We start from the raw sequence: 128,935 nt of genomic DNA, 5'->3' as shown, positions 1-128,935 counted from the left end.
AACGTGCCCGCCAGCGTGCAAAGCAAAATAACAACGATTTCGTTTAGAAACTATGAGGGTTTTATTTGTTTTTCCAATAATTATCAAATCTATAAATATCTTCGCATATTTTCAAATATCTCAAAAATAGAGACATTTCTTTACGTTTGGCATCCCTGATTCGAGCGCTAAATTCTATTTTTGACGTTTTGAGGGATGCGAGTGGGAGTAAATTCAAAAAACTTTGAAGTAGCTCGCACGTCGGATCACACATGACAATAACTGGCATGATGTGTTTACACGGTGTGAGTAGCTGCACTGCAGTAACTGACTAGACTTACTCGTATGTTTACTCGCACCGTCTGAACCCGGCTTTAGTGTCTTGTGTGATTCGGCGTGCGAGCTACTTCGAAGTTTTTTGATCTTATTCGCATCCCTCAAAACGTCAAAAACTGCATTAAGCGCAAAGTACGTAGAATAAGAAGGTAGGCTCCTCCCTACTTGGTTCAAGTGGTGGTAGGCAAAGAAAAAAAGCAAAAAATTGTAATAAACCATCGATCGAATTCATACAAATTCGAACATTTTTTAATTTTTTAAAATTGTACCACAAGATCTACCTTAAAATATATTTCGAAATGATGAAATAGCAGTCTACTTAATCATTTTAAAATTTAAAACAGTAAAATTATCGCACCTGTATCATAAAAATAATGCAAAAACCGATGCACAAATGTGAGGAGAGGTTATGTCGAAGCAGTGTCGTTCCCGCAAATTGATAATATGATGAAAGATTAAGCCTCACACTGCTGTTTTTTCTCTTTTATTAAAGCATCGTTCGAATATTCATGCGAAAATTGGCAATAGGAAACATCGGTATGGTTTCCAGTAGCAGCTTCACCAGATTCTTTGGTAATGTTAGATATGCTACGAATGGTAGCGGAACGTTTTGGAAGATCCATGGAGCGAATGTATGGGATAGCTGGAAACATCTTCGATTAGTTTATCTCATCACAATTTATATAAAACACACTTAACTTCAGTACGAAGATGTCTTCTTTGCTGATTGTTGGTTAAAACAGTATCCCCAAAAGATAAACAATGGTCGGAAAACGGTGAAAAGTTATCCGGCTTTCTTCAAAACTTTCGGTTCTGCTACTATTCAAAATTATTCGCGTCGCATTGCGGCATCGCGCGTTAACGCGAATTAATAAAATCAAATTAATGCACAAAAAAACATAATTTGACAAAAAAAAACATACTGTTGGGACCATGACTCCAGGCCAGTGAAGAGGAATCCGTGCCGTTGAAGATGCCGAAGTTTTCTTACTCCCCTGCATCGTGGAGGGGAAGGAACAAGGATTTTCTTGACTGATCCATCGTTTAGATACTAAATCTTGAAAAATAGTTCGGCATCTTTAAAGTAGCAAAAAAGCGCTATTACTCTCGCTGAATCGTCGCTCAAAACATCTCGTATTCTCCCGCTGATTTCATGTAGATTTCACAGATCATCATATTTAGGGTAACCACACAGGACCGGTCCTCAGTCTGGACAGGATTCGTTGTGCTCATTCTTTTCTCGTCGTTGAACCTAACAGTCGAGGTGGGTGCGAAAAGAGTTGGTAAACCACAACTTCACGCCATCCAGCGGCACTTCCCGAGTGAAAAACGGTCCAGTGTGACCGATTCCGGCAAATCGGTCGGCCGCTTCATTTCCTGCGATGTCGTTGTTTCCGGGGACCTACATGAGCACAGTGTCGGGCAAAAGGTACAAAGGCCTGGAAGATGAAATTGTGGTTGCCTAGAAGATGCCGGCCATTTCGGCCGAGAACAGATGTCCGCGAGATTCTTGCTAGAAATCAGACTATTATTATTATCGCTTACCCCAAATCCAACTTCTGATGGTCCTTTTGAGCCGCCCGAATATTTGATCTCGTGGAGACGGTATTTTTCTGTTATGATGGCCTTGAAATATTCTAGCAGACCGGTCGAACTCGCCCCGGCTCGGAAGTTGTTCCTGATATCGTTCTCGATGAGAACATTTGGGAACCTACTGTCGTTCGCACCAAACCAGGATTGTTTTGTCACCGGGGGAAGGTTGGAATTCGCCACCCGCTGCAGGATCGTGTTGCTATGAGCGGTCAGGTGGGTATCCTCCCTATCGCTGGTTTTCGACGAAAAACTGACAGTCCTGGCTACGATCGTCGAATCTATGATTAGATTGAAAGGATGTACTCCAATTTCAGCGCAGACAGAGGCAGCTGGTGTTGATGGCAGGAGGCCGGAGACAGTCCGCAGTGCCTTGTTATAGATGGTTGCCAGCAGTGTTGCCACATTTGAATTCGTACCAGAGGGGTTAAAAATCTTTCTCATCTGTAATTTTTTTCCAAAAATATGTACCATCGAAAATATTGGTTGTAGAAAAAAATTTTATTTGATGAGCTTGAAAAAATACTCATTTATTTACTACAATTACTCAATTTACATTTGCAAGTCATTTTTGTGTTCGATGATGCTTATACATCAGTTTTTTGTATCTAGACTGCATACTATCTTTCATAAAAATTTTAAGAGCTGCCACCACCGAATTCGAAGCTTATTTTTGTTCTAATAATATTCAGAAAAAAAAATCTCTCGAAAGTTGCTGAGTAGTGAGGTATAGTGAGAACGTTACAACATGGCATCGTTGCGCCGAAAATGCGAGCGAACCGTCAATTCTTTTCAGGCATCCAATTTTTGTTCCACCAATTCTGCAAATGCTCTTCTTCTGAAACTGTGATGTCCTTACACAGTAGTTTTACTTTCAGGATACAGAATTCATTCTCCAGATTTTGTATATTTGTATTCCCATCGTAGAACAGTGAAAACGCCTTAAACACATTTTTTTCTGAATTACGAATTCTTTAGTTCTTTTTGGGCTATTGGATGTATAGATATATGTGCACCCGTGGTCGAGTGGCTAGCGTCTCACATCATACCGGATGTTCGGGTTCGATTCCCGATCTGGCCGGGGATTTTTCGTCAAATAAATTTCCTTCGACTTGCACTGTGGTCACACGTGTTCTAGAGCTTGCCTCTCGGAATACACTCAGGGCGTTATTTGATTATTGACATATTTCAGTCGGCTTTAACCTTTCAGGTCATTCGCCGAATACACTCAGGGCGTGTTATTTGGCTTTAGAAATCTCAACTAGGTATTAATTAATTACCCTAATTATCGCATACGTTGAGACGGCTAATGTGCGATTCACATAGAACGTTACGGAAAAAACGTCTACGTTCCGTCAACGTCTCAACCAATTCATACATGCAGTCAATGCTTGCACCAGCACCGTCACGTCAAATTTCAAACGAATGATTTATTCAATGTTATTCATGGTGTCGCCATCTACAACAGTTTTGAATTGCAATGCCCTCTTTCAAATCAGCATGCCTAGAATCAGTCCTAAATTTAGAAAAATTCAGTGAAAATCATTGAACTATATTTTTTAATGTTGGAAACCTGTAGTCCCGACCCTTTTTTAACAATAATAACATATAGACTGTTTTTCTCAGCTAGTCGTGAATTGATTTTGACTGAGAAATTTGAAACTGGGAGATATGTTGGCATAAATAATGCAGCCAAAATCAAAACAAAAGCCGAGACACAAAGTCCAGACAAAAACCCAACGAGCCGTCCGTCTCCGTCAATTATTCTTTTCTACAAATTCTGCTGGTCGTTTTCGTTGAACGTATGCTGACGGGTCGTAACGTTGCCGGTGTATGTGAATGTTTTCATATGAATTGCATGGTAGAATAACTGACGTAACGGACGTGAACGTAACGTGGATGTTGTATGTGAATCGCACTTAAAGTTCCACAGGGAACGTTAACGCCATTCAAGAAGATGTATAGGTATATATATCCCTCAAAAATGCTCAAGTTAGTCAGGGATTTTCTCACATGCATAACTAGCACACAAAACCAGTGAATGATATGTACCTTAATGTTGCTTTGTTCAAATGTAAGAAATTTCACATGTGGAAAAAATCTGTACCAATCTGTACTCTACCGTACAGAATCTGTACCTTTCCAGATAAATCTGTACATATGGCCAGAGTTTTTGGGAGCCTGTCTGCAGTAGAGATGGGCAAATCAGCTCATCATGGTGAGCGGCTCAGAGCCGTTCAGCTCATACAAGTGAGCTGCTCATTTGGAACAGCTCTTCAACTCAATTGATTTTGCAGTTGTCCACACAATTGCATAACTACCATGGGACATTTTATAGTGTGCATTTTCTGAATAGACGGAAAGCAGAAAAATAAACGAATTTAATTTGTAATTGTACACAAACTAAAACTAATATTAATTCTAATAATATAATATACAACAAATATTGAATGCTGAAATCCAACATAGAAGATGCTCAGAATATGCTGAACTTAAAAAACAGAAGAGCCAGCAGTAGCCAAATAAAATGCCTTCAGAATAATTGGCCGAGACAACGTTTTTTGATAAAACTACCGAGATATTATTTTTGCATCCAAGGATATAAAAATAAATCCACTAATAGGTGCAATGAGAAATAATTCTTCGGGATGACAAAGGTAACAAAAGGACCATTATCAATCATCAGAGTTTATGCCGGGTGGTTTTCTGATTTTGACGTAGGATTACGTCTTTCGGGAACATATTGGGGTACAAATTGAAAATCGAAAATCGAGCGCACCGTGAAAATTGTCCAATTTGAAATGCTTATTGCTCAGTCATTTCATGATGGATTGATGAGATTTTTGCGTCAATCAATTTCGGCACTACATAACATTTTTTTACATTGAATAAAATAATATATGTCATGAAACTTACTATCGAACAATTGAAAAATTTCAACCCCTATCCTAACGGAAATAGCCACTTCTGATTGGTCGAAATTGACGACATATGCGGCGGGTCCCTAACAGAGACATCAAAACCAAGCTGCCTGAGGGAAATCGGCAATGCAAACACATGAAAGTAGGGGGAGCTTTTGTTCCCATCGAAATGTATTCCCTAACAGAGATTTCAAATCCAAGGTGTCTGGGGGAAATCAGCATGTAAATACCCTCGTGGTCGATAGTTTAACTAACGACGCGCACAAATGGATAGTGCTAATTGTAACTAGCGTGGACATTGCTGATTGCATACGTGCTGGCGAATAAGTTGGGAGTGATGAACGAGTGTTTTTTTTATTATTTTCGTTCCAATAAGAAACTTTCGAAGAATGATATTTCAATGAACTGAATAGAATTTATGCTTGATAGAATATAAATAAAATTTAAATTTGGAACTTTTATGTTGGTTGCTTCGTGAAATTTCATATCAATGACCGATCATGTATTGTGAAACTTTTAGCACAACTGTAAGTGTAAAATTGTACATGGTAGATATTGTGTTAACATGACTTGAAATATCAAACGATTTTTTTCCCCCAAGGAAAGTTCATGCGACGAGCAAAATTGGAAAAATGAAGGAGTATTCGAAAAAGTGATTTCACATATGCTCTACATATCGTATTGGGTGCTGTTAGCCCAATTGAAATTCGCATTGAGGCATGTAGCATCGTGTTCCGTTAGGGTTAAAGCGAAAAGGAAATGGGTTGAATAAACAGTCAGAAAATAAAAAATTATAAATTAAATTACCTTTTCCAATTCAAATATATTTTCTCCATACTAAAGTAACTCTTGTCTTTTGGTGAGAAAACTTGTGTTCGATAATGATTATGACCAGACAAAACAGACCTAAATCATTATCGAAGAGTTTAACAATGTAATTCTTCAAACATATCCAAAATCAGCATGCAGCAGATAGCCTAACGGAATCCTACGTCAACTATGCGGTCGTGTCTTGGACACAACTCTCCTGTGACTTTTTTTTGATTCAGCACGCGGAAATAAATTTATGTGTTTCCACAATCATGTTTAAATAACAATATAATTCAGTAATTTCATTTGCAAACATATAATAATTTTATTATCTTGTTCGGCGAGGTAAAAAAAGTTTAATGAAGTAACGAACGATTGAATATCTTCAAAACAAAAACCTTTTTCCTATCTGGCATCTCTGCTTAAGCTAAAGAACGAAGAGGGACACACGAAAACAAACTGACGTCATATCATAAAGCGCGAGAGACGAAAAATTCTTTCGCGTCTCACAATTCACACTCTCTGCAGCTTTTGCGCTCCACAGCTATGCAGCTCTTCAATTCAACAGCTCAGCAGCTCAGCTGCTCATCAGCTCAACAGCTCAGCAGCTCAGCAGCTCATCAGCTCAACAGCTCAGCAGCTCATCAGCTCAACAGCTCAGCAGCTCATCAGCTCAACAGCTCAGCAGCTCATCAGCTCAGCTGCTCATCAGCTCAGCAGCTCATCAGCTCATCAGCTCAACAGCTCTCCAGCTCCGCAATGAGCTGATGAGCTGCGTTGTTTTGATTGTGAGCCGATCCGAATCCGCTCACTATGATGAAGCGATTCGAATGAACAGCTCATGAGCGGATGGCACATCTCTAGTCTGCAGCCAAACACATCAGCTCGAGGCCATAGGTGAGGCGGCTGCTGATGATAGCTTTGGCGGAGTTGTGAACTTGGCAATGGTCGCAGAGCAGATGGAAAGGTCCATGTGAGACTAAGCTGTGACCGGTCCTCAGTCTGGACAGGATTCGTTGTGCTCATTCTTTTCTCGTCGTTGAACCTAACAGTCGAGCCCTTGATTTTTGATCCCTTAATTTGTGATCCACAACTTCACGTCATCCAGCGGCCCTTTCCGAGTGAAAAACAGTCCAATGTGACCGATTCCGGCGAATCGGTCGGCCGCTTCATTCCCTGCGTTGCCGTTGTGTCCGGGGACCTACATGAGCACAGTGTCGGGCAATAGGTACTTCCTGATGGCCTGTACCCATGGATGTTTGGACCTGGTCGCAGATTGCATCAATGGTGCTCGCCGAATCGGAGACGACCAACAACGGCTTGGAAGATGAAATTGTGGTTGCCTCGAAGATGCCGGCCATCTCGGCCGAAAAGACCTGGCAGATGTCCGCGAGTTTCTTGCTGGAAATCAGACTATTATTACTATCGCTTACTCCAAATCCAACTCCTGACGGTACTTTTGAGCTGTCCGAATATCTACCAATAATAATAATGTACCAATCTGTACCAATCTGTACTCTACCGTACAGCATCTGTACCTTTCCAGATAAATTTGTACGTGTGGCAACACTGGTTGCCAGAGTTTTTTGGAGCTTGTCTGCAGCCAACTCCCTCAGGCAGAACCTGGAACAGACTATTTATGGCGACGAGGAAGATTGTGCCGGCAAGAACAGAACCTTTCAATCACAATTCAAACGATTAGTATCGTGGTCCGTTATTTTTATGTTAACCCTTATCAAAGAATCAACTGTTTTGAGTAGCATGTCAATGCTGATTGCGGATAAATAATTATATTTCACCCTTAATTTGGTTTTGCAGCATTCAAAAAGAAGCAGCAGGATGGCCAGTCAGTCGGCGGATGTGCAGATTAAAACGGAAGGAACCGAGATCCAATCGTATCTGGAATCGTTCAACAAGGAAATCGACGAGGGTGACGGAGAAAACACCCCCGATGGCGACGAAGGAGATGAGGAGGAGGGCGGATGTTACTTCGTGGATCAGTGCGGTAATTATTACTATCAGGCTAGTAAGGACTCGGAACCGGTGCTGACTACGGCACCACCTGACGCGGAAATCGAGGAAGTTGAGGAGGAGTATGATGAGGAAGTGGAGACCGTCCCTGTCGAAGCCAAACTTGAGTCCGATACGAAGGAAGTGGGATATGTTCTGATTGTTCAGGGAGATGACAGCAAGGAGGACGTCGAGGGTATTGATGAGGAAAATATTGAAGAAGAAAACGTTTATGATTTCGAGGAAGCGGAGGGCAGCGGAACGGATTTAAAGCCACATGTCAGCAAACCATCCAGAACCAAAACTCAGACCTCTGGAGGACTCTCGCATATGTGTAATTATTGCAACTACACCACAAATAAACGGTTTCTGTTGGCACGTCATATGAAATCCCATTCAGAGGATCGGCCGCATAAATGTTCTGTTTGTGAGCGAGGATTCAAAACGATTGCATCGTTGCAGAACCACGTCAATACCCACACTGGTACAAAACCTCATCATTGCAAGCATTGTGATAGCAATTTCACCACATCCGGTGAGCTGGTGCGACACGTGCGTTATCGCCACACACATGAAAAGCCGCATAAATGTCCGGAATGCGATTACGCAAGTGTCGAGCTGAGTAAACTTAAGCGTCACATTCGTTGTCACACGGGAGAGCGACCCTATCAGTGTCCGCATTGTACCTACGCATCGCCAGATACGTTCAAACTGAAGCGCCATCTGCGGATACATACAGGAGAGAAACCGTATGAATGTGACGTTTGTCATGCCCGATTTACTCAGTCAAACTCGCTAAAGGCTCACAAAATGATTCATCAAGGTAAGTGTTCGGAATGCAATATGAAGAGCTCACGACAAAGTATACAATTATGTTCTTTCAGTTGGAGACAAGCCAGTTTTCCACTGTGAACTGTGTCCCACCACGTGTGGGCGGAAGACAGACCTTCGCATTCATGTGCAGAAACTGCACACGGCACTCGAAAAGCCGCTCAAATGTCGGCGTTGCAACAAAACATATCCAGATCGGTATACCTATAAAATGCACACCAAAACTCACGAAGGTGAGAAATGTTACAAGTGCGATCTTTGTCCCTACGCATCCATCTCGGCACGTCATCTTGAGTCGCACATACTGGTTCATACCGACCAGAAACCATATCAATGCGACATTTGCGACCAATCTTTCCGTCAGAAGCAACTGCTGAGGCGTCACGCCAATCTGTATCATAACCCAGACTACATTATCCCAGCACCAAAGGTAAAAACGCACAAATGTCCCAGCTGTCCGCGTTCCTTCAGACACAAAGGAAATCTCATCCGACATATGGCTTTGCATGATCCCGATTCGTCGGCCCGGGAGCAACAGATAGCTCTGAAGGAAGGACGTCAGAAACGATTGAATATAAGCGTGCAGGAAGGTGAAGGGGACAGTGACGAAGAGGGAGAAGAACAAGGCATGGTAACAGTTCAAGGGGAAGATGGGCAGTATGTTGTGCTAGAGGTGATTCAGCTGCAGGATGAAGACGAGCAAAAGTCGGCGGCCAAGAAGCGGAAAACCGATGAAGAATGTCCAGAAGAATCAGAGCAGGAAGAGGAGGAACCGGAAACTGGTGACGAAGAAGAAGAAGAAGAGGAGTTCATACTGAATGAGGGTAAACGTTACTTGTGTTTTATTTTTGTATTCTCTGGTTATATTTTACGTCTTTTCTAGACTTCACGGAAGAAATGTTAATATCGACCCTTCAGTCCCCATCCAGGCGTGGGCGCTTCAACAGCACAACAGTTTCGCAGTCTAAAGCCGCGTCTAAAGATATGACTAACTGTTTTGGTTTTGACGTAAGTGCTTTGATGTGGCATTTCATTTTGGAGCCTCATTATTATTTTTTTTCAAGGAAGAGGAAGGGGACGAGGATAGCGGCGCGGAAAACAAAGAAACCATCACTTTGCTACGCTAAGTTAGCTAATTTAATACTTTTAAAGTATTTGAATAAGTTGAAATTCAGCTAAACCGTTTATATCTTGCGAACTGAAGACATCTCTAGTCTCCAAAATATACACAGCACATCAGTTTGCACGGCTGCATATGATTTGCTGACTTATTTGAGTCTTGCTCTGATGGTTGTGTTCAGAGAAGTTTATCCTGTACAAAATTTAGATTAAGTTGATTATCTTTTAGTGGAAGATAGTTTTAAGCTACTGTATATTTCTTATACACATTCGGTTAGTTCAACTATCACTCGGTTCTTATGAAACTAAACAATACTAACGGATTATGCGTCGCTCTAATTTTATTCATATCACCTCCGTTCACGCTTGCCTTCTGAGCATTTTAATTCATGTTCCTCAATTTCTCTGTAGAGATAAATGTTACATTCCATAGGATAATACCCGATTATGGTGTGTTTGAATTGATTCCATCCGTGTACAACTTCTGGGGTTTATCGGCGAAACATTTGTTCAAGTGGTTTACGACAGCTATTGGTCGACATCAATGTTTTTCTATAGAAACCGTTTCGCAGAGATCGAAACAAACGGTGAAAGGTCCGGGCTACACTCTGTCCAACTTCTATAAGACCACCCTGATTCTATTTCTTTAGAACACAAACAGTTAGAATTTCAACAAGATACATTTCTACATTGTTGAATGCTTAGAATAAAGTATATTTAACGTTAATTACGTTCAAAACAGCTAAATTCAGCTGAACGGATTTCTCGATATTTCTCCATGTTTCTGAAATTGCAACCTTGAGCTCTTCAATCGTGGTGTACCGCATTCCCTCACTGTAGATTCTTCGTACAAGGATCCCCCTAATATTTTCAACAGGATTCAAGTCTGGAGAGCAAGTCCCAAAAAATTAGTTTTTGGTCCTTATTTCGATGCTTAGTTTCCTTGCTGGTATGGATAGTAGCATTGTTTTGCTGTAATGTGAATTTTTTGTGACGATATCCACGCAAAAAAGGTAGGGGAGAGAATTCCAGAACATATATGTAATCCTTGAATGATGTGGAAGCTATCTTGGTTACTAAAAGGCATCCATCTTAGCAATCCCTTGGTTCTAATAATTTCCCGTTTATCCCGGCCAGAGTGCTTCGATTTACTCTTCTTCTTACCGTATCCTTAAGGATTCACCAAATAATTGAGCACTACTTGATGGGATCGTCCAATCCGACGAGCATTCTCTCTGATACCAACATTTCTTGATGTAATGCGTCGATTTGTACTTCTCTCTCACTTTTCCCTTCGGCATTTTCGGCAGATTTGTTCATCAAAACAACTGCAACAATGGAGAATGTAACTGGTCTTATAGAAACTTGACACATGAAAAATACAAAAACTTTCGTTTACGCTCAGCGCTTGCACACACACACAAATATGAAAATCTTGCTGTGTATGGTAGTCACCAATACATACACACTTGAACATAAATTGAAGCATTGTTCGTTTACAATGACACAAATCAGCAAGATCGTCACCTGGTCGTATAGAAGTTGGACTAAGCGTATACCGTGAATGCACCAAAACTTCTCAACCAAGATCCCTCTATTTTTGTGCACTTGTTCAAAAATGTGTGTGGTCTTGCGTTGTCATGATGTCATGAAACAACCCCTGTTTTATTGATCAATTTTGTTCGTTTTTTCTTAATAATTTCGTCTAATCTATCCAGCTGTGAACAGTAGAACTCTAAATTAATCGTTGGACCATGTGGTAACAGCTTATAATGGACGACTTACTTACACTTACTTACACACACGTCAATTTGGAGTTGTCTGTGGCGGTTCGCCGTGCTTACTCCATGAGGTTTTGCGAATTTCTATATGTTGGAGCAGTCTCTCGAATCGTTAGCCTCACAATCTTAAAAAAAACATTTCCCTTTTGCTAATCTCTATTACGGTCACTTTACACAACCTCGATTAAAGGTTGAATACATGAATTCATTGAGAAACTCCCGAAAATTGCCCCTATAATTGTAAAACCATACGGGTACATCACCAAATAATGCGAACCATGTCAGGGATGTATGGTCGAGGAGTTCGACAAACTATCTGTCGCTATCGAAGCCTGTGATTCACCAGAGCATCCTACACATTATTTTGGCCTTACGGTGTCTTAGCAGGACGATGGCACAGTGTACCGTTATTTCTCAAGCAACTCGTGGGATGTAGATAATACGTACAAAAATCGAACAGAAGAGCGGAAGGAGCGAGCAAAAGCAAAACATTATTCGTTAGAGTCGTTCCACCACTCGGTGAACGCTTCGCATGCATCCATCATGCGCACTATCGTACACCTCATACGCAGGTGACGGGACTGTTATACTCCATGAAAGGCAGAACTTCAGTGGCCCTTACAAGGCTTACATGACCTCTTCACGCTCCAGTACCTCTTACACTAAGGTTTTACTCCTGCTTGATCAAATACTAGAATTGATGGAAGTAGTGGCACAATGTATTCAACCCATCATTCAAGCTCAGCCCTTAATAGTGTCAAAAATGACATCGCCAACGTCTACTCGCATAGCTATTTTATCTCACGATAGTCATCGCTAACGGGTTGGTTCGCTAGACTTGTACCACTAGCGGGGACACCTTGTTCGATCGGGAAATTTTAACTCTCTGGAATCGGTACTTGTGCAATCGTTCGAGAGCCATGTTCCGATGGAAACTGCTAACATTTTTTCCTCGGTATATTTATGTTACCTATGTGTGTATTGGGATAATAATTGTCAACATCTGGATACGAAAATAGTTCTTCACTAAAATTTATCATTATCGGCAAGTCATATTTAACTGAGGATAGTCAGGGGACTATGAAGAAATTCGCCTTCGTGTTCAATTGGAAATGAGTTTTGGCTTCTTCCGGGAGTTTCCCCGCCAACATGACTCAACAGTCGTTCGGGCGTTTAGGTGCTTTCTCACTCTACGACTCGACTTTCTCATTTCATTCTTTCCCGTCAAATGGACTTGATTGAAGTGACTGTTAGAGGTGAATGTTTGCTTGAATATTTAATGTCAAATAATATTAACATTTGTAAACAAGGAAACGACCCAACATTTGTTATCTCTATTAGACAAGAAGTTTTTGATCTAACACTCTGCAGTTCTAAACTATCAGATAAGATAAAAAATTGGCATGTGTCAAATGAAGATTCTCTATCTGATCATGAGCATATAATGTTTAATTATAATTCTGGTGATCTTTTCATCGAACAATTCAGAGATCCGAGAAAAACTAATTGGGATCATTTCAAACTTCAGGAGAAAATTGTGATATCAGTGGAAATTATTTCTTCCACTGAACAGCTTGAAATAGTTTCATCAGAATTTGAAACCAATATTAAATCCACCTTTGAAGAAAACCGTCCACTGAAGCAAAAAACTTCAAGTATGGATGCATCTTGGTGAAACAAAAAAAGTCACAGGAGGGTTGTGTCCAAGACACGATCGCATAGTTGACGTAGGATTCCGTTAGATTCCGTCTGCTGCATGCTCATTTTGGATATGTTTGAAGAATTACATTGTTAAACTCTTCGATAATGATTTAGGTCCGTTTTGTCTGGTTGTTAAGTATTGTTTGTTCACTCCACCAGTGTCCATAATCGAGTGATAATGATAGAAGGATGGTGATCAGTCATTAGATGGTGCGTATCACGTATCAAAGCCGCCCTCTGTGGTCCTGGACGAGATTTTTTTTATCTTTATTATAGTGACTTTCAACTCATTTGGCTGGTTCGTCACTTTTACTTCCATTTCTGGAAGAATGTCGGGAGTGCGAATTGAACTCGTGACCTTTAGCGTGAGAGGCATGGATGTTACCACTACGCCAGATCGCCTCCCCTCCTGGACGAGGTGGCTCTGTGATGTATGGATGAAATAAAGAAAAAAAGCTCATCAAAGTAATATAAGATAATTATCATCATCGAACACAAGTTTTCTCACCAGAAAAAAGTATTACTTTAGTATAGAGTAAATATATTTGAAATGGAAAAGGTAATTTCATCCATAATTTTTTATTTTCTGAGTGTTTATTCAACCCATTTCCTTTTCGCTTTAAACCCAACGGAACACGATGCTACATGCCTCAATGCGAATTTCAATTGGGCTAACAGCACCCAATACGATATGTAGAGCATATGTGAAATCACTTTTTCGAATATTCCTTCATTTTTCCAATTTTGCTCGTCGCATGAACTTTCCTTGAGAAAAAAAATCGTTTCATATTTCAAGTCATTTTAACACAATATCTACCATTTTCAATTTTACACTTACAGTTGTGCTAAAAGTTTTACGATACATGATCGGTCATTGATATTAAATTTCACGAAGCAACCAACATAAAAGTTCCAAATTTAAATTTTATTTATATTCTATCAACTATAAGTTCTATTCAGTTCATTGAAAGATCACTCTTCAATCAACCCATCGAAAGATTCTTATTGGAACGAAAAAACACTTATTCATCGCTCCCAACTTATTCGCCAGCACGTATGCAATCAGCAATGCCCACGCTAGTTACAATGAGCACTATCCCTTTGTGCGCGTCGTTAGTTAAACTATCGACCACGAGGGTATTTACATGCTGATTTCCCCCAGACACCTTGGATTTGAAATCTCTGTTAGGGAATACATGTCGGTGGAAAAAAGCTCCCCTACTTTCATGTGTTTGCAATGCCGATTTCCCCCAGGCAGTTTGGTTTTGATATCTCTGTTAGGGAACATATTTCGGTAGGAACAAAAGTTCCCCCTACTTTCATGTGCTTGCAATGCCGATTTCCCCAGGCAGTTTGGTTTTGATGTCTCTGTTAGGGACCCGCCGCATGTGTCGTCAATTTCGACCAATCAAAAGTGGGTATTTCCGTTAGGATAGAGGTTGAGATTTTTCAATTGTTCGATAGTTAGTTTCATGATATATATTATTTTATTCAATGTAAAAAATTGTTATGGAGTGCCGAAATTGATTGACGAAAAAATCTCATCAATCCATCATGAAATGACTGAGCAATAAGAATTTGAAATTGGACAATTTTCACGGTGCGCTCGATTTTCAATTTTCAATTTGTACCCCAATATGTTCCCGAAAGACGTAACCTACGTCAAAACTTGAAAGGCTTAGAAAATTGTCTAGCAAACTCTTCAACAAAGCAAAAATTACCACTGATTGGACATATTACAAAAAACTGTCTAAAAGCATATAACAAAGATATCCGTAAATCTAGGAGAAGGGATCGGAGGTTCACCTGCGAACAGGTAGATAATTCACCTGTTGTAGCAAGACTTCATAAAGCCCTTTCTAAGAATCACACCAAACGACTGCCAGGAAACACTTAGTATCATGATGAAAATACACTTCCCAGGCTCAATCCAATTGACTTCCGGACACGCACAGGTCTTCAATACAGCTCAATCTTGTCCAACCAGAGACGAGAGTAGAGCTAATGAAATGGCTAGGACGGTCTTTACGAAGTCAAGGGTTGAGTGGGCAGTGGATTCCTTGAAGCCCTTTAAATTTCCAGGACCAGACGGGATTTATCTGGTGCTGTTACAAAAAAGCAAGGATATCACTGTCCCTCTTCTAACGGAGATGTTTAGAGCTAGTATGGTACTATGCTACATTCCTAGTAAATAGCAGTCCGGGTTATATTTATTCCCAAGGCTGGTAAACGTGACAGGACGACTCTTAAAGCGTTTAGGCCAATTAGTCTAACATCTGTTATCTTAAAAATGGAGTTCCATTTCAAATCATCATATTGACGTAGGACTACGTCTTTCATTTCTATACCGGGGTGTAAAATCAAAGTTTCGAAAACGAAAGCGTTACGCCGGAGACCGAGATTTTGAGCGTTAATAGCTCCTAAACAACTGAACGAAATGGTATGATAAACACTTCATTTGAAAGATAAAATGTCTACGCGTTATATACTTGTTACTTTTTGATCCAAAAACTTGTTTCAATAGTCTTAAAATTGCTTTCAAAACAGGCTATTGAAATCACCAATCGGTATATAAGCGAGCGGCGCTCGGAAATCCACTCAGTTCTAATTGAACAGCGATTGGAGCATGTTGTCGCTGTTGCGCTGAAGCTCTTTATTTATCATGAAAGCGCGGATGAACGGTGTCACCAAGAGCCTGTTTGTGCACCCTAGGCCAGAAGGGAATCTATCAGGAGGAGAGTGATGCCACAAACGGTTCCCTGGGAAGACATCGCTACACACACATACACGCGCGGCTATTAACAGGTGGTTATCGAGTTGGCATTAACCACTGGTGGGCTTCCAGTATCGAGGAAAATGTGGAAATATCTAATCGTTACTGAAAATAATCTGCCAGTTCCTTTGGGAATTTTCAAAATATATTCATGTGAAAGAGTTTAATTGAATGTTTTCTATCCATGTTACACTGTGACCAAATATGTTTCAATCAAGTGATATTAACAGGTGATTATCGAGTTGGCATTAACCACTGGTGGGCTTCCAGTATCGAGGAAAATGTGGAAATATCTAATCGTTACTGAAAATAATCTGCCAGTTCCTTTGGACATTTTCAAAATATATTCATGTGAAAGAGTTTAATTGAATGTTTTCTATCCATGTTACACTGTGACCAAATATGTTTCAATCAAGTGATATTAACAGGTGATTATCGAGTTGGCATTAACCACTGGTGGGCTTCCAGTATCGAGGAAAATGTAAAATATCTAATCGTTGCTGAAAATAATCTGCCAGTTCCTTTGGGCATTTTCAAAATATATTCATGTGAAAGAGTTTAATTGAATGTTTTCTATCCATGTAACACTGTGACCAAATATGTTTCAATCAAGTGCTATTAACAGGTGGTTATCGAGTTGGCATTAACCACTGGTGGGCTTCCAGTATCGAGGAAAATGTGGAAATATCTAATCGTTACTGAAAATAATCTGCCAGTTCCTTTGGGAATTTTCAAAATATATTCATGTGAAAGAGTTTAATTGAATGTTTTCTATCCATGTAACACTGTGACCAAATACATTTGGTTTTGTGGTTTTTCAATCAATCGCAATTAACAGGATAGCTTCAGAAGATTATTCTTCCCCATCAGTAGGATATTTCCGTATCCAATATTGTATGCGCCCGCAATCGATTATTGCTCAGTTGTCGAAAGTTCCGAGCTCAGAGAGTTCATTCCCCTCTAGTTTGCCTTCCAAATTGCCATCGTAAACCACACCTTCTCTCGATTCAATCACACACAAAAAGCATACTTAAGCGATATTCTGGTGGTGAGACACATTCATTTTTCGTGAGGACATCGACAAGACAACATCGTTGCCTAACGTGCTGGAGGAGGTGGACGGCGAAGGATCGACACATACACGCGCAGAACTCTTTCCGTTAGGATGTCATTCAGCATCGAGAAAGTTCCGGAAAGATCTAATCATTGCTGGAAAATAATCTGCCAGTTCCTCTGGGAATTTAAAAATGCATTCATGTGAAAGAGTTTAATTGAATGTTTTCTATCCATGTAACACTGTGACCAAATACATTTGGTTTTGTGGTTTTTCAATCAATCGCAATTAACAGGATAGCTTCAGAAGATTATTCTTCCCCATCAGTAGGATATTTCCGTATCCAATATTGTATGCGCCCGCAATCGATTATTGCTCAGTTGTCGAAAGTTCCGAGCTCAGAGAGTTCATTCCCCTCTAGTTTGCCTTCCAAATTGCCATCGTAAACCACACCTTCTCTCGATTCAATCACACACAAAAAGCATACTTAAGCGATATTCTGGTGGTGAGACACATTCATTTTTCGTGTGGACATCGACAAGACAACATCGTTGCCTAACGTGCTGGAGGAGGTGGACGGCGAAGGATCGACACATACACGCGCAGAACTCTTTCCGTTAGGATGCCATTCAGCATCGAGAAAGTTCCGGAAAGATCTAATCATTGCTGGAAAATAATCTGCCAGTTCCTTTGGGCATTTTCAAAATATATTCATGTGAAAGAGTTTAATTGAATGTTTTCTATCCATGTTACACTGTGACCAAATATGTTTCAATCAAGTGATATTAACAGGTGATTATCGAGTTGGCATTAACCACTGGTGGGCTTCCAGTATCGAGGAAAATGTAAAATATCTAATCGTTACTGAAAATAATCTGCCAGTTCCTTTGGGCATTTTCAAAATATATTCATGTGAAAGAGTTTAATTGAATGTTTTCTATCCATGTAACACTGTGACCAAATATGTTTCAATCAAGTGCTATTAACAGGTGGTTATCGAGTTGGCATTAACCACTGGTGGGCTTCCAGTATCGAGGAAAATGTGGAAATATCTAATCGTTACTGAAAATAATCTGCCAGTTCCTTTGGGAATTTTCAAAATATATTCATGTGAAAGAGTTTAATTGAATGTTTTCTATCCATGTAACACTGTGACCAAATACATTTGGTTTTGTGGTTTTTCAATCAATCGCAATTAACAGGATAGCTTCAAAAGATTATTCTTCCCCATCAGTAGGATATTTCCGTATCCAATATTGTATGCGCCCGCAATCGATTATTGCTCAGTCGTCGAAAGTTCCGAGCTCAGAGAGTTCATTCCCCTCTAGTTTGCCTTCCAAATTGCCATCGTAAACCACACCTTCTCTCGATTCAATCACACACAAAAAGCATACTTAAGCGATATTCTGGTGGTGAGACACATTCATTTTTCGTGTGGACATCGACAAGACAACATCGTTGCCTAACGTGCTGGAGGAGGTGGACGGCGAAGGATCGACACATACACGCGCAGAACTCTTTCCGTTAGGATGCCATTCAGCATCGAGAAAGTTCCGGAAAGATCTAATCATTGCTGGAAAATAATCTGCCAGTTCCTCTGGGAATTTAAAAATACATTCATGTGAAAGAGTTTATTTGAATGTTTTCTATCCATGTTACACTGTGACCAAATATGTTTCAATCAAGTGCTATTAACAGGTGGTTATCGAGTTGGCATTAACCACTGGTGGGCTTCCAGTATCGAGGAAAATGTGGAAATATCTAATCGTTACTGAAAATAATCTGCCAGTTCCTTTGGGAATTTTCAAAATATATTCATGTGAAAGAGTTTAATTGAATGTTTTCTATCCATGTAACACTGTGAACAAATACATTTGGTTTTGTGGTTTTTCAATCAATCGCAATTAACAGGATAGCTTCAGAAGATTATTCTTCCCCATCAGTAGGATATTTCCGTATCCAATATTGTATGCGCCCGCAATCGATTATTACTTAGTCGCCGAAAGTTCCGAGCTCAGAGAGTTCATTCCCCTCTAGTTTGCCTTCCAAATTGCCATCGTAAACCACACCTTCTCTCGATTCAATCACACACAAAAAGCATACTTAAGCGATATTCTGGTGGTGAGACACATTCATTTTTCGTGAGGACATCGACAAGACAACATCGTTGCCTAACGTGCTGGAGGAGGTGGACGGCGAAGGATCGACACATACACGCGCAGAACTCTTTCCGTTAGGATGTCATTCAGCATCGAGAAAGTTCCGGAAAGATCTAATCATTGCTGGAAAATAATCTGCCAGTTCCTCTGGGAATTTAAAAATGCATTCATGTGAAAGAGTTTATTTGAATGTTTTCTATCCATGTAACACTGTGACCAAATACATTTGGTTTTGTGATTTTCCAATCAATCACAATTAACAGGATAGCTTCTGATTATTCTTCCCCATCAGTAGGATATTTCCGTATCCAATATTGTATGCGCCCGCAATCGATTATTGCTCAGTCGTCGAAAGTTCCGAGCTCAGAGAGTTCATTCCCCTCTAGTTTGCCTTCCAAATTGCCATCGTAAACCACACCTTCTCTCGATTCAATCACACACAAAAAGCATACTTAAGCGATATTCTGGTGGTGAGACACATTCATTTTTCGTGTGGACATCGACAAGACAACATCGTTGCCTAACGTGCTGGAGGAGGTGGACGGCGAAGGATCGACACATACACGCGCAGAACTCTTTCCGTTAGGATGCCATTCAGCATCGAGAAAGTTCCGGAAAGATCTAATCATTGCTGGAAAATAATCTGCCAGTTCCTCTGGGAATTTAAAAATACATTCATGTGAAAGAGTTTATTTGAATGTTTTCTATCCATGTTACACTGTGACCAAATATGTTTCAATCAAGTGATATTAACAGGTGATTATCGAGTTGGCATTAACCACTGGTGGGCTTCCAGTATCGAGGAAAATGTAAAATATCTAATCGTTACTGAAAATAATCTGCTAGTTCCTTTGGGCATTTTCAAAATATATTCATGTGAAAGAGTTTAATTGAATGTTTTCTATCCATGTAACACTGTGACCAAATATGTTTCAATCAAATGCTATTAACAGGTGGTTATCGAGTTGGCATTAACCACTGGTGGGCTTCCAGTATCGAGGAAAATGTGGAAATATCTAATCGTTACTGAAAATAATCTGCCAGTTCCTTTGGGAATTTTCAAAATATATTCATGTGAAAGAGTTTAATTGAATGTTTTCTATCCATGTAACACTGTGAACAAATACATTTGGTTTTGTGGTTTTTCAATCAATCGCAATTAACAGGATAGCTTCAGAAGATTATTCTTCCCCATCAGTAGGATATTTCCGTATCCAATATTGTATGCGCCCGCAATCGATTATTACTTAGTCGCCGAAAGTTCCGAGCTCAGAGAGTTCATTCCCCTCTAGTTTGCCTTCCAAATTGCCATCGTAAACCACACCTTCTCTCGATTCAATCACACACAAAAAGCATACTTAAGCGATATTCTGGTGGTGAGACACATTCATTTTTCGTGTGGACATCGACAAGACAACATCGTTGCCTAACGTGCTGGAGGAGGTGGACGGCGAAGGATCGACACATACACGCGCAGAACTCTTTCCGTTAGGATGCCATTCAGCATCGAGAAAGTTCCGGAAAGATCTAATCATTGCTGGAAAATAATCTGCCAGTTCCTCTGGGAATTTAAAAATACATTCATGTGAAAGAGTTTATTTGAATGTTTTCTATCCATGTTACACTGTGACCAAATATGTTTCAATCAAGTGCTATTAACAGGTGGTTATCGAGTTGGCATTAACCACTGGTGGGCTTCCAGTATCGAGGAAAATGTGGAAATATCTAATCGTTACTGAAAATAATCTGCCAGTTCCTTTGGGAATTTTCAAAATATATTCATGTGAAAGAGTTTAATTGAATGTTTTCTATCCATGTAACACTGTGACCAAATACATTTGGTTTTGTGATTTTCCAATCAATCGCAATTAACAGGATAGCTTCTGATTATTCTTCCCCATCAGTAGGATATTTCCGTATCCAATATTGTATGCGCCCGCAATCGATTATTGCTCAGTCGTCGAAAGTTCCGAGCTCAGAGAGTTCATTCCCCTCTAGTTTGCCTTCCAAATTGCCATCGTAAACCACACCTTCTCTCGATTCAATCACACACAAAAAGCATACTTAAGCGATATTCTGGTGGTGAGACACATTCATTTTTCGTGTGGACATCGACAAGACAACATCGTTGCCTAACGTGCTGGAGGAGGTGGACGGCGAAGGATCGACACATACACGCGCAGAACTCTTTCCGTTAGGATGCCATTCAGCATCGAGAAAGTTCCGGAAAGATCTAATCATTGCTGGAAAATAATCTGCCAGTTCCTCTGGGAATTTAAAAATACATTCATGTGAAAGAGTTTATTTGAATGTTTTCTATCCATGTTACACTGTGACCAAATATGTTTCAATCAAGTGATATTAACAGGTGATTATCGAGTTGGCATTAACCACTGGTGGGCTTCCAGTATCGAGGAAAATGTGGAAATATCTAATCGTTACTGAAAATAATCTGCCAGTTCCTTTGGGAATTTTCAAAATATATTCATGTGAAAGAGTTTAATTGAATGTTTTCTATCCATGTAACACTGTGACCAAATACATTTGGTTTTGTGGTTTTTCAATCAATCGCAATTAACAGGATAGCTTCAAAAGATTATTCTTCCCCATCAGTAGGATATTTCCGTATCCAATATTGTATGCGCCCGCAATCGATTATTGCTCAGTCGTCGAAAGTTCCGAGCTCAGAGAGTTCATTCCCCTCTAGTTTGCCTTCCAAATTGCCATCGTAAACCACACCTTCTCTCGATTCAATCACACACAAAAAGCATACTTAAGCGATATTCTGGTGGTGAGACACATTCATTTTTCGTGTGGACATCGACAAGACAACATCGTTGCCTAACGTGCTGGAGGAGGTGGACGGCGAAGGATCGACACATACACGCGCAGAACTCTTTCCGTTAGGATGCCATTCAGCATCGAGAAAGTTCCGGAAAGATCTAATCATTGCTGGAAAATAATCTGCCAGTTCCTCTGGGAATTTAAAAATACATTCATGTGAAAGAGTTTATTTGAATGTTTTCTATCCATGTTACACTGTGACCAAATATGTTTCAATCAAGTGCTATTAACAGGTGGTTATCGAGTTGGCATTAACCACTGGTGGGCTTCCAGTATCGAGGAAAATGTGGAAATATCTAATCGTTACTGAAAATAATCTGCCAGTTCCTTTGGGAATTTTCAAAATATATTCATGTGAAAGAGTTTAATTGAATGTTTTCTATCCATGTAACACTGTGACCAAATACATTTGGTTTTGTGATTTTCCAATCAATCGCAATTAACAGGATAGCTTCTGATTATTCTTCCCCATCAGTAGGATATTTCCGTATCCAATATTGTATGCGCCCGCAATCGATTATTGCTCAGTCGTCGAAAGTTCCGAGCTCAGAGAGTTCATTCCCCTCTAGTTTGCCTTCCAAATTGCCATCGTAAACCACACCTTCTCTCGATTCAATCACACACAAAAAGCATACTTAAGCGATATTCTGGTGGTGAGACACATTCATTTTTCTGTGTATGTCATTCGTTTCGACAACACGTGATTTTTTTCCACTCTCGCTTATAGCTAAAGACAGGTAGTTTTTAATTTTTGGTTTTTTTCCATTCTTTTTTTTACCCGCATTGGAGGTGGAATCGTCGTCACACGCTTTGGCGTGCTTGGTGGATATCGCCAAGAAAAGGAATATGGGGCGTCAGCGTTCCAGTACTTCAGCCACAGACGGCCCTTCGAAAAAGGTCCGGACTCAGTCCGCTGCCCCAGCGGATGCAGAAACAAATCAGCTGCTACAGACCAACCAATATTCGGTGCTCCCAGAGGACACTGGAAGCAACGATGCCGTCATCAAAAAGGAGCGCGTTCCCCCGCTGTTCACATCTAGGATGGACTTAGTGAAACTCGAGTCTGAGCTTTCCCAACAACATCTCAAGCCGCGATTCAAGCTGTGTAGCGTAGGCATCAAAATCGTATGCTCCAGCCTAAAGGAGTATCAACAAGTCGGAGCCTACCTGAAAACCGAAGGCGTGCAGTTTTACACACACGATATGCAAGCGGCGAAACCTCTGAAGGTGGTTTTACGTGGACTACCGCCTGTCGGCCCGGAGGAAGTTAAAACTGAGCTGTCCAATCTTGGTTTGAAACCGGAGAACGTCTTCGCGATGACTCGTCGCCCAAACAACAACACGTGGAACCAGCTGTTCCTAGTACACTTCGCCAAGGGCACCACCAACATCAGCTCGCTCAAAAACATCAGTGATTTATTCCGCGTCATTGTATCATGGGAGCTGTATCGTCCCCAGCACCGAGATGTCACACTGTGCACGAACTGCCAAAGGTTCGGACACGGTACCAAAAATTGCTACATGCAGGCTCGCTGTGGTAAATGTGCTGGGAATCATTCCACGGCGTCCTGTGGTCTGGCTGATGACCAAAAGTCGAAGTGTGCTAATTGTGACGGTGAACACCAAGCATCCAACCGATCCTGCCCTAAGCGAGCTGAATTCATCACCATCCGACAAAAGGCGACAACATCCAACCAGCCTGGTAGACGCAAGCGTAACGTTCGTCCACCACCGATTACCTCGGATGCGGAGTATCCAGCTTTCCAGCAACGCCATCAGGTCCCAAATTTACACCCGCTTCCCCTCAACAGTCAGCGTAACACCAATACATCTCCTGCTACTAATCAAATCGATGAAGCAGTCCGCAATCGTCGTTCAGCACAGCCCCGCCTCGCAGCTGCTGCCACTCAACCGAATCAAGGGCACTCCTCCACCCCTCGTATGTCATACGCTGATGTGGCCGCTGGTGCAACCACGGACAGTACGCTATTCACCACACAGGAGATGCTAACTCTCGTGTCAGAAGTCATCACAATAATGCGTACCTGCAAAACTATACCTGAGCAGCTGCAAGCGGCTTATTCACTGATTAGCAAATATGTCCCGTGAAGCTGTCAGCATTGCAAATTGGAACGCTTGCTCGCTGAGAAGCAAGCATATCGAGCTACTAGATTTCCTCAATAACAAGGAGATCGATGTTGCTGTCATCACCGAGACGCACCTTAAACCGGAAATCAACATCTTTCTTCCGGAGTTTCGGCTCCTAAGACTCGACAGAACCAGCGCAGATAAAGGGGGAGTGGCCGTTGCTGTGAGACGAAACATCGACTGCCGCCTGCTGCCGAACATTCAGCTCAAAACCATCGAAGCCATCGGTATCGAGGCTCGTACATCGATTGGGCCAATCATCATCATTGCGGCATACTGTCCTAAGCAAGTCAACATCAGGGACGGTTCAGCCGCACTGCTACGGAACGACTTGGCCAAGCTTACACGGCGGCGGGCGAAATACATCATCGCAGGAGACCTGAATGCTCGGCATGCGATTTGGGGTAACCGAAGGCAAAACCGGAACGGGATCATCCTTGCGGAGGACTTGGAGAGTGGTTATTACAATATCTTGGCGCCGAACAGTCCAACAAGAATTTCCAGATCGGGAGTTCACTCTATTCTGGACATTTTCCTGACCAACATGGCCATTTCAGAGGATCCACTCGTCTTCGAGGAACTGTCATCCGACCACTTCCCGGTGGTGCTTAAGTTGGGTGCCTCTGCTGATACGGTGGCCAATCATTCCCGACGAAACTATCACCGAGCAAATTGGGGCGAGTTCCAACATGTTGTTGATAACAACATCACTCCCAATCAGCCTTTAGATTCTCCGGAGAATATTGACCTGGCGCTGGAATCCTTTCAACGAGCGATTACCACAGCTCGTGACAGGGCGGTTCCGCTTCAACAACATCAGGTGAGTACCTCTCTCCAAATAGATAGCACAACCAAACACATCATTCGTTTACGAAATATGTATCGACGTCAGTACCAGCGTACTGGCGATCGGAACAAAAAGATAACGTATACCAATCTGACTAGGGTAATCCAGGATAGGATTCGAGAGCTTCGAAATAGAGAATTTCGTGATAAACTCCGTCAAATTCCTCCTCATTCGAAACCCTTCTGGTCTTTGACTAAAGTTCTAAAAAAGAAACCAAAGCCTGTGCCTCCGCTTTTCTCATCTGGAGGTCCACATGAAGGTAACATTTTATTAACACCCATAGAAAAAACGAATGCGTTGGGGCAACAGTTTGTGTCGTCTCACAACCTCGGGCATAACATCATCAGTCCTCACGAGCATGACGTCATTGAGGGAGTCTCTGTGGTCGAACGATCAGAAAGTTTTATTCCGGAGGGGTCAGAAGTCACTGCTGATGAGCTGATTGGTCTTATCAGAGGATCAAAGAACATGAAGGCCCCCGGTTTTGACAACACTTTTAACATCGAGCTCAAGCATTTGAGCCACGGCTCATTTGCTTTTGTAGCAAAAATTTTAAATAGATGCTGGGAGCTTAACTACTTCCCTTCTGTGTGGAAGTTAGCAAAAGTCATCCCAGTCCTGAAACCGGGAAAAGATCCTTCTGTCCCAAGGAGTTACCGACCCATCAGTTTACTCTCTGCCCTCTCCAAGCTTTTCGAGAAGTGTATTCAATCCCGAATTCTTTCTTTCGCAGATGAACATGGTATCTTTCCTGAGGAACAGTTTGGGTTCCGTAAGGGAAGATCCACCATACATCAACTCACTAGAGTTGTTAACATCATTCAGCGGAACAAGTCGGTATCCAAGACGACAGCAATGGCGCTCTTGGACATTGAAAAGGCCTTCGACAACGTATGGCATGATGGTCTGGTGTTCAAGCTACATCAATACAATTTTCCGATGTATTTGATAAAGATAATTAAAAATTATCTCTCTGATAGATCATTCCGGGTGTCCCTGTATAATGTGTGTTCAGAGCAATTCAACATAAATGCAGGTGTGCCCCAAGGAAGTATCCTTGGGCCCATTTTATATAACATATACACTGCAGACATTCCACCGCTTCCCGGTGATGGAACACTGTCTCAATTTGCTGATGACACCGCGATTATGTTTAAGGGTCGTATAATCAGCGCTCTGACTCGCAAACTACAGTGCGGTCTGGATGCTTTAACAGAATATTACGCAAGTTGGAAAATTGTAATCAATGCGGGGAAGACCCAGACTATCCTTTTCCCGCATTCAAGGTCTCCTAAACTTGTTCCCACTGACAACGTGAGAATTCGGTTCGGAGACTCCCTTATTGAATGGTCCAAAGAAGTCACCTATTTAGGACTCACATTAGACAGTCATCTAATTTTCAAATCTCACGTTGATAAAACCGTCAACAAATGTAACATTTTACTTCGGTTCTTGTATCCTTTAATTTGCAGGAACTCGAAACTTTGTTTAAAGAATCAGATGGCTGTCTATAAACAGATATTCTATCCTGCCATTGAATATGCGGTTCCTGTTTGGAAGGGCTGTGCCCGGACACACAAACTGAAACTCCAACGCGTTCAAAACAAGATTCTTAAAATCATACTGAATTTGTCACCCTGGACGAGAACAACGGAGGTTCATGAAAGAGCCTGTCTGGATACCCTAGAAGTAAAGTTTGACAACGTCATACAAAAATTTGGAGAGAGGTGCTCCTCTTCCGTGCATGAAATTGTACGGAATTTGTATATAGTAGTTTAAGGTCTTAGGTTAAGTAGGTAGTTTTATTATAACAATTAAAAAAATACAAATGTTTATCATTAAAAAAAAAATTAGATATAGTAAAAACAAACAGTACCTAGCATTCTATTATGCAAATTAAGATGAACAAAGATGTGAAGCGTTAGCTGGCCAATTAAAATGTATAGAACTTTGTATTAACCAAAAACGTATAAGAAATATAAATGAATTTATGCAAAAAAAAAAAAAAAAATGTGAGACACATTCATTTTTCGTGTGGACATCGACAAGACAACATCGTTGCCTAACGTGCTGGAGGAGGTGGACGGCGAAGGATCGACACATACACGCGCAGAACTCTTTCCGTTAGGATGCCATTCAGCATCGAGAAAGTTCCGGAAAGATCTAATCATTGCTGGAAAATAATCTGCCAGTTCCTCTGGGAATTTAAAAATACATTCATGTGAAAGAGTTTATTTGAATGTTTTCTATCCATGTTACACTGTGACCAAATATGTTTCAATCAAGTGATATTAACAGGTGATTATCGAGTTGGCATTAACCACTGGTGGGCTTCCAGTATCGAGGAAAATGTAAAATATCTAATCGTTACTGAAAATAATCTGCTAGTTCCTTTGGGCATTTTCAAAATATATTCATGTGAAAGAGTTTAATTGAATGTTTTCTATCCATGTAACACTGTGACCAAATATGTTTCAATCAAGTGCTATTAACAGGTGGTTATCGAGTTGGCATTAACCACTGGTGGGCTTCCAGTATCGAGGAAAATGTGGAAATATCTAATCGTTACTGAAAATAATCTGCCAGTTCCTTTGGGAATTTTCAAAATATATTCATGTGAAAGAGTTTAATTGAATGTTTTCTATCCATGTAACACTGTGAACAAATACATTTGGTTTTGTGGTTTTTCAATCAATCGCAATTAACAGGATAGCTTCAGAAGATTATTCTTCCCCATCAGTAGGATATTTCCGTATCCAATATTGTATGCGCCCGCAATCGATTATTACTTAGTCGCCGAAAGTTCCGAGCTCAGAGAGTTCATTCCCCTCTAGTTTGCCTTCCAAATTGCCATCGTAAACCACACCTTCTCTCGATTCAATCACACACAAAAAGCATACTTAAGCGATATTCTGGTGGTGAGACACATTCATTTTTCGTGAGGACATCGACAAGACAACATCGTTGCCTAACGTGCTGGAGGAGGTGGACGGCGAAGGATCGACACATACACGCGCAGAACTCTTTCCGTTAGGATGTCATTCAGCATCGAGAAAGTTCCGGAAAGATCTAATCATTGCTGGAAAATAATCTGCCAGTTCCTCTGGGAATTTAAAAATGCATTCATGTGAAAGAGTTTATTTGAATGTTTTCTATCCATGTAACACTGTGACCAAATACATTTGGTTTTGTGATTTTCCAATCAATCGCAATTAACAGGATAGCTTCTGATTATTCTTCCCCATCAGTAGGATATTTCCGTATCCAATATTGTATGCGCCCGCAATCGATTATTGCTCAGTCGTCGAAAGTTCCGAGCTCAGAGAGTTCATTCCCCTCTAGTTTGCCTTCCAAATTGCCATCGTAAACCACACCTTCTCTCGATTCAATCACACACAAAAAGCATACTTAAGCGATATTCTGGTGGTGAGACACATTCATTTTTCGTGTGGACATCGACAAGACAACATCGTTGCCTAACGTGCTGGAGGAGGTGGACGGCGAAGGATCGACACATACACGCGCAGAACTCTTTCCGTTAGGATGCCATTCAGCATCGAGAAAGTTCCGGAAAGATCTAATCATTGCTGGAAAATAATCTGCCAGTTCCTCTGGGAATTTAAAAATACATTCATGTGAAAGAGTTTATTTGAATGTTTTCTATCCATGTTACACTGTGACCAAATATGTTTCAATCAAGTGATATTAACAGGTGATTATCGAGTTGGCATTAACCACTGGTGGGCTTCCAGTATCGAGGAAAATGTAAAATATCTAATCGTTACTGAAAATAATCTGCTAGTTCCTTTGGGCATTTTCAAAATATATTCATGTGAAAGAGTTTAATTGAATGTTTTCTATCCATGTAACACTGTGACCAAATATGTTTCAATCAAGTGCTATTAACAGGTGGTTATCGAGTTGGCATTAACCACTGGTGGGCTTCCAGTATCGAGGAAAATGTGGAAATATCTAATCGTTACTGAAAATAATCTGCCAGTTCCTTTGGGAATTTTCAAAATATATTCATGTGAAAGAGTTTAATTGAATGTTTTCTATCCATGTAACACTGTGAACAAATACATTTGGTTTTGTGGTTTTTCAATCAATCGCAATTAACAGGATAGCTTCAGAAGATTATTCTTCCCCATCAGTAGGATATTTCCGTATCCAATATTGTATGCGCCCGCAATCGATTATTACTTAGTCGCCGAAAGTTCCGAGCTCAGAGAGTTCATTCCCCTCTAGTTTGCCTTCCAAATTGCCATCGTAAACCACACCTTCTCTCGATTCAATCACACACAAAAAGCATACTTAAGCGATATTCTGGTGGTGAGACACATTCATTTTTCGTGAGGACATCGACAAGACAACATCGTTGCCTAACGTGCTGGAGGAGGTGGACGGCGAAGGATCGACACATACACGCGCAGAACTCTTTCCGTTAGGATGTCATTCAGCATCGAGAAAGTTCCGGAAAGATCTAATCATTGCTGGAAAATAATCTGCCAGTTCCTCTGGGAATTTAAAAATGCATTCATGTGAAAGAGTTTATTTGAATGTTTTCTATCCATGTAACACTGTGACCAAATACATTTGGTTTTGTGATTTTCCAATCAATCGCAATTAACAGGATAGCTTCTGATTATTCTTCCCCATCAGTAGGATATTTCCGTATCCAATATTGTATGCGCCCGCAATCGATTATTGCTCAGTCGTCGAAAGTTCCGAGCTCAGAGAGTTCATTCCCCTCTAGTTTGCCTTCCAAATTGCCATCGTAAACCACGCCTTCTCTCGATTCAATCACGCACAAAAAGCATACTCAAGCGATATTCTGATGGTGAGACGCATTCATTTTTCGTGAGCACATCGACAAGACAACATTGTTGCTGAGAGTGCTGGACAGCGAAGGATCGAGATCTCCCCTGAAACGCAAGCAGTTTGTTTGAGACTGTGAGGGAGCACAGAGAAGCCGATCCTTCAGGAGAAGAGAAGGTGACTATCGAAGCAGCCGCTACACACACACATACACGCACGGAATTCTTTTCATTTGGATGAATGGCATCGAGAAAGATCCGGAAAATAATCGACCAGTTCCTCTGGGAATTGAAAAATACATTCATGTGAAAGAGTTTATTTGAATGTTTTCTATCCATGTAACACTGTGACCAAATATGTTTCAATCAAGTGCTATTAACAGATCGTTATCGAGTTAGCATTAACCACTGGTGGGCTTCCAGTATCGAGGAAAATGTGGAAATATCTAATCGTTACTGAAAATAATCAGCCAGTTCCTCTGGGAATTTAAAATTACATTCATGTGAAAGAGTTTATTTTAATGTTTTCTATCCATGTAACACTGTGACCAAATATGTTTCAATCAAGTGCTATTAACAGGTGGTTATCGAATTAGCATTAACCACTGGTGGGCTTCCAGTATCGAGAAAAATGTGGAAATATCTAATCGTTGCTGGAAAATAATCTGCCAGTTCCCCTTGGAATTGAAAATTACATTCAAGCGAAAGAGTTTATTTTATTGTTTTCTATCCATAAAATATCCATATAATACATTTGGGTTTGTGATTTGTCACTCAAGTACAGTTAGCAGGAAAGCTTCTGAAGATAATTCTTCAGAACAAGGTTTTTCGTATCCTATATTGGATGCATAAATCCTTATGCCTCCAACGTAACGCTCTCGTTTTCGAAGTCCCCCAAATATTCATTTATTCATTCATTCAGAATGGATTTAGATTCTGCTTCAAACAAATGATCTCTAAATCAACGATAGTCCTACGTCACCCTTGCGGTTATACCATAGATATAACCCACTTCCTGTTTTTCGTGAGGACATCGACAAGACAACATCGTTGCCTAACGTGCTGGAGGAGGTGGACGGCGAAGGATCGACACATACACGCGCAGAACTCTTTCCGTTAGGATGTCATTCAGCATCGAGAAAGTTCCGGAAAGATCTAATCATTGCTGGAAAATAATCTGCCAGTTCCTCTGGGAATTTAAAAATGCATTCATGTGAAAGAGTTTATTTGAATGTTTTCTATCCATGTAACACTGTGACCAAATACATTTGGTTTTGTGATTTTCCAATCAATCGCAATTAACAGGATAGCTTCTGATTATTCTTCCCCATCAGTAGGATATTTCCGTATCCAATATTGTATGCGCCCGCAATCGATTATTGCTCAGTCGTCGAAAGTTCCGAGCTCAGAGAGTTCATTCCCCTCTAGTTTGCCTTCCAAATTGCCATCGTAAACCACGCCTTCTCTCGATTCAATCACGCACAAAAAGCATACTCAAGCGATATTCTGATGGTGAGACGCATTCATTTTTCGTGAGCACATCGACAAGACAACATTGTTGCTGAGAGTGCTGGACAGCGAAGGATCGAGATCTCCCCTGAAACGCAAGCAGTTTGTTTGAGACTGTGAGGGAGCACAGAGAAGCCGATCCTTCAGGAGAAGAGAAGGTGACTATCGAAGCAGCCGCTACACACACACATACACGCACGGAATTCTTTTCATTTGGATGAATGGCATCGAGAAAGATCCGGAAAATAATCGACCAGTTCCTCTGGGAATTGAAAAATACATTCATGTGAAAGAGTTTATTTGAATGTTTTCTATCCATGTAACACTGTGACCAAATATGTTTCAATCAAGTGCTATTAACAGATCGTTATCGAGTTAGCATTAACCACTGGTGGGCTTCCAGTATCGAGGAAAATGTGGAAATATCTAATCGTTACTGAAAATAATCAGCCAGTTCCTCTGGGAATTTAAAATTACATTCATGTGAAAGAGTTTATTTTAATGTTTTCTATCCATGTAACACTGTGACCAAATATGTTTCAATCAAGTGCTATTAACAGGTGGTTATCGAATTAGCATTAACCACTGGTGGGCTTCCAGTATCGAGAAAAATGTGGAAATATCTAATCGTTGCTGGAAAATAATCTGCCAGTTCCCCTTGGAATTGAAAATTACATTCAAGCGAAAGAGTTTATTTTATTGTTTTCTATCCATAAAATATCCATATAATACATTTGGGTTTGTGATTTGTCACTCAAGTACAGTTAGCAGGAAAGCTTCTGAAGATAATTCTTCAGAACAAGGTTTTTCGTATCCTATATTGGATGCATAAATCCTTATGCCTCCAACGTAACGCTCTCGTTTTCGAAGTCCCCCAAATATTCATTTATTCATTCATTCAGAATGGATTTAGATTCTGCTTCAAACAAATGATCTCTAAATCAACGATAGTCCTACGTCACCCTTGCGGTTATACCATAGATATAACCCACTTCCTGTTTTTGAATAGGAGACAATTGAACAAATTTCAATTTGCCTACCAAGCAAATAAATCAACTGAAACAGCGCTTCACACGTTAATTTTAAAAATAGAGAAGTCTTTTGATGCTAAAGAAATCTCACTCGCAGCTTTTCTTTATATTGAGGGAGCATTTGATATTGCATCCTACAACTCTATAAATAAAGCTATGAAAAAATGTAGTTTCGACATGTGCATCTCCAACTGGATACATGTCATGCTAACCAACCGACTAATAACAGCTAAATTAGGAGGATCTACTCTAACAACGAAACCAACTAGAGGTTGCCCTCAAGGAGGAGTTCTGTCTCTTCTGTTGTGGTCCCTAGTTGTCGACGATCTTCTTAATAACCTAGATAATTTAGGATACGAAGTCATTGGTTTCGTTGATGATATAATCATCTTAGTGAGGGGTAAATGTGAGTATACTATTTCCATTAGAATGCAAACAGCCCTTAACTACACACTCAAATGGTGCAACTTAGAAGGACTTAGTGTCAATCCTTCAAAAACAGTCATAATTCCCTTTACCAAAAAAAGTAAGTATAAACGAACCAAATATTTAAGTGTCATGCTTGATCAAAAACTAAGTTGGAACGATCAACTGGAGTATGCAATATCTAAAGCCCAGACTGCACTCTGGAGTTGTAGTAGTATATTCAGGAAAAAATAGGGACTCAAACCGAGAATGATTCACTGGATTTACTCGGCAATTGTGAGACCCAGACTAACATACGCTTCGCTAGTGTGGTGACCTAAAACTACACAAATATCAGCTCAGAAAAAGCTCGATAAACTACAACGTCTGGCATGCTTATCAATAACTGGAACAATGCCCAGCGCACCCTCCAAAGCCCAAGATGCTCTTTTATACCTTCTACCCTTGCACCAATATGTGCAACTTGAAGGGGAAAAAGGTGCTCTGAGGCTGAAACGTATAAAACATTTTCAATAAGGAGATCTTACAGGGCGTTTACAAATCCTGAATCCTGAAAACTTCAGTGTTCCCTTCAAAGTGATTGAATTCAATCGCAACGAACGAAGGTGGTCCCAAAACTCGTCCAAGATCACTCGTGTTTTATACCGATGGATCTAAAATTGGTAACCTACCTGCAGTAGGGAAAACAATTACCGGAGAGTATTATGCAGCGTTATTGGACAAACTGGATGACGTAATAAAAAAAAACGGCCCCATATGGCGAAGATAATAGTTCTGTGTAATAACGACAACGCACCGTCGCATACGTCCTTAAAAGCGATGGTCAAGTTGGACCAATTACGATTCCAATTGGTTGCTCACCCACCATATACTTCAGACTTGGCTTCCAGCGACTACTATCCGTTAAGGTTTGGTTAAGCGGTGGCTCCAAGGAAAGGGATTCATATCGAATGAGGAAGTCATCGCAGAAACTGAGGCATATTTCGAAGACTTAGACGTTTCGTACTACAGAAAGAGAATCGAAATGTTAAATTGACAGACTTTGGTGTAGTCCTACGTTTCACCGGGTACGTGCCCGACATTACCCACCCGTCTTTTTGTTATGAAAACATTTTGACAACCCGTTGATGATAGTCTGGGAAATCTCCTGGCAGCCCTGGTTCATTTTTTATTTATTTTTGCTGAAGTTGTCAAATGGGCACAACTCAAAAGACTTGAATTGTACACAAATTGGTTTGTTTTGCTTGCTTCAAAGATATGGTCAGTTTTACCATTTCTGTGTTGTAGCAGAACAATTTTGGGCTTTGAATTCTTTCGAATAAATCAAATTGGAGAAGTGAGATGGCGTTTGCCAGCAACAAACTGTAAGTACATTGGAAAAATCATACCCAAAGGAGGACTTGCAAAGTGCATATATATTGGTAATATGTTGAACAGGCAAAAATGATAGCTGCATAGGGCTCTTGCTACACATACATGCAGAGCATCTGTTGGGCAAACATCATTTGTTTACATTCGTAGCTTCTAGGCAGCAGAAGCGGTTTCATTATCAATCGACGTTCTTGTAGATGATTTAAATATAGTTGCGAACTTTCAACTAGCGCGAAATATTCCATAGAACTAGCATGAACTTTGTGGAACAGTTAGGCAAGCTATTCACCGAACAAGAGCTTTTGTGTAACGCATATTCTTTAACCTATTTAGCACCTATTTCGCGATGTTCATTGAGCGTCTTTCCCACTAGATTTGAATCGAAATAATAACAGGAAAGGATTATCAGCATGTTCGGACCTAGATCCAAGACACAGAAGCTCGAGCTCTCGTTCGAATGCTTCCTTCCTTGAAAATCCAATTGATGGATTTTCTTCGTTTCCGATCAATTCTCTTATAACCATATTTCACTTCTCCACAGAGCATTCAGGTATCCGGAAATCATATCTGAGGGTAGATTGATCTTTCTGGCTGAATATGCTCTTGATTTCAACATAATCATCTGCTTTTTTGGCGAAACTAACCACCGATTAAAGATATCTGCACACGAATATTCATTATAGTTTACTTCTTCAAGAGACCAGCATTTTAGGACACAAAGCCTAAATAGGAGCACACTTCACCTAATCCGGCTATACAATTGCAATGTGCAATTTGCATTGTTTCTGTGAAACTTTTTGAATAATTAATCTGCTTCCATTGATATGGACCATAGCTATAACAAAAATTCCTATTTTTCCGTGTCTTTGACGCTAAAAGTAAATATTTTTGACGTGGGACTACGTCTAACCGGAGTATATGGAGGGTAAAATGAAAACCTAAACACAGAACATGCAGGAAAAAATGAAAGATTCCGAATGCTTATAACTCGAACATTTCTTACTGGATCGGAAAGATGTTTGCATCAATTGATAGGGAATATTTCTACGCTTCTATCGCTATTGATAAAATGTTATTTTTCATTAGCTAAACAAATGAATAATTGTAAAATGTTAAGCGTTATCTAAACGCCCTAACTGCCTCATTTTGATTGGCCCGATCTACGGTTTCCCTAACACAGCCATCAAAACCAAGCAGCTTTGGGGAAATCGTCATTGCAAATACATGAAAGTATGGGGACTTTTTTCTCACCGAAATGAGTTCCCTAACAAAGACTTCAAACCCAAGCAGCGTTGGAGAGATCGGCATTGCAAATACATGAAAGTCGGGGGTATTTTTGTTCCGACTGAAATGTGTTTCCCTAACACAGACTTCAAATACATGGAACTTAGGGAAATTGGCATTGCAAATACATGCGAGTCGGGGGTGTTTTTGTTCCGACTGAAATGTGTTTCCCTAACACAGACTTCAAACCAAGATATCTGGAGAAATGGGCTCAGCAAATAAATGCAAACTGCGAGTACTTTTGTACTCGCTTGCCTTTGTGCAAACTAGAATATGTTTCCTTAAAACGGTCTTCCGGGGGTACTTCTGCACTCGCATGTTTTTTTTTGCACTCCGAAAAGTGTTTTCCTAGCACGGATTACAAAAGCAGGTACGAACACAACGCTTTGGCTCGGTTATTCAAGATTACATTGAAGGATATGTCTTCATAACCGTTTGCTACGATAACGCCTACTGATTAAACAATATGCGTACATGTCATGTCATGTACATGTCAAAATCGAAACTGAGTGCCTGAAGTTCATCAAATCAAGCAAATTCGCGGTTCAAGAAATACGTACACTTGAGAGATGCAAACTTCAGAAGGAAACGTGAAATAAAATAATCGTTTGATAATTCATCCGTTCCCATAACTTGTCCTAGGCATCATACAAAACGTAAAAGGACTGTCATTAAATTTACTTGTAACAAAGAACATAATCTATATTTTTAAAAATTTGTTGGTTTATCATTTCGGATATTATTAGCGAATACGTCGAAACTTCATAAATAACTCTTTAGTAAAAAGTTCCGAGGGTCTTGAAAATGTTTAATGGTTTGCGTGGTTTTCATGAATCATTTCGAGAAGCAACGATTCTTTCTTGCCTTTGCGAGAACAATACACTTATTGGTCACAACTCGAGGGGAAACATAAAACACAAAACGAGCAGTATAAGCGACCTTTGTTGTTTCGAACACAGAAAGATTCTGAGAATTTTCTCCAGAGGAGATATAATACTCATACGCTAGCGACAAATATTCTCTTTTCGTTATCTCCCTTCGTTGTTTCTGTTCTAGCGGCTGCATAAGTTGCCCGTTACTGACAGTTCTGTTCGGGAAAGCACACAAATGGACAGAACAAATGTACAAACAAATGGGAATGCTTCCAATTTTCATCAATTTAAACTATATATAGACTATGGGATTGTAATGTATAGCATATTAAACAAATCTTAGAAAATTTCCGATTCGATTGGTATGCAAATCGTTAAAATCCGTATGCAGCAAAAATAGTTATTAGCATTAACTTTATTTCATAAACACGTGACCTGTTTTCTGATTTGGCACCCTTAATGTAAGACGTAGTCCTACGTCAAAAAAACACATTTTAAACAGAGCATTAATTTTGATAATAATATTCAATGATCTGTTGTTCGTTTGTAAGTCTTTCCATAGTGAAATGGCAATGGAAACTACACTTTAATTTTGACACATGGCACGAATCAATCTTATCTGTGAAAAATAGTTCCCTGAAAAACCAAACAACAACAAAAATCACCCGTTATAAGACATGCTTTCATAAATCTTAACGAACTTGATTGTTTTATAATTTTTTCCCAGCGCCAAACCGGCTAATGGCATCAAGATAGATCCAGAGCTAACGATTGATGACCACGAGCTGCCGGATAGTGAAAACATTTATGAGAGAGACTCAATAGTGAACTTCGAGCCAATGGTACAAATTGTCGAAACGCAAATCGAAAAAGAAAATGGAGAGATATTCTTCATCAGAGAAATGGACGGAGACTCAAATATGCCAACAATTTCAGTTGCAGAAATAAATACACAAAGTACAGGTCAATTGGAAGCTCTGCAGAGCGAAGATCAATCGGCTTCAGTAGATCCGAAACGTAAGAAGAAGGAAAAAGGTTTGTTGAGAGACCACATATGGTTACCCAAGGATGCGTATATATTGATTTGAAGGAATAAATCTCTAAATCTATTTTAGGAGAGAAATCATTAAAATGCGAAAAGTGTGAAAAAACATTCAACTCAAATTTCGGACTGAAAATGCATGATCGCACTCATACGGGTTGGTTAAAAAAAGTTCTATTCAATAAACTATACATCCAGGTAATTTCTTGGCAGAAGAACGTCACTGTTCGTTTTTAGAGTCCTTGGAAACGAATTTGGAATTTGGGTTTATTGGAAACGAATGAACGAAAAGGTGATAATTTTGGATAATTCGTATGAGGAAGATTACATATAATAGATTTTCATGTTGCGAATTATCCAAATTATCATCTCTCCGTTTATTCGTGGGCATGGATAGTGACGTTCATCCTCAAAGAAATCACTCTGCTGAACGGATTATCGGCGAACATGTGGTGGTATTTTCTGTTAACATTGACTGGTAATCTATTTCAGGAGAAAAACCGTTTGAATGCGAATTTTGTGGAAAAGCATTCTCCTTGAAATACGGGCTCAAAGTACACATTCGAGTGCACACGGGTTGGTGAAAAAAAGTTCTAAATAAAAAAAAAGTATTCAACAGGGTCATTTCGTTGCAGGTGAACGTCCCTATCCGTGTGTACATTGTCAGAAAGCATTTAAGGATCCTTCAACGCTCATACAGCATGTGCGAAAAATTCACGAGGGTTTGTCGGAAACGAATAAACGGATAGATGGTAATTTGGATTTTACGCAGGAGATGTGGTGTTATTTTCTGTAAGCAATGACTGAAAATCTATTTCAGGAGAATCCCCGTTTAAATGCGAAATTTGTGAGAAAACATTCACTACGAAATACGGACTCAAATTGCATGTACGAACTCATACAGGTTGGTTAAGAAAGATTTTTTTTTCAATTAGCCTTTTAACAGGGTCATTTCTTTGCAGATGAACGTCCCTATTCGTGTCCACATTGTGAGAATGCATTTAGGGATCCTTCAACGCTCCTGAAGCACATACGAACTCATACAGGTTGGTAGGATATGTTTTACTATAATGATCCATTCTGCAGAATGATTTCTTTGCAGGAGAACGTCCCTATCCCTGTCCACATTGTGTCAAAAAGTTTAAGAACTCTGCTGCGCTGCAGGTACATATTCGGACCCATACCAAAGAGAAGCCTTACGTTTGCGAGTACTGTCAGCGATGTTATTCCCAGTCCTACAACCTTACCATGCACCTTCGTGATAAGCACGGCAAGAGCAAGTAACACCAGTAAAGCAGTAAACCGGATCAGTTCTATGCGATCTTTGGCACAACGTTTATCTTCAGCCGTTTCATTTCCTCCATTGATTTCTAAACATAATGGGTCGTAGAAAGGTTCGGCCAAAAGATAATATCCTCCTTCGCGTGATACTCATTGATGAAGACAGACATTTCCGGCAGGCACATCGAACTGTTTATCTCGTTGATCGTCAACTATAGAAGGATCATCTTTATTTATTCAACACATCTCTCGGACGATCCATACAGTGAAAATACTCTGGAGACTATGGCTTCTGTCTTTGATGAGTACAAGAGATTTTTTTTTTTTTTGCAGTTTCCGAGTCATTGAATGTTCTTGCAATGTTTCAGTGTTTGGATGTGCTTTTTCAAATAAGATTTGCCTGTAATGATTATTTGTTGATTTAGACAGACATTACGAAATGTACATACTAGCCACTAGCTACTAGCCAACAGCACGCGTGTTTCATATATGCAGCATTTAGCTTCATAATCATTACGACAGCCTATGACATAAGGGTACTTTCGGCGTAATTCGTCGGCAATATTTAAAAAAATCAGCATGGAATATCGCGACGAAACACAAAAAAACAACACCGTAACTGGTGAAACGAATATTCTGAATGAAAACAGATGGAAGATGCGAATGTCATTCTCCAAACGCTCTCAAAATTTAGGTAACAAAAAAAAGTTTTTCTCAAATTGTGATTCGTCAGAGAAATTTAATTTCGTATGAACATCAGGACAAATCCTAGAATATGAAAACTAAATCAGGACGCCCCAACATGATCTCAAAATCAGGACATGTCGTGCTAAATCAGGACGGATGGTATCCCTACCTCTTCAGCTTCTGCTGCACTCTATGGTCGAGCAGCACCATCGGCCAGTCGGGACCAGTCCTCCGTTCAATACTCTCGCCTCTCTCCAGAAGAAAGAGGGTGTTGTAAATGTCGGATCGGTTATATCCGGTGGACACGAAGTACCTCACAATGCCCATCTTCTTCGTTCCAGGGGGGCGGAGCTGCCAGTACGAAGAAAGCATCGAGCGTAGTTGCTTGACTGTTTTCGCCATGGCTACTGCAAATCAACTGATGAGGGTGTGGAAGTATTTTTCTAGAAGGCTTTGTAGAAGTAGGGTTCAAGGAAAATTTGTCCCATATAATTATCTTTTGTAGTGTTTTTTTTATTGTCATCCGAAATTAGTCCACTTTGTTATGTCTAAGTTATAAGGACTATCTTATTAATCAACATCATTACAACGTGCCTTGCCTTGCCTTCGAAGGGGTTGGGAAAAGTTCTCTGCAACCAAGGGGCAAGAAACCTACAATGATTTTATTGATTTTCTTCAGTAGCGAGTTCAGGTGTTCAAGATTCGTGACAGTCCCAAGAACTGTCAAGAGACTTATAAGTCTGGCAGCTAAGAAAGGCACTACAAGTGAAACGATTTCGAAATATTCAACGAAAGTACTTTTGCCAACGGTCGTGAGGTACGTCGACAGTATTCAGTATCCAGACCGTGCTAAAACTTAAAAACTAGAAGTGGGTTATATCTATGATACAACCGCAAGGTGGACGTAGGACTAACGTTGACTTAGCAATAAATAAGTAACAATCATAAAAATCTTAGACATTTCATCTTTCGAATATAGTGTTTATCATACTACTTAGTTTAGCAGGAAAAGAATTATTAACGCTCAAAGGGGAAATCGATTCCTTCTCGGAAATACCCAGCGCAAATTAGAATCGACTTTCGATTGCGCCATTCGTACACAAATAATTTTATAACGCTGCTTTCATCAAAGTAATTTCTTCGATATACTACTACATATTTTGTTTTCTTAACCCATTTTAGGCCAAGCGTTCGAAAAATCGAACAGCAACTTTGATAATTTTCCATGTCTTTGGAAAGGAACCATATGGTAATGCTTTTGCACCAATAGATAGCTTAATTTATTAGCTACCACTACTATCGATTTCATTCAATTTTGAGTAACTTCATTGGATAATACATTCGATTTAAAGTAAGTATGTTTGGAAAGTGTTTTCAATTTCAATTAAAAACCCAATAAAATACAAAAATATGTGAACTTTTCTACAGTATTGCTTCGACAAAAGGACATACATTGTGATATAGAGCGAAAATCATTCGATTGAGCCTCCTACAGGAAAATAACAGCCGGGGAAATTGATAGCGAATTCGTTTTTAAAACTGAGTCAGTGCCAAACTGACTCTATAATAAAAAAAACGTTTTCAGTTTCACGAATGCGGTGTTTTGTTGGTGTGCGTTATATAGTCTGATTTGTTTATATTCGCGACGATAAATGTACAGTGTCGACGTCTAATGGCGATATTAATGCTTGGGAGGTAAATTATTCTCTATCAGATCAGCAGGGCCAAGTGCAGTGTAAAAATATAAAAGTTTGAATGAATGTTTTCACTTCATATTGTTTTATTACTTAAAACATGTAGTTCTGACACTTACTTAACCATTTGTCGATGCATTTCCTGGTTTTTCCACAAATAATTACTATTATAATATAAAATCATCATTAGCCACAGTTTTCGTTCAATATGTTTCTGTGATATCGAAAAAAACCTCTTATTTCATCACATGAAATAAATATTCGATACGTTAAAGTAAATTTTCATTCATAATTTTGATTTTGAAAGCAGGTTTATTCCACCTGAATATCCATCATTATTTTCGCCTCCCAATGAAAGCACACGTAGCTTAATGCCGTCTGCTCGAATATACTTTCAAAATCAGAATCCGAATTGGATTACGATTCCAATAATACAAAAGCAAAAGCAGCAGATTTTTCATCTTCATAGTTTTTATTTTTAGATTTTCCAAAATATACTCGGAACTTGACAGTTCGGTATAGTTGTATTGGTGAACCCGAGTGCCAACCCGTGAAACATCTCAGTGCGAAACTAACAGCTTTCGGGGCGAACCAGTGCGACACTGAGTGCGAAACTGAAGGTGGCCGTACACTGTTTGCCCGGAGGTCAAATATTTGATATTTTTTGACAGATAAGGTTTGATTTGATATTTGTACAAACACTATTTTGTTTGCCACTCTTCAATTTTAAACAGTAGTAAACAATATCAAACACTGAACATGGAAAAAAATCAACTGAAATATCCAAGGTAACCTAACCATGTACCGACAGGTTCGAAGAACAGACTGAACAAATATTTTAGGCATGCAATAATTGAATATTTGCTTGTCGTGTTTTGTGTAGAATATATTTGATCAGTACACGTTGACCAAATTTTATCTGTCAAAAATTTGGCTTCGGTCAAACAGTGTATGAGCACCCTGACTGAATAAAAAAAACGTTTTGACAGCAGTTAGTGCGGCACTGAGGTTGAAACTGAACAAAAACGAATTCGCTATGAGTGTTCGAAAAATTGAACGTTGGCCATAACGAACATTTTATTTCTGCTGTATCAACACCAACACATCTAACCTCCGCAGCGCATTTTGATATGTTTACTTTAGAAGACGTAAGGTTTTTCATTTCTCGCGTAACTTTTGAAAAGGTCCTATGCAACATTCACATCAACTCGAGAAAAACGGAGTTGAAGATCGGAATATTGTTCCGCGGATTGTTTCAAAAGGAATCGATCTTTATCACCACTTTTACCACTAGCAGTTAATAATAACTCTGAAAAACCAATCGTAACTGTTGTCATGTGATTTTAGTTAGAAATTCAAGCCTTCGAGCGAAAAATGTTACATTGGACGTTTTGACTGCCCGCTTTGTACATTGGACAAATAACGTTGCACGATGAGAATCTGAAAATAACTACTAAACAACGATCCAAATACTTGCACTTCGTGCTAAGCAGATCATTATTGTTATAACTCGTTGAATTGAACTAAAAACGATATCAACACCCGAAAATAACAAAAACTCAAAATGACCGAAGTGCGATTTCGTGTTGTATTAGTTGCTTTGTTACTTCGGATGTATCGAGCGTCAGAGGAAAGTGGTGTCCGAAGTAACAGTCGAGTGCTTAAAATTCGAATCTGTACATTGGTCATTTTTTGTATCGGCGATAAAAAGGTGAAAAGGATAGATACTTGAACGATTGTTTTCTCAATGCATTACATGATTGATAACTAATAGTGTGCATCCATTAACTCGATTTGTTTACATTTGTTACTTAGGACGTTTTCAAAAGTTACGCGATATTTGTTCTTGCATTTTCAATTGTGAATGTCTGCAAATATCGATTAATTTAGCAAATATTATTGAAAATCTGTATGATTTTTCGTCCGTAATAACTTTAGGTGATAGCGGCCGGTAGAATTTGTTTTATGGAGGAGCTGGAGGAAGTGATCAGTACGTGTAACGAGGATTCTAATGAGATTGTTTGTGTGAATACTATTCCGCCAGAACGAGTAATAACCTCCCAACCCACTATGCCATTTTTTTTTGCAGTACTCTGGTACTTTGCAGGTTTTCGAAAATGTTCGATTTGTTCGGGAAATGGATAATTTTTCGGGAAAAGACTAATTTTTAAGCATTGACATTTCTCCACAGTTAACAATAAAAATATCAGCATATGCTTTCGTTTGAAAGAAAAAGCCTGCCAGTAAGAAGTTAAAATTACATGAAATAAGAAATGCCACATCTGACCTTAGGTGGATTAATTTGGGTTTATACTTAGAGACCTCCATTCTCCTGTTATTGTTCTTCCCGGAATCCAAAATTGATGCATTCATGAACAACGTATATATGCTAATTGAAGTGACTTTTAGTTCGCAGTGTGTTTGTACTTCAAAAACAAAAAAATGTGCGGGTTTCGGCCAATGTTCGATTTTTCGAACAGTCATTTCCCGGAAAATGGAAGATGGGAAAAAAATAATTCTTGAACATTGGAGTTCCTTTAGCGTCAATAATCGAAATTACACCAATGGCTTTCGTCAAAAAAATAATTTTTACAGCTTGGTCGTTAATGGGTTAATTATCAAATTTCATAGTCAATGGCACCAGTGTTGCCACATTTTAGTCTGTACCAGAGGGGTGAAAAATCTTCCTCATCTGTACTTTTGACGTAGAACTACGTCTTTCATTAAGGGTGCCAAATCAGAAAACAGGTCACGTTTTTATGAAATAAAGTTAACGTTAATAACTATTTTTGCCGCGAACGGATTTTGGCGATTTACATACTAAACGAATCGGAAATTACGTAAGATTTGTTTAATATGCTATACATTAGAATCCCCTGGCTTGTAAATGGTTAAAATTCATGAAAACTTGAGGCGTTTCCATTTTCCCATACATTTATTCTGTCCATTTGTGTGTTTTCCCGAACAGACCTGTCAATAACGAGCAACTTATCGACGACCAATGGAGGGGAAATCGTAGGATTCAAAGTCCCCATGAACAAAGGAAAAGTAGAAGAATGAAGGGGAATACTAGCCTAAAGTATAAACAGTGGATCTCGCTGAGGCAAACTTTCATTCAGCATCGGACTGTTGAGCAATCCAGTTCACTTTGCTTTCGCTGCGCTTCGATCTAAGATTGGACCCCACCAGTGGTAATCCAACTTGGATATCGTCGTTTGGTTTTTCTGTTCATTTTTCACGTTATTCGTATCGTGTGTTTTTCTTTCCACGTCATAAATTGGACGCTTCGCGTAGTATATGATGAGCAAGAAGAAGAGGAAGGCAGGCTCGAGCCCTGCAAAAAACGAACGCATTGCCAGGGGCAATAATATTTCGAGGCAAGTGTCATCCAATGATGCACGCGATGTTGGTGCAGTGAAAAGCGCTCGCACTGAACCGAGCCTTCGTGAGTGTGACACCGCATCGCACAACAGCGAAGTAGGCGATTCGTCGGTCGCGTCGGTCGAAAATGTAAACGCCGTTACCCAGGCAGCAACCAAAATCAAGCTCCCCCCGCTGGTGGTGAAGGCGGTCGCTCTTGACAAACTCATCAGCGTATTCGCATCGATGGGTGTTACAGCAGAGTACAAGCTGTGTGGCATAATTCAGTCATTGTTTGTTTTCCATCATCATAAGGGCTTCGTTGGTGCGTTTGAGAATGCATCAATGCATTAAACTGACGTTATGGCGAAGCAGGCGTTAAGGCTGTGGGTCAAAAAATATTTGGGGAATACCAAGCATCTTGAATGTCTTACTGGAATGTTATAAGTTATTTGGGTTCGCGTGCCAGTTGCAAAACTGCCTTCAGCTAGGTTTGCATTAGCGCTATGAAGCATTGCTACTGTTTTCGAGGTTGTTATTAACAAAAAGAGTTTATTTCGCTTGTTTAGTTACCGAGAAAGTAAATGTCGTTCTGGAATGTTGTATGTGGTTTCGCTTGCCAGTAGCAAAACTTCCTCCACTAAGGATGATAGCTGCGCTTCTCTCGAGCATGAGAAAGAAATACAACTTTTTTTCGAGGCCAGTAATATTAACAGAAGCGTTTCTTTTGAGAATAGCGCAAAATGATGAGAAGTGTTTTTTATTCCTAGTAGTTTCAAGCCACCAATGTATGGCTCTGTATGCATGCTATAGCGAACGCTTGTTTGGCGCTTGGTTTACGTTGTACGAACGATGCCTAGAGGTGCGATTCCTTTAAGGCAATACTAAATAACATGTAGCATGATATTTGATGCTTGCAAGTGTTGTCATTGTTGCTGTTTCCATGCGGTGCCAAAGATATATTGATGTAGTTATGGGATGTGGAATAATGGTGCTGGTGCAACATGTATATAATCGACTCTAGCCGAGTCTATGTCAATTGCGAAAAAAGCAAAAAAAAAGAAAAGCGTTCGAGGTAAATTTTCATTGAATTGACATGAAATAAATTGCGACTTACGATCAGCAAGTGTATTGTTTTGCATGGGCAAGAATGAATCATCAATCAATTATCGTCAACAAATTCTACAATGAAAAAACCATTTCAGAGATTATTCTACTAAGCAGTTGTTTCTAAAATTTCACAGCATTATAGAAGAATATCTGAAGGTATAAATAAGCGACTTATATAGATAAACAGCGTAGTTCTACGTCAACAATGCGGTCGTATCTTGGACACAACCTCCTATAATTTTTTCTTCCAAAAATCTGTACCATCGAAAATATTCGTTGTAGACAAAAATCCATTTTATTAGCATAAAAACTATCATTTATTCACTATAAATATCACATTTACATTTCATTCGTCATTCGTGTGTTTAATGATGCTTATACATAGTTTTTTTCTGGATCTAGAATGCATACAGTCATTTATTAAAAGTTTCGAGCTGCCACACCAAGCGATACTGCGGCGTAAAAATAATCATGTACCATAATGTTCGATTCGAAAGATTTTGACTACATGGACAAATTTAAGCCTATCAGTGGACCACCAGCAGACTTGGTACTGAAAGATATTCCGAAAAGGTTGCTAGCAACATAAGCAATAAATTTGCTCACTATGATAGGGAAAATTAGCCAATAGACCATTTTTGGGAGGGATTGCTACCGGGGAATAAATTTACGGTACTCGTAAAAATGAAATTCTATGTCTCACATGAAAACGCTAACGTCGAGAGGAGATTTTCCAATAGTGCCGAATTTCTTTATTGAAACATGCGTGAAGAATCGATTGTAGCTAAGCGACAAATTTTTGATGCTGTGTTTCACGCTAGAGCGATACCAACACAAATTTCGAACAAACAAATTCAACGAGTTCGAAGTTCTCTTCATCTAGAAAACGAGGAACGCTGGAAGAAAGAAGCTCTTGCGTCAAATGAATCGTGGTACATGAAACGGAAAAAAATGTTGAAGACGTACAAAATGAAGCTAATAATTTTCAATCAAATCGAAATGAAAATAAACCGCTTCGTATATATTTATACTGACTGGCACGAAGGAAATATCCACCCCAGTACAAATCAAAATTTGAACAAAACTTATGAGTTTCTAAATTAATGTCGTAGTTTACATGGTATGGTATTTTATTGTATATTTTTCATTGGTGCACCCCTCGGTTTCGATATTTTGGCCCTGATTCTCGAATACACTACGAATACACTTCACGGTGGAAACGGTATGAAACGCATTCGCGATGACAACGGTGCGGTGTCGACATCTGGATGCGAGATTAGTTTCCCACTAAATTTATCATTATAATATCAAATTATCTTCAGATTAAATTTTTGTATGAGATTATTATATCACATGAAGAAAAAAAAGTTTTCCACTCACATTGAATACCAGTTTGATACGAAGAAGTTAATTTTCATTAATGATTTTTTATTTGAAAAGTGCTCATTCTGCCTGAAAACTCATCATTATCTTCGACACTTCACTAACTCGTAAAACGTAGTTCAATGGCGTGCCGTTTATTTCGTTTCCACCGTGAAGTGTATGCGAGAATCAGGCCCTTTTTCTTGTGACCATGTGAATCGTTTTTGAAGTTGTGGAAAATGGGCGCAAACAAAACTTTTAATGGTTCGATATATTATTGTACGTTGCTTAAAACGTAACGTTTCTCAACGGAAAATAGTTGAGAAGTAACAGTTCGGCTGAAATGTTTATAAGGTAACACACTAAAACTTTTTTTTTGTTTGCAAAATTCAATTTTATGATTCAACATAATTGCCTTGGAGGGCGATACAGCGATCTTGCAACTTTTCGATACCATTTTTATAGTACTCTTTCGGTTCTCCTCAAAATAGGCCTCAGTTTCGGTAACCACGTTCTTCTTACTCTTGAATGGCGTTAACGGTCCCTTGTGGAACTTTTGCCGTCTCAACGTATGCATTAACTAGCGTCATTTATTAATACTCAGTTGAGGTTTCTTAAGCCAAATAACACGCCTTGAATGTATTCCGAGGGGCAAGCTCTAGAATACGCGTGACCACAGTGCAAGTCGAAGGAAATTTCTTTGACGAAAAAATCCCCCGGCTAGAACGGGAATTGAGCTGAACACCCGGCATGATAATGTGAGACGCTAACCACTCGGCCACGGGTGCACTAATCACTAATCACTAATCACGTAATCGGTCTTGAATTTCTTGCCAGCGAGCATTCTCTTCAGTTCTTCTTTTTCTTTGTTTTTAAGAGACTTTAAACTTTGCAGTTCATTCGCCTCTAACTTCAGTTCTGCGAACAGAAAATAGTCGCTGGGGGGCAGATTTGGAGAATACGGTGGAAGCGAAAGCAATTCGAAGCCCGATTCAAAACAATGCTTTATCAATACACGAAATTCGGTTTCTTTCATGTTTTTCACAATAACAAAAGTTGCTACACTCTCAATGCTGTAACTCAGGAACCAATCAACCGATTGCTGTCTAATACTTATAACAGACATACAACTGTACTAGCGTTGTACTTCGAAAATTGTATGTCTGTCACCATGTACAGCGCTAGAACCATGCAAGCATCTCGATACAATCGCTGTACCTGTACCGACCTGTTTCACCGTTGTACATAGCTACAGTTGTACTGTAGCAGCGCCATAGACGGTGGATACAGTACAATAGCATTAACAAACTGTATATAACAAACATATACAGTTAACATAACAAACTGTATCAAAACACTTGGTAAACATCCTTTTCATTGACTTTTTCTTGAATTCATGACTCAGATTGGAAACTTGTTTGTTGCATTTGATAGTTTAGACTCTAAATAAAAACCTTTTTCATTGAAATATGTGGTGAAAATTTGTACAATGCACAACCAAAGTACGTGTGTCATGCTACCGTGGTACCTGTACAACGCTAATACAGCTGTATGTCTGTCCCTGGTATAATTTGACACGTATCCATTGGAAGATGGTGCTTTGTGATAGTCAAGGCGCCTCTATATATACCAGGTGAAACAATCATATGAAATGCACTTTCAGCCATATTGGAATTGCTGTCGGTATTGTTTACAAACAGCATCAGAACTAGAGGTGTGCAATCCAGCTCATCATGATGAACAGCTCAGATCAGCTCAGCTTATCTAGAAGAGCTGTTCTTTATGAACAGCTCTTCAGCTCAGTTGTCAGAGTCGACATCTGGTGGCGACTTTCAATTTGGTCTATACATTTCCGATATTTTTACTGAGACTTTTCATTATAATATAAAATTGTCTTCAAGAAGAATTTTTTGAGATTTTTTCACCGCCTACAAACAAAGTGTTTTAGACTAATTTAATACACAGATTTTAATTTTCATTCATAATTTGAATTTTAAAAACGTGCTCATTCTGCCTGAAAGTTAATTATTATTTTTGGCGCCCCCTAAAACAAAGCCCAATTCCGTCAACCCGAATATAACAGTTGAAAAGACAAGGAACAAATGAAACTGAACTGATATCATAACACGGAGAGCGAGAGACGGTCAGTTCATTTGAATATTACAGCTCACACACTCTCTTCAATTCTACAGCTCGTTTCTCTCCTTCATCATCATCAAAGTGAGCTGAAGAGCTGTTTGATTTTTTTTGCGAGCTGTTCCGCGTCAACTCACTCCAAAGAGTCGATTCTTCGGAACAGCTCATGAGCGGATGGCACATCTCTAATCAGAACGCTGCCGGCGGCTCTCTACAAACTGCTGTGACGCTTATTCGAACGATGCCTACTTTGTTCGGCTTTCGCGAATTTATGTGAAAAAGACGGGATGATTTTGTAGAATTTCATTCTCATCCAGTTCATCCACTACTCTCGCATGTGAAAATGCAAAAATGGCATATCCTAGCAATAACAAAACAAACAACCCCCGCTCCACAAACCGTAATACCCTTCTCATTGAAGTGATGATGTTGCTTCACCTGTTATACATTTATACAAGCGCCTTGGTGATAGTCAAGTAGATTTTAGCAAGAGGCGCCATCTAGACGTCAACCTTATAAACTTTTCAGCCGAACTGTTATGGAATAAGCTGTGGAACAGTTCAGAATATTATTCTGGGGCATCAACAGCTTGAAAGTGTTGCTGATCATCCGGGAAGAGGGTCAAAACGCAAAAGTTAAAAGGACAACCTGATCATCCGTGAAATACTAAAGATTAACGTACAAATTTCTGATCGCACTAATCGACAACGTATGGCAGGACGTGAGTTTGGAGTGATGAGGGACTCCATGACAGACATCTCCTGCAATTCAATAAGCACGGGGACGAAATATTATGGGCAGTTTCTCAATCTCTCTTATGAAGGTAAAGGGATATATCGACATTATATGCGAAAAAAAACCTGGAAAAACCGATGCTGGAAATGAGACTGTGGAACAAATACACTTTCCAGACTTTCCACGCAATTCGTATACTTAACACATAGCAAGTAACGCAACCTTACCATTTGTCTGAAGGTCTGCCTCATATGGACTAGAGATGTGCCATCCGCTCATGAGCTGTTCCGAAGAATCGACTCTTTGAAGTGAGTTGACGCGGAACAGCTCGCAAAAAAAATCAAACAGCTCTTCAGCTCACTTTGATGATGATGAAGGAGAGAAAAGAGCTGTAGAATTGAAGAGAGTGTGTGAGCTGTAATATTCAAATGAACTGACCGTCTCTCGCTCTCCGTGTTATGATATCAGTTCAATTTCATTTGTTCCTTGTCTTTTCAACTGTTATATTCGTGTTGACGGAATTGGGCTTTGTTTTAGGGGGCGCCAAAAATAATAATTGACTTTCAGGCAGAATGAGCACGTTTTTAAAATTCAAATTATGAATGAAAATTAAAATCTGTGTATTAAATTAGTCTAAAACACTTTGTTTGTAGGCGGTGAAAAAATCTCAAAAAATTCTTCTTGAAGACAATTTTATATTATAATGAAAAGTCTCAGTAAAAATATCGGAAATGTATAGACCAAATTGAAAGTCGCCACCAGATGTCGACTCTGACAACTGAACTGAAGAGCTGTTCATAAAGAACAGCTCTTCTAGATGAGCTGAGCTGATCTGAGCTGTTCATCATGATGAGCTGGATTGCACACCTCTAATATGGACTATGTCCTCTGTGTCAGCGGCAGGGCTCGACAAAGTCATATTTAACTGAGGATAATCAGGGGACTATGACAAAATCCGCCTCCGCATTCAATTGGAAATTAGTTTTTGCCTCTTTCAGCAGTTTCTCCGTCAAGATGACTCAACAGTCATTCGGACGTTTAGTTGCTGAATGTTGGACTCTGGTCAGAGGTACTGGAGTGTGAAGAAGGTAGTGTCTACCCTTGGGTCATCTCTGTGTGTAAAAATTACCAGAGTTTGAAGATGATTATTCCAGTCTTTTTCTTCTTTGATGGTACTAACAGTGGAACTTTTGCCTTCTCAACGTCGGCATTACTTGCGTCGTTTTTATTAGTTGTACTTAGTTGAGATTTCTATGCCGAATAACACGCCTTGAATGTATTCTGGGAGCGGCAAGCTCTAGAATACGCGTGACCTCAGTGCAAGTCAGAAGAAATTTCTTTGACAGAAAATTCCCCGGCCAGAACGGGAATCGAACAAAACCTCCAGCATGATAATGTGGGACACTAACCACTCAGCCACAGGAGCACACTGTGTCGGACACCCGAGAGGTATGAACTATTGAGTGGAAACATTCTTGAAACAAGCAAAGAAGTAGAAACCCCTTTTTGTTCTTACTTTCATTCGTTTACTTTCGATTGAGATTGGTTACTAAAAGCGTTTTTCACAATACAAATGAGTTTACAATATATATGAGATTCACTTTTCTAGGTGTAGAATAATACTTTTGATCGAATTCCGTCGAATGCAACTTCGACAACCTTCTTTGGATATCGCTGCAACACGTCTCCTTATTTTGTAATAAATCCCGTCCAATGTCTCCAATTTCTCAGCTCTGAATATAACGCCGGAGGTTCATTAGTGGGGTCTGACTCGTCCATTATACCGTACAGTCGATAAGCGGGCGATAAATAAAGCCGACGGATGGATTCGGTAATCAGTGCCTTTATTTCTGCATACATGATTTCAGAAGGGCGATTCTCATCGTATGTTCCTGAAAATAAATCATATTTCAATTTGTGACATTAACGACGTAGCTACGAGACCTACCTATAACTCCAACGACGACGGTGTCATTCTTACCCGGAAGATCAGCGAAACCATGCTGTACTCTCCAACCGCGTCCCTCGTAAGTCTTCCCATCACCGCCGATCAAGAAGTTGTACGGAATGTGGGTTCCATTCTCCGTCCAGGTGTTCTGTTGCACATTGCGAGCAAATTGAGTACATTCAGCATGATTGAGACAAGTCTCGCTATCGGTATCAACGACGATCACATTATGAACAGCTGATTTGTTCAAGGGTAATGCTTCCAATGCTGCTGGGTGTGACCACCACGCATGACGTTCCACCAAATAGAACGGATGGGACACCGGCCACGGGTGAGGAACTGAAAACAACATGCTATGAGTTGTTTAACCCATGAAAAACCTATTTCATAGTGATGAACCTTGTAGCAATAGCAAATAGATGGCGATTATAACCCCTATTAGCAGAAGTAGAAGCAACGTCAAGATGCCAAGGAGAGCCGTTGCCGGGAAGGGTTGCAATTGATTTTCCTGCTTATCGTATGCAGGTTGGACCTTTGCAACCTTTTTGAACAACAACGGAGTACGTTCCCCTGCTTCTAGGTCGTAATCGGAAAGGCGACTGCAGCTACTACTGTATGGAGATTTGCACCGGCTCGAGCTGCTGATAGCAGCGGTTCGGGCTGCAACGAAAAGATCAAATTTGTAGCACTTACTTAAACTGTAGCAATTCAGTTGATAGATGCCGTCGCCGAGAAAGTACCGCTTGACGTGGTTATTGGGGCTAATCGGTTGCTTGGTGCCTCAACGCAAATATCAGCAATGTGATGATATTAGTGGAATAAATGGAAATTTTATTGATGGGTCGCCCACGAGTTTCTAGTACAGTCATATCTTGATTGACATAGGCAAAAATGTAAATACGTTGATAAGACATGAGATCGACGGTCAAACTAAACATGGTAAAGATAATTATTGCATACAATCTAATTGCTTTATATGAGATGACTGGGACAAAAAGTATATGAAAGCATGTAAAAGTATAATTCTTAAGCAAACCCACAGGAACTTGATTCTCTCCAGTTCTAGAAAACAAACTTCTGTTGGAACTTTTGTTACCATCCAGTTCAGTGATCGCGTGAGCCATTGGTTGCAGTACATAACACATCTCAGTAGCTGCCACTAGTTCTGATAGGGCTCTTGCTACACATACATGCAGAGCATGTGTTGGGCACACATTCGCTTGTTTACATTCGTAGTGTCTATGCAGCAGAAGCGGATTTTTATCAATCGGCGTTCTTGTAGATGATTTAAATAGAGTTACGGTCATTCTAATAGTGCATAGAGCTAACATGAACTTTGTGAAACAGTTAGGCAAGCTATTTTATGAACAAGAGTTTTTGTGTAACGCATATTATTTAGTTTACTAGCACCTATTTCGCGATGTTCATTGAGCGACTCTCCCATTAGATTGGAATCGAAAAATTGGCAGAAAAAGGATTATCAACATTTTCGCACCTAGATCAAAGTCACAGAGTCTCGAGCTCACGTTTGAATGCTTCCTTGTATTTCCATGAATTGGTCAATCGATGGATTTTTTCCGTTTCCGATAAATTTTCTTATAAACGTATTTAGCTTCTCCGCAGAGCATTCGGGTACTCGGAAATCATATCTGAGAGTTGGTTGATATTTCAAGCTGAAAATGTCCTTAATTTCAACATAATCAACTGCTTTTTTGGCGGAACTAGCCGCCGATTAAGGATATCTGCACACGAATATTCATTATAGTTTATTCTTTCACGAGACCAGCAAAAAGCTTAAAACCTAAATGGGAGCACACTTCACCTAATCCGGCTATACAATCGCAATGTGCAGTTTGCACTATTTCTGTGAAAATTTTTGAATAATCAATCTGCTTCCATTGATATGAATCATGGCCAAAACAGAAATTTCTATTTTTCCCCGTGTGTATGGCTTTGACGCTAAAAGTAAATATTTTTATGTGAAGAAACATATATTCGCATGTTATTCATATAGATTAGCGCGTAATCTTTATAACTATTTCGCTAAAATAATTATTTAAACAAAGCTCAATCTTGTCGCTCCATATAATTCCTATGGAGCGATCACTTTTGCCTGCCCAACAGATCACTAATACATATGCACGCTGCAAGCGCCCTATTCTGTGAAAATTGTACGAAAAAAATGAGTGGGATATATCTATGATATAACCGCAAGGTTGACGTGGAACTACCTTAGCTTAGCAATCATTCGTTTGTATTGATTAAATTTTTGATTGAATGAAACAGTTTCCAAATTCAATTGAGTTCAATATATTTGCTCTGAGAGTGAAAAAAATGAACAAATGCCGTGTAAAGTCAATTCATTTATTGTGATTGATTGTTCTTCGTTACAAGTAAATTTAATGACGGACATTTTACGTTTGGTATGATGACTAGAACAAAATATATATACGGAAGAATTATCAAACGTTTGATGAACCAGCCTAAGGCTGAAAATCTTTCCAATAAAGACAAAAAAAAATTATCAAACGATTATTTTATTTTACATTTCCCTCTGAAGTTTACATCCCAAAAGTGTACATACTTCTCGAATCTCGAATTTGCTTGAAACTGGGAAGTTCATTCGCTTCTAGTGGCTGCACGATTCCAGGTTCCTAAGTTTAGAAGATCATGTTAGGACAGACGTATTCCACTCTGCACAAAGGCAAGCGAGGACAAAAGTACTCGCAGTTTGCATTTATTTGCAGAGCCGATTTCCCCAGAAACCTCGGTTTTGAAGTCTGTGTTAGGGAAACACATTTCAATCGGAACAAAAATACCCCCGATTTGTATGAATTCGCAATGCCGATTTCCCCACGCTTCATGGATTTGAAGTCTGTGTTATGGAAACACATTCCAGTCGCAACAAAAATACCCCCGACTTGCATGAATTTGAAATACCGATTTCTCCAGGCACCTTGGTTTAGAAATCTCTATTAGGGAACACATTTCGGTGGGAACAAAAGCTCCCCCTACTTTCGTGTGTTCTTTTTCTTCTTTTTGGCTTTAAGAGGGTTTAAACTTTTCAGTTCACTCGCCTCTAGGCTCTTTCGTGTGTTTGCAATGCCGATTTCGCTGCTTGGTTTTAAAGTCTGTGTTAGGGAACATTTTTCGATGAGAACAAAAGTCCCCTACTTTCATGTATTTGCAATGCCGATTTCCCCAAGGCTGCTTGGTTTTGATGGCTGTGTTAGGGAAACCGTAAATCGGGCCAATCAAAACGATGCAGTTAGGGCGTTTAGATATCGCCTAATATTTTACAGTTATTCAATTGTTTATCTAATGAAAAACAACATTTTGTTAGTTGCGATAGATGCGTAGAAATATTCCCTATCAAGTGATGCAAACATCTCTCCTATCCAGTACGAAATGTTCGAGCTATAAGCATTCGAAATCTTTCATTTTTTCCTGCATGTTCTGTGTTTAGGTTTTCATTTTACCCTCCATATATTCCGGTTAGACGTAGTCCCATGTCAAAAATCGTACAAGGATCAAACTAACTTGGTAAGAAAGCTTCATAAAGTGATCCAAATGTAGACATTTAGCCATATGCCCCTTCCTTAGATATATTTTGCTGACGTCGACGTTGCCGTTGGTCATACATTTGAATGCAGACATGCCGTTTCCATGGGAAAATATTTGATGTTACGTTCCTTTACGTTGGAGTTACGTTGTATGTGTAGCACACTGTAATGGACGATGGAACTTGAGTGAAAGCCAATAAGAAACAAATACTGAGATAAACACTGTTTTTTGACGTAGGACTACGTCTTTCATTTCTATACCGGGGTGTAAAATCAAAGTTTTGAAAACGAAAGCGTTACGCCGGAGACCGAGATTTTGAGTGTTAATAGCTCCTAAACAACTGAACGAAATGGTATGATAAACACTTCATTCGAAAGATAAAATGTCTACGCGTTATATACTTGTTACTTTTTGATCCAAACACTTGGTTCAATAGCCTTAAAATTGCTTTCAAAACAGGCTATTGAAATCATCAATCGGTATATAAGCGAGCGCCGCTCGGAAATCCACTCAGTTATAATTGAATAGCGATTGAGGTACCATCGCAGGAATGAATGGATGTTTCCCTAACACAGACTTCAAAATCATGGATCCTGGGGAAATGGGCTTTGCAAAATGGATATAAGCAGCGGGTACTTTTGTACTCGTTTGCACTTTTGCAAATCGGAACGTTTCCCTAACACAGACTTCAAAACCATGGAGCCTGGGGAAATCGACATTGCAAAATAGAAGCAAGCTGCTGGTACTTTTGTACTCGTTTGCGTTTTTGCAAATCGGAATGTTTGCCTAACACAGACTTTAAAACCATGGAGCCTAGGGAAATCGGCATGGCAAAATAGATACAAGCATCGGGTACTTTTGTACTCGTTTGCGTTTTTGCAAATCGGAATGTTTCCCTAACACAGATTCCGAAACCAATAAATTAGGAAAATCGGCCTTCCAGATCTCGTCAGTACTTTTTATGACCCCCCCTTGCAAAACGCACTTCGGAATGCGTTTTACTAACACGGTCTACAAAAGCGGGTACAAATGCAACGCTTTGGCTCGGTTGTTTAAGACTACATTCCCCCTTCAGCTCACTGAACTTCTACGCATACCGTTTGATGATTAGGCAAAATGTTGATAACTATTTGCTGCGATAACCACTACCATAATGCATGAATTGACCTAAATTGGGATTTGTTAGCAATTGAATTCGAAAATTGTTTCATTCATTCACTAGTTTAATCCATAATTCTATCAACAGCTTTGCGCAGCGGCGATATCGTACCAAATGATGAACATTCGAAGTGCGATTATTGCCAATTGGAAAAACACAAATGATTACTAAGCCAACGGCAGTCCTACGTCAACCTTGCGGTTATATCATAGGTATAACCCATCTATAGGTTTTTCTCAAAAGGAAATATCAGCTTCCCGATAATCCGGAGGAGCTGTACAATTATCTGATTGATTTGGACGAAGACGCTTTCGAAAATCTAGTGTCAACAAATGATAAAGGGTGTGTCACAACAAATTGCATCACGGAAAAAACGCTGTAGAAATTTAATTTTTAGGAATTATATCTTCAGCTTTAGCTTATAATCAGATAAGAGTGTATAGATCACGTTGGCCATGCTTCACTGTCAATTTTTCGTAAATTTGGAAAAATGTCGTCAAACGAAAAAGAGCGTCGTGAATTAATCCTGTGCACTCATTTCGAGAATCCGGAGTTGTCACATCGGGACATCGGTATATGCTGGGAATCGTCCAATCCACGGTCAGCAGAGTACTAAAACGATACTTCGAGAACCTAACCATCGACCGGAAGGTGAAGAACGGCAAAAATGGATGCTCCGTCAGTGAAAAAGATCACAAGCGCGTAGTTAAGCAGTTTAGACGTGATCCAAGAAGTTCGGTCCGGGATGTCGCCAATAAGCTGAATTTGTCAAGTTCATTCGTCCAGCGGACCAAGCAACGGGAGGGCCTGCGTACATACAAGGTTCAGAAGGCTCCTAACCGCGACGAAAGGCAAAACATGGTGGGGAAGACGCGAGCCCGGAAGCTGTACACCGAAATGCTGACGAAGCCGCATTGCCTGGTAATGGACGACGAAACCTACGTCAAAGCGGACTTTCGTCAGCTGCCGGGCCAGTTGTTCTTCTCCGCAGAGGACAAATTCAACGTTCCGGAGGAGATTCGCAAGCAGAAACTATCCAAGTTTGCCAAAAAGTACATGGTGTGGCAAGCGATCTGCTCTTGCGGAAAGCGGAGCGCCCCCTTCGTGATGACCGGCACGGTAAACGGGCAGGTTTACCTTAAGGAGTGCCTAAAGAAGCGCTTACTACCACTATTGAAGCAGCACGAGGGCCCGACCATCTTCTGGCCGGATTTCGCTTCGTGCCACTATTCAAAGGACGTGTTGGAGTGGTACGAAGCCAACGGAGTCACCTTCGTGCCAAAGGAAATGAACCCGCCCAACGCGCTGGAGCTTCGCCCAATAGAGAAATATTGGGCGATTATGAAGCAGGCCCTCCGGAAGAACCCAAAAGTTGTCAAATCGGAGGCGGACTTCAAGAGAAAATGGATTTCTGTTCAAAAAAAAACTACAACCTGACGTTGTACATAACCTTATGGACGGGGTAAAGAGGAAGGTGCGAGCATACGGGCTTGGGCTCGAAGTATGAATAAAAAAAAATGCCAAAAGTTGTTTAATAGTTTTTATTTTACTGTCTAAAATATTCAAAAGATCGGTCTACTGGGCGAATTTCTACAGCGTTTTTTCCGTGATGCAATTTGATGTGACACACCCGTTATTAACTTTGTCACCGTGCCCCCAAGCGATGGAGACGACGATATGGATGCTGGAGATCGTAACTCGGAGGATGGCCCTTCCGGTTTTGGTAAACAAGTGAATGTCGAGAGCAACATTGAACGAGGCCAATCACAAGAATGCTCCTCGGGCTGCAGCAAGAAGCGGAGAGCCAGACACTGGGTAAAAATGGCCGTGAATTCGGATGCAGATGCAGCCGTTGTTCTTGAAGGACATTCACCTGATCTTAGTGATCTCTGCTCGAAACATAAATGGCCTGCCGTTCAAATGTTCCATTACCTATTTGACGTAGATTTCGTCGGACTAATCATCACAGAGACAAGTAAGTACGCTCTGTTGAAAGGAGATACAAGATTCCGTGTGACCGTACCGGAAATGTACAAATTTTGAGGAATTGTGCTCGTTTCCGGATACGTAAAAGTACCAAGTAAGCGGTTCTACTGGGAAGCAAACGAAGATACGTCGAAGGAATAAATTTGAGCAAATCATGAAATATCTGCATTTCAACGACAATTTACTTAATGATGGGTCCGACAAATTGTTCAAGGTTCGACCTTTGATTGAACATGCGAATGAAAAGTTTCTGAAAATGGGACAGCCATTGGGAAAACATCTCTCTATCGACCAAGCTATGGAGCCTTACTACGGCAGAAACTCTATGAAGGAAATTCGTTTTGGCTACAAATTTTGGTGCCTTTGTACTCATGACGGATATCTCATCAAGTTTATCCCGTATGAAGGTAAAACACATGTTTAGATTTATATGCATTTTATGATGTTTTATTGATATACTTTGTAGGAAAACTGATCGCGACCCTGGAGAACCATTGGGATCGAAGGTTGTATCCTATTTGAGCAAAGATATTGTTGCTGAAGAAAGTTACGTGTACATAGATAATTTTTTTACCAGTTGGCCCTTCTTGAAGATTTTGGCAAGAGGGACATAAATATCATTGGAACCATCCGTAACAACCGCATTGAAAAGGCGCCGTTGGAATCCATGAAAAAGCAAGCTCGTGGATCATATGACATTGTGCGTGATACTGAAACAAACATCACCATTGTTCGTTGGAAGCCTATTTCAGACATTCAATTCAGCAGACTACTAAGCAGAAAGTAGCTTTGGTACCTTTGGAAGAAAATAAGCCAAAACTAAGTTAAATCAAGGAACTACTGTATCACATGAATGTATCAGTTTGGCCTGTCTCTAATTTAGAAGCTTTAAAAGGTCATTGTTAGTATTTGTCGTATAAAGTAAATTATTTCCCCTACGATAAAACTATGCAAGTTAACCATGAGATCAGTAGCCGTTTGGAGGTTTAATCGCGTTGAAACACCCGTCGATAAAGCATGAACTAATCCGAAGCTTTGTTGACTCAGCTGAAGTGGACGAGAACGAAGTAGCATAATCGAGCATTATGAAGTAACATCATTAAAGATTTCCTTTATTTCTTCCGGAAGAATAAGAAGAAACTATCTTATCCCACCGATCAATATCTTGTCTAATCAAATTATTTTCGATATACCATAACAGACCACCACGCTGACAATTTGACTCATGGCGACAATATACCAAATTGGAGCAATTAATCGCAAAACCGTCAACGATTCACGTTACCACCGACTGTACAGTTTAAACACTCACAATATTATGCTTCATAAGCTTCTTTATCCTACTGACGGTGTCTGGCCGTGTCGAGACAAATCAGTTCCATCCCTGAACCATGTCACTATGTTTACCACTAATCGTTGTTATCAGCGGAATGCATCCATGCAATCTGAACGAAGGTTTTCTGTGCAACCGTCTACATCACTATCAGTTTATCACAATGCTAATATTGTCCCGCTATGACGCCCTATTGTTGCCACCACTAGTATTCACGCCGAACTATTTTCTAGAACACTCACCTGAGCAGTACATGGTGATTATCGAATGGACGAATTACTTTGCGACACAGCTTACGCCATAGAACGATATGATTTATCTCAATCGATTTGTAGTTAAAGCCCACAGTACGACTGGTAGTCGGTGTGGTTCCTCGATCATGCAGCTACATCAAAAAGTAAAACTCAAGACTTCACAGGGCGGCGAACAATTGCGCCTGGATGCTAAACACTCCGAACTTCCGGTTACTGGCGGCACTAGAAAACGGCTCAAAATTCGCCTCAAGGAGGTTCCCGCTCAAACTTCTCATTCACTGCGCGCAAAGTTGTCATCTGAGAACGCCAGCACTGATTTGCACATACTGATGGAAGTGGAATCTTGCGCTCGTCCGACAGTTCGATGGATGATTGATTGGTTTCCTAAACTTGTACACTGCACCGCACAGCTTTCGTTGCGGGATCGCACCGATAAACTATTGAACCTACTCGTGTTCCGTCCGTGCTGTACTTTTTTATGTACTTAGCCTCTCGGTATCATTTGACCGGGCGGTAATTTGCATCCGCTGCGTTGCGGTTGAGTTGATTTTTGCCTGTGGAGAAGACTGCAGGTAGTTGGGATGTGCTCAAGTTTCTGCTACAAGCTTGCTATTTCTTCGAATTTTATAGATAGCGCTGTCTCGTATTTGTGTAGGCGCGGGGGATGTTTAACGTGTGAATGGTCGTCATAAAAGCAGAACATACATTCATATTGACCGGCATGTGGAAATGCGGGGACAGTATTGCAATATTTTAGGTTGCTAGGTTATTGCGTGTATAGCAACCAATTGAATCTCATTTATTTTTTCCCCAATGATCTTCTTCCAAAACAAAACAACCTGAAAAAGTATGATTTTAAATCCATCAGTTTAATGTACCGTTCTGAATCATATTTCGGACAACATCATATTTCGGACACTTTGTTCTAATATCTCGAAATGCTGAATGCACTGATGATATAACTACAAAATTAATATCACAATTGCTTCTTTAGAGTAATCCCTTGGTTTCACTAACACTTCATTTGAGAATTACATTTGAATTATTACATACAGGTCGGACTCGATTATCCGGAGTATTTTTTTTTTTCACTCCGGATAATCGAATCCTCCGGATAATCGAGTCAAAAATTTTTTTTTCTTTATTTGTTTTTTTTTGCATGTATTTTTGGTTTTTTTTAAATAAAAGAGGAAATTGATTTTTGATTCATCCCCTTAAGGGTCAGAAAACACCTTTCTCACACGAAAAAAAAAATTTATCCAGATTCCCTCAGAAGGTGATAGACGATCATATTTGATGAAAAAAAAACCTCCTACACATATGTTCGAATTTCAACAATGACAGAGTTACAGAACTTTTTTTTGTTTCGGACTCTGTTGCTTCAAACTGGCTGTACATTAAATAGTACGCTACGGAAGACAATTCTGATGCTTTCATTTGAAAGATTAGAAAATTTAGTATAGGATATAGTAGTGGAACAACTAAATTAATAACATTTTGGAAGTGAAACACTTAAAAGTTAATAATTTTTAATGTGTTCTTATTAAATTTATCCTAAAAATTTATATTAAACTAGATTGTTTCTATCAATTAAAATGAAGTTCTTTAACCGCTCCACAATTTGTTCTTTGACGCACAATCTTTCTTAATTTTTCTTAATTTGGCTGCAATATCGATATAAACAATTCCTGGTGAAAATTGAAGCAATATCTTCAAAAAGCACGATTTTTACCCCACTGTACATGTAATAGCCACTTAAACTTCACCTTAACGTTGAAAGATTATATTTTTTCATGAAATAAGCCATATTAGAAATATAAAAAAATATATTTTTTTCCAAACTGAACATAATCGAGTCCAAAATTGTATATAATCGAATCACATATAATCGAGTCCGACCTGTACTGTATTCTATTAGTCAAATCATTTTATTTGATACCAATATTGAGGGGATTGCAAAAAATACATAGTCGACTATTTTGTGGCGGCGACCTTTTCGAATTTATGTTGTTCATAATGTAGTGTATTCTCCAAGTCAAGTCATTCAGCCATTTTTTTGCGGCGGCCAAATTGAATTTTTCAAGATCATGGAATACGCAGTTTTATAATGACAGTAGGATTAAATGTATGTTCCAAATTTCAGATCAATCATTCAACAGGAACGGGGTCAAATTACTATCAATGTGAGACAACCCAACAAACATTCAAACATACATAGAAACAGGTCAAGCTGAATAAAACCATTCAAAAAGTAATTAGTTGTTTGGGGACTGCGGCCATCTTGAAATTGGATTTTTCTTTATCTGCTATGTTCTACTAGTCGAGGACTTTCTTTTGATACATTTTTGGGCATTTTTCATAAATAACTGTATTCTACTAGTCAAGCCCTTTCATTTGATACCCATATTGATGGTGTTATGAAAAAAATATTTAAGGCGCCATCTTGCGGTGGCGGCCATTTTGGATTTGCATTTTTCATAAATAACTGTGTTCTACTAGTCAAACCCTTTGATTTGATATCCATATTGATGGGGTTCTGAGAAAATATGAAATCTGTCATTTTGTAGTGACCGCCATCTTGGATTTGCATCTTTCATAAATAACTGCATTCTGTCAAAAGCCCTTTCATTTGATACCCATATTAGCTATTCAATATAGAATTATTATACTAATTATTTATTTATTTATTTTTCTTTATTATACTGATTTTCAACACATTTCGGCTGGTTCGTCACTTTTACTTCCATTTTTGGAAGAATGTCGGGAGTGAGAATTGAACTCGTGATCTCTGCGTGAGAGGTATGGATGTTACCACTACGCCAGATGGTCTACAAATAAAAAATATTCAAAATTTCCGAAAATCAAAAATAAAATACTCCGGAATCCCGGATAATCGAGTCCGACGAAATCCAACAGCACTACTCATAATCGTTTGTGTTCGACGTTTGCTTATCGTGAGCACGTAGAATTTACCTCTTCATCAGTATTTAAATTTCTCTCGTGTTTCATCATCGTTATCAGGTCACTGTGATTGCTTGGTAAGTGTTTCGCAGTTGACTATGAAATATAATCAAGTGTAATGTATTTTTCGTTCAAAAAATTACAAAATAAAGTGTCCGAAATTTGATTTTTTTTATAAATAGTGTCCGAAGTTTGATTTTTATTCGCTTGATTTAAAAAGCATTTTATTCGATAATTTTTTCATGTTTTCAATCAAATAGGTACCAAACTAGAAAGCTTTAAAGCATACTGAACCAATTTATTCAAAATATCAACCAAATAATACCTGTGTTTAGATCTGTTTTCTGCATCAAAAGCCTTAAGTGTTCGAAATATGATTCAGAACGGTATAGGCAGATGCAAAATATTTATTTGGCAAAATCTTTTTGACGTGGGACTACGTCCAACCGGAATATATGGAGGGTAAAATGAAAACCCAAACACAGACCATGCAGGAAAAAAATGAAAGATTCCGAATACTTATAACTCAAATATTTCTTAGTGGATCGAAAAGATGTTTGCATCAATTGATAGGGAAAATTGCTACACATCTATCGCAATTAAACATTTTTTTAATTTTCATTAGATAAACAATTAAATGACTGTCAAAAAGTTAGGCATTATCTAAACGCCCTAACTGCCTTTTTTTTATCCCATCCGTTTATTAGGCTCATTTAGCAATTCAGCTGTCACAGAGCCGAATTTATTCGTATACATTTTTATGTTAAGATAACTATTGTTGTATATTATTTAGGCTTAAGATTCCTATCCATCGATAAACATTTTTTTTATATGTATAACACAGTAGCTGTTTAGGCCTAAGAATATTCCAATTCTATCGATACACAACACATGCCGAGTATTCCATTTCTATCGATACACCACACATGCCGCCTTTTACGGCGTTAGAATATTCCTATTGTTCGAATGTTCACAGTTGGACTGTTCACAACGGGACTGCTGATATGAGGCTTCCATTGCTGTGTTAGAATTAGCACCAATTACCGATGCAGCAGATCGTAATGTGAGCGGTAAGGGACTGGGATTACCGACACATGATGATTGTTGCGTGGACGTAGTAGCTAGAATAACACACAAAGATGGTCAGTTGAGGGGCCCTGAGTTATTAGCTCATGATCGTTCGCTTAGTAGCGGACACGCAACCAATTAGGCTACGAAGACCCCCCTGCCTTGTTTTGAATGGCCCGATGTACGATTTCCCCAACACGGCCATCAAAACCAAGCAGCCTTGAGGAAATCGTCATTGCAAATACATGAAAGTAGGGGGACCTTTATTCTCACCGAAAAGCGTTCCCTAAGGCCGTCCGCACGCGGGTCAACTGAAAACCGACTTCAACTTGACGAGAGTTGAAAGGATGTTAAATCAAATGGGGGTCCGCACACGGGGCAACCAGTTGTCAAGGTTGACTCAACCTGTTTGAAGCAACCTAGCATGTCGAGTTGCCGCTGTTTGAGGTTGACAACATTTTCGTTCAATTTTTGTTCGCGTAATTTTCTGTGGTTCGTTAAAAGGATGCCAGATCATTTTATTCAACCATGTATTTTTTTTTTATCAAATGCAAGATGTGTTCACCAAAAATGAAATATGCTCCAAGGATTCATAAATATGAGGATACAAACAGACATTTGTTTTGATTTTTGTTTCGAAAATTCTCCTCATATATTTCAAATTAAAATATTAAAATTTGAGACCAATATGAGGTGGAGGTGTATCAATCATTGCGAAACCTTTAATCCTCTGTGATATTTTCGTTCAAGAAGAGTTTATTCACAAAAGTAGATTGATCTACCAGTTTGTCATTTCAGAATAAATTTTGTCATTTTTCAATTGGGATTCATAAAAAGAAAGTTTATTGCTTTTCCTTTTATTTCTTAGAATGTGCAACTATCCGGATTTTGTTAAAGAAAATATTATGTCAAAACTATTGTCGGATAGTCAGGGTGCTCATACTCTGTTTGTTCAGAAGTCAAATATCTGACACATTTCTAGACAGATAAAGTTTGGTTTGAAATTTGTACAAACATTATTTTGTTTGCAACTCTTCAATGTCAAATGTCAAACATCGAACATTGAAGCAATTTGAAAGAAATATTTTGTATTATTAAGCTTAGTTGTAAAATTTATGCATATTAACAAAAAAAACTGTGAAAATCTGTGCAGTTGTTAAAAATATGGCTACATATTGAAACACTTGGTAAAACAGATAATTCCGTACACCTGGCATCCCTGGTTGGTTCAACTGATTCGTAAAAAAACGATATCAATTGTAAACATTTGGTAAATGACATATTTACCAACCAGGATAGTGCATTGGAGTATGAAAGTTTCACGTCCGGTCCATATTCGTGGTGAGATGTAAAATTTTCAGAATTTCAGCCTAGGCCATAATAACAATTTTATTTATATTCCAGAGTCATCTGAATTTCCAAAGTGAGAGAGAGCCTTTGCACACGACTACATATTGTTTACTTTTAATCCAGGTGAGAAACTATTTTTGAAGTTTGAGGAGAACGATGGACGAGATAGCGCAACGAGTGAATATGATGTTAGTGAAAGAAGTTGAGAAACATCCCATTTTATACAATTTTCATCTACCATGTTACTCAAAAAAGGACGAAACAGAAAAAGCATGGATTGAAATTGAAAAAAGCTTCATATGCCAGGTATGTTATTCGAATACGTTGAATTAATGTCTCGACTAATTAAGTTATCCGAATTGGTTGGAAATTTCGAAGCATTGGAACGTTTTCCATTCAAAATATTGCATTAGGTCTTTGAATCAACTAGACATACATACAGATACACCTAGAATCTATAATTGATAATTCTATCGTTTCCGGCATTTGATAGGGATGAAACATAAGAAGAAAAATAATCAATACAAACGAAGATTCTATCAGAAAAAAATCTATTTTCAACATTTATTGAGTTTTGTTGGAGGCGATCTGGCGTAGTGGTAACATCCATGCCTCTCACGCTAAAGATCACGAGTTCAATTCTCACTCCCGACATTCTTCCAAAAATGGAAGTAAAAGTGACGAACCAGCCAAATTGAGTTGAAAATCACTATAATACAGATAAAAAAAATGAGTTTTGTTGGTCAAGATTGTTGGACAAGTTGGGTATTTTAGCTAATCAATGGCATGTTTCCATTGGCAGGGCAAACCCTATGTTGAATCTGGTGGTGATTTTAGTTCCGAAGATGATAAGGTAAATTTCAACAACTAGTTTGATTAATGCGAGCTATTTAACAAACTACTTTGTAATCAAAATAAAAACTCTGTTGGTTCTAATTTCGGGCTTCGAAACTACCAAGTTAAAAAAATCTGTTTATTCCAAAGAAAATGTTACATTTAATTTTTGAATAAATCGTTTTGTTCATGAACAAAAAGCCTAATAATTCTTCCCATGGGTATTGGAAGATGACAGATAAAACTTAACGATACCTGTCAGTTTCGGGCTGCTTCGTGTGCGGATGCAGGTTGAGTTCAAGTGAATGAAGACAAGTTGAGATCGAGTGAGCCCGTGTGTGGACGGCCTAACACAGACTTCGAAACCAAGGTGCCTGGAGGAAATCGGCATTGCAAATACATGTAAGTCGGCGGTATTTTTGTTCCGGCTGAAATGTGTTTCCCTAACACAGACTTCAAATCCATGAAGCGTGGGGAGATATTGGCATTGCAAATACATGCAAGTTGGGAGTATTTTTGTTCCGACTAAAATGTGTTTGCCTACACAGACTTCAAAATCATGGAACGTGGGGAAATTGACATTGCAAATACATGTAAGTCGGGAGCATTTTTGTTCCGACTGAAATGTGTTCGCCTAACACAGACTGCATGTTTCCCTAACATGGTCTTCTAAACATAGGAACCTAGGAAAATCGTGCAGACACTAGGGGCGAATGAACTTTCAACTTTGAAGTTGTTGATTCGTGCAAGTCGGAGGTATTTCTGCATGTTTTTTGCACCCCGAAAAGTATTTTCCTAACACGGATTACAAAAGCGGGTACAAATACAACGCTTTGGCTCGGTTATTCAATATTGCATTGAAGGATATGCCTTTGAAATTTATTGATAAAACATTTATTGAATTCAATTGAATTCGAAAATTGTTTCATTCATTCAAAAATCTAATCAATACAAACAAATGATTGCTAATCTGAGGTCCCACGTCAATTTTGCAGTTATATCATAGATATAACCCACCCATTTTTTTCTGGCGCTAGTTTTCCATGGCGGAACTTTGCTTTGTCAATTTCCGATGTCAAGTATCTTGAATGAGTCACGCTGTTGTCCATGAGATGACGTTCCCGATATCATTGTAAAATATATGGGAAGTAAATTTTCTGTCATTCATTTGAAGTTTTCCGAAATATTTTCAATTTTTCTCGAACTCTTCATAACATTGATCTACGGGAAGAGACGAATACAACATAAGAGAGGCGGCTCAAATCGGATGATCCCTTCCTTAGATTTCGCGGTTAGCAACACATTTGGAGATTCATTTTTATTTATCAAGATGTCAACTATAACTAATAACTAGAATAAAATATATATATATATATATATATATATATATATATATATATGAAAAATATAACAGATGAACTAAATGAACTAAAATAACCGAATTTCCCATGTGCATTACTAGCAACCCTTGATCAGAAAAATTCGCGTAAGAAATGAGAGCAACAAAAATGACCCCAGAGAAACGTCACCCCAGGTATATTAGGTGTGACGCTAACCACTCGGCCACGGGAGCACATATTGTATGTACACATTCCTGAACGTTAGACTTCCCTCCTTAATGAAACTATTTGTCAAAATAAAATATTAAAATATAGAAAATACAGCATATTTTATAATTCATCGAAGAGGGGCTCTCATTGTCATGCAGCGGTACTTTCGAAAAAGCTAAAATTATACTTGCTGAAACATCTGATGTATTATTGCACCCATCCAGAATGTCCTGTCCTGACTAGCTGCTAAGTGCAGTGCCTTCCATCAACGCAATGCGATTTTATAATGTTTCACAACAAAAACTTGAAGAATTATATTTTTTCGCATTGTGATCGGATGATTTCGCGGTTCATTCTGATTGGATGACGAGAAAAAAAATCGCTATTCAAGAAAAAAACGCACATTGTGAACAGTTGTCAAGCAAGCTTAAGTAGAGATACTAGTGAACAAATTGAAACGAGACTGCAATATGACTTCGATTCATACACACACAGACATTAATGAGAGCAAATTGATTTTTTATGACTATGTACGCGATTACATATCATGACCTAGCCAAAGCCGTACCCGGTGTTCTGGTTGACCCAAAGAAAGTAACATATTTTTCTTAGGACCGAATATACTGAAACTTGAAACATTTATGTTTGAATTCGACCACAATGAGAGCTCCATGTTCAATCCAAACATCGGATGCCACAAGCACGCGCTTCATTGCATTTCAATGAAATAACAAACTTCCTCACCATAAATTAACTGATAAGGTACGCTCCGTCTGTGGTACGATTGCCAGACTCATTTGATTCATATCTGCTCCATTACATATGCGGTCATGGGAAAATGGATTGTCATCACAGGCTCCCGAAGCAATTAGACCCTACAAACAAGGTTTATTTTCGTAACGATTATTTTACAATGCACACAAGCCACTAAAAACGAATCAGCCATTCATCCTCAAGTTCGAGGATATACCGTTGTTCCCATTCTCACACACTCTTGAACACGATATTATATTGATGCACTTTAAATAGTAACGAAGAGATGAATCCATATATCTTACGGAGTAACGCCTCAATCGACCTCCAGTTTCCGGAAGCTTCCGGTCATCGTTTCCATTCCGAGCGTACCATAACCGTTGTTATTGCGATCAGATCCATTCCGCGAGAGGATACCCCGATCGCTCAGGATTCTCATATTGTCCAGCGCAATCAACGTGTTTCGCTTGGTCGCCAACTCCTGCTTCCAGCTCTCAATCATATCCACCAGAGGGATGCTGCCTCCCATCTCCTTGGGCAGACAGGCGGGATCAACCTTCTTGCAAAGATCTTGTACAGTAACGTGAACCTATTTTCAGAGGCAAAAAAATACAACTCTCATACAGCCTGTCACACAAAAAAAAAGTGTAAGCTTACCTGTAGCCTTTCTTTCATCTTTTTGGTAATGATCGATTTTCCTGCGTCAATCACGTATTTCACTGCAGACGGGACATTTACCAGATGGATTTCCTTATGACGCATCGGAAGCGATTGTTCACCCCATTTCAACATGCGCAGGAATTCGGTTGGATTCCAGCAAGTGACATGCGCCGCTGTCATACCCTTGAAGTCGCCAACGTGAATGACACCCGTTATCTGGGTCTGTGGATCCTCCATTAGTGTCTCGTACGTAATGGAGTTCACTCGAGCCATATCCGTGTTGTCGTGTTCAGCTGGGTTGAAGTTCCCTGTGGGGAAAAGGATAGTTATCTTTCCGGCCTATCGATACCGTAGGGATACAAACTTGCAAATCCGATAATGACTCGTCTGCCGTATTTGTCTCGCACTGGCGATGCGAGAATGTAACCATCATTGATGAGCTTGTTCAACCTTGGTGACAAATAGTCCAGATCGTGCATTAGATGACACTGGATTTTACGCAAGTTCAGGTACTTCAGCAGCATCTGTTGGGCCATGAAGACGCTGAATTTCTTGGTGCGCAAAAATCGCAACAAAAACAGATCATCCGTGCGGACGTTTTCCACGTCCTGGTTTTGGCGGAGCCATTCGCGCATCTGCTCCAGTGATTGCTCACGGATCAGTTTGTCCTCGCGTAGCTCTTTGCGAGCTATTTTCATTACCGCATCCGTTACGCCCGTATCCTGGAAGTAGTCGCCCCGCAGCTTTTCGCTGTTGCCGCTACTCCACGGTAAGCTTAGAATTACCCTGGTGGTCGTCATGATCGGCTGGTTCGGACTGCTTCGGACTGTCTAAATGAGTAGAAAAAACGATGTATTTTAATTTCAATTGGATTAAATTGGACGGAAAATCAAACGAATTCTGGGAGAATGGAGTTTTCAATCTGCATGAAAGATTGCGAAAGATTGTACATGGTCTTTCAGATTAACCGCTCACGCAACAAATTTTAGTAACTTCTACAAAAGTGAACCGATTTTATTTTTAAAAAACGAAAATAAAGCTTAATTTAGGACATTTTCGATGTGACCACTCTTTTTTTTTTTTTTTTTTTGAAAACGTGTTTTAAACGATGAACAAAATTCTTCATGCACAACTCTAACATTTCGACTTCGATGCTGTTGAAAATCCGAGTTATTTCTTCTTCAAGTTCCGCCAAGTTTTTTGGCTTATTAACATAGTAACGGTCCTTCACGAACCCCCAGAGGAAGTCATCGACGACGAGAAATGTTGAAATTCTTACATCATTATGAGAGGACAAAGTTTCATTAAGGCTTCGGTTGCTCGAGTAATACGATTTCACTAAAAATACACGTTCTTGTAAATTGTACATTCTAGGCTAGGACACTAAAAACCATCCGATCAGACTGAACGAGTAGCCGAATATCATCGTCCCGAAGAGGAGAATGCAGTGTTACCATCGACGGAACGAAATTATAAGGAGCTATTCCATTTTTTTTGCGTGAGCGTTTAATCTGAAAGACCCTGTAGAACAAACGGTCCATATTTTTCTTCTTCTTCTTAGATGGTCTTGATGTTCTTTGAGACAGTGAAGCTCCACCGCCTCAAATCGAAATGATTTTTTTTCTTTACAAAATTGCTGGGTCAGAACGGAAATCGAACTCGCAATGGACCCGGCATGATCACATGCTACGCTAGCCACTCAGAGCCACGGTGCCCTATATAATTGAAAAAAATGTGGGGTGAATTGGGGTGATTTGGACTACTCCTTTTTCTCGAAAAGTACGACTCAGCTTGGAATTTTTCTAATGTCATCTCATATGATTGTTCAACTGTATGTGCCTTACGTAAAAAGCAAGTACTTTGATTGTAAAAAAATGTAAATTTTTCAAACGTTGTTTTTTTCCATTGATTAAACAAACTTTCCCTGTATTATCCAGTGAAGTTCGGTTCGCCTACTAAGGAGGAATCATTTGATGCAGCGAAACTGTGAGTTTGTGAGTTTTATAACAAGAAATGAAATAAATAGCGTTTTTATTTTTACATATTGTGTGGGGTGAAATTGACACGTTTCTGTGGGGTGAATTGGTCATATAGGTGTGAGACTTTTCGTTGGTTTTATTGATTCCAGATGTCGCGGAATTACAAAAAAGGATGGACAGAGAACTTTGGAAGAAGGGGGGGAGGGGTGGCTCGAAATTGCAACGCAGGCCATCAAGAACGGATTTTGTTTTGTACAAAGCATCGAATGTTTTTGAAAAAGCTCGAACAACAGTAAAGAGGTTCATGCAGAATTCGTCGGCTACATCCTAAGAATCACATAGAACCGAACTGGAGATGGTCAATCATATTCTCGACCTGCAAAATTAGCAAAATGCCGGGAAATGGAATTTTAATTGGCTAAAAAAATAAGTTTACTGATCCGTTCAATCTCAAAACTCGCATAGCTGGAAGAGATTGATTCGGCGAATTGATGAAGCGCCTAGAAACTCACATTTAACAACCATTGTCACCGAACATCTAGGGCAGAGTTTTTTAACCTTTTTTGCTTCATTCCCCCCTTTACGAAAATCAATCCCGGTGCTTCTTCCCTATCAGTATTTTGTGAGAAAGTCTGTAGCATATCAGTAATATAATAAAATAATACAAACGGTTTTCAAGTAATATTTGTAACAAATTTGATTTTATACTTTCATACAAAAAGGTATATAAAGTTTGGCAAGTCAGTGTGGCACCTGCGCCTGAACTATTTCCGCCAAAATCGTAATTCTTGAGAACGTTGCCGAAAAGCACATCTTCGATATCCACTCTGATCCACAGTGTTTTTTTTCCATCAGCAGCATTGTAGGAAATCCAGATTCCGATAAATACTACACAAAAGACAACAACACTCGTAACCAGAGATGCCAACCTCCCTAATTTTTCAGGATTTCCCAGACTTTTTGACACGTTCCCTAATTTCCTGACAAACACTCAATTTTCTCTGATTTTTCTGAAATGATCCTGATTTTTCCAGATTTTGTATTTTTTACTTTTTTTAATTTAATTCGTTTATTTTTACAGGCTCAGTTACATGAGTTTGAAGGAGTCGAATTCTTAAATATATTTTTAAAACTATATATAAACAATTTTCTCACTTTAGAGATGAACCAGCCTTTGGCTGAAAATCTCTTTAATAAAGAAAGAAAAAAAAAATTTCTCAGCTCTATGGTTAGTAAGGTGCAGAATCGATTACTCGCGGTGGACTCGAGTTTAGAAGGTACTTTTTATTTAATCAGAATGAAAATTATCCGTAATAAATGTACGATGTTTTTCTGCTTAGAGATGAGAATTTTCATAATAGCCTACATAAAAAAGCTCTCCAGTCCTCACTTGTATAATGTTTAATCATTTTATGTTTATTATCTCTATATTCCGAATCGATTCGCTTTATTCAAGATACCCTGTCGACATTTATTGAAGCTTGAAGATAGCGTGAAAGAAAGATACACTATCAGATTAGCACACAAAAGGTAGTTTTAAATCGTTATATTTTGAATGAAAATAATTACTTGTTGTTTTTTTGAATACTTACAACACGTAGTCCCAATTCTTACTTTAAAACTTTGTCTATACATTTCCTGATATTCCATGAAAACTCATCATCATTGGCATACATTGGCATCATTGGCATCATCATACTCTCGAAATCGATCTCAAAACTGAACTTATTCATTATTCTAGAAGCTCCATTACTAATCAAAGCTTCTACTACTCAAACAGCCGATGAATTCCCACAACTACAACAAACGCAACAAACTAAAGGAATTTCCAAGATAAGTGAATGTGATAGCCGTCGTGTTCCATCAGAGCAATGCCAAACTTCATGTCTCTTTGACAACACGACAATTTAATTTGGAGTCTGGCTGGAATATGATATCCCACCAGTTAAACTAACTCGATATTGTACCTTCAGATTATCATAGGATAAGGTCCCTGTGCAATTATCTCTAGCACACGAACATAATGTTGAAGAAGCATAGAAAATATCTTTCATTTTAATATAAAACAGTTTTTGACGAGAATGTCAACACATTCTGGGAGTACTACATTTTAGGCTGTCTAAAAGATGGCGAAAGGTCGTGAAACAAAACTATGCTCATATACTTGAATAAATGTAATCTGCCTATAAAAATGATGCGATTGTGTTTCCAAAAATCGGTTCAAACTTTCCGGACAACACAATATGAGCTATTCTGATTTCTGAAAAATCAGGTTTTTATTTTCATTCTCCCTGATTTTTCAAAACTCGCTCGAACCGGAAAAGCACTCGCCGTACTTCCTTGAGAGAATACGAAAAATTTTGAGTGCTTTATCCAGACGCTGTTATGTCATTACCTTTGTCTGGGTCCCTTCTCATTGCTCAATTCCGGGTAATGAGAGGGCTGACTCATTGGCAAAGGTAGGTGCAATTGAAGGCGATATTTATCAGCGTCAAATCACCTTCAATGAATTTTATTCTTTAGTCCGCAAAAATACCATCGCTAACTGGCAACGCAAGTGGAATGAAGATGAATTGGGCCGTTGGTTTCACTCGATTATCCCTAAGGTTAGCCTCAATCCGTGGTTCAAAAATCTGGAATTGAGTCGGGACTTTATTCGCACCTTCTCCCGACTCATGTCCAATCACTGTTCGTTAGATGCACTACTCTTTCGGTTCAATCTTGCCAGCAGCAATCTCTGTGTTTGTGGCCAAGGTTATCGCGACATCGAGCACATTGTTTGGTCGTGCGAGGGGTATCTGGTCGCCAGATCGAATTTAGAAAACTACCTTCGGGCCCGAGGAAGACAGCCCAATGTGCCGGTGAGAGATGTGTTGGCTCGGTTAGACCTTGATTACATGTCCCATATATATGTTTTCCTTAAAGCTATCGATCTTCGTGTGTGATTGTCCCTATATCCTTATACCCTCCTTTCCTTCCTTTGCGGATAATTCGTCCCCTTGCTATAAATAGTAGAATAAGTTGAAATGTAAAAAAACTATAGATATACGAACAGATTTAAGAATTAAGTGTTCATCAACATTGTTACAGTTTCCTTATACCCCATCCTTCTCCTAAAAATATGTCACCCTTCTAAACTCGAGTACACCGCTAGTAATCGGTTTTCCACCTTACTAACCATAGATGTAAGAAAATTGTTTATAGGGTAAATGATCTTGGTTTGTCCAATTTGGGGTGTTTTTACGCAACTATAAATGCAAATCGATTTTTCTTCATGAAAATCACACATAATCGATACGAGTTTGGGTTTGTTGAAAAGCCCCAAGTCTCTAGTTGCTAATACTACCATAAGGTGTTGAAATTATTCAAATTTTTATGTTTTTTAACGATTTTCCTTAAAGAAGAATTATGATCATGGTTTGACCACCTCTGATCATGGTTTGCCCAAAAAAATGATCATGGTTTGTCCGGTTTTAGAAATCTCCATTTTTGAATGAAAACATTCGAATTCACAAGTAGATGTTGCATTTATCATTCCTTGAGTTTACTGTCATCATATTGATTCATTCATAATTTAGGCTTTCTTCAGAATATTGCCTTTTCTTGGGCATTTTAGAAGTGTTCACCTCAACACACTCAACACAGAGAAACTTTATCTCTGCTATCCGCGAAGGACACAATAAACAAAATGCAGCGCGCCAAGCGGTTGCCATAGAAATCATGTGGACAAAACAACATTATTGAATTGGACAACTCATGATCAGAATTGAGTTCATCAAAATGCGGTAATTTAATGGTTTAGCTATGTAAATCCGATACAAATGGTGAGCAAGCATGATGTTTACAATATTTATAAGTGTTGTAATCCAGAAAAGGTCTGAATACGTGCCAAATAATCATCTGATGATCGATTAAAAGTTAGCTCGAATGAGGGGCACATTGACACAAATAGAAGGTGTATTTTATAATCCTTTAAAACATGTGATTTCGTAAAAATATACTATCAAACTACTATAAATCATGTAAAAGTCAATTTCATTTATATGTTTCGAAACATTCGAAGGCCTTATTTGACACAGGAGCGCTGAATTAGAGCATTCAAAAAAGTGGGCAAACCATGATCATATTTTCGACTGGACAAACCAAAATCATTTACCTTATATATAGTTTTAATATTATATTTAAGAATTCGGCCCCTTTAAACTTAAGTTACTGAACCTGCAAAAATAAACGAATTAATAAAAAAAAACCATGCTCGTAACGCTTAGTTCGCTCATCGGGATAAGATTCGATCATTTGTAGATCGATGAAATTGATCCGAAACACTACTAGTCGGAAGGCATTTCAAATCATGTCTAAATCTTTTTTCTTATATAAGAAAGTTTTCAAGTTTTTTTTCAATTTGTTTCAAGTTCAAGTAAAAAGTCTTGACAAATACTGTACAATTTCCTTTTTTTATGGTCTTCTGTACTGTTTCATCGTCTGTTTCATCATCATTCACTGACGAAAGTCTTTCAAACATTGCGAAGTTATTCAATTGAACATTACATTTCAGATTTGGAAATGTTTGCCGAGGATCGGAAATTTTAGCGTATTCAATAACGTTTTTGAGGGAATTTTCGCTAATCATTGTCAACTTCAAAGCGAAGTAAATGTGCAATATTCCCTTGCACAATTCCCCTCGTTTAATGACCAAATTCCCCACTAGGGGAGAATTCCCCACCGGTTGGAAATCACTGATCTAGGGTATGTTACATGTTTGGTAACGTTATCCTTTTGTATCATAAAATTTAGTTGCTGAAAAAGGAATTTTATGGTTTTAATGCAATTTTTTTGGTGTGGCTTCTGGCCGAGACACCTGGTATCGATCCCAGATATATTATCCAGAATTACTTCACATGAACATAAGTATGTTTTTTTCGATGAAACACACACATGACCAAATCACCTCGCAGACTGTCCAGATCACTCCACATCAAATTATAATGTCCAAAATCATCGCTTTTATTTCATTATATATTTCGTAGTCTGAAGCTTAATATAATGATTAAACATTATTGATTGAGAGAAAACAAGTGTTGCGATTTGCTTAGCTTAGGAAGTTCAAATTGCCCCCATGCCAATAGTTTTTCTTAAAAATCGTATCACACTTTTCAAACCATCTACCACTTGATTGTCATAAGAAAATTTAAATAAATTGATTTATTTTTTCCAGCTTTTATAGAATCAACTGTAAGTTACCATTCTTGTGATAATTTATTTCAATGCGAAGGCTTTTAATGATTACAGCAATTCACGAAATTTACATTCCCTGATTTATAATCTGTTCTAGTATGTTGGGTTTGCCAAACGTTCCGTTAGATAAACAAAGCAAAATATTTCCGCAAAGCTTTGCTAAATAAGCTAATCTCCGTTTGGGCGCCATTTGTTGTCTTAGCAAATAAACACCTTTTAGCTTCACCGTGATATGCGATATTTTCGAAGTTGAGCTCATGTTTTGTTTTATGTGATGCTGCGTCGTAAGTATTTCAATCACGGGATGCCACGTTACACTTGGCTGGCTGCGGAACAGGTTATTGAATTAGCCAACTAATGGACATATATTCGTTCTGGAAGAATACAACATTAGGACGAATTGGTTTTGCTTTTTGCTTTTCTGGAAACAAACTAAAACGAATTTCATATCTATATATATAAAAATGGATTTCTGTCTGTCTGTCTGTCTGATTCTTATGGACTCGGAAACTACTGAACCGATCAACATGTAAATTGGTATGTAGGGGTATTTAAGGCCGGGGAAGGTTTTCGTGATAGTTTGAGACCACTCCCTGCCATACAAATGAAACACAAATTTCTACATTACTCGGGAATTTATCAAGCAAATGAAACGAAATTTGGCATATGGAGGTTTTAGGATGCAATAAATGTTTCTATGGTGGTTAGACACTCCTCCCGCTCTCTAAGGGTGGGCTGTCATACAAATAATTTACAAATGAAATTTCTGCATAACTCGAAAACTATTCAAGCAAATGGAGCCAAATTTGGCATATGAAGGTTTTACGGGGTACGAAACGTTTCTATGGTGAATACACTCCTCCCCCCTCTCTAAGGGGGCTGCCATACAAACGAAACACAAACTTCTGCATAACTCGAGAATCAATCAAGCACAATTTGGGATGTGCGGGTTTTTGGGTATAAGAAATGTTTCTATGAAGGTATGACACCCCTCCCTCCTCCGGAATGGAGAGGGGGTCCCATAAAAATATTACACAATATTCTACCAAAAATATTCCAACCAAACATGACAATTGAAAATTTTCGGAAAACCCTGAAGGAAAAAGGGAGAATTCGGAAAATTAAATTCCCATATATTCTACAATTACATAGTGACAAGTGCTGTTAGTCCGTTTGATGTTTGCGCTAGCGAAATTGATCTTTGTTCGAAACTGGAAATGGATTTTAATGTGATGAAACGCACTCCTATATCTTCTTCTATCTATACCAAAAAAAAGGATCGCCGGATGTGCTGATAAGAGCTGAACTCGAGGAAGTTTAGGGCTGTCCGATTTAGGGCTATCTTTATTCTATCATATTTTTTGTATCAAATAATTCTTCCATGTAACGGAGAAACATGTTATTTGCAAGTGTTTGAAAAATCTTGAACGAGAATTGTGTCTGAAAATAATCTGATATCATAATGATGAGTTTTGTTAGAAATACTAGGAATTTTATAGTAAAAGGTAAATTCAACGGGATCGATTAAAAGATCAATCAATGAACAGTTCTGGGATTGGACGCATGAACTTGCTCATAGTAAGAAAACGTGAATGTTTGAAGGTATAGATAACAAAAACCAAATTTTGGGCGGGACGAAGTTTGCCGGGTCAGCTAGTCAATATATAATTTCTGATATTTATAATGAAGAATATTCATAACGTAAATTAAAATGAAATTGAAGACCTCATTAAACATAGTTAGAACGATCTGTTTATTAGGGGATCTCATATTTCTAATGTGGCCTAACATAATCGCAATTTCACAAGATAGATTACTACAAGAAAATTATTGAATAATAATGGTTTGATTTTCCCAACTCAGCATAACGTACAATATGGAATAATCACAGAACTAATAAAGCTCACATAAGGTAGGACACGCATGCCTCGATCACCCCAGCTATAATGATCATAGCGGATACTTAAACAGTTGATAAGATTGATTCCCACGAACATGAACAGAGATTGCTACCAGTATGTTTGAATAAACGATCATAGGGTACGTTTCCATTAGAAAAAATCACAGGAATTCAAGGTGAAAAGTGCCTCGAGAAATATATAAATTATCTCACATTCTTTCATCTCATATCCTCATCGATGTTTCTTGTGTTTTATTTACTGAAGTAGAATAGTAGTCAACTTGTAGGATTTATTCTGCGAAGGAAACGTTTGTAAACAAAATCGTTTACCGCTTGATTTTATTTTTCTGAGACGAACCAGCCCAGAGGACTGAAAGTCTCAAAAACATCCTTGAATTTCTGTTTCTAATTCTGTTTCTAATTATGTTCCTAATCGAAACCTACCCTAAGATCATTTATTCAAACATACCAGATTTTTAAATAACCAACTAATACAGATTTAATGTAGCCTAGTAAACTATCTGTTCGATATTGTTACGGACATGTTTGTTCAGCACCTGGCTTGTGTGCATAGGGCAAGTTGATTACAACCCGCATAGTGATAGTTTCAATTTTTCATCTGCAAGAATGACAGCGTACGTCACTGCCCACGTCAGAGTTTTGCGTTCACATCAGATCTAACTGATTAAACGCGGAAAAGATTACAGGAAAACAGGGAAGAACAGGAAAACGTTGTGAATATCAACGGTATAGTGCCGTTATATACAGCTCGATAATTCGCGAGCGCGAATTCATCGTAATTCCATTGCATGCCCGAATTTTGTCAATGAATGGTAGGCTCTAGCTCTTTAGTCTGGCCATGGCTTTATATATTTTTACTTACTACAGGTGCACACGACCTTACAGAAGAACATTTTAGTTTATAGTTTCTGTGTTAATAAAACATAGTTTTGATGCCGAAATATCTGATTTACGCTGTTGTTGAAGATGCATGTCTGTAAAAGACACAGGGATTTGTACTCACTTTAAGAAAATGCAGTAATGAAGTTTATCGTATTCAACTGAATTGGAAGTTATGTTTTGAAAATCCAGAGCACATTTCGCCTATTTCGAAATATAGTTAACTTCCATTGAGTATGAAAATCAGTTGAGTAGTTTGGACACCCTGAGCGATATTATTAGGGAAAAACCCGGACACATCAAAAAAATTAGGATTTTTTGTGTATTTTTCTCTCAAAATTCCACTGAATCAAGCTAAGAGTGTGTAGAATCATAGTATGCATTGGTTGTTAAGATTAGAGATGGGCAAAACAGTTCACTAGACTGAACAAATGGGTTCAGTCACTAACTGTTCATCTAAGTGAATCAGTTCTTTTGAACCGTTCTTTCGCTCTTTCGTTCAGTGGTATTAACACTATATTGCCCAAGCAAGTCTTTTTGCAAGAACTTAATAATACGTTTATTAATCATAATTGAGGGGCTTAGAATGCAAGGGGTGTAAGTGACTTGATCGATTTCTCTTCGTCAACATTCTCTTTGAATAATAATTTAACTGCAAAAACGTTCCAATTTAAGTTTGCTATAGAATCTGATAGGTGAGGTTCTGGCCTATCTTCCACATTGTCAAATACAGCTGGGAATGTATTTGCAGCTAAGCTATGACCAAAAGAGAGAGTCGATGTAGAGAAATCGATCAAATCACTTACACCCCTTTCATTCTAAGCCCCTCATATATCTAGATCAACATGTCAAAAGGGTCTATCTTCTTTGATCGATTCTCTTCACCGACTTTCTCTTTCGATAACCACGGGCTTTCAGATAGATTTTGCTCCAGTTTTTCCATGTAGTTTGATAAACGAGGTCCCCTTTCACACTCTTTATCGTTAGTTATTAATAAAAGAGAACTTAGATGAAGAGAATCGATCAAAGAAGATAGACCCTTTTGACATGTTGATCTAGATATAATCATAGTATGCATTGGTTGTTAAGATTAGAGATGGGCAAAACAGTTTACTTTGATGAACGGTTCAGTTACTAATCGTTTATCTAAGTGAATCAGTTCTTTTGAACCGTTCTTTCGCTCTTTCGTTCAGCGGTATGACCACTATATCTTAATAAGTTGTGACTTTTTGTAGACCTCATTACAGTCAACTCTCCCTTCTGTATCTCCATATTTTCCCTAACTCGATGAATTTCATGGCACCTTCGATTTTACAAGCATTCTTCTCTCCATAACCATCCATTTTTTTGCGTTATTACCTCTGATTTCAATTGCTCTTGAAAGTGAAGACGGAGTGTTCGTGTCATCAAACAATTTCTTTTCAAGTATGGAAAACCACGAGAAACCTTTCAAGCGAACAATAAAAAAACAGGAGCAGGTCGAAAAGTATGGACGGAAGGGGTCTGAAGCTGCAAATAATTTCAGTATTGCACAAAGTACAGTATCAACACAATTCAAACTAAATTAAAAATGGAATCGGAATCGATTAGTTGAACGAAGATTGCAAGAAATGGAGGATATTTGTCCTTTTCAACCTGTTTTTTAATGCACTCTAGAACCCTTCAGATATACCGGTATTGGATGCAATTGAAATACTTTCACCCTCCAAAATCAATTAGGTTAAATCTGAGACTATTTAAAATTGCTTTAGGAAACCGAATTTTACTTCAATAATGACGGTGATATTCCGCTGGCATAATTAATGCGTCGTGAGTTTGCTGATGTCGCCAGTACAATACCGTTCGATTGCTCAATGTCTTTTGATGATTAGTGCAGTGTCTTAGAATATCAACAAATATTCACGAGAAACGAATATGATTTTGTTCCAGTGTGAATGACTTTTTTTCAGCTTGAAACACACACACTGCGACATTGAGTGGGGTTCATAACTTCGCTGTTATTTATACTTTGGATATCAAAAGCAACAAATTGATATTCATCACATCCGAAACGATATTCGTTCTGGCAGTGAATTTAAGTTCAAAATAAATTTTATTTGGCGAGACGGTAGTAACGGCATATGCAGAATGGATACAACGAGTGGTTTTAGCTACCGTCAAGTCATTTGCGACATCGGGACTTTCATAAGGTATTTCCGATTACGGCATCCGGCAACTGCAAAACCCAACCGCACACAGCAGCCTCAGGTTAGAAGTTAACAACAGCTGATATTCATTTAGCTGAAATGTAATTCAGTTCTGACGTTTCCGATAATCAAGATGAAAATGAGACTGTGTGGAAAAAATAAACATCAAAACATATTGAAGGACAAAACAAGGCGCCTAGAAGTATATACTAAGGTGGGCCAACTTGCTAAAACCACTCTTCAGCCATCTTGGAAGTCTACTGTGTTTTGTTTGTAAACAAAACACAATACGCTATTGCCGAAGCTCGCTGGTGATCAGTCTGTCTCTTTCACGCTACAAGGAAATAATTCCCCTTCTACTTTCTTCCGTGCTGTTTTCATATACCGCTCCCCTAACCCACTTAGTGACGAAACGGCCTCACCTAGTACCATAGACCCGTCTTGGGACAAAAGTTCATTTGCTCATATTCAATGCAAGGCGCGTAGAAGTATATCCTAAGGTGGGCCAACTTGCTAAAACCACTCTTCAGCCATCGTGGAAATCTACTGTGTTTTGTTTGTAATACGCTCGTGCCGGAGCTCACTCGTGATCAGTCTGTCTCTTTCACGCTTCAAGGAAATAATTCCCCTTCTGCTTTCTTCCGTACTGTTTTCATATACCGCTCCCCTAACCAACTTAGTGACGAAACGGCCTCACCTAGTACCATAGACCCGTCTTGATTCAATGGTTGCCTGGATCTGTCATTTTAATTTTCGTTCGGAATATATAGGTTTTCGATGCAACCTAGTCCGAAAATCTATGCATTTGATCTTAGCGAAGATGATTTTTTCGAACACTGGATTAGTGCAAAAAGGACCAAAACGTGATTTGTTATGATCTGATGCCAGATACCGGTATACTGGAAAGTATTGAAAAAGCTGAGAAAAACGATAAGGAAAACCTGTTTTTGTGCGGTTGCTTTCTGTGCGATATCTCATTTGTGTGACTGTTTAGGTGCGATATTATTATTTGTGCGATTAGTTTGTGTGATTCAAGACCCGATGTCATAATAAAATCGCACAAACAGAGTCGCACAAACGAGGAATCACGCGGAAAGGGACCGCACAAAAACAAGTTTGCCTGTAGTAGTTCTATTGAGATGGGGAATATTTAGGAAGGTTCAGATGATTGTGTCGAAATTACATTTTCGAACGTTAAATATAACCTGAAGAATATGTCCGGAATATTGAAATCAACTGAAAATGTTTCTGTGAAATTATTCGAACATTTCTTTGTGATTGAACAGTTCCTGCGTGATCGTTACGATTTAGTTTGAATATCATATTTAATCAATATCTTCTTTGTTAATCTAGTTCTTCATGCAGGTCGAACTCGATTATATATGATTCGATTATGTAAAATTTAGGTCTCGATTATATACAGTTTGAAAAAAAAGTTTTTATAATTCAAATGTGAATAATTTCAAGAAAAAAAAATTAATCTTTGAACATTAAAGTGAAATTTAAGTGGCTTTTATAAGTACAGGGGGTTAAGAATCGCGATTTTTGAAGATTTTGATTGAATTTTCATCAGGAATTGTTTATATCGATATTGCAGCGAAATTAGGAGAGATAGAAGTTGGACATCAAATAACAAATTGTAGAGGGATTAGAGAGCTTTTATTTAATTGATAGAACCAACCATGTTTAGTATAAATTTTTGGGATAAAATTAATAATTGCAAATTAAAAAAAAATAACCTTAAATTTTTCACTTCCAAAATGTTATTTCAATCCACTAATTTAGATGTTCCACTACTATATCCTAAATTTTCTCATCTTTCAAATGAAAGCAACAGAATCGGCCTACGTAGCGAACTTTTCAATGTAGAGTTAGTAGAGTTATATTTCACAATGTTCATTTAGAGAAAAAAATCAGCAGCGATTTTCACTAACAATCAATCATACAAACAATCACGATAACACGTACACGCAATAGGCCAAACAATGGATTGAAAGCAATGAAAAAACTTTTTTCCCAACATTCCCTAAAACTACAAAAATCTAATTTAATTTTTAACCCAAAATTAATCCAAAACAAATGAACCCTGCGTTACATGCATTCCTCATAAAGGACAATATCGGTTTATTTTTTTCTAACAAGCGTTCTCGTTATATTTATCCATTCCGTCCAAGCCAAATAAGATTCGTTCTCAAACAGTTCGTTCAGAAAAAGTTCACTCGCAAACCGTTCTTTCGGAATCAGTTCGTTGACAAAGCGTTCGCTCGCAAACAGTTCGTTCGGAGAACTACCGTTCTTTGAAAAAAAAACGATCGTTCGTTCACTCTTTTGGGTGAATTAGTTTTTTCATACCGTTTGTGAATGGTTTGCCCATCTCTAGTTAAGATAAGTTCATTTGTTTACATCAACGGTTCTCAAACTATTCTGGGCAAGAGGCCCCTTTTCAGAATTAAGTCATACCTTAGACCCCCATAGCCAAATTTCTTTGAAAATCCTATCTTTAGTTTTTTTCACTGAATAATTATCAATTTGAAAACATTGCAGTTGGTTAATTGGATAAACTTGACTACATATTCTCACGGAGACGATCTGGCGTAGTGGTAACATCCGCACCTCTCAATGTTTCGTTACAACTAGAACATATGACAACCTTGGTTGTACTTCTGCCTCATCTTTGCTGATGATAACCAACTTTTCTTGTATTATCACCTTGGCTCAGTCTTCAGAATGCAACTCGGTGCTGATGCGCAACAAGATTTTTGTACCCAGTTGAGCTCGCACTCCTTGTGCACACATGCGCTCTGGCGAATGAGCACGCTCCGAAACACAGATGAAATGTTTGGTTGTCAGCGCCGTTCTTACGCCCAGTTTTAAGCTGAGTTTTACGCTGAATTTTGCGCCGTGCTTGCGGCGTATTTCTAAACTGCGCGCTTGAATCTGGATTGCTCTCTCTGTTGAGACATTTTTCTTTATACAAGCGTATACAGTTCGCATGGAGGCGCGCTGTTGTTTTTCTGCTTTGCTTAGAGCGAGCGAAGGCAAAGCGGGCGCTAGAATTTGATGTGCATGTGTGTGTGTATATAGAATGAGGCGCGCATCACACAAGCGAGAAGAGATGCTCAGCATCTGAATTCTGCGCCGGGTACATTTTGCGCTGTCGTGTTTATGAATTTTGTGCACTTCGCACCTAGAGAGAATACGGGTTTGATTTGAACGCGCACTGATGAAAATAAAACTCAAGCGCAGCGCTGCGTTTGTTTTAAGAAGACTGGTCACCGTGATATTCTCTCTTTTCGTTGCAGACCCGCCCTGCCCTAATAGCTCTACCGACTACGCGAGCTGCTCTCGAATAAGAGTGATTACCGAACAAAAGAAATTCGCACATGCTTCCGCATACGATCAATTAGTTTAATGAAATAATTAGAACTAAAAATTACAAATGCAGTGAATTTAACTACACTTTATATCTGCCGAATAAATCCAGTTACACTGTGTAATAGATAAAAATTTGTATCGATAAGATAGGAATACTCTTACGGCTGAAATGGCAACTGTGTAATATACAACAACATTATCGTTAGATAAAAAAATGTACACGAATAAGTTCGGCTCTGTTACGGCTGAAGCCTAATAAAATAAACAGATGGGATAAAAAAATCCTTTATTGTCATTCTCAAACCAAAATAATTAAAACCCTAGCAAGAGATGGAAGGGTCTGAGCCCAAATCGGTGGATTTTGATCCCAGCCACATAAATCAACCGAACTGCCTTTAGCTACTGATGAATATTGCCATGCATTAATTACTAAATCTATCTTGACCTAAATATCTTAACTTAATACTAAATTAACTTAAATGTATTTGAACTTATTTCCTATGTTATCTAAATCTAAACCTATGTTACCTAAACTTATATCAAATCTATCATGCATTTAGAACCCAATCTTAAAGGGTCACCCTAGAATTTTGTAACGAAGATAATTGTGAGAAGAGAACAATTCAGTTCAACGTCCACCACTAGTGGTCTCTGTAAATAGCTAGGATAGGAAACTATTGTTAGAATAGGATTCGATAGTGAAGGGAATTCACTGGAAATCGTTCATGTGCAGTTGACAAGTGCAACAGAACTGCATCAGGCACAACTTGCAGCGAACAAGTGGCCAAGCATCCCATCGTTGCAGTCAACGATTCAACGGATAGTCAGCGTCGGTGTATTCCGCCATTGCAACGCTTCTTCTGGGCCGTCGTTCATCGGTGGTGGAAAATCCTTCGAAAAGGAACGGGTAAGCCCCATCAGCTACCTTCGATCGAAAACTTTTGGGCCAAGATGAAGCGGAATATCAGAGAGGGTTACACGTTGAGCCTCGGATTGTTCTTGCTGCGCTTTTCATACAGACAGTATCAGCATCAACAGTATTTGCACAATGTCAATGTCGGTCCCCGCTCCCAAAGATATTTATTGTTTAAAAATAAAATAGTGAGAAATTCGACTAGAAAGTGAAAAATAGAAAGACATATCGTAAAAAAATCCGAAAACAACCCCGTGTTCTTTTTTATTTTCCTATTTTGTAACTGTCGGTCCCAGTGATTAACGTTTTTCGAACAAAAAAAAATTGTTAGGGGTTGGATCTAGGACACGACCGCATATTTTCGACGTAGAACTACGCAATTATATTATGCAATCCACTTATACCACTTCGAATATTATTTTAGAATGCATCCAAATTTTTGTAATAGATTATGTTCTTTCTTCGTTACAGATGAATATGATGAACGTCCTTTTACGTTTGATATGAGGCCTAGGACTACCAAAGTATGTGAACGGAAGAATAGTCAAACGATCATTGTATTTTACATTTCCCTCTGAACATATTGCACATCTCATGTTTACGTAGTTCTCGAACCGCGAAAGTTCATTCATTTTCCCAGACTTCTCAGTTAAAAAGTACGTTTTAGGGAAACATATTCCGGTCTGCACAACGACAGGCCAGTACAAAAGTACTCAACACCAAAAAATGCCCCCGACTTGCATGTATTTGCAAAGCGGTCTTCCCAGGCACATTAATTTTGAAGTCCGTGTTATAGAAACACAGCTCAGTGGGAAAAAAATACACTCGACATGCATGTTTTGACAAAGCGGATTCCCCCAGGCACATTGAATTTGATGTCTGTGTTAGGGAAACACAGGTACATCTATTCTAAAGTCTGTGTTGGAGAAACCGTAAATCGGGTCAATAAAAACTTGGCGGTTAGGGCGTTTAAATAACGCTTGACATTTAACCGTTATTCAATTGTTCATTTCATGAAAAATAACATTTTATTGATTGTGATAGACGCCTAGAAATATTTCCTACCAATTGATGCAAACATCCTTCCGATCTGTTAAGAAATGTTCGAGTTGTAAGCATTCGAAAAAACCCTACCCGGGTTGGCACACAAATCGGCAGAACAAATGTATGGGAAAAAAGGAAGTTCTTCCAGTTTTCATGAATTTAAACCGTTTAGAGATAAGCGAATTGTAATATATAGCATATCAAACAAATCTTAGAGAATTTCCGATTCGATTGGTATGCAAATCATGAGAATTCGTTCACAGTGAAAATAGTTATTAACGTTAACTTTATTTCATAAAAACGTGACCTGTTTTCTGATTTTGGCACCCTTCCTGAAAGACGTAGGGATATTCTCGGAATATTTAAAAAAATATTTCTAATTTATTGTCTTTTTTATAGTAAATAATCTCTTTTAATATGTTTGTCGTGTTATACCGTCATGTTCATGAAATTTTATGAATTTGCTTATAATTTCCAACAACTTTTCCAAATACATCACCATGGTTAATTTTTTGACTCAAGCGTAACTTTTGGAAAGGGCATATCGCTTTGAGTAAGAAAAATTTTTGATAATTAATATCACAAAAAATATGAGTCGTACCCAAATAGTGTGTTAGAAAGAGTTATAGAGTATTGTTGGCTTAATTTGAAAAAAATATACACTGAGAAGAAAAATTAGTACTTTTTTTTAATTGAATTTTTGCTCGGTTGTTTTAAATCTTTGCACACCAGCAGTGGCTTCGGGTATGCGTTTTTCATGAGGCGTCTCATTAATTAAACGTATGACCTGGTGATACTGAATTGCGTTATGTTGTGACGACCGACGAGATTTTAAAGCTTGTTACATCAAAGTGACTGATTGGTATATCGCGAGGGAAGCGCTAGTAACTTGAGCAATCGTTGCACCAAGTGAAGAATTGCTGTGATTTTTAGCTGAAAAACTTTATCTGGTGGTGATTGCTTTCTTTTGAGCTGACTCTGGATGAGTCCCAAACTATGGAACATTATGAAAGTAGATGAATTTCCCTGATAAACGCAACTATGAACGTTATCACTTTTTGAACATTGAGAAAAAAAAGTTCTAGTATCGTTCTGTTTTTCTTGATTCTTGATTACTTGATCTGGCGGTACAGATAATAATTTTCTAGACAGTTACCTGATAATTTTTTTTTTTGGAACCGTACATTACAATCTGCTAGAGCACCTGGATCGACCTTCAACTTTAATTTTTAACAACACAAGCAAATAAGATGATATCGTGCCAGTGAAAATATTTTTGTTTGTTTTGACATACAACGCGGAACTTCCCTGCTGGACAATTAACAGTTAGCTTATCTATGCAATGTCCGTTTCATAAAAAATAATCCGGTATGATCAGGTTTAAAGTTACGTAACATTTACTTAGGAATATTAAAACACTCATATCGTAGAGGTGTTATCTAGTGTATATCAGCTTAGTATAATAGGATATAACAATAGACAATAAACTCCACCTCATCTTTCCAAAACAACTGTAATTCAAACATCAAATAATTCATGTAACCGTATCATGTCAGGAAGTATCGTGTATGTGATTGATTCAGATTACAGATGATGAACTAAATGTTGGCGGATTTTCGGTAAAATTTATTCTCTCACTTCTTTTTCCATTTCCTAAGCATGCAATTTACATACTTCACCTTTTCATAACATATTGAGTCCCGTGTCGGTCTCTAAGGGAGTAATTCCAAATGAAATCGACAAATGACAAAACATGAGTATTTTTGATTTCAATGAAAGTGTGTATTCCGTTTGGGTTAGAGGAAATATGAGTTTTCCACAGCAATTGGGAATTTTTTTACTCAAGCGTAACTTTTGAAAAGGGCGTATCGATTTGAGTAAGAGAAATCTTTGATAATTTATATCTCAAAAACTATGAGTCGTACCGAAATAGTGTCTTAGAAAGGGTTATAGAGTATTGTTGGCTTAATTTGGAATAAAATACACACAGAAGAATTTTTTTTCTTCTTTTTTTTATTTACAAAATAAAAATTCAATTTGCAATATCCAGAATACATATTTCTTTTTTTTAGGCCTTGAGCACCACATGTCGTAGGTCAGATATTCTCGAGCAAAGTTGGAACACATTATAGGATATCAGCGCTTGACGCCCAATCAATGATTTATGACGGTTCCTTTTCCGCGAGCGATAAATATTTGTAATTTATTGTATTTTTAATAGCAAATAGGCCCTTTAAATATGTTTTCGTGTTATACCATCATGTTCATGGGATTTTATGAATTCGCTTATAATTTCCAACAACTTTTCCAGATACATCGTTATGGTAAAGACATATGTTTAGGAGTTACGTTACGAAACATTCGAAGACATGTGGGTTAATACAAAACGTAGCGAAACTAAAAAATCTTTTTTATCTTAATACAAACTTCAATAAATCAAAAAAATTGTTGGAAATTATAAGAAAATTCATAAAATTTCATGAACATGACGGTATAACACGACAAACAAATTAAAAGAGATTATTTACTATAAAAAAGATTATAATTATAAATTAGAGAAATATTTTTTTAAATATCTCGAGAATGGTTGCATTTAGAAGGAGATTGATAATAACCTTTTTTGTTTTAAATAACATCAGAATTCATAATTTGTGGCTAAAAATGATTGCTAACATAAAAAAACACAAAGTTTCGAAAATTCCTAAATTCGATGTTGCACAAATTTCGTCAAAAATAGTTTTACCATCTTGGGCCCATTTTTTAAATTCTCTAAATGACTTCTATTTCGTATGAAAAAAAAAAAAAAAAAAGAAATATGTATTCTGGATATTGCAAATTGAATTTTTATTTTGTAAATAAAAAAAAGAAGAAAAAAAATTCTTCTGTGTGTATTTTATTCCAAATTAAGCCAACAATACTCTATAACCCTTTCTAAGACACTATTTCGGTACGACTCATAGTTTTTGAGATATAAATTATCAAAGATTTCTCTTACTTAAATCGATACGCCCTTTTCAAAAGTTACGCTTGAGTCAAAAAATTCCCAATTGCTGTGGAAAACTCATATTTCCTCTAACCCAAACGGAATACACACTTTCATTCAAATAAAAAATACTCATGTTTTGTCATTTGTCGATTTCATTTGGAATTACTCCCTTAGAGACCGACACGGGACTCAATATGTTATGGAAAGGTGAAGTATGTAAATTGCATGCTTAGGAAACGGAAAAAGAAGTGAGAGAATAAATTTTACCGAAAATCCGCCAACATTTAGTTCATCATCTGTAATCTGAATCAATCACATACACGATACTTCCTGACATGATACGGTTACATGAATTATTTGATGTTTGAATTACAGTTGTTTTGGAAAGATGAGGTGGAGTTTATTGTCTATTGTTATATCCTATTATACTAAGCTGATATACACTAGATAACACCTCTACGATATGAGTGTTTTAATATTCCTAAGTAAATGTTACGTAACTTTAAACCTGATCATACCGGATTATTTTTTATGAAACGGACATTGCATAGATAAGCTAACTGTTAATTGTCCAGCAGGGAAGTTCCGCGTTGTATGTCAAAACAAACAAAAATATTTTCACTGGCACGATATCATCTTATTTGCTTGTGTTGTTAAAAATTAAAGTTGAAGGTCGATCCAGGTGCTCTAGCAGATTGTAATGTACGGTTCCAAAAAAAAAAAAAAATTATCAGGTAACTGTCTACAAAATTATTATCTGTACCGCCAGATCAAGTAATCAAGAATCAAGAAAAACAGAACGATACTAGAACTTTTTTTTCTCAATGTTCAAAAAGTGATAACGTTCATAGTTGCGTTTATCAGGGAAATTCATCTATTTTCATAATGTTCCATAGTTTGGGACTCATCCAGAGTCAGCTCAAAAGAAAGCAATCACCACCAGATAAAGTTTTTCAGCTAAAAATCAGGAGGCGATCTGGTGTAGTGGTAACATCCATACCTCTCACGCTAAAGGTCACGAGTTCAATTCTCACTCCCGACATTCTTCCAAAAATGGAAGCAAAGTGACGAACCAGCCAAATGTGTTGAAAGTCACTAAAATACAGATAAAAAAAAAAAAGCTAAAAATCACAGCAATTCTTCACTTGGTGCAATGATTACTCAAGTTACTAGCGCTTCCCTCGCGATATACCAATCAGTCACTTTGATGTAACAAGCTTTAAAATCTCGTCGGTCGTCACAACATAACGCAATTCAGTATCACCAGGTCATACGTTTAATTAATGAGACGCCTCATGAAAAACGCATACCCGAAGCCACTGCTGGTGTGCAAAGATTTAAAACAACCGAGCAAAAATTTAATCGTGAGCCATAAAGTTGGTATAAAATGATTACACAATTTCTTTTCATCCTGTGCGCAAACTTTGAATGCTCTGACCGAAACCGTTTTAATGAATGCTGCACAGAGCAAAAAGATGAAAGAGAGCTTTCGCATTTCGCAAGGTCGCTAAATTGTATCACATTATATTTGGGGGATTGAACTTTTTGGCTCCTGCAATTCATGGCAGCCGGCCTGTCACCTAACGGGGTCAAAGACATGCTCTCTGAGGTGCAGCAGAAATAGAGGCACGTTTTGGAACGTTGGCGACGGCGACAGCTCGAGTTGATTACAACGTAATTCAAACGATGTGTGTGTATATGACATGGAAACGTTTCTTCGAAACGAAAAGCGTTTGTTTGTTTCGTTTTAATGACAATTATTTCCTAATACTTGTTTTCACGCTAACTTCATTTTATATCTGATGTTTTCCCACGGCATCACTGACGACACCCGCTTGATGATTGGATGACCTCGGATCATCGATAAGTGGTGACGCTCGGGCGGAAGTATTACAACTTAGCATCAGAAGCTTTTCACTTGGATGAAAAGGTCGGCTTCTAATCAAGGCTGGAAAGTTTGCATGTGAACCGATCTTTACAACTACCGGCAGCCATAACAGGTTTCCGTGGTGATTTCTCGGAAAACCAGTTGAAGCGTTGTTATTTTAAATCACCCGCATTGCAATAAATAAGGATGACTGTGGAGTTTCCTCGTGCCAATAATTTCGATCGTTGTTGTGCGATAATTTCTAGGAATAGCTTATGCGATGTATAATTATAACTATCGGAAGATGTTCAGATCTACTACCACTCGATTTCATTTATCTCTGTTGTTGATTCGATTGGTGTACGATTGATCATTCATGAAGGGGTTTGTTCCATCCTTTCTATTTTTGGAATTTGTGCACAATCGAATATCATTCGTTCGAGTGGGGGTACATGTGTCCAGTATCATCAATCAGATGCCTGGACAGCGAAAGGGACGATTCAAAGGTTGAAGTTTAGACAGAGTCTCGAAAATGACTAACTTTAGTTCGCTTTTAGGTGTGCTAAAGATCAACTAATTCGCCGTCTCTGAATGATAAATTATCTTCCGTTTGCAAGAATATAGGAGGTTGTGCTCAAGACACGGCCGCATTGTTGATGTAGAACTACGCTGTAGTTTAATTCATGTCGCTGGTTTATAACTACGAATATTATTTTATATGCTACGAAAATTTTGAAATAACCACTCTAGTTTGGTCGCCCTGAAATTTTTTTTATTGTATCATTTGACGATAATTGTTTGATCATTCATTCTTGTTCTCGCAGAACAATACATGCTCGCGATAAGCGCAGCTGCTATCCTTAGTATCCTTAGTATCCTGCTTCATTATGATCAAGATTAGCGCAAATGCAATCCTAGTTGGCACGCGAGCTCAAATAAATTAATAACTTAATATAACTTATTGAATAACTTGGTATTCCCCAAATAATTTTTTGGTGCACAACCTTAACACCTACTGCACCATAGCGTCAGTTCAATGCATTGATGACAGAAAACAAACAATGTTAACTGCTTGGAAAAAGATTGAATATTTGCCTCATTACCAACACCCTAGCGTAAATGTTTCCCTGCATAATTTGCAAAACCAAACATTCAAACACGGGAGCAGATACAAATGGAGTTTCAGCGTAGCGATCTTCGCTTTGCGCACTTCTCAACAGAAGCCCTTTCTGTTAATATTTCCAGTCTAGATTAGCTTAGCTGTCATCCTTTGTGGAGAGAGTTTTCCTACGATCCTGCGAAACCAAATCACTGACAAAATTCTAGAACATTATTTTTTTTTGGTGAGCTGACGATAGCCTAGCTTGATGATTCCCCACACAATTGTGTAGCTCAGAACCTTAATGCAATGGCGTCAGGTTGATGCAATGATTGCAGTGCCAGAGACATCAGCGAGTGAGTAATTTTTCGCGTCCACAGCTCAGTTCGTAACGAAGACATGTGATGGCGCAAAACAAGGAAGAATTTTGCTTTGAATACAGAACGATACTGAAAGTTTGCCTTCCTCCCTTGCTTGAGACTTTAAACTTATTCAGTTCATTTGTCTCTAACCTTCAAACTTTACTTTATCCAAACTTTACTTTATCCATAATATTACTCCTCCACCCCCATTGCCTTGAGAAAGGCATTCGATCCCTCGCCGTCCAGCTCGCCCAGCAACGATGTTGTTCAGTCGATTTCCTCACGAAGAATGAAAGTTTGCCTCAGCGAAATCCACTGTTTATACTCTAGGCAAATACTCACCTTCTTCTTTTTTTCCTTTATTTACGGAGACTTTACATCTTACGATTTCCCCTTCGTCGCTCGTTATTGACAGCTCTGTTCGGGAAAGCACACACATGGATAGAACGAATGTATGAGGAAATGGGAATGCTTCCAATTTTCATCAATTCAAACCATATACGTACTATAGGATTGTAATGTATAGCATAGCAAACAAATCTTAGGGAATTTCCGATTAGTGTGGTATGTGAATCGCCGAAATCCGTTCGCGGCAAAAATAGTTGTTAACGTTAACTTTATTTCATAAAAACGTGACCTGTTTTCAGATTTGGCACCCTTAATGAAGGACGTAGTTCTACGTCAAAAACTGCAGGGAAAGAAATAAGGGTACTGTCCATTTTAACGGAAATTCAACACCAAGCTTCAACTAGTTGTTTGATTAGCGTTCACAACACTTGTGTGCGAGCCACCCCGAACAGAAGTATTCAATTTGGGACGTTGATTTGCTTTTCAGTTCCTTTCACAACACCAACATTTTATGTTTTTGAATACATGTCTCTGCAAAGAGAAAAAAACACACTTTTGTGTGGGAATGCATGTGCGTTTGTGGTTTTTCGTTAGCCTTTCTTCAAGATCGAGCCAGAGCTAATTATCTGATTTCAAAACACGAACGGTGAATACCAAACAATCACTAGACGCGTATTATCTACACTAATTTAGGCCTTGAGCACCACATGTCGTAGGTCAGATATTCTCGAGCAAAGTTGGAACACATTATAGGATATCAGCGCTTGACGCCCAATCAATGATTTATGACGGTTCCTTTTCCGCGAGCGAGCTGTAATGATCTAGTTTTTTGATTGATAGTTGTAATTAGGTCTGTGCACAATTCCTGTGTTCCAACTAGATTTTGAAATTCAATAATTGTTAAAGGAAATAGTCAAAAACACTGAAAGTGCGCTCGGCGATTGACACAAATACGTGAATTGAAGTAAATTGAGAATACACTGAATGAAGTTGTAAGTGGTAATACAATCGTTGTGGTCAGTGGATTGAACTCCGAATGCTCAATCATACCACCAACCCATACTATCAACAACATAAAAATGAGATGAAATGCGAGATACGACACCTGCAGTCGAGAACAGCTGTTATGAATGTGATGGTTAATGTGGTCATACAGAATAGGTTATTTTATTACGAAAAACGAGAAGCACATTATTTATGTGTCGCAATCAATGATTTATGATGCTTATAATGATCAGATGGAGCATGAATTGCCGATGTTGAACGCTGTACTTGTTGCAAATTTAATCTCTGAGGAGGTTACAAATCATGTGAATGAACAACCCAATCGAATGCTCTGACAGAATAGAGTAACTAAAATCTCGCAAGCTGACTAAACGAATATTTCACAGTTATTTTAAACTTGTAGAAACATGTTCTTCAAATTCTCATACTCATTCTTATAACCTTCTATACTTGAATCGTACATCTCACAAAAAATTATTTTCACGAGTTGAAATTGTTACTATTATTTACAGCTCATAAAAAACATGTAATTAATTAATCTCGTGGATGAATGAATCGATTTTACACAAGCTTACACAAATCAGTTTTATAGGTACTGTGAACAGAAAACTGCCTCATAAAATTGCCATAAAACTTATTGCCACTCAACAAAGCGCTAGTTGTTGAGAAGATCAATAATTATTACTTTTATCGTGGGTTTTAATCAGTAAATAATTGTGGTCCCTCAAGCATCGGTTTCGAGGTCTCAACATGAACTCAAGCACAAAAAAAGAAGGGGAGGAGGTGATATTTCACTTGCGATACGCATTATTATAACTCAAATGAATACTTCGCATCGTTCGTTTCCATATCACGCTTCTGACAGGATCAATCATCAAATTGCTATTGCTAAACTGCATCGCATCGGCTTCAATTGATCACTACTGCTTTGACTGAAATCGTATTTGACTAGTCGAATGATGAGCGTTAAAATAGGTGATTTTCGGCCTGATTCTGCGTGGCGTGTGAGGTGTGATGACACTTGTCACTTATGTCACACAATTCCACCAGGCGTATGCCGTGAGAAATCTCACTTGAATGAACTCTCACCGCATTCGCGCTCTCAAATATACGTGACGATTGTCACATGAACTGGGATTTCTAGGTGACAATCGTCGACATGTCTTGAGGTGTCGACAGCGCATAAAAACAAATGAAAAATGGAAGAGGATTAATAAGTGTCTTTTTGGGTCGTATAGAATCGATAGTAATGATATTGTATGTACCAATAAATTCGATTTATCTTCAATTTTCACAGTGCGAGTGACGAATTGTAAGTAGTTTGTGAATCTGTTATCCCTCAATTGGACGCATAAGCACACCGGAATTATTTCCATTTCATGAAATCTATTTATTTTCTCTAAAATATCACATGGATCTTGTGGTTCATTTATCTAGCCGCGAGTCCACGTCACCGAACTGCATATCCATTTCAGAAGCCGTGGTATACGCCGGAGCCGGAGCCAGAGCAACTATTTAACACTGAGAGCGCAGAGAACAGCAGCAACTACGACCAAAACAAACAAAAATATTAAAATTTACAGGATACAATCATCCGTTTCACTAAATTTAAAACAAATGCCTGCAAATTCGGCAGAATGTCCTGATACACAACAAATGTTTTATGCTAACAACAGGCCAAGTTATATCAGATCTAAAGGGTGTGTCACATCAAATTGCATCACGGAAAAAACGCTGTAGAAATTCGCCCAGTAGACCGATCCTTTTGAAAATTTTAGACAGTAAAATAAAAACTATTAAACAACTTTTGGCATTTTCTTTTTATTCTTACTTCGAGCCCAAGCCCGTATGGTCGCACCTTCCTCTTTACCCCGTCCATAAGGTTCTGTACAACGTCAGGTTGTAGTTTTGTTTGAACAGAAATCCATTTTCTCTTGAAGTCCGCCTCCGATTTGACAACTTTTGGGTTTTTCCGGAGGGCCTGCTACATAATCGCCCAATATTTCTCTATTGGGCGAAGCTCCGGCGCGTTGGGCGGGTTCATTTCCTTTGGCACGAAGGTGACCCCGTTGGCTTCGTACCATTCCAACACGTCCTTTGAATAGTGGCACGAAGCGAGATTCGGCCAGAAGATGGTCGGGCCCTCGTGCTGCTTCAATAGTGGTAGTAAGCGCTTCTGTAGGCACTCCTTAAGGTAAACCTGCCCGTTTACCGTGCCGGTCATCACGAAGGGGGCGCTCCGCTTTCCGCAAGAGCAGATCGCTTGCCACACCATGTACTTTTTGGCAAACTTGGATAGTTTCTGCTTGCGAATCTCCTCCGGAACGCTGAATTTGTCCTCTGCGGAGAAGAACAACAGGCCCGGCAGCTGACGAAAGTCCGCTTTGACGTAGGTTTCGTCGTCCATTACCAGACAATGCGGCTTCGTCAGCATTTCGGTGTACAGCTTCCGGGCTCGCGTCTTCCCCACCATGTTTTGCCTTTCGTCGCGGTTAGGAGCCTTCTGAACCTTGTATGTACGCAGGCCCTCCCGCTGCTTGGTCCGCTGGACGAATGAACTTGACAAATTCAGCTTATTGGCGACATCCCGGACCGAACTTCTCGGATCACGTCTATACTGCTTAACTACGCGCTTGTGATCTTTTTCACTGACGGAGCATCCATATTTGCCGTTCTTCACCTTCTGGTCGATGGTTAGGTTCTCGAAGTATCGTTTTAGTACTCTGCTGACCGTGGATTGGACGATTCCCAGCATCTTACCGATGTCCCGATGTGACAACTCCGGATTCTCGAAATGAGTGCACAGGATTAATTCACGACGCTCTTTTTCGTTCGACGACATTTTTCCAAATTTACGAAAAATTGACAGTGAAGCATGGCAAACGTGATCTATACACTCTTATCTGATTATAAGCGAAAGCTGAAGATATAATTCCTAAAAATTAAATTTCTACAGCGTTTTTTCCGTGATGCAATTTGATGTGACACACCCTTTATAGATACGGTACTGACTGTAGCAAAACAAATATCTGACCTCTCTGAGCGAAACAAATAAAATTCTGGGATGCCAGATGTTTTTTTCTCAAATATATGCGATGAAAATCTGAAATATTTGTAAATATGTGCTAATGTCTGACATATTGCCCAGCTCTGTTTACCATCTTCTTCTTCTTTCTTCTTCAATGGCACCAACGTTCCTAGAGGAACTTCGCCGTCTCAACGTAGTATTACTTGCGTCATTTTTATTAGTACTTAGTTGAGATTTCTATGCCAAATAACACGCCTTGAATGCATTCTGAGTGGCAAGCTCTAGAATACGCGTGATCACAGTGCAAGTCGGAGGAAATTTCTTTGACGAAAAATTCCCCCGACCAGAACGGGAATCGAACCCGAACACCCGGCATGTTAGTTATGACGCTAACCACTCGGCCACGGGAGCACGGCTCTGTTTACCATATGGAATCAATAATGTTTTGTCACAATTTTAAACAGCCTGCAGCAGGAATAAAAGGTTGTGACAAAAGTTAAATGTCGGCAAATTCGTGAACATATGTGCAAATGTGGCATCTCTTATCAGATTTGGCAACCAGCAGAATGAACGCCTTGTCACTTGCTGTTCATCCTCTTACATACATTAAATGAACCTCTCACGGCATCCGATACGACTGTAGGAATAGAGTGAGGAGAGTTGCGTGATGGTGATGTAACAATTGTCATCTCACCTCACACGCCGCGTAGAATCAGGCCGTTTATATCCTCCGCTCTCGACGTCACATCAGGCTCGATTTAAGAGTATTCTTCAGTTGTTTGGTATTCATAGTATCAGAACAGCATACTAAGAGTTGAATCCGTCCAGAGTAAATTTGTCCGCTATGCATTACGTTGTCTTCCCTCAAAAACTGATGATCAATGTAAGCTTCTGGGGTTGGATCGACTATGCGAACGAAGTGATACAGCTAGAGTCATGTTCATATAAGAGCTCATCCAACAACATCGACTGCTCTGAATTGCTAAGTTATGTTAACTTCAACGTTAGAAGAAGGAATTTCCGAAATCACGCCTTTCTCTGCCCACCAGCCGCGCGCGCTAATTACGCCTATCGATGCAAAATGGCCTTTTTTGTGCCGTTCAAGCAACATTTCGGACATGCAAAATCGTCGTTCGTCATCTCTCGCTTTCAATTCGTATGGAATACACTCTCCTTGCTTTTAGATGTACAGTGATGGACACTAAAAATAATTCACCTCCAATTGAAATCAAAGTGTTTCAAACTTTCCGGTACTCCAACCATTCCAGCCTCTGACATAAATATAATATTCGTAGCTGTTTAGTCAACTTTTCGTGCGTAGTGACGTGTTATTGACGCTGAGGAAATTTCCGGAAAATGGGTGGAAAACAAATCTCAACACAGGTTCGGAATTTGATTGTGCGTGACTTCCAGCGTAAGGAGTCTCAACGAAACATTGTTGGGAAGTATGGGGTAAGCCGTGGTGCGGTTCAACTGGTCATTCAGACGCATCAGATGCTGGACAGCGTGACAGCGATGGATTGGGAAGAGGACCCGAATGTAAGACTGATGCAAGAACAGACACGCAAATCATCCGGGATGTAACCTACGAACGACCATTCGGGCGACTCCGAGTGTTGCGGAAGAGCGATGAGGGCCTCCAGGATCGGCATCTACAGCCGACTGAAGCACGTTGCCGTTCTACGCTAGTTTCCCATGTTCCAAAATCAGTAACTAAAAAAAATGCAATCAGAGTTTTCTATCATATTTGTCTACCAGAAGCTTCAAGCATTTCAGTTTAGCAATACACCGGGTTTTTATAAGCAGTAATCTATTGTCTAATGTAGTGGCGGTCATTTTCGTGTACATGAGAGAGAGAGAGAAAGTAAGAGAGAGAGAGAAAGAGAGAAAGAGAGAAAGAGAGAGAGAGAGAGTAACGAATTCGTTTTGGGGGAAGTCATTTCAAAATGCATACATTGGCTTTTTTTTGAAGGTATAGGAAAATTTCTTATTTTACCGAGGTACGATGGTTTTGTAGACGAAAAGTAGTGCAATGAGCTTTTGACCTTCATAAAGAAATTTCAGTATTCATGAAAAATGAAGGAAAACCGGCTGGGAATTTCAGAACGTGGAGCGGATGGCATATTTAGTTTTCCTGGAGGATATCACAAGACAAACGAAAGATTTGAACTTGGACCTTCAAGGTATAGGTAAATTGGAGCACAACATGAGCATCCAGATCAAAACACTCGAAAATCCGGTTCAAACAAGTTGCAAAATTTTAGATGGAACATATTGAAAAACAGTGTGATTTAGAGCTGCGTAACAAATTTGAAAATCATGATCTGTTGGATTTCTACTCCAGGTTTGTTCCAGAAGCACGATGTCTAATAAAATTTGTTTATTTTATAGCTCCTTTTTTCGAATCTACATATATTTGTGAGCAATTGTTTCCTTTATGAAAGAAGTGAAATCAAAATCAAAGAACAATATCACTGATAGTAAGTTGAAAAACTCGCTTCGCCTCATTATCTCTCAAGCTTATTTAGATAAAATGGCTCAAGAAAAGTCGTCCGAGTGAAAACGAAATGGCGTTGAAGTATGATCGTATTTAAGGATTTTCTATGTTGATACAAACAAAAATATTGTAGAACCTTTTTTAAACGGGATACCTTATTCACATTATCTAGTATAGCGATAAGTTCTATCATTGAATTCGCGACTGCTCTCAGTGAAGAAATTTTGAGCGAAGAAAAGTGGAGACACAGCAGTCGTGTCGTTCGATAGCCCCCTTCACACTCGCCAATTTTCGTGGCCCCATCAGTATTTGTTAGCTTACACAGCAACGATAAAGCTCGGTCTGTACGAGAAGCGTTATTTGAGAACGGAGAAACGGCAAAACAGATCGGCAAGCTGCTGATACCGTTTCCTAACAATGAACGATCCGAGTTCCGTTCACTACAACAGTGCAAAGAAACAGTTGAAGTAAGAGAGGCCCAAAACGAGGTCGTCCGAGGTCGGTATGATTGTGGATATGCCCTTCTCAAAAATCAGTCGAAATGGTTGTGGATGAGACTTAATATGAAAATTATCAAATCTGCTTTTTAATGGTCATTCACCAACAATGAAATAGCATAATATAAGAAAAAGGCTGAACGAAAACTCTTACGCCTATATGGCAACTGTGTAAATGTGTACCATATGCAATGGTATAGAAGGGAATACTCTAACGCCGAAAACATGGCAACTGTGTAATGTGCTAATTATAGATATGATAAACATGTGACATGTACACGATTGAAATTCGGCTCTGTTACAGCTAAAATGCTAATGAGCCTAAAATAAACAAAAGGGATAAAAAAAAAGAAAAAGGCTAATTTAATGCAATCATTTGTAGTCCTAATTCAACAATGCGGTCCAATCTTGGACACTACCTCCTATGTTTTTGTCATACTGAATTGTTTGTAGATTTCATTTTAGAATAGATTTGAAATATAATTAAAAATTAATTTAATTTTCAAAAGCTTATAATGGGTGAATCCGATTCGGCACTACGAAAGGGTGGAACGATTAAAATTTGGTGAAAGAAAAATGTGTGTAGTTTGATTGAATTTTTCATTTGAAACTCATATTTTTTTCTGTCAGTAGTTTAATCAATATCATACAAAGGAAAAATACTCATTCAAATTCAAATATTCATACCAAATACGATTTCATGGCATATTTTTTTGGATAACATGATTTTGGTACTCAAAGAACTCAATGAATACATATTGAGCACTTTACATCCTTACATCTACATTTTTCCGTTCAACATTTTGCATTGTCTTTCCAACAGCGATAAAAGAATTCAAATATTGCGAATTCAGTACATCTCATCATTAATATCTTTCGAACACTATTTGCAAAAAACAAAAATAGCTTGAACTACTATCGACCTGTTCCTAATGTGAACCATCAATCCAAACGATTCCGAAGCTAGGAGACGCTTGATGGTGTAATGTGTGGTGAAACTCGCTGAGCTGTGGGATTGACGACATTCAATAGTTCGAGTTAAAGAGTTCAGAGTTTAAAGAAAAGGCAAAAGGCAAAAAAAAACTGATCAACCAATTTACAAATTCTTAAAACTTGTTTTCTACTGGAAGATATCTGTTTGAGACCGGTGGAGGCTAGGAAATTGATTGACGTTTCCTAAAGCACATTGATGAGGAAAGCTTGGCGGTAAAACTACGATGGTTTGGATTATTTGAATTATGTTATGTACACTCGTATAGGGTGGGCTGCTTATCATCATCATAGTTTGATAAAGACACTTCAAACACCAAACCCCGAGAGTTGTTAAGGAAACTATCACACAATTAATATGAGATGTGTTACATCACACGTCGTATGGCTGATGCACCTCTATAATCATTTGTTCCGGTCGATTGTGCAAAAATGGGCTGAGTGACATTTCGTTAAAGGATGCTGAAATGGGTCGATTCAACGCTTACAATTAAAAACGAACGCTTTTGTTTTCGCGAACTTATTGTTTTATCTGAAAAATGGTGGAAAATATATTGATTTCCACAGCTCAACAACTCAAATCCCGTATAATCAGATGTACCAAAAAAGTGGATCTCAAGGTGGTCCAAACCATGATGGCGAGGATTCCGGGAATCTTGAGGAAGATTGAAGATGAAGGGCCACTATCTGTCTAATTGTTTCACACCTCAAACGCACATTATATGGGCTTGTGAAAAAGCAACAAGAAACTGAATTTAAAAAAAAATACCAAACGTGTTTTCATTTAGTCCCGCTACTTATGACTCATCCGTTAGAAGCAACTTTAATGCAAAGTTGACTGCAATTGATGAAGTACTCATATGTATCACTGACTGTTTGTTCGTGTTTATGGACCGGTCATTTTTAAGGGTATCCTCCCCAAACTAGCAAACTTTAAATTCCAAAGTTGAGCGTCAGCTGTGAAAACGGGTTCTGGCTACTGCTGGTTTGTTGGCTCGCGAGTAAAAAAATGCTGTGTCACTGTGCCTGTCTATTCCTAGTATTTTTGCACAATCTCAGGGAAACCCGTCCGATTTCTCTTTCGAATGGGTGTGTGGTCTAATCCTGTTTTGATTCGACGACAAACATAGAAGTAGTATTCCAAATTATGTTAGCGGATATCGAAGTTGGTTACCAGTGCGAATCTATAATATTCTTTCGGATCCTATCATAAAACCGTTACGATCCGGGAATCGTATATAGTTTGTCCCCAATAAATCTAAGGGGAAGTGGGGACAAATTGGTCATGGGGGGCAAAATGGTCAGCTGCTTGTTTGGTAGAATAACTATTGACTATTGAAACCGTATTTATAGTCACCTTATGATTGAAGAATTTAATGACTTTCGAGTCACCGTGTACTTCAGTAGAGCTGTCAAAATATCAAAATATGAATAAAAACAGAAATTGCTCTCTCGATAGCCATTGGACCGTAATTCTGAGCGCATGGTATCTAAGAAATTTCACGTGATATTTAGTCAATCTCGAATCTCGAAAAAAAAATTATCAAAAATCGACATTCTGGGACTAACAGTAAATCTCGACGAGTAATGCAATTTTAAGACATTTGGCACGAACAATTTTTTTGAAAACCCCGATTTTCGGTGATCTTTCGTTTCTAAAAAAACTCAAACTTTTACGTTTTTCGATTTTCAAAAAACTCAATCTTTGACCACTTTGCGCCACTCTTCCTTAAGTCCGACTGAGCTAATATTTGGCATAGGGTGTTTTTTCGAGGTGGTGAACATTTTTATGAGGTAACTTTTTGAAATTGGAGATGACCATTTTCATTGGCACCCCAGTGACCACTTTACATCGAAGCAGGAAAAAAGTTCAATTTTTCACATTTTTTCCTAATGATTAAAAATGTACTATTTTAAATTTTAATAGTAAAAGCCGAATGCTATCTTGAACAACAATGAGTTGAACTATAATATTTTTCGAAAAACGGGAATTGAAGCGGTATGTGGACGCTGGAAATGAGCATATTCCTTAAGGTGACCACTGTTGTTTCTTCTCCTGGTTCGTTGGTTGGAAATAAAAGGCAGGAACAATTCTCCACAAAGGTCTTGAATTCGTATATTTCCTCTTGAATTGACTGGACGGAAAACCAAACTAGACCGTTCTCTTGAAACGATTTTACTAGAATAATAAGTAACTATGCAACTGTGTTGCTACGAAAAAATATCACCTACTATGATGTCAGTTTTCAACTCGTATTAATGATGCGTATTATAAAGGTCCGCGTAGAATTAAATCTAACATGCTACATTACCGGCCCCCTTGAACTAGTTTCAATAATTAAATTTTACAATAAAACATAGATGCTTTTTACTTCAAATTCAAAATCTATGGAAGCACTGAAGTCCTCGTTGATTGTTGATCCATCTCATCAAAGGGTAGAGGGCAAATTCGATTGACTGCCCGTTTATATACTCCTGTCGCCGTCTTCACTGTTACTACTCGAACGACACCGTCCGAACCTGGATGCAATCCGATGATTCTCGCCAATGGCCAACATAGGGGTGGTAGGTTGTCTTCTCGTAGCACGGTGATGCTTCCGATTTGGATTAGGTTGATCGGAGAGTTCTTTGCAGCGACCTGCAGCTGCGTAAGATATTGCTTGCTCCATCGCTGCCAATAACGCTGGAACATTTGCTGTGTTTGTTGGTAGTGGTCAAGGCGGTTTGTGGGTATTGATATGACATTAGGATCAGGGAGGGCTTTCATGGCTGAGCCAATCAAAAAATGCGCCGGGGTTAGCGCTTCAAATTCTGTGGGGTCATCAGATAAGGGAGACAAGGGACGTGAGTTCAATGTAGCGGTTATCTGAACTAGTAAGGTGGTGAAGTGGTCGTAACTTAGCTGCTGGAGACCGATCTCTTTCTTCAGTGCAGTTTTTACGGAACGCACAGCGGCTTCCCATAATCCTCCAAAGTTGGGAGCGCGAGGTGGAATAAATTTCCATACGATTCCTTGCTGAGAAAGCTCGTTTCGAATGGCGTTACAATTAATCTGGTTATTCAGCAGTTCATAAAGTTCTTTGAGCTCATTGCGGGTCTCAGAAATTTTTTTCGCATTATCAGAATGTATTTCTGCAGGTAATCCACGGTAGCCTATGAATCTTCGCAAAACGGAAAGAAAACTAGGGGTGGATAAATCGCTAGCCACCTCGAGATGCATTGCCTTCGTCGAAAAGCACACGAATAATGCAATATACACTTTTGTTGGAGCTGCGTTTCGGCGTGCCGGTTTCAAATAAAAAGGTCCACAATAATCAACGCCAGCTATTAAGAATGGTCGTCCTGGGCATACGCGACCAGTAGGTAACTGTCCCATGGGCTGCTGAATGGGCGTTGGATTGATCCGGAAACAACGAATGCATTTTCGAAGTACTGTGTGAACAGCCCGCTTACCATGTATGGGCCAAAATTCTTGTCGTATTTCGGACAGCGTGAGTTGGGGACCACTGTGGAAGTTCTGATAATGAAAGAATTGTATAACGAGATCCGTAAATGGATGTAAATGGAAATGGAAATGGATGAAACAGCGGGATGTTTAACCATGTAGCTTTCATTGGAAAAACGAAGACGTCCACCAACTCTGAGGATTCCTTGATTATCCATAAATGGAAATAATCTATTTAGGTTAGATTTGCGGTCTACTCGTTGCTGTTGTTTCAATGACTTGAGTTCATTCGGGAATTTTTCTGCCTGTGCGATCCGAGTTAACGCCATCTTCGCTGATTGTATCTCATCAGGAAACAGAGTAGTTAAAACTTTCCTATCATTCGGGTTTCGACAATTATAAATAAATCGAAGGCAATAAGCGACAATTCTTAACAGAGGAGGTAATGAAGAACGCAAACTGAATAGCTCATTGGGAGGTTCCGCTGCTGTAACTTTGTGAATAACCTTACGAAGTTCCAAATGCTCTTCGAGAATACTGCAATCTTCAGGTGAATTGGGCCACGTATCTTCATTATTCCTCAGCCATGGTGGTCCTTGTTTCCACAAATGACTGTGTAGAAAATCATCGATGGTCATTCCGTGTGAAACCAAATCAGCCGGATTTTCTTTTCCAGCAACATGTCGCCAAGAATGTGAGTAAGTGGAAGTTTGAATAACTGATACTCTGTTGGCTACAAATGTTTATAATGAGTTTGGAGGAATTCGCAGCCAGTGTAACACAATCGTACTATCGGACAAAAATAAGAGCGCACACTTTCGAATGAGAGAGCCTTTGTTACTTTTGAGTGCAAAAGAGCAGCTTCCTTGGCAGCGCAAAGTTCAAGTCGTGGTAAAGTCTGTCTTTTGAGCGGAGCGACACGTGACTTTGATGATAATAATTCGATGCTGACATTTCCGGTTGTATCTGTGGTGCGTACATACAGGCAAGTACCGTAGGCTACGATAGAAGCATCAGCGAAACAGTGAAATTGTATATCAACTCAATTTGAAACAAACGCAAATTGTTGAATCTTCAATTCCGAGATTTTGGCCATATGTGAGTAGAATGTTTTCCATTTCTTTTCGATTTCGACTGGGACAGGCATGTCCCATCCTGAGTTGAGCAAAGCGAGCTCTTGCATCAGTATTTTCGCAACGTTAATAACTGGTGAAATCAATCCCAGCGGATCAAAAAGTTTGGCGATAGATGATAAAATGCTTCTTCTAGTCCATGCTTGCTCGCTTGCTGTGATGTCATAATAAAATCGTAATTGGTCTACTCCAGGTTCCCAAGTGATTCCTAGGGATTTCACCTTTTCCTCAGGACTTACATCGAAAGACACTGTTAAGTTTATGCCAAGTTGTTCTGTCGGGATGCCAACTACAACTTCTGGCTTATTGGAGCACCATTTGCGTAAAGTAAATCCGCCTTTCTTCATTAGTATTCCAAGGTCTTTCTGGAGCTGGATGGCTTCGTCTATGCCGGATGCTCCACCAATATAATCATCAACGTAAAAATCATTTAGTATAGCGTTAGTAGCTTCCGGGTATTTTGATCCTTCATCTGCTGCAAGTTGATGTAAAACACGGATCGCTAAGAATGATGAAGGTGTCAAGCCATATGTCACCGTTGATAGTTCAAAAACTCGTATGGGTTCCATCAATGAGAATCTATAAAAAATGCGCTGCAATCCGGTGTCATCAACGTGTACTAATACTTGTCGGTACATTTTCTCCACGTCGCTAACAAGTGCTACTTCATGTTTCCGAAATCTTAGAAGTAGACTGAGGAGTGCATCCTGTATTATAGGCCCCTTCAAGAGTGCGTCGTTTAATGAAAAACCACTATCCGTGTTGGCTGAGCCATCAAAAACTACGCGCACCTTTGTCGTCGTACTGCATTCTTTGAATACCGCATGGTGCGGCAAATAATGAAACTTCTTAGTACATGTTTCCATTGCTTCCTTCTGAAGCTCCTCTATTGTTATCTCTTTCATGTGCCCAAGATCCAAATAATCTTGCATGAATGCATTGTATTGCGAACGTATTTTTGGATTCCGTTCCAATTGCTTTTCCATTTTTTGCAAACGTGTTAAAGCCATTGCGCGAGATTTGCCCACCATATGATTGAAATTAATATGCTTCGGCAGACGTACGACGTACCGACCTTTTTCTGTACGGCTGAATGTTTTCAGAAAGTGGTTCTCACTATCTTGTTCCTCCTTTGACCAAGCCGCTCGCTCCTCATTATTTTCGATCTCCCAAAACTTCTGTAACTGTATATTCAAGTTGTCCGACGCTGTCGCCAAACAGCAGTTAACCACGTTACTTCGCGCATCAGAAACCTTTCCTGTAACGATCCAACCGAATGCTGAATTGATTAGCATAGGCAGCTCCGGTCCCAACGTCATCCGTTTCATCTCTTTCTCGTACAATATTCGATAAAAGTGCTCTGCTCCAATGAGAAGATCGATCCGACTACTAACGTTGAAAGTCGGATCAGCCAACTGAATACCATTTGGAATCTTCCAATGTGCCACCGGTATATGTGCCGATGGCAGCTCCGACATAACCTTTTGGAGAACCAGAAATTCCATCCTCATTGAAAAATCCTGTACTCTTGAACTGATAGTACTGGTTACCAAGAATCTCGCTCGTGTTTCCGAGTGACTAATACCACTAATCTGCACGATTATCGTACGTCGCTTCAGGCCAAGTATCTGACATAGTCATTCGCTCATAATGTTTGCTTGTGAACCGCTGTCAAGCAATGCTCGTGCCAACTGTTTCCCTCCGTATTGGTCCCGTATGACCAGAACAACCGTAGATAAAAATACACTTGAAATGATACCGCCTTTGGTTCTTACGTTGTATGATCCAACAGCTCCTTGATCGTCAATTCCTTCTTTCTCGTACTCAGATTTAATCTCGTAAGTTGCCAAATTTGTTGCTAACGTCTTGTCGTTATGTTTATTTTCCCATTTGTCAACCGGTTTGTTATTATTTCCGATACCGCCATTGTTCGAAGAAAATCCTGGATGAATCAACGAATTATGCTTCTTCCCACAATCTCGACAGCTGAATTTTGAGCTGCAATCACGCACCCAATGCCCAGACTTTAAGCAATTGCTGCATAATCGTTCACTGTTCACGAACTGCAACTTCGCCTTCAGTGTAAACCCCATGAATTTGCTACATCGTCCTAGTATATGCGAATCCCCACAACAACAGCAGACTAAACCTTTCTTGTCATTGTCGGTAGCGGAATGAACTACGACCCTTGGACGTCTAACTTCCAGCATCTGTAACAAATTGCCTCTCATCTCGACGTTCGAGGAAACAGCTTCCAACACCCTTGTCCGCTTCTCCAGAAAAGTCACCAAAATCGTGAATGTCGGGTCCTTCGTTGAAGCCGCATGATCCTCCCACAGCTGAAGCGTTTTCACATCCAATTTGGAGCACATCCAGTGCACTATCATTGCACCCCAATGTTCAGTCTTCTCCCCTAGCTGATCCAGAATCTTTAACCTTTGTTCAAATTCGTCGACCAGAGTATGAATCGCTGATGATGACTTCTTCTCCACCTTTGGGTACTCCATGAGCGCCTGCAAATGCCTTTTCTTCAGGAGGTACTCATTAGAATACCGCTTCGCGATCGTATTCCACGCAATCGCATAATTATCGTTTGTTAGTGCGAGCGACTCGATGAGTTTGGCCCCTTTCCTTTTTTTTTAGTGCTGACTTGAGACAGTGGAACTTCTGAACTTCATTAAGGTCCTCCGACTCGTGGATTAGTGACACGTATGTTGATTTAAAAGACAACCACCCTTTATAGTCACCGTTGAACTCCGGTAATGAAATCTGCGGCAGTCGTACTCCAGCGTGTGCTCCTACAGCGTGATTGTTTCTAACGATAGTGTTGTTTAAATCTGGAACCTCCGTTTCTCGTGGTAACTTCTCCAGCAGGGCTGCCCTTAGTCCGTAGTACAGCTTCTCGAATTCCGTATATGATTCGTTACAGTCCTCTTCATGAACGTCCTTTTCATCCAGCTCAGCGATATCGTCCTGAATTTCTTCGAATTCGCCAAATTTTGCCTCTATTTTGTCCAGTCTTGACTGAACTTCCCCCATGTGAATATTTGGATCGAAATCATCCAGAAATTTAACGTGTCGCTTCAATGAAGCGATAATGCGCTCCCGCTTTTTAACCCTTTCCTTAATTTTCTTCTCACTCATTCCCACAACCACTGAGGCCTGTCTCAACAAGGCCTTGTATTGAATTAAATGCAGCTACCACCGGCCCCCGTGTATTAGAGACCACCAAATAATCGTCGTCGAGCTTCGAAATGATTCTGTTGTCCAATGAATGCCGTAACAGGCAACCAACAATGCAGATTGTGATGCAGCGAAATGCCACCCAATGCAAGAAACTTCCTCCAATTTATTACTCCAAATGTACTTCCGTTGAAGTACAGCACACGACGTATGACGTCGTGCTTTCCAGCCATTGATGTGATTCCAATTCCTACGTTGTGTCCAATAAATAGATGCAATAAAGGGTGTGTCACATCAAATTGCATCACGGAAAAAACGCTGTAGGTTGTAGTTTTTTTTGAACAGAAATCCATTTTCTCTTGAAGTCCGCCTCCGATTTGACAACTTTTGGGTTCTTCCGGAGGGCCTGCTTCATAATCGCCCAATATTTCTCTATTGGGCGAAGCTCCGGCGCGTTGGGCGGGTTCATTTCCTTTGGCACGAAGCTGACCCCGTTGGTTTCGTACCACTCCAACGCGTCCTTTGAATAGTGGCACGGAGCGAGATCCGGCCAGAAGATGGTCGGGCCCTCGTGCTGCTTCAATAGTGGTAGTAAGCGCTTCTGTAGGCACTCCTTAAGGTAAACCTGCCCGTTTACCGTGCCGGTCATCACGAAGGGGGCGCTCCGCTTTCCGCAAGAGCAGATCGCTTGCCACACCATGTACTTTTTGGCAAACTTGGATAGTTTCTGCTTGCGAATCTCCTCCGGAACGCTGAATTTGTCCTTTGCGGAGAAGTACAACAGGCCCGGCAGCTGACGAAAGTCCGCTTTGACGTAGGTTTCGTCGTCCATTACCAGGCAATGCGGCTTCGTCAGCATTTCGGTGTACAGCTTCCGGGCTCGCGTCTTCCCCACCATGTTTTGCCTTTTGGTTAGGAGCCTTCTGAACCTTGTATGTACGCAGGCCGTCCCGCTGCTTGGTCCGCTGGACGAATGAACTTGACAAATTCAGCTTATTGGCGACATCCCGGACCGAACTTCTCGGATCACGTCTAAACTGCTTAAATACGCGCTTGTGATCTTTTTCATTGACGGAGCATCCATTTTTGCCGTTCTTCACCTTCCGGTCGATGGTTAGGTTCTCGAAGTATCGTTTTAGTACTCTGCTGACCGTGGATTGGACGATTCCCAGCATCTTACCGATGTCCCGATGTGACAACTCCGGATTGTCGAAATGAGTGCACAGGATTAATTCACGACGCTCTTTTTCGTTCGACGACATTTTTCCAAATTTACGAAAAATTGACAGTGAAGCATGGCCAACGTGATCTATACACTCTTATATGATTATAAGCGAAAGCTGAAGATATAATTCCTAAAAATTAAATTTCTACAGCGTTTTTTCCGTGATGCAATTTGATGTGACCCCCTTTAGTCCGTCCAGTCCGAATAGTATCACCGAGTTGCAGCAGTTCCAGTGGAAATTGCTGCTGACCGTTCTAGACATGAGGATCCAGTTCTGCATTCTCCTCAGCGATGCGACGATGTCTCCGGCAGCAATGTATATGAAACCATAGAAATCTCAAGAGCACCAGAAGATTTTCGAAAAAAAATTGGAAAGCCACTCACCTGTGGCCTGACCAATTCAGGCCTTGTATAATTTTCCCAATTTATTATCAATTAGTTTTTGCTGTCCTATTAGAATTTTCGAATTTTCTACGATGATGATTCCAACGAGTCCTCCGATGTTTCTGGAACCGTGAAAAGACTTCACCCATTGCCCTGACAACAGCCAATCCGTTTTTCATGAAATTTCCCCCGATGCCTATCCTTCCGCAGAATATTTTTCTTCCGACTTCAATAGTTCTTTTCCAACCGCTGATCATGGTCTCGGCACCATAAAATGTTGTTTCTTCTCCTGGTTCGTTGGTTGGAAATAAAAGGCAGGAACAATTCTCCACAAAGGTCTTGAATTCGTATATTTCCTCTTGAATTGACTGGACGGAAAACCAAACTAGACCGTTCTCTTGAAACGCTTTTACTAGAATAATAAGTAACTATGCAACTGTGTTGCTACGAAAAAATATCACCTACTATGATGTCAGTTTTCAACTCGTATTTATGATGCGTATTATAAAGGTCCGCGTAGAATTAAATCTAACATGCTACAACCACTATGCCCCCACTTCCCCTACATATCACTGGAATGCTAATGAATTTCTATACCAGTCTCATCTGAGAAAGACCTATACGTAATTGCATTACAACTACATATTATTCTTAGTTACCAATATTTTCAATCAAAATTATAATATGAAAACGAGCAGTTTTATCAGCGACAAACAAGATACAAATTACAGCATGCCAGCGTGCATGAGTGCAAACCGAATAGATATTTTGGACCGACTGGCAATGAATAGGATCTATGCATTATAAACTTGTTGTAATTGACGTTAATTTCGTAAAGGAGTGAAAATATTGAAGGATTATTCAATTATTTTATGTACTTATTCGACAATAAATCTGTTTAGAGGGAATCTGTCTGAGTTGGAAATGTCGTCTTTCATCAATGTTCTGTCTCAAGCTCAATATCACGGGAGACTATATATCGATCTATTACTTTGTGAGCGCTGTCACGGAATTATTGTGTGTCATACAATTGTCTTACAAACAACGTCCTACAAAGCACATTTTTTATCCTTCAAACAACGGTTAATAACCCTATTTTGTAAAACACACGATTATTGTTTACATTCTTGTTTTCCGATCATCCGATACTCGTCTACATTCTCTAAATTGCATAGCTTTCTATAGTTTCCAAAACGGAAGTGAGGCAAAAGAGCAACCATGCGAAAACCTTGAAAAATAAAAAAAAACATTGTGTTGAACTATTAGAACACCACTCGGAATAGTGCGTGGTGCCCTTGCAAGAGTGCTCAAACGGTTTAATGGTTGTTTTCACACCAAACACATCAAACGCACCAGGTGCTGGTGGAAAACCAGACCCATTGAGTAGGAAAGTTGAACAGAAAGTGTTTCGTGCGTTCAACATTCATGAGATATGTGGGGTGTGTTTTGGAGATGATCCAAAGGGCTTCATTCATAAAGTAATGCGTCTAGCTTTGTCATATCTTAGGATTCATATTGATCACATTGTGGTGTGATTTTACTGCACGTAGATAATTTCAAGAATAAAATTTCAAATTTTGCCGAAAAACATTGGATTTGGCTAGCGATCTGCAGTTGTGACAAAGTGTAATTGTTTTTACTACCGGAAATGTAAATCAGAAAATTTATCTTGATAAGTACTTCGAAGGGTGTTTACTGCTTTCCTTGACCAATCATGCTAGTTCTCCAATCTTTTGGGCAGATATAATTCAGTGCCGTAATGCAAAAACGGATTCGGACTGGTACCTAACAACAACATCATGATGTTGGCTAACAACAGCATCAATTTTATTAAGGAAAACCACGGCAAAATTTGAGATGGTTTGCTGAAAAAAACGTTACTCAAACTTAATCGAAAACAAACATAGACATAGTCATAGACTGAAAGATGAGTGGTGAATTGACATCAACGGAATAGTTTCAAGTATCGCATCTTAACAGAGGGAATCGAATTGATTCATTTTAACGGAAGATCAATTGAAGGACATCATGATCTTTGTCTTTGTCTATCAACATTGTAGTATATCGCTTCGAGGAGAAACCCAAACCAAAAATGGAACTAAACGAAATTATTTCGATAAACTGTTGTCGAAAATTATGAAGATCACTGCACGACAAGGCAAAATGAACATCCTGTCTTTCTATGCAGCCATTCCATGTCAAACCGATAAAATGGTCGTAAGATTTTCGTAAAAAATGGTAATTTTGTTCAATAATATTTTTTTCATTATGGTGCCCATTTCCATTTAAGAGTTGTCCGAATGTTTTCCCCTTTTTCCAAAAATATTTTTTTTCAAAAATTCATAACTTTTGAACTACTGGACCGATTCAGATGGTCGATATATCGAATTAAAGCCAAACTAAATTTCACTTAATTTCACTTAAATATTACACTTACAAAAATCGCTAAGCTAAGTGCGACGTCGTAGTCATAATGGATGACTAGACCTACTTGACGATGAATAGCAACGGCTGCTAGGGAACCGAGTACATTACGCTCCCCACCTAGGAGGCGAGTGATGACATCAAATGCATCTCCCACACCAAGTTCCCGAAGAAAGTCCAAGATGTCCAAGCCGATTTTCAAGATGTCACGCGAAGAAGAATTTGGTCTTTTGGGCTGACCTGGCCTCAGCCCATTGTGCCAAGAGATCACTGGAGGAGATGGACCGGCTGAATTTTTCGCACTTTTGCACGTTGTACCGAAGATCGCCAACCCTCTCAACGTTCCCCAGCTACGATCGATAGAAAATGTTTGGGCGAACCTCAAAAGAGAGGATCTATACCAGTATTTTCATGGCCAAACGGAGAAGTAGCGAAGATCGCCAGAGCCACGAGAAAGCTGAAAAATATACCGACATCCATCTTTTCATCGACTATGGCTAAGGTTCCGATCAACTGCCGTAAGACCGTTAGGCAGGACGTCGCTCCATTTTTGTAGATGGTTTTATAATTGTTGGATTTAATGAAAATTTGGTCTATTGAATTGAATTTTGTAGCTTTTGACGTATGACTACATCTAAGCATTTAAAGCTCTATTCTAGACGTCGCTGATGCCAGTGGTTTAATGGGTCTTCTTCTGTATTATCAACACCTTGGCGGAATTCACACATCGTTAGCAAAGTACGCGATTGAATGCAGTGACGGCTGCTATGACATCCACGCGTTCACGGAAACGTTGCTCAACGACAACACTATTTCAAGCCAGCTCCTCGATAGTGATTACACCGTTTTCCGACAAGATCGATCACCCTCTAACAGCAACAAAAGTTCTGGTGGCGGAGTTTTGATAGCTATTAATTCTCGCTATAAGTCGCGGTTACTATCCCCTCCCGAAAGCTTGACGGTTGAGCAATTGTGGGTGTCGATCAACGCAGGCGACTCAACCCTCTTCATCTGTGTGGTGTACATTCCTCCGACCCGGTAAACCGGTAAACGACAATACTTCAATCGGAAGGCACTTGTTGTCGCTTGACTGGATCGTCTATCTTATGGGTGCAAAGGACATTTTGACGATACTTGGTGATTTCAACTTACGTGACGTTAGATGGGAGCAGAATACCCGTTTTTCTTTCCCACCATCTGACCCATCGACTAGACTCGTTTCCCGTAATCTGTTGGATGCTTATCGCACTTCAATACTCAGAAAAAAGAGTGGAGTTACAAATCGTAACAACCATATGTTTGACCTCTGCTTTGTAAGCGGGGAAAAATGTTCCAGTTGCTCCGTAATACCGGCTCCTGCTCCGCTCGTGAAAAGTTGCCTGCATCATTACCCATTACTGGTCAGCATTGATTTTTGCGTACACTGTGTTAGATATGAATTTTCCAGAAATGTAGAAATCTAGTAACCTAGCAGTTTAACAATATAGCAACCTAACATATTGTAGCTCCTATAGCAACGCTTTTTCACCCAGTTTGTTACTTCTCATCGAGCCTTGAAGAATGGAAGACGTATTAATTATAATGGAAGTATTTTTATAAACTTCGCGAGTTGTTTAATTAATATCCCGAAATAGTTCAACGAGTCGTTCGTTGTTCAATAATACTGCTGTATAGCTGAAGTGTTCCCCGAGTGTTACCCAAGTGTTCCCCGAGTGTAGCCCGAGCGTCCCCCGTCGAAACCATCTGCGGTCCATCTAGCGATCGAGATTGGAGTCCCCCATTTGCACGAAGAAATCCCAGCGATTAACCCGTTGTAGAAATCCCGCCCCATTAGTGTTCAACCCCATCACACTGTGATTACAAAGACATGACAGAGGGCATGTTCTTCAACTTCGACGAAGCAAACTTCCGTGAGATGAACAATTTCCTCTCAAACGTGAATTGAGAAGAAGAACTGGCCAATCGTGACGCTTACGACGCGATATCTACGCTTCCGTGCATCATATTGTATGCTATTGATCAATTAAGCAAACTAACCGTAAACACATAAAACCTGCCTGGTCAAACTCGGAGCTTAAGCGTCTGAAGAAACTGGAAAAGGGCAACTCTTCGGAAACATGCCAAACTAAACACGGAATCTACGAAAGCGCACTATTCCAAAGTCAATACGGACTACCGACGTCTAAACGATCAACTACATCAAGCGCACCTATCATAGCTTCAACGCCAACACGTGAATACTCAAAGAAAAGAAACAGGGCTCCCCTCAAGCATGACCAACGGTGTAGTGGAAGCTGCTACCATAACGGATATTGCAGAATTATTCCGTAAACAGTTTAACGGTGTTTTCAGTAATGAACGAATAAGCAGTCAGGATGAAGCAGCTGCTTCTTGCAACGTTCCTTTCTAGGCCTTCTCAAGTGGATCGTTTTCTATTACCAGAGCAATGGTTATCGCAGCCGGGAGTCAACTTGGTCCTGAAATGCTGCTCGCCTGCTCTAGCAACACCTCTAGTCAACGCTTTCAATCTCTCCCTGAGGTCGGATGACTTCCCATCCTGCTGGAAGAAATCCTACGTTTTTCCGATTCATAAGAAGGGTTGCAAAAGAACTGTATCTAACTATCGTGGAATAACCGCTTTAAGTGCTACATCGAAGCTTCTCGAGCTAATTATTCTCAAAAGATTGGTTCAAAACATTGGCATTTCGGTGGATCAGCATAGGTTCATGCCCAAGCGCCCGACGACTTCCAATTTGTTACAGTTCACTTCTTTCATCATCCGTGAACTTGAACAAGGCCATCAAGTAGATGCTATATATACAGACCTCTCTGCAGCCTTCGATAAAATGAATCACGACATTGCTTTGACTAAATATGACAGGCTGGGCGATCACAGCGACCTGCTCGCTTGGATATCTTCCTATTTGAATGGTCGGAGGATGTCTGTCAAAATTGGGGACTACGTTGCTCCTCCCTTCGCCATCTGGGGCCATTCCTGTTTCTGCTATACAAGAACAACCTCAACCACTTACCGAAATTCCTTAAGTTGTTGTCTCAAGCTGTATCTTGTAATACGGAAACCGAGCGATTTCTACATTTGTCTACAGCAACAGTTAGAAGCTTTCGCCGAGTGGTGCCAACCAAACCGCACGTCACTCAATGCATCGAAATGCTCCATAATTTCATTCGGCAGACAACGTGCATTAATTTAACATAAGCATGTGCTAAAGGGCACAAGCTTGAAACGGGAATCGACGGTGAAGGATCTTGAATTAGGGGAAAAGGGGGGAATTTGGACCACCTAAGCAAATCGCCCAATATTTCCAAACCTATAAGGTCTAAATCAAAAATGTCATATTGTATACCTAGCGACACTTGTTTTCTCTCAATCAATAATGTTTAATCATTATATCAAGCTTCAAACTACCAAATATATCATAAAATAAAAGAGATGATTTTTGGACATTAAAATTTGATGCGGGGTGATTTGGACCGTCTGTGGGGTGATTTGGTCCAGTGTGTGTTTCATCGAAAAGAACATGCTTATGTTTATGTAAAGTATTTTGGGATAATGTTACAATCAGTAACAGTGTTTTGGGATCGATACCAGGTGTCTTGGCCAAATTCCAGACCAGAAAAATTGGATTGACACCATCTCGAATTCTGCATGAATGTTTTCACTGTTGTTCGAGCATTTTCAAACACTTTTGTTGTTGGTCAAAGAAAATCCCTTCTTGATGGCCTGAGTTGCTCTTTAAAGCTCCTCCTTCTTCCATCGTTGTCTGCCCTTTCTCTTTTTGTAATTCCGTGACATCTGGAATCAATTCAATCAAACCTGTAGGACCGATTCACCCCACAGAAACGTGTCCATGTCACCCCACTGAACATGCAAAAATTAAAATGCAATTAATTTCATTTATTGTTATCAAACTTACAGTTTCGTTGCCTCAAATTATTCTTCTTCTGTAGGCGAACAGAACTTTACTGCACAATGCTCGAAAAGTTTGTTTAATCAGCGGGAAAAACCTTAAAACCACGATCTGAAAATTCACATTTTTTGACAATCAAAGTGCTTGCTGTGTTCATGCTACCGTTTCCTTCCACCTGTCGAATTTTATCAAAGTTTTTTTACGTTAGTTACACACGGTTCAATAATAAAAGAAAATGAAATTATAAAAAATCCAAGTTGAGCCGTACTTTTTGAGATAAAGGGGTGGTCCAAATCACCCCGTATGTCCATCTCACCCCGTGTTACCCTACTATCTGACTCCAGGCTTACATTCAAGGACCACGTCGTCTACGTGGTGTCAAAAGCTTCATCTTAACTCGGGTTCATGTTCCGCTTCGCCAAAGAATTGAAGGATATACATTGCCTTAAGGTTTTGTACTGCTCTTTGATTCGACCCATATTGGAATATTCAGCTGTAGTGTGGTGCCCGTACTACCAGAACGAGGTGAGCCGCATCGAAGCAATACAACGATAGTTTATCCGATTTGCTCTAAAACGTCTTCCTTGGCATGACACTCACAATTTACCCAGCTACGAAAGCCGCTGTATGCTAATACGCCTGGAACGACTTGAGGCGAGACATAACATCGTGATGGCATGCTTCATTGGGGACCTGCTTCAAGGCAACATTGACTGCACTTCGTTGTTAAGCTGTCTCAACATAAACAGCCGTCGCCGTAATTTACGCTCGCATGGTTTTTAAAAAATCGTCTCTCACGATCAGGAAACGCCAGAGAATTCATAATTCGAGAGTGTCCCAGGTGGTGAAGTCACCTGGGCAGTGGTAGAAAACCGAAACAGCTTATCTGGTAAAAACCTGGAAGGTACTGTGTCTATACAAGCACCGCCCGAATCTTTTGCTTCACGGTGCGAATAGGAGAAGGCTAGGGGTAGTGGAGGTAATGTGGTCACATAGGGTAAAATGGTCACCTGCTTGTTTGATAGTATAACTATTGACTACTGACACCGTATTGATTGTCATCTTATGTTTGAAGAATTTCATGACTTTTGAGTCACCCTGTACTACAGTGAAACCGTCACATGTCTATTTATTCATTTTATTCTAACGCCGTTTTCGACTATTCGTACAGACTGATTTTGTTTGCTTACAAACTAGGTATAATTAGTAATCTTAGATTTAAACACATTTTTAGTCGAATTGAAGTCAAATACGTCCCAAACAGCATTAAACATACGAAGACATGTATCAAACGGGTTGTTGTAGCCGTAATTCGTTCTGTGGTAAGGAATGGCTAGTAAACATGAGTTCCGAAAGCGTCGAGGAGGAACGTTCAACGGAATCTGTGCGAGAAGTTTAGGGCAGTCAATACCTCCTTGAATTATGTCGAAAATGAACATCCGCTGCATTGTAACGCGTCTGGTCGATAGTGGCTCCAATCCAATTAGTCTACACCGATCGGAATAAGGCGGAAGATTGACAGGGTCGTTCCATGGCAGTCGTCTCAGAGCATAACGTAGAAACTTTTTCTGCACCCGTTCGATCATCAGTGTATGAGCTACGTAGAAGGGAGACCAAACAGGGGCAGCGTACTCCAGAATGCTTCTTACCAACGAACAATACAGTGTCTTTAAAACGTAAACGTCGGTAAACTCGTATGCATGACGGCGAATGAATCCCAGCACAGAGAAAGCTTTAGCCGTCATAATGCCCACGTGCTCAATGAATCGTAGTTTCGAATCGATCATGACTCCGAGGTCACATATGGACGATATACGTTCCAACGTTGTCGTTTCCATTTTATATTGAAACAGGGTGGGGCGGTTCGAGCGACCAAAGGAAATTATTTTGCATTTCTTCTCATTGACCCGCATTCCGTTATCACCACACCATTCCAGCAGTGTATTTATATCATCTTGAAGAACTAAACAATCCATGGGGGATGTAACCGTCCTGTAGATCTGTCAAGATATAAATAAAAACAAAATTCGGTCGTTCGGTCGTAGTTTTGTGCGTTTCGAATTTAAGAAACTTCTAGTGAAATTTATTTTATTTGACCTGATATTTGTAACAAATCAACAGTTTGGACGACTGTTCACATATTCTAGGGAAGGTGAACAGATATTTAGTTCAATTTCAGCGATTATTTCGCATATTTCGTAATTTTTTGTTTGGGGTGCAAAGTGGTCAGTGGAGGATTACTACTGACAATGTTCTGTTTTCAAAAGCTGATATACCTCATCACCTTCTGCTCCTAAAGGGGTCCCTTTTGTGGTTTTGACCCAGGAAAAATATGCCACCCCAACCAAAACCAAGCCTCATTTTGGAAAACGTTATGTGTTTCCTACAACGTTTTTATACGTATGAGAAAATTTCAATTACGAGACTAGGTGAATAGGCCCAAGGCGCTTATATTAATGTATAACAGGTGAAGCAACATCATCACTTCAAGAAGAAGGGGATTACGGTATGTGGAACGGGGGTTGTTTGTTTTGTTATTGCTAGGATACGCCATTTTAGCATTTTCACATGCAAGAGTAGTGGAAATTAGAATGAAATTCTACAAAGTCATCCCTTCTTTTTCACATGAATTCGCGAAAGCCGAACATAGTAGGCATCGGTCGAATAAGCGTCGTAGCAGTTTGTAGAGAGCCGCCGGCAGCGTTCTGATGCTGTTTGTAAACAATACCGACAGCAATTCCAATATGGCTGAAAGTGCATTTCATATGATTGTTTCACCTGGTATATAGAGGCGCCTTGAATAGGCCTAGCTCATTTCATACACGTTCCTACTATTTCAATAATGATTTAAACAAATTTGGTCAAGAAAACACGCATAAATCTATCTCTTCTAGCGTGATATGTGCGAGTGACCTCTTTGCCCCCTACAGGTGACCACTTTACCTTCTCATTAAAAACATGTTCGATTTTTCAACCTTTTTTCTAATAATGAAAAATGTACTTTTTTTCAATTTTCATTATAAAAACCGCTTACTGTCTTGAACTACAATTAGTTGAGCTACAATATTCTTCGAAGGACGGGAATTTTGGTGGTATGTGAACACAGGAAATGGGCATGTTCCTTATTTATTTATTTATTTATTTCTTTGAATCATCTGACTCACATTTGGTCTAAATGATTATTGAAAACTAAACGTCACAACTACATCAAAGCTTTGGTCATACGAAATAAAAACGATACAAAATACAGAATAAGTCATCTATGAATGAGTCGTCTATAAAAGGTGTCCGATGAGATATTGAAGTCGAATAAGTCGAAAACTTCGTTGAAACGGACTGACATGAAACGGACAGGATTATGCAACGCATAGTTCATACTGCGTCCGTCGAGATACAGGAAGTTTCTGACACGAAGAGTACGTTCAGGCGCATAAATATTGATTTGTGTCAACAGTGCAGGGCAGTCGATTCCTCCGGTCAAAAGTTTAGCGACAAACATAGCTTGAGCGTTGAAACGCCTTCTTTCCAGCGTCTCCAGTCCCAAAAGTTGACAACGCGCCTCGTATGGTGGCAAGTTTAGAGGATCCCGCCACGGAAGGTTCCAGAGAGCATGTCGTACGAATTTCCGTTGAACAGACCCAATCCTTGAAATCCAATTTGCTTGAAATGGGCACCATACAACTGCGCTAAACTCCAGTATGGATCGAACTAGGGAGCAGTAGAGAGATCGGAGACAATGTGGATCACGGAATTCCCTTGTAATTTTAAGGATGAATCCTAACTGCCGGTTGGCTTCAGCGATTATTTCACTGAAGTGTAGTCGAAAGCTGAGTGCATTATCGAGTGTCACTCCAAGGTCTCGGATATGGCTTACTCGCGACAGAACTTGGCCACAGATGGAGTAGCCATACACAATTGGCTTTAGCTTACGATGGAACGAAATGGTACTGCATTTCGTGATGCTGAGCGACATTATATTTCTTGAACCCCATTCTTCAAAACAGTCGACCATATTCTGAAGTCTAAGGGCGTTCCTGATAACCATATATATTTTCACATCATCGGCGTAAAATAAGCGGCAGCCAGGTGGAAGTAGTAAGGACACTTCATTGATGAACAATGAGAACAACAGTGGGTCTAGGTTGCTTCCTTGAGGCACTCCCAAAAGATTGGAGAAACTCGCAGATTGCGCAGATCCAATTTTGACACACATCCACCGATCTGTTAGATAAGAGTTCAACCATATCGTGAATCTCGAGGAAATGCCTAGTTTGTTCAGCCTTCCTATCAGGATTTTGTGATCGACACGGTCGAAAGCAGCCTTAAGGTCTGTGTACACTGCGTCCACCTGAGTGCCTTGCTCCATACTGCGCAGACAGAAAGAAACAAAGTCGACCAAATTAATAGCTGACCTTTTTGGGAAGAATCCATGCTGATCTTCTGATAGATAGTTCTTGCAACAGAAAAACACAGCATCATTGACGAAGATTTCGAAAACTTTCGAGCAGGCGCAAAGTGATGTGATTCCTCGGTAGTTTTCTATGTTCCGTTTATCTCCTTTCTTGTGCACTGGGAACATTATTGACTGCTTCCATACCGAGGGAAACGTGCTCTTGTGTAGAGAGGTGTCGAAGAGGACCGATAAAGGGTACGCAAGAAACGAAGCGCATTTTTTCAGCACACAAAAAGGAATACCGTCCGGTCCGGGGGTCGTAGAATACTTTAATTTACGGATCGCTGCCTCCACAACCTCACTGCTGACTCGAAAGATGTCGAAATTCAATGCGTTGAGTCGAGTGTCTCTAACGGCCATAGCAACTTGCATTTCAGAGGACGTACTGCCATTGAATGCTCGCTTGAAGTGGGCAGCGAAAAGATTGCATTTCTCGATTGCAGTGTTAGCCGAGCGATTTACCAAAAACATGTTTATGGGCAATCCTTCTTCCATTCTCTTGCTGTTGACGAAAGACCAGAACAGCTTCAGGTTTCTACGGAGATTTCTCTGCATCCGCCTCGTATACTGCTTATATAGGAAACGATTATACAAGCGGTACTCATTGCTCCTCCGGTTCAGCTCTTGTTTAACAAGTGGACAGCGAAGCCTACAAAAACGCCGGAGAGCAGAGGATCTCAACCTCTTAAGTTCTCTCAACCTTCTATTACCCCAAACTATTTTCTGTGCAGCCCTCCGCGCTGGTACGCAATCAGCGATGATACGAGTAATAATATCGGTAAACCTGGCAACGGCAGCGTCCATGTCCTCGATTGCTTCCAGAAATTCCCAGTCGACTTGAGATATTGCTTGATTTAATGCAGCGAAATCAGCTTTCTGGAAGTTGAGGCAGCTCAGATCTGGTACAACTTCGAATTCAATTGACGACGGTAGATTGATGTCAACCTCTAGTGCTGGATGATCGATGTCGAGCGGGATAACTGGATCAGTGGCCTCGGCAATCGAGCACCTTGATAATGCAGCATCATTTGCTAGCACTAGATCGAGCAAGCGGCCAATCCTGTTCAACACTGCATTGATCTGCGTAAGTCCAAGAAAACAGAATCCATCGAGTAAGGCCGAGGAAGCAGCTGAAACACGTGATCGTAAGTAGTCGATGGAAGGTGGGGCGACGAAATGTTCCACACTAAACCAGACTGGTTGTAGTCGCCGAACGCGAATGCAACGTCCTGTGCTTCAAGCTGATAAATAAATGACGGCTCCAGCGGAATCAATGTGTTTCTCGACACAGTTGAGATCAGCTCTCAGGTCAGGTGGTAAATAAATAACGCCGATACTAACGACTAAACCTTTCATCCGGATTTTAACCCAAAGCTGTTCTAGAGTGTCACACACCGGAGTGGGATCAATAAAACCGCCCAACCTAGATGCGACAGCTATCAAAACACCACCACCACGTGATTTGGAACTATTGCGGGTATTGCGATCGTTACGGTAAACGGTAAATGTGTTTCCAAAAAGTTGTGAGGAGAAAATACGGTCCTCTAGCCAGGTCTCCGTGAGAACGATGATATCGTAATATGACTCCGCGACAGCAACGAAGAAATCGTCTATTTTTGTGCGCAGTCCCCGAACGTTCTGATAATAAATCAGTAGCCGGTTTGAGTCACGTGTCACGTGTTAAGAGACTCCTCTTGTAGACTGAAGAGCAGGACCTTCTTCTTCTTCAATGGCACTAACGTTCCTAGAGGAACTTCGCCGTCTCAACATAGTATTACTTGCGTCATTTTTATTAGTACTTAGTTGAGATTTCTATGCCAAATAACACGCCTTGAATGCATTCTGAGTGGCAAGCTCTAGAATACGCGTGATCACAGTGCAAGTCGGAGGAAATTTCTTTGACGAAAAATTCCCCCGACCAGAACGGGAATCGAACCCGAACAGGAGCAGGACCTGGATGGACCATATTTGATTCAAGTCGGACAATCCGAAGAATATTAAAAAAAGTTTTTAATTTCGCAAAAATAATGGATTACTTTTTCCCCATCCTAATATTTCCCCAAGAATGAATTTCGATTATTTTCATCAATGAATATGATAAAGGAAAAAGTAACTTAACACTAGAGGCAATGGCATACAATATCGTTTGTTCCATTATTGAAAAAAAATGAAATTTAAATTGATCACATGCGACTAAACTGTCTATGTCTTTCGCTGTTATAATTTATAGGTGGTTTTAACTTTGAGTGAAGATCTTCGTGCTTTAAATGAATGGTTAAAGTATGAGCAAATTGAAGTGAACATAAGTAAAACTTGCTTTATGGTAATCTCGCGAAATCGAATAAATATCTCTTTTATTATTGTTGATTGATTATGAGATTATTGATGACAAACTTAAACTATGTTGCTAAACAAGTTTAGTTTAGCAGAAAATTGCCAAAAGATTTAATATTTTTTCTTTTTTTTTTGTTTAAAACAATGAAACAAAATTATTGAGATTACCGCAAAGAATTGTTTGCTTAACCATGATGTTTTTTTCGATGTTGCTAACGGTTTATTGTCTCGATACTCGTGTGATCGAGTTAAAAGAGAAAGTGATATCCATAGATATAACACTGGAAGCGTGAAACAAACAAGAAAACCTCATTCTTTACATGTGCTGTACAAAACTTTTTTTTTAATTTGTCGCACAATTCTTACTATGTTGCACGTTGCACAATTTGAGCTCCACCAAAATTTAAAAAAAAATTAAAAGTAGATGATTTCCGGATATTCACAGACGGTTTGAGTCTAGGGTAAACAGTGTCCCCACGACACACTATCTAGTTATTCTACCGTCATCGAACGTAGCAGCCAACTGGGCAAATGAAAACAATAATTGTTTCCCCACACAAAAGCTGGGAAAAAAGTATAAGGTTCGGCGAATAAACAGTGCCGGAAAACGACTTCAACCGTTTAGGGAAGTCAGAAGTGGGTGATGGAAAATTAAATTTAAAGTGGGAAAGAAATGGAAAAAGAGGTTAACAGAGATGGTAGAGGAAAAACGAAAGAAGAGATATAAGTAAACAAGATTATAGAACATTAGAAAGAAACAGGAAAAGGAAGAGAAGAGTTGAAAAGACTGAAAAGTCTAGCGGGCCTTTTATTTTTCGTATCGATAAATTCCTAGTTTAACAACAATAGTTGGGCAGCTCTGCCAGCCATTTTGTTGGAAGTCGGCCATCCGTTTCCGCCGAGGAGAGCCTGAATACGCGGAAGTCTCCGACAACGTTGTAAGGGGCAGCTGGAAAATTAAGTAAGACACAGCTTACCGGATCACGTAGAGAGGGAGAGAAAAACTTAAACCAAAGTTATCGCAAGTACAACGCATGGAAAATTGTCATGTCACGAACAAGATAAATAAGGAGAAAGAAAAAATAGGGACAGGTTAAAAGGAAATCCCAGAATAGAAAGAATAAAGAGAGAAGAGACACTGTACCTAGTATAAAAGACATTATCGTGCCCTTAATCAACTGCTATCGCTTTATTGCTGTGGTCCTCCGGACTCTAAAGGAGATAACCCTGAGAATATTATTCCCATCCAGAGAGTTACAAATTTGTCCTTTCGGTAAGTGCTCTTTTTGGTGTCTCAACCGTCATCATCTATAACAAAATTGTCGTTCTTCAATGTCTACAAATATGGATCTTTTCGCTTGGGAATTAGGAAGTAATGGCAGCAAGTAAGAGTGGGTGCTATAGAATCTAGGGACACGATTTTATAATTAACAATCGGTGGAATACGGTGCAATTTTTATTCATTATCCAGCTGTTGTGGATCAAACTTTGAATTGAATTTCCTCAGAGTAAGTTTTTCAGATAAAGTAAGATTTATTGTTTTTTATGTTAGCTCCCTACCCTAAATCTCTAAATCACCCTAAATCTCACTTTCTTGAAAACTTTCAGAAAAAATAAAATCTGTTTCAAACCATAAAATTGTAAAATTGTTCTAGGGAAAAAAAAATTCTGTTATATTTAGTTGATTTGAATTTAGTAAACAGGGATTTATATGTAGCTTTTTTAAGGCTCACTGGTACATGTGCAAATAAATTTAAAAAATAATTGAAACCCGTGTCACGTATCAAACTTGAAAAAACAATCTGGTTTGCTTTCAATCCAACATAGCCTTTCACATCACACCATAACATCATACACTCGGTTGTAATTTCAGTTACAAGCACCAAGATCAAATAAAACATCATCATGTGCTATTGGTAACTTTCAATTATACTATTAGATGCTATTATGCAATGTACCAATTACAAAGAACCCAACAACCAATGATAGAACTCAGTTCAGTACCGATCAAAACCCATTACTGTAGTGCTCTAGTTCAACGAAGAAAGAAAAAAACATTCCAGATCATAAACGTGTCAGAGTATCTCGTTGTCGCAAGCGTAAATTACTAAAGCATTGCCAAAGAAAGTCTTCGCAGCGTTTTTTATGCAATTCTAATCGCCGTGCTGGGCCAGAAAGCATGCAGTGGTGTGGGCTTTTTGCTTCTGGGACTTTTTACGGTGGGGACTGTTTGGCACTAGTCATACGTTGTACTTACATAACTCACGCTCAAAGTAGTTGCGAAAATCTGAAAGAACTATGCGCGGTGGGGAAAGGTTTCCCGTCTGTTACAAGTCTTTCGTTTGCCTCTCCCAAAAACTTGTTCTGTCTTTCTACCCAGAGAAAAAAAAACGTTCGGGTTTCATTCATCTCGGTATACTCACCACTCCTTGTTTAAATAGTTGCGTTTGTTATTTTACACAGCTTCTTTTTTTTTTGCTAACCGGCCGTTGAGTTTGTGAATCTGAGTATCTCGATGTAATCCTTCAGCTATGCAGTTAGTATCCTCATCAGGCACACAACTGTATCCTCAGAAGGATTTCTCAAATCGTTGTTTGTGCTCTATAAGAACAAATTACCACTTGTTTGGTAGGCAATCACTTTCAGTTAATTCGGCTTTCCCACTAGAATATTCCGGATCGACCATCGACCACCGAAAGTTTATCACTCATCAATCAAAACCACTGCCGGACTGTGCGAGCCACACGCGACCGATCGCGAAGCAGAACTGAACGCTGGAGTGATTAGCGACTAGCTAGTTACCCTCTCCATCGGCACGGAAAAGCTTGTTGTTGTTTTGAACTGGCCCCTTGCGATGTCAGATATAACTCAGTACCGGAGCTCAAATGATACGGATTGCCTCAGCGTCAACCAACGGCAGGCATTAATGCAATAGTAAAACGGCCAGCCTTTGCTTGCTGGCGATGATGAGCTTAGACATACTTTCAGTCCTAGCGCAACGAGGCAAAACTATATGAATCCGCTTCAAACTGTGTTTGCAGTTCTTGGCGCCGAGGATGCCTTGCAGCCGGTTTCTTCTGTACGAAACGTGTTCATTATTCGTTACAACAACAGCGACAACCAAAGCCAGCTTGCAAAAGAGGATATTGTGACAGGGCATTTTGCGCGGGCTGCAGCAATAATTCACGCTTTCGTTTATTGCTTCCGAAAGTGGACCTGATTCCATTGGAGCGAACAATGCAGATTTTCGCGATTTCCCTATGTTAGTTCAGTGTGCCGCTAGAAATCGAGGCTTCACTATAAAGTAAAATGCGTCCTTAGAATGAATGTGGGTGGCTCAAATGTGTTTCCTGTTGCAATACATCACACAAATCAACGCACGATGGGTCAGCAAACTTGTATCGACACACACGCTTTGGTATCTGATACACTTTTTTCACAGCAAAAGTAAAGTAAGTCAATTTGACAGCGATGTTGTCTGTGTCATCACTATGAAACGGCAAAAAAAAGCAAAATTGAAAATAGGGTTCGTGCAATCCCTGCTCATTTGGTCCGCTTAAGTTTCCAGACGAAACAACCGCAAGTCGTTTGATGCTTGTTTGAAAGTCCACTGACTCTGTTGGTGATTGGCAAAAATCATGCAGACAAAAAAACTTTCGACAATTTTACACATTGTTGTAGAGATGGGCGAGCGCTCACGAGCCGCTCATTTGAGCCGGTACGTCAGAAAGAGCGTACGATCCACGGTTCTTTAAAAATGAGCCGCGGCTCTCAAATGAACGGCTCTTATATGTACGGCTCTTGAATGAACCACGGTTCAAAACAGACCCACGGTTCTTTTATGAGCCGTGGCTCTTTTTGAACCGCGGTTCATTTAAGAGCCGTTCATTTGAGAACCACGGTTCATAAAAGAACCGTGTTTCTTTTAAGAGCTTGATAAAGAACCTTGAATCGTACGCTTGTTCTGACGAACCGTGGCTGGCGGCAGTGCGGGAGAAATATATGTTTTCCATGTTTGTAAATTTTGGCGGATTACATATTTTCTCGAAACCCTATCAATATGAGTATCTAATGAAAGGACTAGACTAGTAGGACACAGTTATTTATGTAAAATGGAAATCCAAGATGGCGGACGTTACAAAATGGCAGACAGTTAATTTCGCCAAAACCCTATCAATATGGGTATCAAATAAAAGGGCTTGCCTAGTAGATCACAGTTATTTATGAAAAATGTAAATTCAAAATGGCCGCCATCCCAAAATGGCGTATATGTATTTTTTTCAAAACCCCCTCTATATGGGTATCTAATGAAAGGATTTGACTAGTAGGACACAGTTATTTATGTAAAATGTAAATCCAAGATGGTGGCCGTTTCGAAACGACAGACAACTAATTTCGTCAAAACCCCATCAATATGGATATCAAATGAAAGGGCTTGACTAGTAGAACACAGTTATTTATGAAAAATGTAAATCCAAAATGGCCGCCACCCCAAAATGGCGAAATATACATTATTTTCAAAATCCCCTCAATATGGGTATCTAATGAAAGGACTTGACTAGTAAATCACAGTTATTTATGATAAATTCAACCCACATATGGGTATCGAATGAAATGATTTGACTAATATAATACAGTTAATCATGAAAATATTCCATTCGAAATATTTTAAGAACGTTTGGGATATAAAACGGGGAGAAAACTGTGTCGTTATCGAAAACTGCTATATTTTCTCGACTTATAATTCGATATGATCAACATTATATGGATCAAGTGAAATCAGTTCTAGTGATTATAAAAAAGCTCTGTATAAATTGATTCCGGAGCTGGTAAAGCGATCTACAAATCTTGAGTCAGACGAATTAGTAGCCTAATAAATACTGCTAGATCCTCGCTTCAAGCAGCAAGGTTTTGGGGATAACAGAAAGTACAACTATGCACACCAGTCGTTGATAAGGAAGCTAAAAATGACATTCATAGAACACACACCTACGAAACTACCACAAATCGTTGGTGATGAAGCGCTGTCATCTGTATGGGGAGTTTAATGCATTGGTGAGCAATCTTCGATCCTCACATATCCGAATAAACCAGTTCTTTAAAAGAGCCGTCGAGCCGCTCAAATGAGCCGGCTCTTTTCATTGAGCGCACGGCTCTGAGCCGCTCACTGAAAT

General features: G+C 39.3%; 5 protein-coding genes across 9 annotated transcripts in view; 2 read left to right on the top strand and 3 right to left on the bottom strand.

Annotated features, from left to right (window-relative positions):
* LOC129768736 (transcriptional repressor CTCF-like) overlaps window positions 1–9,934 on the top strand; it is an 18,542-nt gene extending 8,608 nt beyond the window's left edge. The window contains exons 1-6 of one of the 3 annotated variants that reach the window (XM_055770583.1): window positions 6,363–7,089; window positions 7,166–7,345; window positions 7,455–8,469; window positions 8,531–9,301; window positions 9,361–9,485; window positions 9,542–9,934. In XM_055770583.1, coding sequence (XP_055626558.1) covers window positions 7,476–8,469; window positions 8,531–9,301; window positions 9,361–9,485; window positions 9,542–9,604 — 1,953 coding nt within the window. In that variant the 5' untranslated portion in view covers window positions 6,363–7,089; window positions 7,166–7,345; window positions 7,455–7,475 and the 3' untranslated portion in view covers window positions 9,605–9,934. Of the gene's footprint in view, window positions 1–6,362; window positions 7,090–7,165; window positions 7,346–7,454; window positions 8,470–8,530; window positions 9,302–9,360; window positions 9,486–9,541 lie in introns of those variants that run through there. The other 2 variants (XM_055770584.1, XM_055770582.1) reach the window with 2 other exon arrangements.
* A 23,929-nt stretch (window positions 9,935–33,863) lies between these two features.
* On the top strand, window positions 33,864–39,736 carry LOC129770365 (gastrula zinc finger protein XlCGF17.1-like). 3 transcript variants are annotated; one of them, XR_008742101.1, is made up of 9 exons: window positions 33,864–34,050; window positions 36,941–37,248; window positions 37,329–37,412; window positions 37,748–37,831; window positions 37,891–38,007; window positions 38,076–38,159; window positions 38,218–38,301; window positions 38,358–39,230; window positions 39,297–39,736. XR_008742101.1 is itself a non-coding variant. In XM_055773152.1 (8 exons), the coding sequence occupies exons 1-8, from the start codon at window positions 34,028–34,030 to the stop codon at window positions 38,537–38,539; spliced, it is 966 nt and encodes a 321-aa protein (XP_055629127.1). In that variant the 5' UTR covers window positions 33,864–34,027; the 3' UTR covers window positions 38,540–39,733. The 3 variants fall into 3 exon arrangements, 1 of the variants encoding a protein (XP_055629127.1); XR_008742100.1 differs by having other exon boundaries at window positions 38,358–38,841; window positions 38,905–39,735; XM_055773152.1 differs by having other exon boundaries at window positions 38,358–39,733.
* An 11,394-nt stretch (window positions 39,737–51,130) lies between these two features.
* On the bottom strand, window positions 51,131–60,471 carry LOC129769766 (peptidoglycan-recognition protein SB1-like). Its single transcript, XM_055772233.1, has 4 exons — window positions 59,853–60,471; window positions 51,968–52,228; window positions 51,569–51,907; window positions 51,131–51,512 (listed from the first exon to the last, which is right to left on the bottom strand). Exons 1-4 carry the CDS (start codon window positions 59,863–59,865, stop codon window positions 51,310–51,312), a joined length of 816 nt encoding a protein of 271 aa, XP_055628208.1. The 5' UTR covers window positions 59,866–60,471; the 3' UTR covers window positions 51,131–51,309.
* Window positions 60,472–68,506: 8,035 nt separating this feature from the next.
* Window positions 68,507–126,563, bottom strand: LOC129764218 (clavesin-2). Its single transcript, XM_055763080.1, has 4 exons — window positions 126,185–126,563; window positions 69,405–69,870; window positions 69,038–69,348; window positions 68,507–68,969 (listed from the first exon to the last, which is right to left on the bottom strand). Exons 2-4 carry the CDS (start codon window positions 69,838–69,840, stop codon window positions 68,697–68,699), a joined length of 1,020 nt encoding a protein of 339 aa, XP_055619055.1. The 5' UTR covers window positions 69,841–69,870; window positions 126,185–126,563; the 3' UTR covers window positions 68,507–68,696.
* On the bottom strand, window positions 105,739–107,334 carry LOC129766643 (uncharacterized). Its single transcript, XM_055767222.1, has one exon. The coding sequence runs from the start codon at window positions 107,332–107,334 to the stop codon at window positions 105,739–105,741; it is 1,596 nt and encodes a 531-aa protein (XP_055623197.1).
* Window positions 126,564–128,935: the final 2,372 nt, after the last annotated feature.

This window comes from Toxorhynchites rutilus, chromosome 2, assembly GCF_029784135.1.
Source record: "Toxorhynchites rutilus septentrionalis strain SRP chromosome 2, ASM2978413v1, whole genome shotgun sequence".
NCBI classification, from domain to species: domain Eukaryota; kingdom Metazoa; phylum Arthropoda; class Insecta; order Diptera; family Culicidae; genus Toxorhynchites; species Toxorhynchites rutilus.
Note: the sequence above shows the minus strand (reverse complement) of the source record. Positions and strands in the feature narration are given on the sequence as shown.

Bases quoted from the DNA above. Each gene is read 5' to 3' on its own strand.
- LOC129769766 (XM_055772233.1), bottom strand. The intron at 51,908-51,967 runs GTTCATCACTAT...TGTTGTTTTCAG, and splicing joins CTATTTGCTATTGCTACAAG to TTCCTCACCCGTGGCCGGTG. The intron at 51,513-51,568 runs GTAGGTCTCGTA...ATTTATTTTCAG, and splicing joins CGTCGTCGTTGGAGTTATAG to GAACATACGATGAGAATCGC.
- LOC129766643 (XM_055767222.1), bottom strand. From the start codon at position 107,334: ATGGAATTTCTGGTTCTCCAAAAGGTTATGTCGGAGCTGCCATCGGCA.
- LOC129764218 (XM_055763080.1), bottom strand. From the start codon at position 69,840: ATGACGACCACCAGGGTAATTCTAAGCTTACCGTGGAGTAGCGGCAAC. The intron at 69,349-69,404 runs GTTTGTATCCCT...TTTTCCCCACAG, and splicing joins AGTCATTATCGGATTTGCAA to GGAACTTCAACCCAGCTGAA. The intron at 68,970-69,037 runs GTAAGCTTACAC...CTCTGAAAATAG, and splicing joins AGATGAAAGAAAGGCTACAG to GTTCACGTTACTGTACAAGA.
- LOC129770365 (XM_055773152.1), top strand. From the start codon at position 34,028: ATGGCGTTTGCCAGCAACAAACT. The intron at 37,413-37,747 runs GTTGGTTAAAAA...AATCTATTTCAG, and splicing joins GCATGATCGCACTCATACGG to GAGAAAAACCGTTTGAATGC. The intron at 38,160-38,217 runs GTTGGTTAAGAA...ATTTCTTTGCAG, and splicing joins GCATGTACGAACTCATACAG to ATGAACGTCCCTATTCGTGT.